The sequence below is a fragment of the Cynocephalus volans genome, chromosome 2 (genome assembly GCF_027409185.1).
Source record: "Cynocephalus volans isolate mCynVol1 chromosome 2, mCynVol1.pri, whole genome shotgun sequence".
In the NCBI taxonomy this organism is placed as follows: Eukaryota; Metazoa; Chordata; class Mammalia; order Dermoptera; family Cynocephalidae; genus Cynocephalus; species Cynocephalus volans.
Window position 1 is genome coordinate 666,197 of NC_084461.1, and position 142,708 is coordinate 808,904.

Consider the following 142,708-nt stretch of genomic DNA (forward strand, 5'->3'; position numbering starts at 1 on the left):
TCAAGGGTCTCCTGCTTCGTGGGGTCTGGTACTTGAGAATTATTGTACTCCTTTGGTAATGTCATATTTCTTTTTCTTTTTCTTTTTTTTTGCATATTTCTAGTATCTGTGTGTTGATGTCTGGTTACCTGGTAGAGTAGATGCTTCTTCTATTACTCTGCAGTGGGTTTTGTGGAGAGACTTCCTCCTGTAGGTGTTTTATATTGACCATGTGGGGTGTTTCAGTACTGGTTCTGAGTAGACACAGCAGTATAATCTCCATGTGGGTAGTTTGGCCATATTCCATGTTGGAGTTGCATGTGAGAGCCTCTGTGGCATAGGCACTGGGGCACTTTGTAATTCCTTGCTGAAGTTAGCACCACTGTGTTGGTTCACTGATGACATGAGCAAGTTCTTGAGTTCTTGGGAGAAGCACCTGGGTGCCCTGTTGCTCTTTGGCTCAGATGAGTGACCCTGGGTGGGCTTGTTGGTACCCTGGCTCAAGTCCCATTATGGTGCACTCTAATGGGTGCACTCGGGTATACTGGAGCTCCTTAGTTTGAATGGGTGATCCTGAGCAGGGCTTCTCTCTCATCTTTCCTTCAGGCAGAGGCTCCTTCTGGGTTCTTGCTTCCCCAGGTTAGGAAATAGGTTGTTGGTTGTTGGGAATTTTCTTCCTTACTCTATCTGGCTATCCTGGTTTCTGCCTTCTCTGGGGGTTTTGCATGTGTCTCTCCCCAGGTCAAGGCAGTTGGGTGGGCTATGCACATACCTCCCACCCCCAGGTGCACTACTGTGGGGGCAGCATAGTGCCCCCTGTGGGCTGGGCCACTGGGTTGCAGGTCTGTGCTTGCTTACCTCTTGGGCTCGACTGGTGACCGTCCTTGTGTCAATGCACTTGTCAGCAGGCTGCCTGCACAGTGGTGGTGGCTGCTGCAGCAACAGTGGCTGCTGCTGTGACAGTTGGCCACTCTTGTGGTGGTGGTTGCTGTGGCAGACCACCCACATGGCAGTAGTGTCAGTGCCAGCAGGAGGCTGCCTATGTGAGGACACTCCACACTCCTGCCAGCTGTCGGTGGGTCTGCCCTCAGCTCCTGAGATCCCATGCTCCTGCTAGCTGGCTGAGGCATCGATCCCAACTTTTCTCATCACACTTGACCCCATTGGCTCTGTTTGCTCCAGAAGTTGAGACTCCTGTGCTTTGTGCGGGTCATGGCACCTCTGGCCCAGACCCAGGGAGTTTGAGGCACAGACATGACACTTGAGCCTGCCCACTTTGCAGGCTTCCCCCTGGTGGCCATGAAAGGAGATGAGTCCAGAGCCGAAGATGGCTCAATCCTGTTTCCTAACATGTTAACACTCCATGATAAGGAAGTGTTTTGCCAAGGAAGAGTTTTCTGAAAATAGCCAGCCAATCTATTAATAACATCCTCCCACCTTCCCCTGTGGCCATCTCCCCTCAGTGTGTCAAATTTTAAGCTCAAGAGACTTCTGGTTCCTGTGTGTGGGGTCGAAGGAGTCCTGTCAGAACGCCCCAGCCCCAAAACAGGACAATTGCTGATGCCACTTTTGGCAGTAGAGATGGTAGATATTCAGGAAGCGTTTCTTTTCCATCAACAGCAGTCCACTTTGGCACCATCCACCACCCAGAGGAAACCATTTGCAGCTAGGGCTATCCTGCTGGACAAAGGCTGTCGCATCTGACTCCGCTGCCTGGAGCCTGTGGAGGACAGGGTTACACCACTAACAGGCAGCTTGGCTGTGTCAGGGTGTCCATGAGGTACATGTCTAAGTGACACCAGCAGGTTGCTGAGGTCACTGGGCTGGGCAGGGGTAGGTGTCATGTGGAGGGAAGGGGAAGGGAAGGCACACGTGGCATGACATGGTGCCAATGACGGCCTCTGCAGGCTGCACTGGCCAGGATGGCTGCTTCTAAACAGTGTCCTGGGGTGGCGTGGGGAACTTGGAGAGCCCCCAGCTCCTACCCAATGCTGCTGGACCATCAAGGTGACAGTGGGTCTCAGGACAAATGTCCCCTCTCATCATAGCCTGGTGTGGCTGAGGGTCTCTCCTGCGCTATGATCACAGCCTCCCTCCCCCTTAGGGTTTCAATTGAACACAGTCCTGACCCAACATCAACATCCTTAATGAAAATCCGCATTTCCAAATGTTTTCTTGAACTCGGATGATCAGCCTTTATACACCAAGCTCTGTGTTAGAGTCCCCCAACAGTTGAGGGCAACGTAGCCCCAATGCTGCTTCTCCCTCTCTGACGATTTCGAGGTGAACACCTCCTGCACAAACCCTTAGTCCATTTGTGCTGCTATAAGAAAATACCTAAGACTGACTAGTTTATAAAGAATAGAAATTTATTTCTCACAGTTGTGGAAGCTGCGAAGTCCAGGATCAAGGCACTGACAGGTTTGGTGTCTGGTCTCTGCAGAAGAGAAGTGCTAGGTCCTCACATGGCAGAAGGTGGAAGGCAAAAGTGAGCCCAACGCTGCACCTAGTCTCTATTATAAGGGCTTTCATCCCATTTACAAGATGGGGCCTCATGGCCTAACCACCTCTTAAATGCCCCAACTCTAATGCCATCACACTGGATATTAGTTTCAACATCTGAATTTTGAAGACACAGTCAAACCACACCCCATACCCACCCAGCCCCACATCCCCCCAGCCCTGCAACTGCTCATACCCATGCATGGTCCAACAGATGAAGGGCCTGTGAAGCGACCCTTGTGCCTCTCGTCACCCTCCACACCCCACACTGAGGAAGCTTTTCAGAGCATGAACGAGCACAAGGCTCTAATACCTGGGGGAGGGCTGGGAACTGTCCTTCATGGCTCAGGTAAGGGATTGGGCACTCAGAGTTTAGCAATTGCCCAAGGTCGACAGCCAGCCAGAAGCAGACCTGATCACACCCAAAGAGCATGGGGCAGAACCAGGTGATGGTAGTGGTAGTGGTGGGGAACCTGCCTCAGTTTTCCCATCTGCAACAAATCCTTGGGGAAGCCATGGAGTGAAATGGATCACAAGTTCAGCAGACCGTGGAGTGGCTGGGGGACAGGAGGGTGTTAGACTGAAGCACAAGGGACAGGAATGTGGTCCTGGGCTGGAGCCCAGCTGAACCACGTTGTCACACCTGCAGGTCCCACCACCCTTCAGCTCAATCTCTCATCTATGAGGACCATCTTGTAGGGGTGCACAATGGCTGGCCGTCACGCCTGACTGCTTACATGTGGGCCCACAACTGCTGCTCTGTTTCCCGGCCCTGCCACCCTCCCCCACTAGACTGCAGGGTCTCAGGGCCCTGCCCAGATGACAGCTCTGTGCACATCAGCAGGGTTAGCACCCCCACACCAGGCTGGGCACCAGACGGGAGCAGAGGGTGGGGCCAGCAGCTGCCTCCAGGCTATGCAGGGGGAGCCACAGAAACACGCCCCAGCCTCCCCTGCAGGCTGAGTCACAGCTGAGTCTGCTGGGAGGCTTCTTGGAAAGCTCTTGTTTCCAATCAGAGACATAGGTGAGGTGGCTGCTTCAACTCCTTTCTCTTTTTCTGACCTTGATGTGATGACTGCAACAGCAGCCACCTTGTGACCATGAGGAAAGGCCCAGGGACCCCAGAGATGCTGAGCTCAGGGAATGCATCAGTCCCTTGTCACGACCCTCCATGGCAGCTGCTGAACTCCCGGGTGTGGGCTGGAGGAAGCCTGGCAGTGTGCCCAGAGAAGCCAGGAAAGAGGGCTGCTGGCAACCCCACAGAAGCAGGACATGAACCCCACTTTGGAGACCTCTGCCTCACCCCCAGGGCCCTTTGAATCCTGCAGGATCACAGCCAGCCTGGATGGCCCCTGATCTGTGCAGCCCGAGTTGTGGTGGCTTTGCTAGGCTTTGGGGGACTTATACATCTGTAGCAGTGAGGACTGGGGGGGGGGGGTGTCCCTGGTCCCCCACATACCCCCAGACACAGAAGGGGGCCTAAGAATTCCACAGAATGTTCACAAACCCTTCTCCAAAGTATCCCACCTCCTCACTGCACACTTACTGGGCACTGAAGTCCAGAGGATGGCAACTCTGCCCATGTTGGTGGCCAGGGCTCAGGCAGCCATGCCATGACCACAGCAGAGCAGTGTGGGGCCAGTGGTTTGGGGGCTGCCGGGTGTCTCTGTAGGGATCTCTCTGGCTCACCAGGCTCCAGTCCACCACCCTTCGACCCCAACTCTAGTCTTCACCTTCCACTCACCTGGGCTTGCATTTCTGCATCTACAGCAGGGCTTGGGCCAACAACATCATCTTATAGCCAGCCTTGGTGGGGCTGAGAGTAAGGGGTACCAGGAGGAAGGGCCAGATCACCAGGTAGCAGGGTGGGGCAGCTGCTTCCTAAGCCCCTAAGCATCAGCACCCGCCTAGGCAGGTCCGGGCAGGCCCAAGCCAGGCACCAGCCAAGCCTTGCTGTGGCCGACCTCTGCCCAGAAACCACATCAGAATGGGGTGAGAGCCCAAAGGGACAGCCACCAGGATTGCCCATGCCAGGCCCTTCTCATCCGTGATCCCACAAGACGGGGGGCGTGAGGCAGCACGTGTAGCCAATGCGCCTCTTTCTCCAACAGCCTCCCTGCCCCTGCTGCCTGCTGTCTGAGATCCCCCAGGGCTGTGCTGCGTCAGCCAGACAAAGGCTTTGCCTCTTGGCCCATCCAGACGACAGGGCCCCGAGACCAAGCCCACCAGGTACTGGCCAGTACGCCTCCGAAAAGACCCAGTGCGGACACACAGGCCACCCGATGAGGGCTTCAGACCTGGAGAATCAGACAAGGGCACAACAGAAGTCATGGATTTGCAGGAGACAGGTATTGTGACCACAGGTGGTCAGAAACAAAAGGCACTGACATCTTTTAGAAGCCGCGGTGACTTCACCTTCTAGGACTAAACTTTGAGGAAAACTGCTGTTTTTAGAAACAGACTTTAAGGCCTCTGTACGTAGCTCAAGCTGTTGGCGAATGTGGTTTTTATGACACTCTGAAAAGGAAAGTGCTCCTGCGTAACTTGGACAGGGTGCTGATACCTCCTACACACAGCCTTCCCCAGCCGAGCACACGGTGCAGCCTCTGACGGTGCAAGGTAGTGACGCAGTGACCACTGGAGGCCACCCTAGCCTGGCACAAGGTGTTGGACGGCAACTGGCAGGGCAGCTCACAAGCGACTGGGGAGGTTGATGGGGGCCTAACTACACCTGGCACCCCAAGTCCACAGGGTTGAGGGGGCCTCCCCAATGAACCAGGAGTCAACCTCAGCCCTTCATGCCCTTGGAAACGGTCTTCCCTGGGGGGCGTCCGTACCTCATGAAGATGACTTTAGAAGCACACAAAATCAGGGCCTACTGCCATATAAGCATTGGGAAACACACACACAATAGAACATCAAGAGCCACCACCCCCCAGCACATTTCAAAATAGGACGAGTCATCGTGTCAGGCTCATGTTGCAACCTGCTCTTGCTCCCTCTGTGCCGGCGTACCGCTGTGAGATGCCGTGTTGTGTGAGACTTGCTGGCATTGACTATTCTCCGATATCACGACAATGATACTTCTGTGCAACTACTTGTTGTTGTGCTTTGTACACATCCAAGATCCTAGAGATGCCCCCACACTGAAGCGTCTCCATTGCGGGTGAGGTCAGCGTGGGGAGGGAGGGGCGAGGCAGGCATAGGAGCACAGCCCCAGCCTGCCAGTGGCCACATGTGGGGACAGGCCAGGCATGGGGAGCACAGGAATTCATGTGTGTACATGCACGCATGCATGCACCCCACTGGCCTTGTTCTGAGTGCAGCTTCCAAAAGGAAAGAGCTGTAAGGTGTACTCCCATCATGTGGCACTTCCTGCCCAGTGCCAGGACACCCTCTCTAGGGAACAGCCTATAGTTTCCTCTCCCTTCCCAAAGTTAATAGTCACTGAGGTCTGGGGAGCCTGAGCTGGGCTAGGTCAGTTATCCTGACCAAGAGTTGGCCAGTCTTCCTAGGGCAGAGGCCCCACTAAGGTTGCCACCAACACTCCGAGGAGTGGCCTGAGACAGTCTGTGCTGAGGTGCCACCTGCACCCAGGCATGTGGTCACGTAGGCTACAAGGACGGACCACAAAGCCATGCTCAGTAAAAGCAGTCAGATGGGTGCACGAGGTAGGACCCCACTGATGTGAAAGCACCAGAAGCATCAAATCCGGACATGGTGGGCTGCAGGTGGCAGGGGCTGGGGGACGTGCCTACCACTGGCCATGGGGTTTCTTTCTAGGGCAATGGAAATGCTCTGGACTTGACAGGTGGTGGTTGCACAACCCTGTGAGTGTGCCAGATGCCACTGAACTGTATACTTTAAAATGGTCCACGTTACGTGGATTTTAGCAAAATAAAGTTTTTTCAAAAATGAAAGCGTTGGGTCAGATGGTTCTGTCTTCCTCATGCTGAGCAGCAAAGAGGGCTGAGGGTTCAAGTTCTTGGAGGCCTGGCCTGCAGAGCTGTGGCCACTGGGGCTGTCGGGAATGGCACAGGTGTACCTGGCCTGCTCCCGTGTCTCCCACATGCAGCTGGGTTGTGTTTGGACCATGGGTCATGAGCCCAGGAAAGTCTTGGTGCTCAGGCCTCACACTCTGCCCCGTGGCTCCTGCAGTCACACGGCCTAGAGTAGAGAGCCCAAGGCTGCACACCAGCAAGGAACATAGAGGCTCTGGAAAGGGACTGCACCCGCCTGTGAGCTCCACCATGGGGACCCAGGCTGCAGGAAATGTCTGTCCTCTGTTTCAGGAACCCTGACCTTTGGCATCCAGGTGGGAGCAGAGAACCCCTCCCCACTCAAAAGCTGAAGCCCAGACACTGCTCTTTCTGGCCTTCCCTGTAGCTGCGGTGCAGAGCCCATGGGCAGTGTGAGATGGGGGACAAGAGCATGCTTGGGGCCAGAGCCACAGCATATAGTCTCCCTTTACCAATGCCCACAGAGGACCTCTGAGGACCTCGACCTAGTCCAGACAGCTTCAGCCACCCTGCTCGCCTGCAGTCAGCAAGGGCCAGCCCCATCTAGCAGTGCTTGAGGGCCTGGGCACTACACACCGCCCACTGCTGCGGGGCCTCTTCAGAGTCACGCATACCTTCTCCCCAGACGAGTGAGCTTCAGTCTGCACCCGGCCCCTAGAAAATGATGAACTCTTCACTCTGGTGTTTCCGCAATAAGGGAAGAGGTCACCCAGCAGAAGGTTTTGCCGGGATGTACAAGTGCACCCAGAGGTCACTGCAGGTGCGAGAACTGGGCTAGATTACCCAGAGGAATGGACACCATCAACCACGAATGACACTGGATCTCACTGAGAAGCCCCTGATGTGGGCCTGCGCCATGCTGAGAATAATCACACTCTTCTGCTCTTCGCGTCTCTCTTTATTAAGATTTGTGCTTAGTATACAGAGGTATCTGGTAAACACATCCACTTAGGACACTGAACGCTTCACTGCAACAGGCAGGACAGATCGCTGTTTTTCACCACAACGCACTCCTTTCTCAGGCTCATCAACTAAACAAATTGGGAGGCTGCTCTCATCCCAGCCTACCCTGCAGGCTTCCCACGGGCTCCTGAGCAGCCCCCACTGCAGCCTATGTGGAAACGCAAGCTTGTGACAGAAACCCGCAGGACTTGCACATGACGACGACAGACACACTCACATGTGTGCTTCCCAAGGGACAACCCTGGAGGCCGGCAGGGCAGAAACAGATACATCCACACCAGCACAGTGACACTCAGGAAGAAACCACCCACGGCTTTACAATCTGGTCATACTCCCTTCATCTATTACCTTCACCATCCAGGACTCCTGGGACTATGTACAGTGACATGGTATCCCTTTACTGCTGACATGATAGGACGGACAATTCACCACCACCCCGGAGCTGCTTCCCGCATGCCAAAGGGGATAAGAATAAAGTCTCTGTCTCATGACAAAAACGGTACATACAAATTAAAACTCAAAAAAAGGTAAAGACATGACACTGAAGACTACCTACAAGGCTAGTTCTTTGTAGAGACCACAGGCTCTGGAGACTGAAGAAACTCATACGGGTCGTGGGTCACATCTGGCTGCTCCCCAACACTAAGGCGAGAAGGACTTCCTGCAATTTTGAGAAAAACAGGGCATGATAGATGAGAAAAACAACACATGATAGATCTGCAATACAGGGCTCATGGAACCAAAAATGTCTGTTCATGTGGCCCAGTGCTAGCCAGGCCCAGGACCCGCTGACAGCCACAGCTCCTAGGACACAGGCGCACCTGCTCACTCACTCCCCAGGGAGAGGGCATTTCCTCATGGATGGGCTGGGCTGTCTGTCCAAATACTTAGGGAGGGGTCGGCCCCAACCCTCCACACAGCATGGCTGTGCTCCTACAGGAAAGAAAGCTCTTGGGCCAGGGGTCCCTCAGACAAATCCTGGACCCCAAGCAGCTCTGGTGTCATCGCAAGAGTCACACTGGGACATTAGGGCCTCAGCTCTTGAACTGACCCAGGGTCACCAGAACCTGCTTCAGGCACTACTTGGTTAATGCCTTGATCACAAGGTTGATGGGACTGAAAATACTGGTACTTCTTCAGACACCTGAGCTAAACAAAACAGACAGCTGAAGCTGACTTTTTTCTTGGAAAAAATGTCATGATTCATTATGCTGAAAGGATAATTCAGCACAGATCTCCTCACCTAATGATGTTGTTTCATCCCAAAAAACCCATCCTAAATTGAAAATACCTTAAGCTGAAAATGCACTTAATACACCTAACCTACCGAACACCTTAGCTTAGCCCAGCCCACCTCAAGCGTGCTCAGAATGCTTCCATTAGCCCACCACTGGGCAAAATCACCACCACAAAGCCTGCTTCACAACGAAGGGTTGGAACCTCATGTCGTTTACTGAGTGTGAAAGCAGAGCAGCCGTGTGGCACTTGGAGTGTGGATCCGCACCACTGCAGAACTGAAAACCCTGAGTAGGATCCTCAAGTTGAGGACCGTCTGTATTTGAGAACAAAAGACCAGCCAGAGACACCAGCGAGAAACACTCGGGCACATTCCAGGAGCCACAAAGCTGACGTATGGTGCTGACATCCCAGCCAGCTGTCAGAGGGTGCTGGCCTGTCTCTCCATCCACAGCAGCCCTCGGCCAGGAACAGTCACACGCACTGCAACAGAAATGCTGAAAACCAGGATTCACAGAGGAACCGTGACTGGGACACATGGCTTAGGACTAAAACCTAGAATGGCAGAAAGAGCCATGGGGACAAGTTTGGAGTAGAAACATAGTCCCCAAGCCAACTCCACACATGGCCTTGAAGCTCCTGCAGCTTCTCACTCTGGCTTGTGCCCGGGCTGTGAGCCCTGGGATGCTGTGACGAGAGGACGTCAGAGGACATGAGCCAGGCCTGAAGTCCACAGAATCAACTAAACTCCGCTTAAAACCTCCTGCTCTGTGAAGCTGCCTGGCAGGGGAGCACATGCGCTGAGCCTGGGGATGGAGGCAACCGCAGGAAGGCAGCAAGGCCAGCATTCCCCGGCCTGGACCCCCACCACCCTCAGGCTCCCACCCCTGGGACCCCCAGTCTTTCTGGACTCTGAGGCCTCAGTGCAAGGCCCGCCTTACCCAGGTGGTGCTGGTCTCTCTCGGAGGCGTTGGACAGGGAGCTGAGGTTGGATGATGGCCGGGAACCCCCGCGCTCTGCCTGCGCTTCGTGCAGGTCCTGCAGCAACTTAGTCGTCTCGTCCAAGTTCAGGTGGGTTTCGTCGTGGTCCAGCTCCTTCTTCACTTTCCCTGTAAACATGGGAACAACCGGACGCTGCTGAGCTTGGCTGGCCCAGCCCGAGGGCAGGAGTGCACAGGCGGCAGTGCAAGGAGGGCCAGCACTGGCGCTGTCCTCCATCTTCTCTCACTCGCTCCAAGACTTTCAACCCCGCTATGAAGCCGGAAGAGCCACAGCAGGTGAGGCTCACGAGCCTGGAGGGCAGGGCAACCTAGTCAGTGTGGGCAGAGGGGAAGGCAGCCTTGTGGGGAGAGGCAGCAAGCGCCCAGTGTCCTGGACTCCAGCGCCACCTCGAGTCTGAGCCACTTTTGCCCAAACAACGTGGAGAGCTTCAGCTGTGAGAAAGGGCGGGACTGTTGGCTTCCTGCCATCAACAGAGGCCTGCAGATGCCAGCATACCCCCAGCTCACTACCCGGGCCACAGGCAAGTAGGGACCCAACAGGATCAGCTGAGGGCCAGAAAAGGTGAGTTACCCAGAGAGTAACCCAAGGACCCTCATTTGCTCCCAAGTCTTGGCAAAGCACCGACCTGAGCCTGTGTGAGAAGGCACGACTGGGCAAGATGCCCCGACACAATTGCTGGACAAGTCCGAGAGCTCGCTCGCATCTGTGACAGCCTGCATGCCACCAGCCAGGGGTCCAGTCACGCCCTGGGAAGTGGGCAGCCTAACAGGAGCCCACCTTCACCCCATGACAAACGTGGCTCCGGAGCCACTCTCACAACACTTGGATGGGGTCTGACGGACCCCAAGTCACCCAATGGCCTCAGAACAACGGCCACCACAATTCAAAGGTGTGCAAACCAATCTAGCTCCCAGCAGCATACACTGTGTCTGGCACCCAATAAACTACCAGGCATGCCAAGCAGCAGGAAAACACAACCCAAAGCCCAGGGGAGAATCAATACATGAGATGAGGGCATCAGCAGACAGGGTCACAAAAACAGCCACTGGAAATGTGCTCTAAGCACTACACAGGCAGTGGAGACGTGGCGCATGAGGCAAGATGGGAAGACAACATCAGGAAAGCTGAACAGAGCTTCCAGAGACAAAAAAGACAACTGTAGCAAAAGCCACAGGACTGCGGGTGGGTCTCCCATGGCAGGAAGAGAAGGGCCCCTTGGGCTGCATGGAGAGAAGACAGGTAGAGCCTTAGTGGCCTGAGAATGACACTCAGGAATCTCAAGTACAGGAACCTCAGAAAAGGGTGGGCTGGTGACTGCTGAAGAAATTACAGCCGAAATTTTCCATATGTAACAAAAGCTGTAAACCCCTAGGTCTGAGAAGCTGAACAAAACTCAAGAAAAATAAATCTGAAGACAAGCAAACCAAGGCACATCTTAACCAAACTGCTGAAAAGCGGTCATAAAAATAAAATGTTAGAAGTGCTGAAAAAGAGTAGTTGATGTGTGGAAAAGTGCTACAAAAACCCTGGGCCCTGAGTCACCAGTGAGTTCAGCGCGTCCCATGTGACTCCACTGGGAAGGGGACACTGACCTCACCCCACACGCCTTCTCCCTCTGCTGGTTTTGCTCCACGTCCTTTTGCTGTAACAAGTCATAGCCATGAATCCTCCTAGCAAATCAGAGAAGCCGAGGGTGGTCTTGGTGACCCCGACACAGTTGAGGAAATAAAACCAATAGCAAGATGGTAGACTTGAATCAGTCATATTGGTAACTGCACGAAATGAAATGGTCTGAAAAGACCCTAAAAGAAAAAGGCAGACCATGTGAGCTCAGATGACAAAGCGAGGCTTCACTCTGTGGCTCTTTAAAATGGTTTCACGAGATCCACTTTAAATGCCAGGCAGCGCTTCTCAGCCTTGGCAGACATCGGGGCCGGGTCACTGTCCGTACGCGAGGACATGAGACATCCAATGGGCTCTCCCCACTAGATGTCAAAAGCACCCATTTTGTGACATTCTGTGACGACCAAAAACGTGTCCAGGCGTTGCCACATGTCCTCTGGGGGTGGGGGTGGGGCTCTGAGGTGCAGCAGACACAGTCGACGTGAAAGGAGGGGAGAACCACAGGAGAGCTAAGAGGCTGGAACGCTCATCACTGTCGGGCAATTAGACTTCCAGACAACACACGTTCCATGGAACAGAGGGCACTGCCTAATGGTGGGCGGGCCGGCTATTCACGAGGCCACGTCCTCTGGGCATGGTGCACTAACGCCGCTGCTGAGTGAGCAGGAATGAAGCCATGTTGAGACCTAAAACCACATGGGCTGTAGGCAAATTTTAAAAAGGCAGTTTTCTTCCTGGCATGCATTTCTCTGAGTTCCTTCTTTTCCCATGGTTATTTGATATTTTAAACCTTGGTAATGGGGCAAGATGACATTTTTTACATGAATGTAAATTGTTTTCTAGCCAGCCTTGAAGCTGTAGACTCGCACATACTACACAGACCCTGAGATAATAGCAAAGATTAGAGCAGAAACCAGACGAGGCCTTGGCGAGACCTTGCACCTGACTCGTAGACATGGACCCCTCGTAGCTCACGTGCCCCTCCTCCTGCTTTTCATTTCCCATACTCCATTCCCTCAACCCCCTCTTTAAAAACCCCTCAGTAAACCTGAGTCTGAGATGGCTTTAGTCTGGCCATTCTCCTACAGCCGTACTGGAGAGACGGGATAGCCCAACATCTCCTTCAGCTGAATATACGTGCTTTTCTAAACACCGTTTGACTGCTGAGCCTTTTTTACTTTCCTTCTTGAGGGCGCAGGAAGCTGGACCTGAGTTTGATAACATCACCACATGGAATCCAAGGACCCCAGCAGGCTCCAAGGACCCCAGCAACCATAAAGGTATAGTCTGAAGTCAGAAAGGAGATGCAAGCAAGCCCAGTTTGGAGCCATCTGGGAGGTTCCATACAGGACAGTCCCAAAGACAGCAGGGCCCTCACCCTACAGCCAACTGGCCAGGCCAGGCCATCTGGAAATGCACATGCCAGGGACCAGCAACACAGAGGTCATTTCTTTCCAGCCAAGCCTGATAATCTGACCAAGGGGCTCTGAAGACAAAAACCTGCTTCTTCTACTCTCACTCTCAATACAACACTTCTGACTCCAGATGTGGGGGGTTTTCCCCACATGCTGCACAATGCTCCAGCAGACACAAGCTGGGTGTACTCCACTTAAATTCTGACACTGTTGATCTAGAGATAGCATCAGATCCCACGGGCTGAGCGCTCAGTTCCACAAGATTGCCCCAATTCAGACACCAGTAGCTAGCTTCAGGTTATTATGTCTGTGCTTCTGACCAGCCAGCTGTAAAATCAGAGTTCCCATGACTACCCCTCAGGTTCGGTTAATTAAATATTTGATACCCATTTATCACAAAGGACACCCATGAAGAGATGCACAGGGCACAGTGTGGGGATGGGTGCAGAGCTCCCATGCCCTTTCTGGGCAGCTGCCCTCCAGGAACCTCTGAGGACCCAGCATCCTAGAAGCTCTTCGAACCCAGTCCTTCTGGGTTTATGGAGGCTTCTTTAGCAGGCATGACTGATTCCTTGCCATTAGCAATCAGCCAGCCCCTACCACCCTGAGGCTATCCAGGAGTCTCCAGCCACCACCTCATTAGTATTCACAGAGACACTTATTACTTTGGAAATTCCAAAGGTTTTAGGAGCTCTGTAACAGAAACCAGGGTCAAAGACCAAATATTACACAAGATTCTCCCAGAGCTCCTATCTAGTCAGGAAGAGGGGACAGCAGAGACCTAATATTGATTTATTTTTATATCCCAATATCACAGGGACAGAGGTACGGCAGTGAGCAGCCACTACTCACCCAGAGAGCTGAGCATGGAGATGTCCAGAGAGACATCGGAGTACGGCTTCATAGACATGAAATCCAGAACAGAGCCACCACCATCTCCCAAGGTGTCCCCAACCTGCGCAAGACCAGACAAACATCAAGCTTCCATGAAGACACATAAACATTAAAAAAAAAAAAAAAAAAAAAAAGAAATGCTACTTAATATCGACTTTTGAAATCACTAATTATTTCCTGAGCTTGGGTCCACTACAAATAAGTGAGGACAAGACCAGGCCCATTCACCGAGGAAGTTTCTGCAGTCCAAGGGGCCGTCTGTTTGAGCTCACGAATGTGTGCAAATCCATGTCCAAGAAAAATCTACTCAGACCAAAAATGCCAAAGAATCCTTTGCTAACTTTTTGGGAATCTACAGGGAGCTAAAGGAATTTGGGAGAGACACTATGCTGTCGGTAGACACACAGAATCTAAAGGGTCCATGACTATTGTTCAGGAACTTCACACAGCAAACAATGTGGCAGATTCCCAAACCAAGGCTTTTTCTTTCCTTCTCCCAGCGAGGGGTGTCCTGAGGGAGATCCACAACTACCCCCTCGGCTCTCTCTCCGCTCCGCCCCCTGCAGTCCAGCTTTTGCACTCAGGACCATGCTAAGGGCTCTCTCAAAGTTCCCAAAGACCCCAGACCAAACCCCACATGTAGCAATTGCCCAAGGCCCACATTTCATGGTAGGATCCAGGGCCGCCTCCCTGAAGACAGGTTCTGTGCTAAGCTCCCCACTGCACCCAGCCCACCGTGCCACAGACAACACTTGCTACTTGCCAGGCAGGCCCCAGAGTGGGCCCACCCCCACCCACCCCTTGCAGGGTGTCCCGTGAGGAAAGCACCTGGCAGTGTTGTTGTTTTGAAATTCCTGTTTCTAGATTTGGAAGAATGCATCGTGGCTCACCTCAGGTTATTAAAGAAAAATGGGGAGACATGATCACTTAATCATCAGAAAATCAGTTTCTAATTTAAATAATACACGAAGCTTTTCTCCATCATCCCACTCCAAAGGCTGAACACAACTGTCTCTGCATGAATCCTAATACTAAGCTTTTACCTACATGTCCAAAAAACTCACCTTTACTTCGTCTGGAGGTTTCATGGGAACATTTCTCCTCTGCAAAGTAAAACAGGTGAGAAACCAGTTTTTCCAAAACAGATTAATATAGAAGGACAATGTATTCATATCACACACACATACATAAAATAGAACCAGCTCTTTCGCTGCTCGCCATGTCCACACTACACTAACGGGTTAAAGCTGGGGGTCTTGCAGGGTTCTCTTCACAGCCAGCAGCCAGCACCCCCACTGGCCCACTCATTCAGCACCAGCCAAGACCCCAGTGGACTGAGCTGGGGAGAGCACCCCATGGGGGTGGGATGGAGACGAAGGGTAGAAAGGACACTCAATGCTGTTCCTGCAGCCCTGGATGGTTTAAAACACAAGAAAAAAGTCAGATGTGGTGCTCAGACCCCCAAGGGCAGCTCAGGTAAAGGTCCTGGTGGTCTAACCTGCAACATCATCAAGCACCTGAGACGTGCTGTTGTCCTGGAGGAGGCAGGCGTGCTCAGGAACAGAGGAGCTGAGAGCTCAGGGCACCCCTGCTGCAGGTGGGCTGGGTGTGGGTCCTGTGTCCTGCCCTTAGCCCACCGCACTATTGGCCCCCACAGCCCCTTTGTCCCATGCTCTGGCAGGAGCATTACAAATGCTCTAGTTTTGCATATGTGCCTCAAAAAGTCCTTGGGCACTTGCTCTTTCACGTCTGTGATATTTGTTCAAAATAATGTTTCTGAGATTCACTTATGATTTTCACCAGCTTTCAGTTAGAAAATAAATATTGCCATTCCACCAGGAGCCAGGAGCCAAAACATTCTCAGAGATCAAGGAAGGTGGAGAGTCACGTAAACCCCACCCAGCCAGGGCAGAGGCCTCGCTAAAAACTCGCAGTCAGGGGAAGCCTCAGCAGGGCCACTCCTTAACATTAAGGCCAAACTAGCCCTCGAGTAAATGCTGCCCTAGGCCCATCCTAACAAGCTTCAAAACAAGCCTGATAGGACCCGGTGATTGATCCGCAAGTAACTTAATGCTTTGCAAAAATGAACATCAATACTCTTAAAAGAAAACAAAACCCAGACCAGCCTTGTCCAACAAAAATATAACGTAAACATATATCTTATTTTAAATTTTCTATTAGCCACATTAAAATTGTGTAATTAATTGTAACATTTTATTTAATCCAGTATACTGAAGAGTTTTATTCCAACATGTAATCCATATAAAATAGTCAATGACATATTTCTACATTCCTTTTTTTGTATTAGTCTTTAAAATTCCAGTATGTAGTTCACACTTACGACACGTTAAAACTCAAACTCGCCACATTTAAATTTCCCAGTGGCCACATGTGGCTCGTGGCTGTTTATTAGACAGTGAGGATCTAGACTCTCAACATGGTAACACAATGCCTGGAATCCATCAAAAACTGCTAGACACAACAAAGCAGCCAACTGTGACCTGTGACCATAGGGACATCTGTCAACAGAAAGAGATCAGAAATGAGATGAGAGATTTAGTGAGTAAGGGCTTTATAAGGAGCTGTAACAAACATAAACATGCACAAAGATTTAAAGGAAAACATGAGCGTAATATGAAGAGAATGGAAAACACAAAAAAGAACCAAATGGAATTCTAGAGATGAAAAACACAATGCAGGTATACCTTGGAGATATTGCGGGTTCGGTTCCAGACTACTGGAGCAGAGCATATATCATGATAAAGTGAGCCACAAACATTTTGGTTTCCTGATATAAAATTATGTTTGTAGGGTAAACACTTCAAGACATTGGTCTGGGCAAAATATCTATGGAGAAGACTTCGAAAGCACAGACAGACAAAAAATAGACATATGGGATTATATCAAACTAAAAAGCTTCTGCACAGCAAAATAAGCAATCAACAAAACGAAGAGGCAACCAGAAGAATGGGAGAAAATATTTGCAAGCTGCTCATCTGACAAGGAATTAATATCAGAGTATACAAGAAACTTAAGCAACTCAAAAGCAAAAAAAAAATAATAATAATAATCTGATTAAAAAATGGGCAACAGACATTTCCCAAAAGTAGACATACAAATGATCAATAGGCATATGAAAAAATTCTCAGCATCCCTAATTATCAGGCAAATGCAAATCAAAACCACAACGAGATATCATCTCACCCCAGATAGAGTGGCTATTATCAAAAAGACAGAAAATAACAAATGCTGGTGAGGACGCAGAAGAGGAACCCTTATACACTGTTGGTGGGAGTAAATTAGTACAGCCACTATGGAAAACAGTATGGGGGGTTCCTCAAAAAACTAGAAATAGAACTACCTTATAGGTCAGCAATCCCACTGCTGGGTATTGATCCAAAGGAAAGGAAATTAGCACACCAAAGAGACACCTATACCCCCGTGTTTACTGAAGCACTGTTCACAATCACCAAGGATACGGAATCAACCTAGGTGTCCGTCGATGGGTGAGTGGATTAAAAAAATGTGGTGAACACACAATGGATTACTACTCAGCTACGAAAAAAGAATAAAATCCTGCCATTTGTGGCAACATGGATGAACTCGATAGACATTATGTTAAGTGAAGTAAGCCAGGCACAAAAAGAGGAATACCACGTTCTCACATGTGGAAGCTTTAAAAAAAAAAAAAAAAAAAAAAGTGAGTTTTTAGAAGCAAAGACTAGAATTGTAGTTACTAGAGGCTGGGGAAGAAAGGAGATATAGGGAGATGCTGGTTAATGGATACAAAATTATAGCTACACAGAAAAAGTAAGCTCTGATGGTGTACAGTAGTCCTAGGCATCTATAACTTAAAAAAATTTATATTATGTTCTCAAATGACTAGAAAAGAGTTCAAATGTCTTCATCACAAAGAAAATAACGATAAATTCTGTCATATTAAATATGCTCATAAGTATGCTAATTACCAATTTGATCACCACATACTGTATACAGGTATTGAAATATAACTCTGTACCCCATAAATGTGTCAATTAAAAAACAAATTTGAAAATAATTTAATTAAAATCACATTTATGCTATACTATACTAAGTACACAACAGCATCATGTCTAAAAGCAATGTACATACTTTAATTAAAAAATACTTTTTTGCTAAAAAATGCTAACGATCATCTGAGCCTCCAGCGAGTTGCAATCTTCTTGATGGTGGAGGGTCCTGCCTCGATGTTGGTGGCTGCTGACTGATCAGGGTGGTGGCTGCTGACTGATCAGGGTAGTGGCTGCTAAACGCTGGAGTGGCTATGGCAATTTCTTAAAATAAGACAACAGTGGAAGTCTGCCATGTTGATGGACTCTTCCTTTCACGAAAAGATTTCTCAGTAGCAGGTGATGCTGTTTGAGAGCATTTTACCCAGGATAGAACTTCTTTCAAAATTGGAGTCAGTTCTCTCAAACCCTGCTGCTGCCTTATCAACTAAGTTTATGTAATAGTCTAAATCCTTTGCTGCCATTTTAACACTGTCCACAGTATCTACACCAGGAGTAGAATCCATTTCAAGAAAAGAAATTTTGAAAAGAATCTTTTTTCCTGAGCAGTAGGTCTCAACAATGAGTAAGTAAACCATGCCGTAAACAGATGTGCTGTCATCCAGGCTTTGATATTCCATTTACAGAGCACAGGCAAGGTAGATTTAATTCTTAAGGGCCCTAGGATTTTTGGAATGGTAAATGAGCACTGGCTTCAAGTTAAAGTCAGCCACTGCATTAGCCCCTAACAAGAGAGTCAGCCTGTCCTTTGAAGCTTTGAAGCCAGGCACTGACTTCTCTTTCACTGTGAAAGTCCTAGATGGCATCTTCTTCCAATAAAAGGCCGTTTTGTCTACACTGAAAATCTGTTGTTTGGTGTCACCACCTTCATCCATGATCTCAGCTGACTCTTCTGGGTGACCTGCTGCAGCTTCTACGTCAGCACCTGCTGCCTTGCTCTGCACTCTGATGTCACGGAGATGGCTTCCTTTCTTAAACCTCATGAACCAGCCTCTGCTGGCTTCAGACTTGTTTTCTGCAGCTTCCCCACCTCTCTCAGCCTTCACAGAACTGAAGGGAGACAGGAGGGCCTACCTCTGGGTTAGGCTTCGGCTTAAGGGAACACTGTGGCTGGAGTGGCTCTCATCCAGACCACCGAGACTTTCCCTGCGCCAGCAGTGAAGCCGTTTCACGTTCTCATCACTCCTGTTCGCTGGAGAGGCACTTTCAACTTCCTTCAAGAGTCTTCCCTCTGCAGTCACAGCATGGCTATTTGCCCAGGAGGCCTCACTTTCGGCCTGTCTTGACTCTCAACACGCCTTCCTCACTGAGCTTCATCTCCAGCTTTTGATTTAAGGTGAGAGACCTGCGACACTTCCTTTCCACTTGATCGCCAAGAGGCCACTGCAGGGTTGTTAACTGGCCTAATTTGAATATCGTTGTGTCTCAGGGAATAGGGAGGCCGGAGGAGAGGGAGAGAGACGGTGGAATGGCCCGTTGGTGGAGCAGTCACAACACACACATTTAATGCCTAAGTTCACCTTCCTACAGTGCAGATCGTGGCACCCAAAACAATTACAATGGCCACATCAAAGGTCACTGACCACAGGTCACTGTGTGATGATAATGAGAAAGTCTGAGATACTGCAAGAATGACCAAAATGTGACAGACAGGAAGTGAGCACCTCTCAATAGAAGAGAGACACCAGCAGATCCACTCAATGAAGGGCTGCCACAAACCTTCAATTAGTAAAAAAAACACAATCATCTGCCAAGTGCAATAGAGCAAGGTGCAATCTGATGAAGTCTGCCTATGTAGTAGCTCAGTACACGCCTCACAAGCCAGGAGTTCATGACAACCTTAGACGTGCCTGAGAAGAGTTTAGTGAACAGGAAGCCATGACAACAGAAACTACCCAAACTAAAAAACTCAAAACCCCCAAAAAAGAACAGAACATAGTAACATGTGAAATAATATCAAGACACCAAACACGTGCCAAAGACCCAGAAAAAAGAGGCAAGAGCAGAAATGATGTGTGAGCAAGTAACAGCTAATATCTCCCAAGAAAACTTCCAACTTTGATGAAAACTGTAAGCTGATAGATCCAAGAAGCTCCACAAACTTCAAGCAGAATGAACATAAAGAAAGGCATCCTAAGGCACATGGAAAATAAATGCTAAAGACCAGTGATGAAGACAGAAGTCGGAAAGCATCAGCGCTCTGGCCAGCCACTCTCCTGTAAAGGATGAGCGTAAACGTCAGAGGCTTCTCCAGCCACACCCTGTCTGTAGCATTCTCTTTTCTGTTAACGACCTTTTAAAAATGTAAAGACATTCTTAGCATGTGGCACGGACGGAGGAAGTAAGGCTGGAGGTCAGATCTAGGCCCCGGACCTTGACAAAGACGGAAAACTAGGATCACAAGGGCTACAGACGCCACAGAAGCAAGCAGGTCTGAAGTCATTCACAGCACAGAGAAGGGGGAAAAAAAAAAAAAAAAAAAAGTAAAACCCCATGTCCAGGTAAAATGAATTCCAAAAACGAAGGCAAAAGAAAGACTTTCAGACAAACAACAGAAGCTGACAGAATTCACTGTCGGCAAATCTGAACAATAAGAAATACTAGAGTAAGTTCTCCAGGATGAAGGAAAATGGCAGCAAATGGAAGAAATCCAGGCACAAAGAAAGCTGTGAGGAATGCCAAAAATGGTGAATGTGCAAAAAAAGTTTCTTTAAAAGACAACAAACTATTTAAAGCAAAATTAAAAACCAATGAGGGAAGAATATCTGGAGATTACCTAAAAACAGCACACTCTTCACTAAGAACCCACCCAGGCTGGATGATCTTGTACAAGGCACGACCCCCTGCGCAGCACACCTGCTTCAGCTGGAAGAGCATCCTTGAGTGGTCTCCGCCTGTGATCTGGTCCAGGAGGTCGTCCACCATTTTCTTGCTGTAACTCCCCGCATCCTTCACAAATTCCTGCAGGCTACAAGGGGACCGAGTGAGAACATGTTGGGAAAAAAGCTATGTGCTCCAATTTCAGGATTTTGCAGGCTGCCAATTCTGGCAGTACAGATTACAGAAGCCTGCTGTCATACCTTGGCAGACCTTTCTCTGTGAACCTCTCAGACACGGTATTCTGGGGGCAGTAGATGGACAGTTGTCATTAGACTTTCAAAGTGGCCCATGACTCAAAAGTGTTAAAAAGATCTCCAGGAAAAAAAAAAGCAAGACAAAGAACAATATATATACACATATACACACATACACAATACATATAACTACATAGTACGTGCTGTTCTTTTAAAAAATTCCTCTCTGCTGATTTTGGATTTAAAAGTACGGAGGTGGTTGTGAGCAGCTGCCTCCTGGTGGGAGTGGAGCAAAGGGGACACGCAGGAGGCTTCCAATGTACACAGTTAGTATCACTTTCATTTTCTGACCATATAAATGCATTAGCATAAGAAAATAAAATAAAATAGGCAAACAAAATTCAAAGTGGGCAGGAAGCAAAAATCCAGTCCCCAGATGTCAAAGACCTTCACGAACAGGAACAAGGAGGGTTGCTGTTCTAGAAGCTAAACTGTGATGACGTGAAACAGCCCGACAGGACTGTGTAAAGGGCAGCGACACACTGCCACATTCCGTGTGCGTGCACCCCTGGGCCAGAGGTGCCCCGGGACAGGATCTGCAGGGTGTGCGCCCAGCCTGCCCCAGCCCTGTGCCACCTGCTTTCCTGTGGCGCCCACAGCGCCATTGCTATGACCTCTGTTGCACAACACAGAGAACCTGTGCATGTTCTAGTCATCTGGTGACAACTGCCTCCTTAACAACGGGGCACTGGCATCCTTGAAGAGCCGGGAGCCACTAATGGGGTAACATGAGGGGCACTGACACCTGTAGAGCCCAGTCTGGCTGAGGGCTCCCCAGTGAGCGATGGAGAGGCGGGATGGGGAATCACCAGGCCTTTGGTTTCTGACTTATGAGACCGTCTGCTGTGGCTGAATGTGTCCCCTCCAACACTCAGGCTGAGACTTAATCCCCAATGTGGTAGCTGAAAGAGGAGACTGGATTGCGAGGTCTATACCCTCATGGACAGGTCAATCCACTCATGGATTTGGGGGTTACCATGAGAGTAGAGCGGCAGCTTCATGAGAAGAGGAAGCGGGCACATCAGCACACTCAGCCCTTGGACTGTGACACTGCCTGCATACCCCGAGACTCTACAGCATCCCCACCAAGAAGAGCGCCTCCCCAGATGTGCCTCTCAACTTTGGACTTCCCAGCCTCCAAAACCATAAGAAACTTTTCTTTATAAATTATCCAGTTTAAAGTATTCTAAGTGACAGAAAACAGATGAAGATGCCACCTTCTCTCAAAAAAAATTTCCTCCTCAGTTTTCCACTTTTACATTTTTTTATCCCAAGAGTCTTGGTCAGATATTCCTTTCTTTTATTAGGAATTAACTGAATTCTTGTTTATTTTTCAAATATATTCTGCATTCTTTCAGGAACAAAACAAAGGTCTGATATGGAAAGATTCCATTTCTTAGAAGCTAGCAAAATTGTTATTTTCCCTATAAAAAATTACTAAAATTCTTCAAGAGTGACCCACTTCTACTTCGTGACAGAAAACAAAAAACAGAACACACAGAGGGAAGACCACGTAAGGACACAGGGAGAAAACAGCCATCTACCAGCCAAGGAGAGTGGCCCCAGGAGAAACCAGCCCTGAAGATACCTTGGTCTGAGACGCCCAGCCTCCAGGCCTGTGAGAGAATACCTGTCTGTTGTTTAAGCCACCCCATCTGGGGGACTTTGTTGTGGCATCCCCAGCTGACTAATGCAGTCACGGAGAAACACATTTCCATACAACTGTAAAACAAAACTCTTTCCTGAGCTACAGCCTGACTCATAGCCTTCTACAGATTGGGAATAAGTTTCTGGATCTCAACAGGGCCTGCAGCAGACCAGCGTGGATTCCTGACAACATGGAAATCCCTGCTGCCGTCTGGACCTGCTGCAGTGGCTCCCTCCCACACGTGCACAAGCAGGGCCCACACATGGCTCACCTCAGCGCACACTGCACGCCCGTCTCATCTCCGTAGGCCGAATATAGCAGCTCCATTTCATCTGACTTCAAGTCGCCAAACACTGAATTGTTCTGCATTGAAAGTGCAGTACTGGCACTAGAGAGAAACGTGACTAAGGAAAAGGAAAAGGAACGACATCAGGTCTTCGCTCAAGGACACCTGGCACAGGCCATGCTCAGCTTCTGCCCTGGGCTGGCCAACCTCACCTGCCCACACAGCCGGTCCCTCCTTTCTCCTTCTGTCTGAAGTTCTTGCTCCCGAGTGTTGCTAAAGTAGGAAAAGCTTCCCGTACACAACCAGAAGGATCAACTCATCAGCCTTGCTTTACCTCCATGGGCCAAAAGCTGCAGGGAACTGACCTAACATGCTGTAATGGAGTGAGCTCTGAGAAGCACAAGAGCTTCGTGGTGCAGGCAGAGGGCACTAACTGGTCAGCTTATCTGTGGAATCCCACCCACAGATGCCTTGGGAACTGAGCCCACAAGGGCCCGCTGCTGCAGAAGGACGCGAGCACAAGTTGATGGCCCATGTTAGAGCAGCTTCCTCAGCCTGCACGAGGAAGACACCACGGGCCGGGTGATGCTGTGCCATGCCCTGTGTGCTGCAAGGTGTTGAGCAGCACCCTGGCTTCTCCCTGAGGGATGCCAGTAGAAGCCCCCATGTGACAATCAAATGTTTGCAGATGCTGCCATCTATCCCCTGTGGCCGAGGACTGTATCTGAGGATGAGGACGAGCAATGTCTTGAAAAGAAAATGTGCAGAGCACCGACAGTCATGACGCAGGGTCCCGGAGGAAGAAAGAACATTCCAGAAAGGAGGAAGCAAATTGAGCTGTCCCGTTAGCGACACGGTGCAAGCAGCTAGGACAGGGAGGGCAGGCAGGAGCGGGTTTCCCTGAGGCTATCCGTGGGAGTGACCCCAAGCTGACCTTCCAGAGAGCAGCCTGGTGGCAGCGCAAGCAGAAGGGGCAGGCAGGAGCGATGGGGGAGTCCTGGCAGCAATCCAACAAAAATCAGTAGTGGAGAAGGGAAGGAGAAACAGGCGAGGGTCATGTGCTCTGACCCCCAGGAATGATGTTTCTGTCAGTGCTACTGGGACAGAAAACACAGGGATGGCAAAACGCCAACAATGTGAAGCTTAGGTGGTGGGAACTCAGGTGCCACCGTATGTCTTTACGACACTCTGCACCTTTGAGATCTCTCAAAATAAAAAAAAAATTCACGTAAGTACATCCAGGTTTGGACCAGGGATGGCTATTTTCCCTCCACAAGGAAGGAAGGAAGAAAACATTCCTTCCTAGGCTAGGTTCACAAAGAAGCACCTGCCTGTTCTCCAGCATCACAACACGAATACACACACATGCACTCCAAATCCAGGCAAAAAGCCTAGCACAAATGTAAAACAGCCACACGTACAAACACCAACCACCTCCCAGGCAGCAGCACACCCACACGCCCCTCCAATGACTACCGCATCCACCACCACGCAAGGGTGTGTCCACACCACCCGGCAGCATCACCACCCTACAAGTGCGTAAAATGTGATAGGTTCTGTTGGAAGGAATAAGAATCTCACTGCTAGATTACCATCAGCAGGCCCCGAGAGTTCAGGCTACCACTGTAGACAGTGGTAGCTGTCAGGACACACAGCCCAGGGGTGAGACCCACCCAGCAATAAAGAGCAAACAGGAAAAAAGAAACTCACCCAATGTAATTTTCCCCCGTCACTTTAACTGATCATAACTTTGTGAGTTTTAAAATCTGAATGCAGATGTAATAAGAACATGAGATCTTGAGGGAGGGACTAACAATTCCATCATCCGCCATTACTCAATAAGCCCCTGCTCCTCTTCCTCAGCTCCTGAGGGTGATGCCCACGGTGGACAGGGAGCTGCATACTTACCTTTGTTTCTCCTCTCATCTTTGAAGCCCAGTGTCGTGAAGCCCGGGAGCAGCTTGCTGGAAAGTGAGCTCAGGTCCACCGGGTGTGTCTCTTCTTCTGCAACAGAGGACACAGGTGGCCGTGAGCAGATACCTTCTCTACATCACAAAGGATTTGTGTGGAGGAAGTGGGGGCAGGAACTCTAATGAATTTACAAAAGTAAACCACTATTCTCATCACTAACTGCATTTCAATTCATAATTACCCCAAAGTCAACATAATGAAATACTTCATATCTCTGACTACCACACCAACAATACATTTTCTGATTGACCACTCAACACCTCCAAAAAGAAATCTTATCCTGTATGCCACGACAGCAGAAGAGTGGAGCCTCTGCCTTCTGTGCATTCGTGATGGCACGCCTGCAGGGCTGAATCTGTCCTCCATACATTGCTTGTCGAACTGCGCAGGGCCCCACAATGCCCACTCGGAACCTCAATCTCCATGTTTGCTTTCTAAGCTTAGTAGTGACTAATTCGCCTACTCTCCCTTATGGAGAATACTGTGACTCATTCCAGCTGAAGACTGAAGAAACTGGTCAGCGTTTATACTCTGTGTACATCACTCATCTAGGGCTGGGTGAAAGAACTCCGCCAGGCACAAGCCCTGCGGGAGCCGCCCCACGTGTGGGCAAGACCAAGACAAAGCAGGAAGACATAAAGGCCAGCCCTCGCGCAGTTTCATTTCCCTTGTGTGTGCCTATGAGTGCATTACAAATCCTGGTGAATTACGCTTTTCTCCAGGACAAGTTTTGAATTATTTTTCAAGGAGATGAAAAAGGGTAAGAACTTCTTAAAGACCAAGAACATGTCCTATCAGGTTGTACAGACCCAGAACACATGTCCTCCTTCAAGAGCATCCTTGATTAATTGTCAAATGGGCCTTTGACCTTCTGAAACCGCTGTAAAGCTTCACAGAGCAGAGGGTCCATGTGCTGGTGTCTGAGGAAGCAGTGCTGACTTAAGCCCTTGCTGATGTTATCAGCAAAGTTCAGCCTTGCAGACTTCTCGGCAGCTTTTTGGGAGCGTGACCCCAAGTCCCACTGCCATCCTGAAGAACCCCAAGAAGGTATGACCAGCACCCTGGCCCCTCTGGACGACCACCCACGGTTGCCTCTCAGCACAGCATCACGTCAAGGGTGTGTGCAGGATCAGGAAGCCAACAGCTCCTCCTGCTGCCCCTTTACAATACGTGGTATCCACATGTGACAAGTCCCCGGTCCCTGCATGTGAATGTCATCAGGACAGCGTGCAGGCAACAGAAAGCCCATCCCAAGCAGCCACACCCACCGTCAGGGTCCGGCTGGACTGTGTTGACCACGCTGTAGAGCAGGCTCCCATCTCCACTCCTCTTCAGGTAGCCCATCTGCAAGGAAGCACCACCTGAATGTCTGCCCCCTGGAGGGACATCATTTGATTCCCACAGTTGAGATTTCTACCAAACCACAAATAAAATGGAGGCCAACAGCATGGCTTAACTTGTGTAAAACCCAGAATGCCACAAAAGTTATTAGTTTCTTCATGAACAAATGCCTCTCGACTCAATGCAGGAATTCAGGGCTGGCCTGCTAGTGACAAGAGTGCACAGATGCACAATAGAGAACTTAGACTCCTTGTCACCCTCTAAAAGGGGTGCTTTTGAAACAAAAACCTTTACCCAGAAGCAAACACTGAAAATCGTTCATAAGCCTGAACAAAACGACATGAAACAAGATAGCCGGTCAACAAGATGTACTGCCACCTGATGCTCCATCTCTAAAGCTCAAGAACTTATTTCCTTTTAAAAACCCACCACCAAACACCACAATCCTGTCTACAGGCCTTCAGGAGGATCCAGGAAGAGGTGGCACCTCTGAGGGGGATTCGGAGGGCTGTCTGTGCAGAGGATGGCCAGGCTCAGTGAGAGGGGCCATCCATGCAGGTGACAGGTATCGGTTGGCCCGAGTGGAGTGGCCAGTGAGCAGTGTCAGAGCGCAGCCAGGGGGAGAGCAAATTGGGGGGAGAGGTGGGAGATAAGTGAAACGAGGCACTGATCAAATCAGTCTATAATGGGCAACAGGTTTCTCAGCAAAGTTGCAAAACCGAAAGGGAAAAAAGCGATGCTGGATGGAATTGGAGATTTCAGTGTGAACATTACTTTCAGTAAATGTAAACACAGGCGCCGAATACAGACTTCCTTCTAGAAGCTGTGTGTTATGTACATGGTGCATACATATGCACATGCATTTCCCAGCTCTACCGCTGACAGGGCCTCACCCAGCACCCATATCTTGGTTCCTAAACAAGGTTCTACACTAAGGGAACCAGGGCTGAAGCACAGCCTATGGGCAGAGGAGTGCTGCCCGACAGAACGACAATGCCAGCCACATGGGCAATTTTAAACCTTCTATCAGGCTTACTAGGAAAACCAAACACAAACCAGTGAAGTTTAATGTATTTCACATTACCGGACACATCCTAAATGTCACCATTCCAACACTCGTTACAAACAATCCAGTGTGCATCTCGAGGACTACCATGAGAAAGACTGTGCAGTTCTCACTAGAGAGCCTCATGCAGATGACTGCTGACGTGGTGAGACTGTGGACATGAGGAGGCCAAATAAAACATACCAGGGTTAGTTTTAACTGTGTCCTTTCACTCCTGTTCACATGGCCACTTTCTAAGTTTAAAAGCTCAGATGGGACTTGTGTTCTATCCCACCGGATGTGCTGGTCTAGGACCTCTTGTGCCAGAGAGGTGTCCAAAGGACAGTGGAGCCCGGTTCTGAGGATAGAGCGCTCAGGTGGATGGGCTTCCACCGGCCACATCTGGCACAGGTGGAGCAGCAGCATCGACAACAGTAATGGTCAGACAGCGACCCATGAGCTACTGCAGGTATACGTGGTGGACAGAGTGGTGCCTCACGCAAATAGCTACTATGACAAAGGGAGCAACCTGGCAGGCAGGGCCTCCATCAAGCAGTGGAGACAACGGGGTAACGAGGGATATGGCCAGGACAATGCTTCCCACATCGCTGCGGTGGTGGCCCTGCCAGTAAGGCACCCTGGACCCCTCCTGAGAAAATGGCCAGGGAGGGCTGAGGAATCAATCCTGACTGCAGGGGCCACAAGCAGCATGTGCTTCTGACCAGGGCACCCTGGGATTAAGGGTACCACAGTGGCACTCAGAAGAGAACCTAATAATGCCCCAGTGTGAACCTCCTGATCCTGATGATGTGCTGGGTTATCCCAGCCCCGTGCTGGAAGGAAATACACCATTGTTGTTTGGGGTTGAGAGGCACCCCCCTCACAGGATGGCCATGGGCACTACCTTGCCACCTGGCAGGAACCGGGTGATCCTGTCACGAGCCTCATCAGCAGCATGCTCCACCAAGGCCAGCACGTGCTCCTCTGCGGTGCTGTCCGTCAGGCTGCAGGCGTTTCCCTCAGGCTCAAACACGCAGCTGCATGGCAGGAGCACAGGCACATCACACACCCACCCCCACCGGTCAGCCCCCATCCTGGCCTCTGCCAACACACCCCTCGGACACGGAGGGCCAGCAGGGGCAACTCAGAGCACATCTCCACTCCTCTTACATCTCAAAGTGTTCCTCTTTGCTCCAACCATAACAAGACACTTTTATTAAAATCAAGCACACATGTAAGCCAAGTAGACACTCTTAACTTTTCATGTCTCAATCGCTTCAGTCACTTCCAGAACAAAAGAAATATAAATTGACAGAAGCCACATTAGTTACAAAAGCAGTAAAGGCACTTTCAGAAAAAGTGAGAAAAACCCTAAAGGGTTGGGCACAGCACTGGCAGCAGAGCGGACAGAAGAGGCCCTGGAGCTACTGACAGCTGGCCAGAGCTGCGGGGCAGGTGCAGAGCAGCTCCCGCCACTGTCCCCAAGTACCGGCCCAAGGGACAAGCTGAGACTTCTCAACTTTAGCAGCTAAGTTAGGTGCTGGGCGTAGACCCAAGGGGTTGGTCTCCCTCCTGCAGAAGGTTCTAGAGGTGGATGGGTGGCCCTGGGCTTGGGTCTGATAAGGTTCTACAGTCGGGCAGAATCTGACACAGTCAGACAAGCCTGACTGTGAGAATGACCAGGCTCTTGCTACTGATGTGCAGCGTGGCATCCTAGAGACCCAGCACAGAAGGAGCATCCAGAGCTCATGGTTCGGGGGCTCCTCAGCTCTGGGACTGCATATCAAGCTTGGCCTGTGACACACACTATGTGTGACGTCAGGCAAACGCTGGCACAGAAGCCCAGAGCACTCTGCTGACCAGACCACAGACTGTGAGATCTGGAGATCCAGAGGAAATACTGTAACTCTGCCACTCTCTCTAAAGACCCTCAATCCCACAGATGAGGCAAGAAACCTTAGCACCAAGATCACCCAAACCCAGCACAGCAAGACCCTCCCCTTGAGTCAGGGGACCGAGGAGACCAGATAGCCACAACCTGCAGTCAACATTCCCACAGCAGAGAGAGGGTGGCAAGCGCATCAGCAGTGCCAGGAACACACAGGCCTCAGTGACCAACCTCTGAGCCTGAGGTGGGTCACCCCTTTTACCACCAGAATGAGGCGCCCAGAGCAGGCATGACCAAGCCCTCCGCCTGGTCACCTGTGCAGCATCCCGCTGCCCCTTCTGTTCAACCCGGGGGAGTCCCCCCCCAACACACACAGGTCAGAACAGAGCGGCCACCAACTGGACACAATTATGAAAGAAAACATACTAGAATTTCCCTAAAGCTCTTTAAAACCAACTAATGACGCAAACTTGAATTCAGTCTCAGTACTTAGCCACCACGAGGAGACAAAGGACCTTGCAAAGACTCCTCTGGGTTTTGGATACAAAGGAAGGGGGCTCCCTGAAGGACCACCACAGTCAGCTCGAGCCTGCTTCCTCCTTCCACAGCTTCCACCTTCCTTGCCCCAGGGCTGCGCCTTCCCCCAGTCTAGTGTCTACACAGCTACAGAAGCAAGGAGCTCAGGGAGTGTGCGCCTGTCGTGGGGCAAGAAAGAAGCCCCTGCCCCCCAGTGTTGGCTGCCTAGAGCAGGCCCATTGTGTCTCCTGTGCTCCGGGGCAGCGCAAAGCCGAGGCTGCCAACAGGTGCTGTGTATGGGATGTGGTGGGGCTTCCTGGGAGCGAGGGGCCAATGAATGCCAAAAAGCAGCACACATGTGGCAACAGTGGCCACTAGTCAGCAGCAGGTGCTCCACAGCGTTGGCTGAGGGGCTCGTTGTGCCATGCCTGGCCAGGGATGCTCGGGGCTGTCTCAGCCCCTCTGCCTCCTGCATGCATCAGTGGGACAAACTGTTCTGTGGTTGTGGGATGGAGGTGTGACAGCACACAGACAGCACAGGTCAGAGCGCAACAAAACCACTGCCCAGAGCTGCTCTGTGGGACCCCGGAGTCTTCTGACATCTCCTGCTAACTATGGTGACACTACCTATGTACAGTCACCTCATTCTTGAGGTAAGCAGTGTCACTTCCGTCTGAAATACAGACGCTCCTTGATCTACGATGAAGCTACGTCACGGTAAACCCACTGGCTGTGTGGAAAATTCACTTAGGATGCCTCACCGAACATCACAGCTTAGCCTAGCCCACTTCAAACATGCTCAGAACACTCCCATTAGCCTACAGTTGGGCAGAATCTAACACAAAGCCTACTTCATAATAAAGTGTTGGATATCTTGTCGTTTTCTGAATACTGAAAATGAAAAGCAGAAGGTATGAGCACTCAGAGTAGGGTTTGTACTGAACGCATATCACTTCCTCAAAACTGTGAAGTCGAAAAGCCCCAAGTCCCACCACCGTAAGTCGGGACTGTCTCCCAGGTCTAGGGAAGCACTGCAGGAGAGCACTGCCAGGTCCCCAGCGCCTCAGAAGGCCTGGGTATAGGACCCACACCCCCGGACTCTGAAGAACACGCTCCTCCCACCAGGAAGAGCCTGCACATGCAAGATGTCTGTCTCCCTCACCCACTCTCACCAGTGAAGCACCTGCTTTCCTGACTGTGTGTGCTCAACTCCGAGAGGCAAACACATTTCCATGGAGCCTTTACCTGATAACTTCTCTACTTGGCTTTTTGGACTTCTTGGCAGTTTCTACTTGTACAGGTACAACTTCAGGAACGGGTTCCTCAACAGCTGTATCTTCATTGCCCAGAAGAGCTGCCTGCTGAGAAAAATCCATGTCCTGCATAAACGACATGCTGCGCTTCAAAGCTAACAGCCGCTCCTAGAATCAGAAAGGACAGAGCAGCAGGGACTTTACCTCTCCCTCACAGCCAAGGCACCATGACGATGGGATGGGATGGGGATGGCCACAGCCTCACCTGGCCTAAGGGCTAACTTTCCACGGCGGTGCAGCGGGAGGTGGTCACGGGGGCTCAACACCAAAGGGTGCGGCCCCCTGACTGGATGGTGACGGCTCAGAGCCAGCAGAGGGGCACGGGCCAGTGCGGCATGTGCTGCACCTCACCTGCACTTGACGCACACAGCCTGGCTCACGCGCAGATCTGGGAAGCGACTCAGGCTGGCCAAGGAGGACAAGGACGTCCTGCTTGGATTCAGTGAGGCACCCACACAAAACAAACCCCCAAGACTGGCTGCAATCCAGTGAGACTGACACCCAGGCTCGAGATCAACAGAACCGGAACTTTCCACCAGCCCTAAGGAGACATTACAGCTAAGTCATGGGCAGGTGCATGAAGGGAGAAGGCCACGGGGAGGGCAGCCAGGGACATCTACCCTAGAGCAGAGGGGTCAACACCATGACGGGAACAGATGGATGGAGCGTGCTGTTCACTGTGACTTTCTGTTTAGGCATGAGAACGTAGAGCAGAGCCCTCGCGCCCTCTGGCTCGCTGCTGCCGGCGGGCTTACTTTGCTCATCATCTTAAAGCCTGCATGAAGGATCTTCTTGGCGAGCTTGTAGTACACAGTGTCTGGTCTGTTGTACGTCATGGCGTTATCACACATCAGTTTGAAATCTGCCTGGAAAGAAGAAAGAAAGAAAAGCCAACCAAGTTTGGGACACAACGTGGACGACAGCACAGAGCTCTAGTGGAGGACAAACTCAGCGCTCTAATCTAAAAAACAACTTTTAAGAATGCAGGGAAATTTTCATAGTTGTTCGCTGGTCTTTACTTGCATGAAAAATTTTCCATTAAAGAGTTAGTCAAAGTCTACAACTTCTTTCTGAACACAATCCACACACTCTGTAAGAGGAAAAATGAGGATTTCCTGTGCTTCCTTCTCTTCTCCAGCCCTCTCCCTACATTTGGGAGAAAATCAGACATAAATAGGAATGAAAATAAGTAAAAATCTGATTCTTTCAAGTAAAAGTTGAGGGACAAAGTATAGGTCTGGGGCGCAGTCATGTCCTCTGCCTCTGGGACTTTCCCACAGAATAGAATTTAAATTCTGAAAAAGACTTCCCACAAGTAAGGACACCCTTGTTAAACAATTCACAGTACCTTATTTGGAAACATTAGTATTTCACTATCACAACAAGTTACTCGGCATGTGCCTCTTGCTTGCGAGTGATGTCAGCAGCTTACAGAATGACCCCTGAAGCCAGCCCCACTCAGGGAGCGCGTGCCACCAGGGCCTTACCAAGTCACTGTTCCCAAGCCCCACTGCCGGCACTGTGCCAGTGTCCCCAGGACAGGCACGGAGGCCACGGAGCCCTGTCCATCACACATCCCACTTACTCCCTTGTTGGGGACACGTGCCAAAGTGGACACTGCTCACCTCGCAGCTTTATCACCAGGCAAGTGGCCAGGGAAGGGTCTACAGCTAAGAAATGTGGCGAACTTTAGGGCATGGACTACTGCTAATGACCTGCCCTCTGGCTCTGCCTAATTCTCTCATAAGAATTTTCTTTCCTTTTCTCCTACTCTCCTTTAGTCTGTCGCGTTGTTTCTGTGAGTCAGCAAACTCTTCCATAAATGTCTCCAATAAATAAAAAGTCAAGCTTTTCCAAAGTTAATACAATCTAAGAAGTAAACCTAATGTCTTTTTCTAAATGATATTAATGCCAAAGTTACCAAGCATTCATTCTCATTTTCCTCCTGGTTTCAAAGTCAATAGCAATTTTTAACTCTCACAGCCGGTATCAAAAAGCAGAAAGACTTAAGAGCAAGTCCTCAGAAAATATAAAAATTATTATTCTAAAAAAGGTAAACTCCCTATTATTACGAGACAAAGCCAAGAATTAGAAAAATCAAGCTTCTAAAACTATTCTCAAACCAGGCCAAATTGGACACATCATTGCTTGAATCGACGTGTCCTATTTAGGCCAGCACAGTAAGCAAATAAAAAAAGAAGCACATTTCTAATAGCACGCAACATAATTTAGCTTCTAGACCAAAACAGAGATGATGTTTACAAACAATGCATTTCCTTAATGCTATTTTTGTGACACATTACTCAAACCCAGAAACACCCGTGAATGCTCACCACTGGAAGTGACCTAATGTGAGTGAGCTCATAACTGGACATAAACACAAACAGCTTTACAAAAATTATCTCAGGAAATGAAATTAATTTACCTTAAATTCTGTGACTGACTTGTACTCATTAGCTACAATTTTGTCTTTCATTGTGCCAAAATCCATGGGATGTTTTATTATCATTGAATATCCAGGAGCAATTGCATCCGTGACGGGAAAAGCAAAAAATCCATGAGGATCTTTTCTGAAAGCAAAGACATCTGTAGTGAAAAACCCTAGATTGCTAATGGTACAAAATTCCATAGAATCCATAAGTTTGATACGACTGACCAAATTTTAAGTTTGTTTCTTAAAAATAAAAAATTATAAAATGTGTATGCCTTTTGAGATGGTGATAGGTATTTTGGACACAATACAAATTCCATGAGTGTCTGACTCCTGTCACTGTCCCGGCTCCAGCCATGACATGCACATACAAGCTGTCTCTGACGCTTTGCCTCATGCAACCATCCCTGCTCGTGGAGCTGAGGGTCCACGAGCCCCACGGCCCTGCTCCCGACTGCCACTCTGCACAGTCTATCCCCCACTGCACTGGGAGTCACCTAGTGATGGGGGAGGGGGACAATACCTCAGAGCAAAGAAAGAGAACACTGCACACATCCCCAAGCACAGGCTCTTTAGAAGCACTCAAGGCTCACCTCTGGAGCTGGCGGAGGAAATGCTCCAGGAGCTGCTGAATGGGTGTGCTCTCGCTCTCAGCTGACAATTTTTAAAAAAAGTAAAAAAATAAAATTGAACAGAAAGATTTTGGTACTTCACAGAGCTCCGATTTCATGGTATTTATTTACCTATTTTGTGTCTCATAGCACTTTAAGCAAGAACCGAGTATACAAAGATAAATAGGACTCAGCTTGGCAAAGGAAACCCACAGCACCCCTTAAGACCCCTTAACATGCCCTTAATTCAACAATACAGAACTGTCACTTATCAATCCATTTTCAGCTCATACCACTACTGGCCTGGTACATCCTAGACAAGGCATGAAACAGGAAACAAGGGCTTTGAACACAGAGGCTGATCCTGGAGTTGCTGATTTCCTCAACTTCTGGTTATGCCTCTGGTCCTCACTGGCAAGATGGAGATAAAAAAACCCACACCATGTGGGGGTTCTTCTGAGGACTGTAGTTGTTAACTACATCTCTGAGCCCACACTCCACCTCAAAGGGCAGTTCCCCAACAGTGATGATCTTAAGAGTGACCAGGGTATGTGCCAGAAAGCAACATCTCAACATTATCTCTTCAGGCATACTGTAGGGATGGGGACATGTTGGACATAGAACCTCAAACAGGTAATTAATTACTTCAAGTTAACAATCATCAACAACTGTTTTAACTTTTGAAATATATCCATCTAACTAACTGGGTTTTGGCCCTGATCTCCTCTACTCACCAACATGCCTGGCCACAACCCTGTGAACGATACCATGGCAATAACTTGTACAGGAGAGGGGGTTGCCAGAAAACAGTATCCTTTCCCCACAATGGCTGCAATATGTAATACCTCCTGTATCCCCTAGTAAATCGGAGCTGACCATACGCAAAATCAGGAAAAGAAATGCCTGAGGAACAAAGTGACCAAAAACTCAGAGGTCATGAGCACTCCAGAACCTTCCTCTGGTCGAGCTGGCATGGTTTCTGATGGCCTGAATAACTGACTCCACACTGGTCTCCCACACCTGATGTCCCAGTGCCTGGCTGCCTCAGTTTCCCTGTAATTTGGGAAGCACTGATGCTGTGGGTCTGTAGGAAGAGAAACTCCTTGTGAGTACAAATGCGCCAAACGTGGAAAATCATGTGTGTGAAGGTTGGGGGTGGGGGGAACCCAAAAGGTAAGACTTTTGTCAGTTGGGAATTCTAGCCAAACGCCACCCCTGGTCAATGGTGCTCGCAACAGACATTTCAGTGAAGACTTCCAATTTCCTTGTTCCACCCTACGGTCACCTCAAGCAATTCCACACCTACCATTCAGGCCCTTAGGTCCCTTTTTTCCAATGGGAATTATCTGCATTTTCATTGACATTCACATCTTTTACAAGTTTAATTGACAGGGGCTACTCTCCTGATGCTGCTATATTTGGGATAGGAAGGGTAGATAAAACTAAACTTTTGGACCCAGGCTTCGTATTCTTTCTGTAAAAGCCACATAAAAAATAGTCAAGGCTTTGACAACCACATGCTTGATCTCTGTGGCCTACACCTCTTTGGCTCTCTTTACAAGTCTTTGAAATTGTATAACCATTCTTAGGTCAGGAATTAAAAAAAAAAAAAGGAAACTTAAAAAGGCATCAATCAGTACTTGACTGAAGCCTGCCCTAGACGCTCAAAGACAGCAGAAACCCTGGACACAGGCAACAGCTGGTGTGAGGCACTGGAAGAGAAAACCCAGTTCTCTTCTTTTCCATGATTCTCCCCAAGAGCAAAAGGACATGCCGCCAGCCCCTGGGGTACAATGACAACACTCCAGCACTCTAGGAAAGCCTCTAGAAAGACAGATGCTTGCCTGGCTGTGTGCGGCAGGCACGGATGGGTCGATCAGGGGGCGGCTCCACCTCCACCTTCTTCCCAGGGTCGAAGTCGCCAGCCTCGCCCTCTGAGCCACCGTGCTCCCTCTCTCGCTTCCGCTTCTTTTCCTCCTGTGAGGCGGTTGAGGGGACAAAAACATTAAAGTCCTGGGGTCTCACTTAGAAACTTAAACACATCTGCCTCAATCACACCCTCAGCCCACAAGGGGAGACGCAAAGCTATGCGAGAAAGCATACTTGTACTGAAACCCTTCTCACTACATGCTCTTCCCAATGAAGACCCTGCTGCAGGGCCGGCCAAGCAATGACGCCCAAGGCGCCTGGAACCGAGGCAGCTGACCTACGTGGCCTGCACTCTGCTACACACTAGGCGTCCCTCTGCCGAGGCCAGGCCGGCAGTGCCATCTGCGTCCTGGGCACCTGCTAGCAGCTGCTGCCAGCCACGCTTCCTCACCTTTCGCTTCCTCCTTTCCTCGTCATCCAGACGCTTCTCCTTCTCTGACTTCTTCTTCTTCTTTTTCTTCTTCTCTCTGTGCCTCTCTCGTTCATGGTCTGACCTATCATCATAGTAACTGGAGTCGTGACCAGACCCTGAGAGTTCAGTCACCTCACTGCCCCCAACCTTCAGGACCAGCTTCAGAGGCTTCTCCAAGGGCTTGTCTGCATAATCTGCGGAGACACAGACGGTGGCTTTCTCCGGTGCCGAGGGGAAGGCACTACCCAGCTGGGTGGCAGCACAGGGCAGAGGAGCTGGTCTTGCCAAGGTGCAGAGCAAGGAGCTACCAAAACCGCCAAGTAAGGACGGAGGAGCAAACCACGAGGGCTGCGTGCTTCCTCTCCCTTCCTCTCTCCATTCCCTTCTGCAGGGAGCATCACGGGGGACGCTGTGCGGGGCACAGTTCACATTGCCCGTCCAGAGGAAACTGGGACCTAGGACCTGGAAGCCAGATCCCTGCCCCCGTGGCTTGCCACAACCACCTGTGCCGCTAGCACCGGATGAGCCACTGCGGGGGGGGGGGGGGGGGGGGGGGAAGGCAGGGCCCGGGTAGCAGCAAAAAGTCGCGCTCCACCGCTCTCCTCCGGAGGGTGAGGGCCCTGGCCGGTGGCCCTCGTGCAGGAGCCTCTTCTGGAACCCCCCAGCCAGGACCCCTCCAGCACCCACCCGAGCTCCCAGGTCCTCCGCCTACGTTCCCGGAACCCCCTCCCCCTCGGAAGGCCGGGACTCCCTGCGCCCAAGACCCCGCCCGCTTTCCGGGCCCCGCCCCCCACCTACGTCTGGGCACCCGACCCGGTGTCCGGGACCCCCGCCCGCGATACCAGCCCGACCCACACCCAGGACCCCAACCCCCCAAGCCTGAAACCCCCGCCCCCGACCTGGAACGCCGCCCTTGTTCCCGGGACCCCTGCCCAAGACCCCGCTGATGGTTCGGGACGCCCGCCCGCGTGCCTGAGACCCCCACCCCGCAATCTTGGGCCCCGCCCCGTGCCTAGAACCCCGCCCCCGGGCGCCCGCCGCGATCGCCCGCCCGCACCGCCCACCCTCGTACGACGAGCGCCACTCGGCCTTGTGCTTCTTGTGCTTCTTGCCCATGGCGGCGGCGGGCCCGGGACGCGGATCGGGAGCCCGCCTGGGCCGCCCGGCACGGGGCCGAGAGCCGCTGCGAGCCCGGCCGGAGCGTGGCCGCCCCCGCCCCCGCGGCCCTGGCTCGCCGCCCGCGCTCGCTTGGCCGAGGCCGCCGCGCCCTCCAGGACGCGCCGGAAGCGGGCTCGCGCGGCGCCGCGGCCGGAAGTGGCCGCGCCGGAAGTGGCCCCGAGCGGGGCCGGGCGCTTCCGGGTTAGGGGGCGGTGCGTCGCGCGCGGCAGATTCGAAGCTCGGGCGGGGCCGACGGGTCTGGGCGGCGCGGGGCGCGGGGCGGCGGCGGCAACGCTGCGGCCGGGTTCACGCTTCTCCCCGCGGCGGCGCCATGGACGAAGCCGTGGGCGACCTGAAGCAGGCGCTGCCCTGCGTGGCCGAGTCGCCTACCGTCCACGTGGAGGTGCATCAGCGCGGCGGCAGGTGAGTCGAGCCGGCCCCCCGCCCGGACCTGCGCCCGCAGGCGGGTGACTGACGGGAGCGGTGAGCGCGGGGCCGCGAGCAGACGCCGCGCGGGAGGTTGAGGCGCCGCGCTCTGCTCCGGACCCTTTCGCGACCCTGTCACCACAGACGCGACCTTTTGGGAGTGGAGCCGAGCGCGTCTGGGACCCGAAGCAGGTGCCGCGCCTGGGACGGGGCTGGGTCAGGCGTCCGGCGTCCGGGACGCGGAGAGTGTAGAGCGGCTGTCACCGGGCACAGTTGCAGGCGCTGGGTTCAGTCACCCGCGCACGACGGCGCCAGGACTGGAGACTCCTACCGAGCGTTCGGGGCCCGGCTCACGCCCCGCGCGCGGGCAGGACCGCCTCAGAGATTGGGCAGGGGGAGGACGGGCTCCAGGTGGGGCCGCCCAGCGCGTCCCGGCGCAGACTCCGGCGGCAGCAGCTGGGGGCCTCGTCCCCTGTGCTGACACCGCGTGCTCGCCCCGCGCCAGCGTCCCCCGAGCGCTGTGCGCGTGTCGACACCTTCGCAGCGGCTTGGCGAGAGCTCGTCCTGCTACCCTCTTCCAGCGGGAGTCCGGGGCAGCTTCTTGGGGTCGCGGGGCTGGTGGTGGAGTCGCGGGCACGGGGGTCTAGATTTGATCCGCAGACAGGCCAACTCCAGTCAGTCCTCTTAACTGATGTACTTTCTTACTTATGGTTTGTTTTTGAAAAGGTACTTAATTTTAAAATCTTGTGTTGTAATTTAGGTCTCTTCTGTTTTGTTTTCCTAGCACTGCGAAAAAAGAAGACATACGGCTGAGTGTTAGGAAGCTTCTCAACAGACATAACATTGTGTTTGGTGATTACACGTGGACGGAGTTTGATGAACCTTTTCTGACCAGAAATGTGCAGTCTGTGTCTATTGTTGACACAGAATTAAGGGTTAAAGACCGACAGGTAACTTACTAATTCACAGTGCCAAGTAACAGCTAACCCCATAGCTGAATACAGAGTCAGTATCATGGCTATCTCTTCCTGCTTGGACAGTGTATTGTGGCAGGATCTCTTGTCTGTTGGTTTGCGTGACTGAACCCATTCTGGCTGGCTGTCAGGAGCAGGTGCTGGGAATAAGACAAGGCCCTGGTGGGGGACAGGTTGGAACCTAGAATTAGAACACAGCACTGTAGAGCAGTGTGCAGCACCAGAGGGGCCCGCGCCCCTGGTTTCTTGTTCTTTCAATCAGCAGATACCACAGAGTGCTTGGAGTATGCCAGCACTGTGGGAGGTGCGGGTCCAGGAGCTAAGGTGGTCTTGCCTCATGCTAACTCTTCATCCCATTCTGCCGTGGGCTACCCCCACAGTCTACTGAGTTCATGAGTGGGAATTAGGGGAGCTTTGAAAGAGCATGGACATGTTGGGGCAAGTTTGTCACCAGTGGATACCTGAAAGTTATCTCTAAGGAAGATACGTCACTTAGAGCTGTGCGGTTCTTATCTTATAAAAAACCAGTTTTGAAGAATAGGCTTGGCACTAAGATTTTGCTAATGAGGTAGGCCACCCCATTCTTTAATTAGGACTGATGTTTGTGGCATTGTCAGAGTTTTGTTCTTACCAAAATGTGATGCCAACATGCGTGGTTTCAGACAGTCTGGGGGGCAGGAAGAGTGTTCCAGTGCATTGTGAAGGGCGGCTGAGCACAGCCCAGCCAGAGGGCATTGGGGCTATCCATCGCAAGTTTTCATGTTCTCACCTACAGATTCACCTACAGGTATTTATCTTAACAGGCAGTTATGCAGTTTTGTGGATATATGTGAGAAAATGCTTACGATGTATTGTTAATAATAAGTGATTTGAAATATTTTAACTCTGTACCCATCAGAGATTGGTTAAACGAATTTGATAGATAACATCTACACCGAATATGATATTGCCGTTTAAAGAATGGAATAGCTTTCTATCTACTGATAGATGTCCCCAAGCTGTGGTAAGTGGGAAAAGGCACATGTTAGAAAACTGTGGTGGAACTCAACATTTGGTTAGATGTATGTGCGTATCATGGACTGTAACATCTCTGAGGTTGGATTTAGGGGACTGGCTTTATTACATATAACAACCTTTTCATGTAATCTAAGAGCTAGGGTTTCTTTAACATACTATACATTACAATCAGTATTTTTGGACTTTAGCATCTACTTTGTGGAACTCAACATTTGGTTAGATGTATGTGCGTATCATGGACTGTAACATCTCTGAGGTTGGATTTAGGGGACTGGCTTTATTACATATAACAACCTTTTCATGTAATCTAAGAGCTAGGGTTTCTTTAACATGCTATACATTACAATCAGTATTTTTGGACTTTAGCATCTACTTTGTGGAGCTGGGGTTAAAGAGTAAGACATTTTGAACCTCTGCAGATTTATTCTGTTTTTCTTCCTGACATAGCCCATCGACCTGAGCGCATGCACTCTTGCACTTCACATCTTCCAGCTGAATGAAGAAGGCCCCAGCAGTGAAAATTTGGAGGAAGAGGCAGAAAATATAATTGCAGCAAATCACTGGGTTCTGCCTGCAGGTACAGGCTGTCAGTAGGGGCGTGTGGGGCAGGCCAAGTAAAGCCAAGGTCAGGAAGGCACACATCGTAGGCTGGCCACGTTAGTTCACTGAGGAGATTTTGTTTGTTCACTTGGTTTGAAGGATTTTACAATGTTTTACCTTTTATGGAAAGTACAGGTTGAGTAGCCCTTATCCAAAGTGCTAAGAACCAGAAGTGTTTCAGATTTCAGGTTTTTTTCAGGTTTTGGAATATTTTCACAGTACGTACCACTTGAGCATCCCTAACCCTAAATCTGAAATGCTCCAATGAGTGTTTCCTTTGAGCATTATATCAGCGCTCAACAAGTTTCTGATTTTGGAGCATTTCAGAGTTTCGGATTAGAAATGCTCAACCTATATACCATGAAAGAGGAAAGTAGAGATTTCCAGGATGAGGCTGCATTGCTCCTTGTGACAGTGCTACATAGGTGTAAGCTGCCTGGGAATGCAGGCAGTGCTCTTCTCTCCTGCCCGGTCAGCCTGCCCTGCCGAGCAGCCCCTCCTCCTGCCTTCTCCACCCTGCTCTGTGGACCATGCCGATGTGTTCCAGCAGTGGGAATCTGGGCGTTAATTCGGTCCTGACGTCTAGACTCGGCCTGTCTGCACTCCCCTAGCGGTGACGTGGGGAGAGTGGAGCACTCGGTCTGTGCTCGTGTGAAAGCATGGGTCCACAAGAGACAATTGTGTGTGATACCTACACCTAAAAAGTAATTCTTTACTCCTTTTAATTATCTGTCAAAAGTCATGTATCACATTTACTTTGCATATTTAATGTGAACAGAACTTGAAACCTTTACACTTAGTCTGCCACATGCAGAGCAGTGGAAAGAATCTGTGGCCGGGAAGGCCTGGCAGGTGGATGTCCTGCACGCTTTCCTAACGTGAGGTCTTTGTCTTACTCTTTCACAGCGGAATTCCATGGGCTTTGGGACAGCCTTGTGTATGATGTGGAAGTCAAGTCACACGTAAGTTGCTGTGCTTTTTTTCCAAAACATCTCATTATTTGAAGAAGAATCCTCATGGAGTTTTTCTCCAGCATCTCTGAGCTCCTTGACTCCAGTGGGCTTTGGGGACCCCAGTCTGCCGGCAGCCTGTGTCCTGGATCTCTGTCTTCCAGGATTGCTCCAGAGTGGAGCTGCCTTTGGGGAGTTCCCTGAGGCGGGGGGGGGGGGGGGGGCGAATGTGAAGAGGACCTGTTGTGAATTGTTGCTCAGGGCGTCGGAAGGGGAGTGAGCGGGCAGGCCCAGGCGAGGACCAGTGCATCTTCACCTTCCTTGTGGGGTGGGGTCCTTCCCCACGATGGGGCACACTAGAAGGCCATCACTTGGTCCCTCAGGGCTGCTGCATAGAATGCTGGCTTTTACTTTTTAATAAGTATGCCATGTACTTACCTGGCACTGTGTCATCGAGAGGAAGGAGCTTCCTTGTTACGTGGTAAATCCCTCAGTGATCTTGTTTGATGTTGATGTTTTAAATAAAAGTGATCACTTTGTTTCTTCTCTATGTTTGTACTAGTCATACTCAATAGTTTCCTTTCATTTTTGAGACGACTTCTAAGACAAAATCCTGTGTGTTGCTCGTTAGCGTTTGGAGGTGACAGTCCCTGCAGAGGTGGCCTTGCTCTTCCCATTCAGGAGCGAGCCCTGGCAGCATGTACTGGGAACCTTTGCCTCATTGGAACCTTTATCTGTTTTTTTCTCTTTTTTCAGCTCCTTGATTATGTGATGACAACCTTACTGTTTTCAGACAAGAATGTCAACAGCAATCTCATCACCTGGAACCGGGTGGTGCTGCTACACGGTAAACCACGTAAATTTTTACTGGACAAGATAAATGGCATGAAATTAGGCTTTTTCTTATTCCCTTTTCCTTCTGCACGGAGTCACAGCTCTGTGTTTCTGAAGGAGCCAGAGTTGCCCTGGAGCACTCCTGTGTGAAGCTGCTCCAGCTCTGAGCCCTCTGTCTGCAGCTGACTGATTAAACTTCTCTGATAACTCTGCCTCATTTCTCAGCTGATCGTAACTCCCGAGGGTGGAAACTGCCTCATGTTTCTACATAGTATTCTCAGAGCCTCACTTTGTGAGTTGAAAACTGTAAAAACCATGTTTTAAAGAAAACTGTTTCTTCTCAAAAGGGAATATTGGTGTTGTGGTTTTTTTTCAATGTCACTGGGTTGAAAAGGGACAAAGGAATTGAGTGTAATCAAGAAAGTACCCAAGTTGTATCAAGGTAGAAGCTTCAACAGTGATTAGCCTTTTTATGCCAATTAAGATTGTCTGATTATACACGATATTAAACAGTTGTGTCTTTTAAATAGCAGATATTCCCAGAACACTGTCCTAATAGGATCAGAATAGGCGATCAGTAGATACATTAATTAGTAAAAAAAAAACAAAAAACAAAAAAACATTGTTTTCCATTTGGAATCAGTTGTGTGTTTGCTCTTTAATTGCTGAAAACACGGCATGAAAGCAGAACTGGACCTGCCTCCATTTCCTGTTCCATGTGCTTGTTCTTCTGAGTTGGTCACCTCAGAGCTGCTGCAGGGCCCATGCTTGGACGAGAGGAGCCCTGCCCAGCCGCTCTTCTGGTTGGCATGGAGCAGGCCTGCTGAGAGTTACCCGTGGTGAAAGATGGGGTGCCAGGAACAGCACACATTGGTGCCTTGAGAGTCCTGATGAGGGTGGGATCCCTCTATCTGCAGTTATCAAGAAAGGCGAGAACCAGGACAGGTGTCAGCACAAAATGCAGGAAGTAGTAGGCAGTGCTTGTGCAGGGAGGAACCGAAGCTAACAGGAGTGCAGGAAAGAGGAATTTTTATAGCATTTAAGCTGCTAGCAGACTTCTTTGTAAGTTAGTAAGAGATACTTGTAATAACATTAATAGCATATACCTCTTAGTTGATTGTCTTATATCCTGTGGATAATGCAACTACTATTGTTTTAAGAAATTTGTTACAACTGCGGCTTATGTTTTTATTTGTTTGGATCTTGTTACAGGTCCTCCAGGAACTGGAAAAACATCCCTGTGTAAAGCACTAGCCCAGAAATTGGCCATTAGACTTTCAAGCAGGTAATTTTTGGTAATTTGAAAGAGGAGTGCAAAGGGAATGGGAATGTTTGGAAAAAGCAGCAATGTTTTATAACATTAAAAGCTGTTTTTCTTTTTACTCATTTTACATGAATAGGTTCCTCTCCTTCAGTGTAAGTCAATTAATTCCTCTCTACCCAGCATAGTCTTGCATTATGGTTTCAGTCTTTTGAAGCTCATGGAGGCTTAGTTTATTGCCAGTGTATGGTCTGTCCTGGTGAAAGTTCCCAGTGCACTTTAATGTGTTTTCTGTTCTTGCTGGTGGAGTGTTCTGCAGAGATCAGGTCAGGGTGCTTGACATCCATGCTGATTTTCTGTCCACTTGTTTGATCAGTTCCTGAGAGGAATGTCAAAGTCTACAGTTGAGTATTTGTCTCTTTCTCCCTGGGGGTCTATCTGTTTTAGGGTTTGTGGTTTATATCACATTTGGAAAATATTTGGTCATTGTTTCTTCAACTGATTTCCTTGCTTCTTTCCCTTATCCTGGAATCTGTTTATCTGCATGTTAGAGTGTTTGATGTTGTTCCACAGGCCACTGATGTTCTCTTCTGTTTTTTTCAGGTTTTTAAAAATATCTGTTTCATTTTGGATGGTTTCTATTGCTGTATCTTCAAGGTCACTGATTTTCTGCAGTGTCCAATCTGCTTTTAATTTCACACAGTGAATTTTTATTTCTGATAGTATGTTTTCTTCTTTGAGGGCTCCGTTTGGTTCTTGTACTTTTCCTGTCTCTTCTCATCATGTTCTTGTTAAAGTCTGCGAGCAGTTCTGCAATAGCTGCGTTAATGTTCTTGTCTGCTAGTGTGATCAGCATTTGTTTCTGTTGACTGGTTTTCCTTCTTGTTACGTCACATATTTCTGCTCCTTTGCATGTCAAGTACTTTCTGACTGAACACTGAACGCTGTTATTTGAGGTATCTGAACTCTGTCTTCCTTTAAAGACTGTTGGGTTTTGTTCTGGTCACAGTTCAGCTACTTGTGATTTGGTGTGGTCCTTTTGAGGTTTGTTTTAAGCATTGTTAGGGAGGGATCTAGGTTTAGTCTTAATACTAAACTGCGGTCCTTCTAGGGTCTCTACCGAGCGCCCTCCCAGCCTGTGTGAGCTGCGGGAACTATGAGGCTCATAGCTCTGCAGCCACTCTGCCTAGTCACGTGGGATTTGCCCTGCTAACATGTTGAGTACTCAGCAAAGGCACCAGGGGACGCTGTGAGGATTTTTGGGGATTCTTTCTTTGTGTCTCCTTCCACTCTGGAACTCTGCCCTGCCCTCCAGCCACCCCAGCTCCCGGCACACTGGTCTCTGTCTTGGCAGCTCTGCAGAATGACCGTTGCTCTGCCTGGGTTCCCTCCCATGCTTGTGGTTGGCAGGTGCCTCCAGGCAGAAGGCAGCGCAGTGGTGGGACCCACCTCATTTGCCCTCCTCCACCGCCCGTTGTCCAGCAGCCTTACCAGATGTTGTTTCCTCTATTTTGTCTAATTTTCTCATTGTTTAAGGCAGAAGGAAATCTGTACTGTTGCTCCGGTAGGACTGGAGGAATTCCTATGAGATTTACTTTTATCTGTTTTCTTTTTTTCAAGAATGTCTAAGTATTTTTACATAAGGAAATTGCTTTATTTCAACCCTTTACGTTATGTTTAGCAACTTGACTGTTGTTTTGACATATTGAAATGCATCTGTGATTTATTGATTGATTTTTTTTTTTTTGCAGCTGGCCAGTATGGGCATCTGTGTTTTAAAGATATCTAGGGGCAGTTTCCTAAAACACCAGAGAGTGAAGATGTTATTAAAAGAAATGTAACTTATTTCCAGTACAAAGATCTGGAAACGTATTTATTTTGTAGCTTAGAGATGGTGAAAAGTAGCCTTAGTTAATCTTTCTTCCTCATTCTATTAAATAGTTAAAATGTTTTATAATTTTTCTTTAATATTGAACCCGATCGTCCTTTATAAACAGTATTAGTGAAGGTCTTTTTCTCTTTTTTAAATGGAATGTAAATGATAACTTTTTGAAAGTAACCCTTTTTCTTCTGTGGACTGGACATGGAAGAAACTGTAAAGAGGACCTGGGAGTTGGCTTGTTTCCCTGCCCGAATCTTGTTTCCTGTTTGATTTTAGTCAGAGGCTGGGTGCATCCAGGTCCATCAGCTGCTTCCTGCGTAGGCAGAGTAGTATCAGTTCTAGATTTCATCCTGTTAGTCTGGGTTAAGGTTGACTGTTGGCTGTCTGAGCATTCCAGGGTCTGTGCCGGGAACCAATTAACACACACTACGGAGTGTTATGGAAGGAGGAAGAAATGTTCAGCTCCTGTTTGTATTTTGTTTTGTTTGCTGTACTAGTACTGCCAATACTCTTTAAGCATAGAAATGTAAGTTATAAGTAGATAAAAATGAGAGGGTTTTTACTCTTTAACTCAAATGAGGCTATTGGAAAAAATTTGCCGTAATCCAGAACCCTTGATTGCACACAGAGGTCTAGGTACCTCAGCACTTTATCAGCAACTGTAATGATATCATGACTTGGTGACTGCTGGCATGCTGGTCAGTTGAGAGACGTTGTATGAAGTAAAAGTGGCTGCCTCCGAGGATGCTACAAGACTTCTTTGTAAAGTAATTTTCTTAACTCCTTTTATCATCTTAGGTACCGCTATGGCCAATTAATTGAAATTAACAGCCACAGCCTTTTTTCTAAGTGGTTTTCAGAAGTAAGTATTGAATATTAACTTTAATTGTCTGGACTGTCAACCATGTAGTTGAAAAAATGTCCCATACATTAGGCAAATCCTCCTCCAACAACTTCAGGAGGGAATAGGTGCCATGGGAAAATAGGAACAATGGGCCAACTTTATGGTCAGAGCAGGTTTCATGGCCCGGTGGTGACTTGGAAACTGCTGATCCTGAGAGGTCCCTCTCTTGCTCATACCCCCAGCCTTTGTCTAGGTGGGACATGACATTCAGCAGATGCCTAGAAGGGGACAGGTCTGGCATTCTCTGCCGAGCTCGCCCTGGGTCCTCATGCACTCGGGCACTGTCTGTGAACTGTGGGTCGGACCGGGTCACGCCATGGGCACCCCTCCCCTCTGTCCCTCTGGTGGAAGGTGAGGCAGGATGGGGAGCACGTGTGAATAGCGCACCCAGCCTGTCTGCAGGTTTGCATCTGTGGTCCGCCTCGGTCCTGGTCAGTGAGCTGGGAAAAGGAAGGTAAGAGGTGGACAGGTAGGCAGATGTAGGTGCACGTGGCTGTGTAGTGCTCCTGGCCAAGAGCAGATGCAGGCTCACGCCTCAGCGTCCTGGCATGCAGAGCAGAGTGGAGGAGCACTTAGCTGAGCAAATCCTGTGCCGACCTGGCCTCTGGTTCAGGGAGCTTTCCAAGGGGCAGCTAGGAGACCGTGGGCTTCTGCAGCCAACTGGTGTGGCAGGCCATGGCGGGGCATTGACACTGAGAGTTTTGGTTTCAGAGTGGCAAGCTGGTGACTAAGATGTTCCAGAAGATTCAGGATTTGATCAATGATAAAGACGCCCTGGTGTTTGTGCTGATTGATGAGGTAGGCGTTTCTAAATATCGAGTGACTAAAGGAAATCCAAGACTGAACTGCCTCTTGCTGTTGCCAGGACGCAGCCTCCTCCTGGGGCAGTCTGGCCTTCCCCTCACTGTTGGGCCCCTGTCTGGCACTCCCTGTGTAGGACAGTCCTTTTTCACAGGAATTGAGTCCTACACCCATCCATCTGTCCTTCCATCACTTGGCTCACATGTCCCTGGAGCTGCCTGTGGAGTGCCGGATGCTGTCCTTTTTGACCCATTGCTCCGTCCCCACAGGTGGAGAGTCTCACAGCTGCCCGCAGTGCCTGTAGGGCAGGTGCTGAGCCATCCGATGCCATCCGCGTGGTCAATGCCGTCTTGACCCAAATCGATCAGATTAAAAGGTAACACCCTGACGTGCGGCGGCTTCCCGCGGGATGAAGAGGTCACTTCAAAGAGATGCATGGTGATTGCACAGCTGAGGTCTCAGCTCAGCTCTCTTAACTAAAAGTGCAGTTGGTAGTGTTAGGCCAGATGCCATGTCTCCACAGTCCAGCCTTGCAGGTCCTTATACCCAAGGTTGGTTAGGCTTTACGGAGTGGTGGCTACTAATCCAGCTCATGAGGAAGAAACGTGTCGTCTGTCATGCTTCACAACTGCCTATGCTGGTCAGGACTTCGCATCTCTTCTCTAGAGCACCCTTTCTCCTTCAGGGTGCCTGGGATTCAGTGCATTGCTTAGCAGCTTGCTTGTTGAGTGTGGAATGACAGCAAACTAAATTCTGCTGCAGAATATCTTATCCAGGCCTCCACTGTTGTGTTACAGTAGAGAGCATCTCTAGTTTCCTGGAGACACAGTTGTCTGTTGGGGTCAGCTGCAGGAGGGGGTACAAGCCAGGAAGGGAGAGAGCCTTGTGGCCTCCTGCTTCGTCTCCCACTGCAGGGACCTTGTGCTGGGTGGAGACACCCTCCCTGTCTCCACCTCCCCTCCACTCCCGCCTTCCCTGCCACTGCTCCCCTTCTTCACGGGTGCTTGGCTCTCATCTGGAACCTCTTGCAGCATCTGGCCACCCCTGCGTCTCTCCATGCTGCTCCAGCGTCTGCTGCCCACATCTCCCCACCATCTCAGGGCAGGGCTCTGCACAGCCTGTCATGGTCTCCTCCTCCCCGTGTGCGTGCTCCTGGTGTGAACCTCTTTCTCCAGCACCACACTGAGTTCTGTGTGGGCGAGTCCCCAACACAGACCTTCACAACCTGTGACCAGCCGTCACCACTGAGATGCCACAGATGTCAGACACGCACCCAGGCTGCTCACGTGGCCCTGAACCCTAACTTTACGAGGTTCTCATTACACTCATGGCCTCACTATGCACTTGCTGCTCAATCCAGAATACAGGGTAACTTTGACTTCCCTCCCCGTTGGTCACGAGGGGGCGTGGGCTCTGGAAGGAACAAGGAGGCAGCCCTGCCTCAGGTTTTTCTCTCACCTGTTTCTCCCCGTTGCATCTTGCTCCTAGCTCAGGCTCCTCTCTAGATGGTTCTGCCTCTGTGGGGGTCTGCCTGTTGCTCCTGCTGGCCTGCATGACAGATTCGACCCCTGGGTTGTGGTTCCCAGCCCTGTGCCTCCCATGTGCCTCCATCCAGTCCCATACTCTGGGTGCTGGGCTAAGCAGCCTGTGCACTTATCTGACCCCTGCACCCTATTCCCTTTGCCCAGGACACCAGGGACCTGAAAGCTCCCACCTCTGCATTCACTTGGCTCACCCTGCCCACCTTTGCCCTCCAAGCTGCTCCCTGGCCACAGAGCTGACCGCTGCACCCCAAGCCAGAAGGGCAGCATTGCTGCGCACTCTGCACCCAGGCTCAGCAGGCTGGGAAGTGTGCTCCCAGGAGCCTCCGTGGCTGCTTTGTGCTGGCTCCTGCTGGGCCCTTGGGGGATATCGGTAAACAGACCAGACAATGATGCCTCTCTGCGTAGTTTAGGAGCTAGAGGGGAAAGCAGACAGTAAACGTGATAAATAATTCAAGTCCATAGTGTGTCCAGGAGAGCTGTGTGATTAAAAGTTGCATGGCCCTGTCCAGGCATGGGGTAGCAGAGGGTGCCAGGGGTTATGGTAGAAAGGGCAGTTGGGGACATTGCCCAAAAGTTAGATCATCAAGGGGAAATGGTGAGGGAATGAATCAGGTGGGGTTTCCGAAGGCAGAGGAGCAGCCAGAGCACGGACCCTAGGGAGGGTCTGTTTGGCACAGTTGAGTTGTACCCAGGAGTGCCCAGTGAGCATGGGAGGATGGGCAGAAGTTTGAAGGTCGCCAGGCCTATATCAGGACAAGGCGCTGGTGCTGGCCAAGCCTCTGCTTGCAGTTGACAGCCTCCCGCTGGCCGTCCTCCTCAAGATCCCCTCGACAGGTTGGGGGAGGGGGGGACATGGTAGAGTCACCGAGGCACACAGTGACTGTGGACCTTGCTTCTTGGCCACCACAGGCATTCCAATGTGGTGATTCTGACCACATCCAACATCACAGAGAAGATTGACGTGGCCTTCGTGGACAGGGCTGATATCAAGCAGTACATCGGGCCACCCTCGGCAGCTGCCATCTTCAGGATCTACCTCTCCTGCTTGGAAGAGCTGATGAAGGTGCCTTTGTTGTTTTTCTTCTGGTCAGCAGATTTCTTATGTGTTCTTCATTAACTGACATAGTTTAAAACAAGCTCATTCCAGTACAGAAAAAGGTGTTTCTGCCCAGGCACTAGCTGTCTTCTTAACTCGAAAATCACTGTTTTGTTGAACCTGACAGGTTGAGTTGTTAGTCAGAATTAAAGCCACTAACTCAATATTTTTGTTCTTTTGGCACAATATGAGCATCACTTTTCGTTACTTGAGGTACCACTATGTAGGAGGTTAGCGAATGGGCCATGGTCAGCCTGCTGGGTGAATCCTGGGTCTTGAGTTACCATGGCCTTTGCACAGGACCTGCCTCTCTTGGCCTGTTTCCTTACCTGAAAGAGGATGAACAGTGGACTCAGCTCATGGGGAGGTTATTCCAACTGAAGGTCACAGCTCATGGGGTCATAAAGAGGTTACGTGGACTGAAGGCCACAGCTCACTGGAGTTTACACAAACTGTAGGTCATAGTTCATGGGGAGGTTACACTGAGGGTCACAGCTCGCAGAGAGATTACACGGACTGAAGGCTGCTCTCATGGGGTCACAGAGGTTATGCTGACTGAAGGCTCTGCTCATGGGGTCATGGTTAGGTTACTGATGGCCTCTGCTCATAGGGTCACGGGGAGGTTATGCTGACTGAAGGCCGTGCTCATGGGGGTCATGGGGAGGTTACGCTGACTGAAGGCCATGCTCATGGGGTCATGGGGAGGTTATGCTGACTGAAGGCCGTGCTCATGGGGGTCATGGAGAGGTTACGCTGACTGAAGGCCACGCTCACGGGGGGTCATGGGGAGAGTACGTTGACTGAAGGCCACGCTCATGGGGGTAATGGGGAGGTTACACTTACTGAAGGCTGCACTCATGGGGGTCATGGGGAGGTTACACTGACTGAAGACCATGCTCATGGGGGTCATGGGGAGGTTACACTGACTGAAGACCATGCTCATGGGGGTCATGGGGAGGTTACACTGACTGAAGGCCGCACTCATGGGGGTCATGGAGAGGTTACACTGACTGAAGACCATGCTCATGGGGTCATGGGGAGGTTACGCCGACTGAAGGCTGTGCTCACTGGGCTGTCATCTGAGTGAAGTGTTCCTGTCTCTGATTGCGTGTGCTAATGATCTTGACAAGAACTGCAGCAGGAAGTGCTGACAGGGAGTCTAGGGAGAACTGCTGTGGCACTCTGGGGACTGGGTTCTGGAGACAGACAAATGCCCGTGCCTACAGGAGCTCATTTGGAGCCTGAGTTTAGGGGACGTGGTCAGTAAGTAGGCAGGCCAGTGGTGGGGACTGGAACAGTAGTTGTCATGGCATTGTTGCCACTGGCTGGGAGGGTGGACTGTGCCACACCCGCAGCCACTTCCTCATGCCACCGCCGAGCAGGGGCCTCAGTGTCCTCGGCAAGGACGACACAGCCTCTTCTGGATGGGGAAAGGGAGCTGTCTCAGGTGTGAAACCCCTGAGGGTGCCTGGGTCAGCAATGCTGTCGGGGTAGGGCTCAGACCCTTCAAACCTTTTGTGCAGACTGGGTCACAGACCTCTTACATGCAGGTTGTGAGCTAGGTAATTGGGAAGGATCTTGGCAGCCACCAGCAAGGTTACCGATGCGAGCTCAGTCTTCAGCTTCCTCAGCAGCATCAGCTTACGGCAGCAGCAGCGGAGGTGTTGGGCTCCCAGAGAATCCCAGGGGCCCTGGCAGCAACAGCTTGCAGCCATAGCTTCCAGTAGCAGTAGTGGCCTCCCCCATGTCCCGTCCCCACCCCCACCCCCCACCCCCGTAGCAGGGGGCACTGTGGATCAGAGCCATTCATCCTTTATACTTAAGTCTCATGACCCAGGAACACCTGGGCGGAGTCAGATAACCAAAGAACACCTGGGTGCACATGCATATTTACATCAAATGCTCGGCAAGATTCTGAACATCTGAGGGACCCTGAATATTTACTATCATTTTCCCTGCAACTGTCCTGGCATGCGTGTCCCATCCTGACTTTCTGTGGGGTGGGAGAGAGGGAAAGGGGCCCCATGGAGCTCTGACCTGAGAATGCAGGTGAACTGAGGGAAGATTCTGAATGCAGCTCTGCTGCCAGGGTTGAGGGCAGGTCCTGGAGGAAGCTGTTTATGTTGGTCATTAAGGGCCTTTAAGGTGGCCTCCAGCCTTCACAGGGTAACATTTGTGCATTTGTTCTGTGAATCCAGGGGATGGTCCAAGTTCTAGCTAAGAAGCGTGGACTTTTTCTGGGCTTGAGAGTGTAGGGGAAGGCAGTTTCTTACTTCAGGCAGTGTGTGTGAAATGGAGACGTTCAGAAGCTATAGTGGCTATCTGGCAGATCCTGAAGGTTGTCAGTGTGTAATTGGGCCCGCGCCATCAAGAGCTTGAGGTCTGTGCCTGTTCTCACACATGCCTGCTGGCGGCAAGCTTCACAAGAAGGCAGAACAGGACCGTTCCTGGGGAAGCTGCGGGAGGCAGGGTCCTCAGGGAACCCAAGGGGCGTCACTTAGTGAGTCAAGTGGGAAGGTCAGAACACCCTGAGCAGAAGTCTTGCTTCTTAATTTTGCCCTCGGCCCTCACCAATCTCCTAGATGTGCAGAGAGTCCCGTTTTCTTCTTTGTCCTCTCTCCTGGCTCATGAATTGGAGCTGCTTACGTGAGACTTCAGTTGTAGTGACCGTCAGTGTGCCAGCTTGATGCTCAGTGAGGTTGCTTGGCGAAGAGCGTCTGGCTTCCAGACCAGTGGGTTGTGAGGTGGACTTATGGGACCCTGTTCTCTGGCCAATCAGATGCTGTCATTCTGCTAAAAAGTCTCGTCTTAAAAACAAGGGAACTAGGACCTTCTTTAAAAGGCAGCCAATGTCCTGGCTCCAAGTCCCAGCTCTGCCCATCTGTGGGTTTTAACATGTCTTTGAAGTGGAGATGAGAGGCTGCACTTGGTGGCCCTAAGTCCTGTGCGGCCGTGACATGAGGCGAGGAAACATTTTGGCCAGAAACACAGAAGAGGATGGGTTGCTCTTGGTTTCTGAGACGTGTTTGGTTATTTCTCATCTGTGTGTGAACAAGCAGGGATGCGTGTGCTGGGGAGGGGGTGTGAGAATTGAAGGGGAGAGGCAGCCTGTACTTATTTCCTGGTGCAGCTGTGTGCTAGTCATTGCTGTCTGGCTTCCACATGGCCGGGGTGCAGCTGACATTGCCTTGTGAGTGCTGGACTCTGGACTCTGTCCTGACGCTCTGCCTGTCTCCCCAGTGTCAGATCATATACCCTCGCCAGCAGCTGCTGACCCTCCGCGAGCTGGAGATGATCGGCTTCCTTGAGAACAACGTGTCAAAATTGAGTCTCCTTTTGAGTGAAATTTCAAGGTGCGAACTGAACTCATTTTTTAACCGAGAAAAATCCATCTGCTATGTTAACTGGGAAGTCGTAGTTTTCTCTGAGGAGGCCAGGTCTGGATGTAAGCTGTTAAGATGCCGCACAGGCTGACATACGTGTTTACACATGTGCATGTCTGTGTTTGTGCGAGTGAACTGAGACATGCAGCACAGCAACCTCCTCCCAAAGGACAGGGAACCCATGAGCAGTGCAAATGACTGACGTTCATGCCACAGGCCTATGGCGGACAGTGCTTCCAAGTGTCCCAAAGTCAAGAGGGGGAAATGGCCATGGTGGTCAAGGGAGGCGGAGAGAGGAGGTAGGAAGATGAGGCAGAGATTTGAAGGACAATTGAAACTGGGGTACATTTGGAGAGAACTGGGGAGGGCTGCTGGAGCAGCGTTAGGGATCTCCCAGTGGATGTAGAACAGAGACCAGGGAGTTGGTGCTGGAGAGGTGGGAGGCCTGAGCAGCGAGAGTCTCAGGTTTCTGGCCAGAGTTTGGACTTTATTCTGAAGGCATGAAGAGCTTGGAAGGTTTTGAACGAGGGATAACATGAAGAATGCAGTATTTCTTTTAAAGATTTGGAGTATATGGTGAAGAAATTTAAATTGGTTAACATGGAGACAGAATAAATAGTTTAGAGACTTCTGCAAAAATAGAAGACGTGAACTGGCTGACTGCGTGCCCACTGCCTCGCTCCATGCCTCATGCCCACCGAGTCACGCCCCATCTCACCCCCGGGCAGGCACCATAGTCCCTGAACTCAAGGATGGTGGCTGTAGAGCTGGGCACCATGGTAGCCTCAGGTGGTACTTAAGGACAGCAAGGACTCTGCCCCACCTGGAGCAGCAGCAAGGGTCTGGAAGACCAGCCCCACCAGAGGGCTGGGCTAGCAGTGCCGTGAGGCTGGGGTCGTTCAGAGGCTTGCGCTTCCAGTGCACCCTGGCCAACCTTAAAGATCAGGTTTCATGATATCCGGGGGAATTGATCCTGAAATGGGCAAGTTGTCTGTATGCAATTGACACCCCTGAATTTGGTCATTTTTCTGCAGGAAGAGTGAAGGCCTCAGCGGCCGGGTCCTGAGGAAGCTCCCTTTCCTGGCTCACGCGCTGTACATCCAGGTGCGTCTCCTTAGGGCCATCCTCTACCTCCTGGCGCCCCGTTCCCACCCCACATGCTGTTCATAATCTCAGCCTTGCTGGGAACTCCTCTTGATGCTGTCAGGGTGTCTCCCTATTTTATCTCAGTAGGAGGAGCTAACCTGGACACCTGTAGAGGAGGGGCTGTCCTGAGTCCTTTGGGACGAGGGGGCTGTGCCATGTGTCTGCGCACAGGCTCATGCGTACACACACAGGCACACGTGTACGTGCACAGATGCACATGTACACAGGCACAGATGCACACATACATGCACATGTGTGCCCCCCCCACCCCCCACCTTCCCCAGCCACCGGTCAGGGTGAGGGTTAGGGTTTTCGAGCAGACACAGTGACGTCTGAGGTGAGGAAACAGATCTTGAAACAGTTCCTTCTGGATCAGAGTTGACCAGTGCTCTATCCGGTCAGTAGTAGCTGTGCTGGGCAGGTGGTCAGCACTGAGATAACACAGTGACGGTGAGTAGAAGCCCTGGGGTGCAGGGAGGCGAGAGCTCAGGGCTCTGGGCTGCCGTCATTCTCTGGTTACAAGCCAGCAATGTCCTTGGGGTGGGCCCTTCCTTGGGAAGAACTCCAGGTTGGCTGATCCAGAGGTCAGGTCTGCTCCCGGCTGCATCTCCTCCTTCTCAGTGAGTTGACACCCCTGGTGCCACCTGCCTGCCCCGCCAGCTGTTCTAACCTGCAGAAGCAGAGCACACTAGCACACCTTGTTTGCCTTTTCTGAAGTAAAGAGTTGGTTGCATTTACAAGCCCTGCCCTGGGCTGGGCCTGGTCCTGGGCTCGCGCAGTTTCGCTCAGCCAGTGATACTGAGGCCCCTTCTGCACTGTCTGTGGGTGGGGTGGTTGCTGCCAGGTGGCCCCACCGAGGGGGAGGGACCCCCAGCAATGACTATGTATCCTTCCAGGCCCCCACCGTCACCATCGAGGGGTTCCTGCAGGCCCTGTCTCTGGCAGTGGACAAGCAGTTTGAAGAGAGGAAGAAACTTTCGGCTTACATCTGATCCTGGGCTTCCCCAGCAGCCACTTTCTAATGAGGAGCGGCCTGACTGGTGCTGCCCAGTGATCTGCACAGCATTGCTGAGGTCTGCAAGCTCAAACCCATGCATCGGGGCTTTGTGAAAAGAAGTGTGTAATATTTACATTACTTTAAACTGCATATTAGTAAGACAAACAGCTTGTTGTTTTTGCTGTTTTTAAATGATAATTCAAATTCTGTTTATCTCTTTGTGAACAACTGCCTGGGTATGTTTTTTCCAGTTGATCAGACACAATGCTAAATTTTGTTTTTTTAAAAAAGGAAGGTTAGTATAGGTATTATAGAAACAACAGAGAAACCATATTACTCTGAATAACATGTCATCACAGCATTAAAAGCACACACATTCCTCAAGCTGGAGGTGGCGATGGCTTTCTGATGTGAGCTTGTTTATTTAGTCTGGAGGTTCTGGAGGCTGCTTAATGGATGAGAAAAACCTATTCCTATGTTACAGAAATTGAGAAGAAATTCTAGGTAAAGTTTTCTTCTGTGATAATCAGGCAGGTCCTTTTTGCAGGGACAGGGCAAACCCTCATGTTGGAGTGAACCGTGGCGGGCGGCACGGCCATGCTGGGTGCTTCTTGCTCCTGCGGCTCGTGGTGTGCGTTCAGTAACTCTGCTCACGTCTCAAGTGAAGGTCCACATCTACAGAATGTGGAATAAGTGGATCAGTAATTGGTGTGTCCCACAGGATATTACATTTGCTTTTATCTCATGCTGAGATAAATTTCCTGTTAGCGTTCTGTGCGTGAAGTCCACCCTATGTTACCTTTTGTTGTAGAACTTTTTGAATATTAAATTTTCCTTCAGAATTTTTTCTTGTTTTGATTCTCAGTATCTCCCAATTGCTTTGAGTTTTACTAAAGATCACTCACATGATTGCTTAACTTCAAGACCGTCTTATACTTTGGGGGCCTTACATAAGTGCATCAGCAAAAGAAACTACACCCATTTTATAGGAACCACACCGTCTGCTGGGCCTTAACTCCAGATCCAGAACTTGCCGTGGAAAGCAGAGAGGGCCCTGTTGTTTTCTGGAGACCCATGTGGTAGTCCATGGCAGGGGGGGGTGCAAGCCTTTTTGGGTTGATGCTCTTAAAGGGTCTTCTTCATGAACGAGCACAACCTAACCCTTTCCCCAACTTCACTCCCCAGCAGTCAATCTGGGATCCCTTGTGCTCACACGTTCTTTCGAGAAACAATCTCAACATTTTAAAACAGCTGGGTGGGGAGGCGGGAGTTCAGTCTCTAGAGTCAATACACATCTGAAAGTGAATGCAGGTGTACCTCCCAGGGACAAGAGTCACGGCTTTTCCTGCTGCAGGAAACAGGAGAACATGACCCTGAGTGCGTTGGATGTGAACTGCCGAGAAGGATGTAAACTGAGGGACATGATAACAAAGTCGCCTGCAGTTGTGGGGCACATACTGGTGTATGGACCCCAGCTCTGACAGGGCCAGGTGAGTCTTCCACACACCAATGTCGCTGTTGAGCCCCCTGTGCTTAGACAAGCTCTGCCCCATCAGAACACAGCTCAGGTCTTCTGAGTTTGTTCAGTTTGATTTGCTTGTCATGTAAAGTCAGTCAATAAGAAGATAGTAGTAACACGTGCCTCTTCAGGTGTTGGTCCGGAGTTTTCTACTGATGTCTGTTTTTGATATCAAGGCAATGCTGTCCTCATAAATGAATTGGAAGTTTTTTCAAGAATTCGTGTGATGTTGGTATTTCTTCCTTAAAAGTTTGGTAGAATTTACCAGTGAAGACATCTGGACCTAGAGTTTTCTTAATGAGAAATTTTCTAATTACTTATTTAGATTTCAGTAACTGCTATTGCGCTATTCAGGTCCTACATCTTTTCTTGAGTAAGTTTTGGTGGTTTGTGTCTTTCAAGGAAGTTGTTCTATCTGGGCTGTCAGGTTTATTGACATGAAGTTGCTCATGATACTCATTTGTGCTGTCTGTAGGGTCTGTAGTGGTGTGCCACTTTCTCTTGGAACTGATGATTTATATTTTCTCCTCTGCTTGAACAGCTGGCTACAGATTTATCTGTATTAATCTTCAGAGTATTGTTTGTTTTCTTTTTCACTAATTTGGCACATAACTTTATTTTTTCTCTTCTTGTGGATTTGTTCTTTTTCTAGCCTCTTAAAGTGGGAGTTTAGACCCTTGGTTTGTGAGCTTTCTTTCTAAGCATTTAAAACTAACTTTCTCTTTACGCAAAGCTCAGCTGCTTCCCACAGATTTAGATACATGCGTTTTCCAGTTCAAAATATTTTCTAATTTCCCTTGGAATTTATTTTTCTACCCATGTGTTATTTAGAGGGGAGTCATTTAGTTTCCAAATATTTGGGATCTTCCAGATAGCTCTCTGTTACTGATTTCTTCTTTAAATCGATTGTGGTCAGATAATACATATTCTTCTAAACCTCTTAACGTTATTGAGACTTGTCTCGTGGTCTAGCAAATGGTGCATGCTGGCAAACTTTCCATGAGCTCTTGAAAAGAATGTGTGTTTGGCAGTTGTGGGTACAGTGGTCTGTAAGTGTCAACAAGACATGCTGGTCAGCAGCATGCTAGTCTTTCATGGCCTTACTGGTCTCCTATCCCCTGTTGTATCAGCTGTTGGGAGAAAGTTGTTGAAATGCTCAGCTGTAACTGAGGACTTGACCATCTTTTCTCAGTCCCATCCGCTCCTTCACTGTGTGTTTTGGAACTGTTATGAGGGGCATAAACATCTGGGATTGCTGTCTTCCCTCTGTTGACGTTGATGCTTTGCCATAATGAGATTTTCCTTTTTATCCTTGGCACTGTTTGTAGTTCTGATGTCTGTCTTGTCTGTTACTAACAAGCCGTGCCAGCTCTTTTGATTAGTGTTTGCATGCTATGTCTTTTTCCATCTGTTTACTTCTGACCTTCTTTTTTGTGTAAAGTGAGTTTATGCAGACAGTGTGTTGTATGTTGTTATCCAGTCTGACAAACTGCATGTATTTAGAGTATTTATCCTCTTTGCTAGTCAATTGCCTTTTATCCTGTCTGTTCTTTGTTACCTTTTTCCTCATTTCCTGCATTCTTCTGCATTAATTGAATATTTCAAAGTATTCCATTTTATCTCTGCTATAGACTTATTGCCTATACATCTTGTTTTATTTTTCAGTGGTTGCTCTAGGGCTATCCTGTGTTATATGGGAACATGGCTGTGTAAATTAATTAAAATTAAATTTATGTGCTCGCTTCGGCAGCACATATACTAAAATTAAATTTAAAATTCAGTTTATCTTTTATAGTAGTCACATTTGAAATGCTCACGTGTGGCTAGTGGCTCCTATATTGTGCAACACATAATATTCCATCAGCACAGAAAGTTCTGTTGGGGAAGCCCTGATCTAGGATTTACAGTAGGTGAATCATGAACTTATCGCAGGCCACCTCTGAATGCCGTCTGCCACTCTGTGAAAGCACTCATGGCGGTATGTCTCCACTCAGCCCTGCCGTCCTCTGTGCTGCTGTTGTGAACATTCCACTACTACATAGGATTTAAGCCCTCATAACAAATAGTTATTTTTTTTTAACTTATTAAATATGATTGATTCTTTAAAGCAAAATGATGCCTTTTATGTGTACCCAGATGTGTGCCATTTCTGATGCGCTTTATTCCTTTGTGCATATTGAAGTTTCCATCTGGTATTTTCCTGCAGTTGAAGATTTCTTAACCTTTCCCATAGGGAAGGTCTGCTGGTGCTGGAATTTCCCAGCATTTGTGTGTGTGGAAAGGCTTTTTTAAAAATTTTCATGTTTGAATGACATTTTCTCTGGCTGTAGGATTCTAGGTTTACAGGTTTTTTTCTTTCATTCCTCTGAAGGTGTCATTCCTTTGTCATCTGGTTTGCATAGTTTCTTATGAGAAGTCTATGGGTATTTTTATCTTTTTTTCTTTTCTACATAATGTGTCTTTTTTTTCCCTGGCTGCTTTTGAGAGTTCTCTATCAAAAAGTTTTCAGCAGTTTGATTATGATGTGCTTGGGTGTGACTGTATGTGTGTGTATATGTGTTAACTGCTTGGAGTTTGTTGAGCTTGGATCGGTAGATTTGTAATTTTCATTAACTTGGAAAATATTTGACCGTGATTTTTTCGCGTACTTCTTTCTGTCCCCTTTCTCTCTCCTGTCATTCTGATTAGTGTTACACCAGCTGGTATGATTGTGTGATGTCACAAGGTCTTTGAAATGTTGGTCATTTCCTTTCGGTCTTTCCCCTTGGCTTCGGTGAGTACCACTCCTGTCCTAGAGTCTGCTCACCTTTCTTCCCTACAGTGTGTCACCGGCTATAACTCAGTTCAATGAGATTTTCATTTCGTTCACTTCACTCTCCATTTCTAGAAGTTCTGTTTAGCTCTTTGCTTTGTTTTCCTTTTCACTTATTATTTACATCCTTGAGCATAATGGGCCTTTTGGTAAACCCTTTAATGTCCTTGTCTGCTGATTTTATCATCTTTGTTGTTTCTGGATTGTTTGGGTTTCTTTGGGGTTTTTTTTCCTGCCTCAGATTTATTGGTGCAAGTAGCACAGGAGGATAGCAGCCCCATGCAGACAGCAGCCAGGGGTCCATCAGCCCTTCTGTCCTCACACTGGCAGACAGAGGCCTCTACTCCGGAGCCCTCATGGGGGACTGGGCACCTTTGGGAGCCAGAGCTGGAGCTGCAGCCACAGCCATGTCCTGGGCCTTAGTTCGAGCATTGGCCTTGGCGATTGGTCAGCAGAGCCTGAGACCCTTGGCAATGTGGGCACGAGCTCGCTTCCTGAGCTTCAGGTGGGCAGTGTAGGAAGGCTGATTGAGCTTGTGGCTGGTACTCTTTGGGATCTCAGGCCTTCTAATCCTAGCGTTTCATCAGGCCTTAGTTGTGCTTCTTGGCAAAGTGCGTGTTCCTCAGGAACTTGGGGTCCACCCCCTTAAGAGATTCAAGTCTTTGTGATTGAGGTTTCTTGTTGCCATTTCTGTGCCATTTCAGGGCTGGCTGTGTTTGGTGCAGTCCTTGGACCTGGCTGTGTCTGCACAGTAGCCGGCAGCTCCCCAAGTGCCTGGGACGGAAGAGGAAGAAAGCATTTCTGGATCGTTTCTGTTGGCTGGTTTTTCTTTCCTGCGGTTCATAGGTCACAGTGTGCTACTATGCATGTCTGTGATTTTTTATTGGATGCCAACATTGTGAGCTTCATGTTGTTAAATGCAACATTTTATCTTCCCTGGAAGGGTGCTCGGCTGGGTCCTGGCAGGCCGTGTGGTTGCTGTGGGTCTGTGCAGTGCTTTGAGGACTGTTTTCAAGCTTTGCTGGGGGTGTCTAGAGCAGCCTTCCCTTAGCCCATTTCCATGATGTGACCTCTGGAGGTCACTCTTCTTTGCATTCACTGAGGCCTCTGTACTGTGCTTGGGGCCCTGGGCGATCCCTGCCGTGGTGATCCCAGTGGGTGGTTTTGCTTTCATCTCCCTGGCTCTTTCCCCAGGAGGGGCTCTTTGCCCAGCTTTGTGGAGTTTTATCCTATTTGTGCGCACATTGGCTTTCAGCCACATCCTCAAAGGCACCACTGGACAGCTAGCTGTCTGGACCTCTTTGTCTGATTCCCCACTCTTTGGTGCTGTGCCCCCAAATCCCAGCTGATTTGTCCTTGCTGGACTCTGGCCTCTGCCTTCTCTCTGTCGTGGCTGTGGGCTGTAGGTGTCCCTGCTTGCGCCACTTTAGCACACCACACCAGGTGGGGATTGCAGGACTCACCCCAGCTTCGTCCTGTGCCACTGTTGCCTGCATCCACGGCTGCTTTGTTGCCTCTTTGGTCTGGTTTTCTAGTTGTCTGTGGCAGGGAGGTAAGTCAGGACTACCGGCCTCTTGTGGTGGGGGTGGAAGCCCTCTTCACCTGTCACTTGCAGAGTTGACAGTGTATGTTTGCAGTCCCTGCACTTGGCCTGCTATGCTGACTTCACCCTAAGGCCGGCCTCCCTCACGGTCCTATGGTGGTCAGCAGCCCCCCGGCTCCACGCTTCCTGGTCATATCTTGGGGTGGGGAGGTGCTGTCACACCCCTCATTAGACTGATGCCCTCTGAGGCCACAAGAGCCTAAGCCTCCGTTACCCTGGCCAGTTGCTGTGTTTGTGATGGGGTTTCCTGACTAGCTAGACCAAGGGTCAGCAAACCGGTCCTCAGGCCATATCTGGCCTATACGGAGGCCCCGTACAGAGAGCAGTCCCAGGATGTCCAGGTGGTCCCCAAAACGGAGCACATTTTTGGAGCATGGCCGTGCTTAGTCAGTGTCCGTGGCCTAGCAGAGTTGCGTGGTCTTGGCAAGCTTGTGGCACACAGTCTGCACTGTTCATGATCTGGCCACTTGAAAAACCTGCCGAGACCCAGACTGGGCCAATCTATGGTCTGGAATGGGGTGTAATGAGCACTGGGAGAAATCCCATCATCCACCCCATTCAGACCTGGGTCTTCAGGAGGTCCCAGGCATGGATGGTTCCAGGTGCAAATGGCATCCTTCGGATCCCTTTGTCGGATCCGCGTTTCTCAGTGTTGGCATTTGGCCTGGGTGGTGGCTGCGGGTGGGCCCCCCTGAGTCTGTGGCCTGGCAGGGAGCTGGCTCAGCGCAGGGACAAAAGGAGCACCACAGGTCCCTTGTCAGCTCCTGTAACTTAACCCCCCGCCCCCGCCAGCCTGCAGGTGTTCACGCTGTCGGGGGTGGGTTCTTTCAGAGCCTTCCTGGCTGAGTGCCCGGCTTGCCCACTCAGGTGCGCTGCTTGGTGGGATCTAACCGTGGGGGGTGGGGACCCTCTGCTCCTTCGCTGGTATCCTAACCCTCATTGGCTGGTCCCATGCACCTTGCTGGATGGCTCACAGGTGGGGGAGCTATGTCCATATGCTGGCTGAGGTGGATTCCAGCTGGCCCCGCTCTGCTCCTGCGCCCCTTCCTGGCTGATCCTCGTTGCCAAAGTGATAGGAGATCCTGGCAGTCTGGGTCATGGGGATACAGGGGCACTTGTTCTACGGGACATGCCAACAAGGGCCCAGGGTGATTGCTTTGCCTGCAGGCCAGACACCACCAAGAAGAGTGTTGTGGGTGTGGCCGCAGACAGACATGGATGACTGGGTGAACACCACATATACCTGCAGAGGCCGCGTGGGGACCCTTCCTTCCCTATGGTTGCCACACACAGCAGACACCTTGGAGAGCTCGCCGTCCGGAGGCATGGCCTGTGCTCTGCTCACCCCGGCCCCTGCCCTGTGCTCAGCGATCTGCACAGGGCCACCCACACCTTTTCCACCATCTTCTGTGGTCACCGGTCAGGTGACAAGGCAAGGTCTCCTAACACGGGGGACAGAGTTGCTGAGGGCACCCATCCCCTTACGGAGTGGCCTTGGGATGTCCAGGCAGTTCTGCAAGAAGCCAAGTGGCTGCCCTGGGGACAGATGTGTGCCCTGAGGATGGGGTCAGGAAAAGGGGACGCTGGGGGCAGAGCTCAGGGTCAGGGATGACCCCAGGTCCCCAGGCATGGCCCAGGCAGTGCCCATCCCCCCACACTGCCACCTGTGGGCGAGGACGGACACTGGCCAGAGAACCAATGGTTTGGACAACGAGGTCCCCATACCCCCAAGGAATGAAAGTGGGTCTGATGTCATCAGGGTCAGACTGGGGGCTGGACCACTTTCATCTCACAGGTTTGCTGGAATGCCCCAGCGGGCAGGGGACAAGGATGAGAGCTGAATGTGTGTTGGGGGGGTCCATCAGAAGAGACCCCTGTCTCCCAGAAAGAGCCTCTGGAGGTTCTGCTGCCACGTCTGCCATGGGCCACTAGAGGGCGGCACCACCCTGTGGGTCAGGACAGGCGGGTGAGAACTCGGCCTCTGGGAGGGTGGTCAGCAGGCCCCCACCCCCACTCCCCCAGGAGCCATGCCCTCCTGTTCCTGTGCAGACTCTGCCATCTCCTCCTCCTCCCCACAGCCGTGTGTGCCTGTGTGCTTGTGCATGGACATGTGTTCATGCGTGTGTGTATATCTGCAGGGGAGGGGGGCCATGGAGAATAGAGGGTGGACTGAGGCATGAGGGGGTGTCAGCCACCTGGGCCCCCAAAGCAGGGATGCAGGACCCCAACCCCTTGCCTGGACTGTGCTGGGTGGCCACCAGCCTCACTTAGAAGGTCGGGGGGCTTCCCCTGCAGTTGGGTGGCAGGGAGCTGGCCCGGGGTAGCACAGGTACTCAGCGGCAAGCAGCCCACCTGCCTTCTGCAGGCGTCCTCTGGAAGGTGGGTGCCCATGGGATCTGCCTGCCAAGTCCCTTTGTTTACACAGGACAAGTGAGGTCCTGAGGGGGCACCTTGGACCAAGAATGTCTCCCCATCCCTAGACACAGCTAGTCACTCCCACTGTGCAGACGCAGCAGCTGCCCCAGGCTGGATGGGGAAGGGGCTGCCCTGCCCACCAGGGGCCTGTGGCCAGCAGGACTCCAGGGCTCAGTTCTATCTATGACAGGTGCAGGTGGTGCTGGGAACCCCCAACTCCTCAGTGGGCAGCCCTCCTCTTGTCCCACCTTGACTGCGGGACATCACTGGTAAAATGGGCCAGCACGGTGTCCCCAGGAGGAGGGAGCCCCACCCAGGGAAGCTGTGGTTGAACGTGGCCACTGTCAGCCCAGACAGAAGAGGACCCTCCATGATCAACCACCAGCGGTGTCCCTGGGCCCCACTGACGAGGGACACTACCCTCAGCCACGTCTGGCATGGAGGTGCAGGGCCCACCGCCACAACCCAGCTCCGCCATTCCCACTGGGCCAGGCAGTCACCTTCAGCCTGGGGGGCAGCTTGAGGTTTCTACTTGGCCTTCCCCGCTGGCATGGCTCTTACCCCCAGCTGCTACCCAGCCGCTTGGTCCGATGTGTTCTCTCTGCTGCAAGTTCCCACAGTGAGCCGCACCCTGGCCTCTCCCCGCTGCTGCCCCAGGCCAGCCCCGCCAACCCTGACTGCCGGGTGGGGCTAGGGCCACTGCCCTCCTGCGGCGCAGTTGGTGTGGTCTCCCCCCTCCTCGCAGACCCAGCATGTCCTCAGCTGGACTGTGCTGTGCTTTAACCCTAAGCTCTTGAGGGCAGCAGGGGAGGGAGAACACTTCTGCAGGCTCAGAAGGTGTGGACAAGTCTGGAAAGTCAGTTTGGGGGGCCATCTTCTTGGAAGTCCCAGGCCCACCCCAGGGCCCTGATGGAGCACCCCTCTGCCAAGGATCAACCATCTGGGGGTTTGGCCGCTGCACCAGTGGAATCTTCTGCATGATCTTCCGCTTTGTGCTGCAGTGTGGCTTCTCCGAGTGTCCGCAGAGACACTCTGGCCTTGTGCTGCTGCGCATCACTCATCTGCTCTCCTCAGCGCTTCATTTTCCACACACGGGCCTCCAGGCAGCTTCGTCACCCCCAGTTCCATGGTCCACGTGCTCGTGGCCCCTCTGAGCACGCCGTGGCCACAGCCCTCTCCTGGTGGGGCCCCCGCCCCCCAGCAGTGGAGGTTTCAGTGACAGGGACGCAGGCTGGTGGACACCAGGCACATCTGATGCGCAGTCTTTGGCAGCCCAGTGGGGGGCTCCAGAGCAGACAGCTGTTAGTGGAGTCCCAGTTGGGCAGAAAGGATGGGGCCCTTGAGCCACCACTGGGGGCCACCAAGATGTGAGCATCTGAGACGTCGGCCGAGTCACAAACTGACAGGCTTCACTGTGCTGCTGAGACCCATGAGCCCACCACTAGGGCACTGCAGGCAACGTGAATCCCATGTTTGTGCTGGTTCCCAGGTCCCCCACATCCCACAGGACTGGCAGGTGGGTCCAGCTGGACACCGGGCACTCACAGCTGAGGAATCCTGAGCTTGGGAAACCCCAATCTTGTACGGGCTGCAGGCAGACCTGCCCCCTGTCTTCCAAGGCGTGGGCGTACAAGCATCCTGGACAAGCTGGGCCCGGACAAAAGGGTGGCTGTCACCTTGTGGAGAAGATGCACAGACAGGAGCCCACAGGACACCCTGAGAGGAGGAGCCTTCTGCTGGGAAGCTGAGGCGACCCTGGAGGGGCTGGCTCTGGAGGCCGTTGGCTGACGGCTGTCCTCACAGCCGGGCCATGAGTCCTACCTTGGGGGCACCTGGGTGAATGTCTGCCAGCCTGCCACCACAGCCACCAGGGCGCAAGTGCAGTCTGGCAGTGTGGGCTATTCTCAGAGCTGGCATGCAGCCATGCCTTCTGATAGGGGTGAGGAAAGATCACTGCCTAACTTTGGGAAAATTGCTTGGGTGGGCCCATCAAGGAGGCAATGGTGATATTGGGCACACGCTGGATGCCCTCGCCTTGGGGACAACAAAATGGCATAGAAACAGTTAAGACAGTTGAGAAACTTCCAACCCAGGGCAGGAGGGGTGGGTGCAGAGGAGGAAGTGGACCAGGCCTACTCCTCAGTCCTTCCACACAGAAGTGTCCACTCACTACAGGGGAGGAGCAGAGAGGGGACTCCCGAGCCACGGCTGCTGGAGGCGCTGGGCTGGAGGGGAAGGGCCAGCAGTGGTGGGCTGCTGTTCTTCTTCCCGTGTTCAAGGGTAGCAGAAGAGCTGAGAGCTGGCTTGGAGGAGGGGTGTCTGTGAGCCTGGGGCAGGAACACGCCTACCACTGCGGTCTGTGGAGGGTGGACGTGTCATCTCCTTTCTACGGGTAAGAGACTGAGATGCAGCCCGGTTGAGTAACATGCCCGAGCTCACACTGCCATTGCTGCAGAGCCAGGACTCTTCCAGAAGTCAGAGTCCACCAGCACTCCCACCCCTCCCTGCCACTTGGCCCACCTGGACACAGGGCGTGGCCTGAGTGGTGGCTTGGGAAAAGCCGCATCAGAGCCCTTCTTTGGGACCAAACTCAAGATGCAGAGGGGAAGTGAGCATCAGGTTGGGGGTTTTCCATCACGAGGAAGAACTGGACAGGAGGCAGGAGGAGGGAGCAGGTGCGACCGTGTGGGCGCAGGTCCGGAGCCAGATGTGCAGTCCTGCCTGCCTGCTGTCTTCTCAGTCTCGCCCACGTTCCTCCCCTGGCCGTCTCCATAGACGACCCATGGTGGCGTTGGGCATGCAGATGGAGAAAGCGTACATGCCTGTGTGCTGATGGGAAAGATGTGACTTTTAGTTAGAGAGTGACTCAGCAGCAGCAGGCCAGGCCGTCTTTTCTTTTTGAACTCAGTCTGCAGTCAGGCCTTTGTGTTCTTTACAGTTTTCCACTGTTGCGGGATGAATGTCCCGATGTTTACACAGTGTAAGAAGTAAGTGTAATTACCAGGACATAAACTTCCAGCAGATGACAAGCTGTCAGTTTAAAATGATCAAAGGCTTTGATCTTAGGTCGAGTGTGTGTAAGTACCAAGCAGAGCCATCATCTCATCTCGTAGGGAATTGCAGTTGACGCCTTGTGTACATGATTCAAATCCTTTAGTCATTGTGATCCTGAGGAACTGGGTGCTCCCACGCACAGGGGCGCCCAGACCCTCACTCCAGACAAGTGGTGCTGGGAGTCCGCATGGTCCCCAAGGGGGCAAGGCCACAGTGTGTCAAGGAATGAGCTCTGGGCTGACCAGACCCGCTCGCCCTGCTCTGACTGGACCTGCAGATGCTTTGGCCTCAGTAATAGAACAGCCCACCTCGCTGGTGACCTGGGGGTGTTTCAGAAAATGCTTCACACATTGATGACCAGAGTGGACTGGGGACAAGCTCCTGGCCTGCTGTTCCATTAGCCCCCACATAATCCCTGTTTGCAGGTTTCACTGTTATCTCGTGAGTGTCATGTCGCGCGGGGTGGTGGTGCTGGGAGCGGCCGGCCAAGGCCAGTGCTCCGTGCAGCTGCAAGGGACAGAACCCCCGGCCCACTGCCATCCTCCAGGAGGTGTCAGAACTGCAGACAGGACGGGCACAGGCAGTGACACGATTCAGGCCCCGGAAAGCCAGCTATACTTGTTCTCAGCAAGCATGGCTTCTCTCTCTTGTCCAGAGCTGTCTGGGACTTTTAAACAGTGGTGGGGAGGCCTGCATTTTTGGTCTCCTTTCTTAGGGTGGCAGTGACTAAACTCTGTCCCGGAGACACAGTGTTTGCAGGAGCTGATGAGTGGTCCGTGCATGTCTCTGTTCCTCCTCTCCCTCTCTGCCTTCCTCCGCTGAGACCAGGCATCCCAGCTGGTTGGAAGGTCACACATTTTATCTGCGCCCTTCTATTGCTCCTACCATGTTGGCCCACACTTTGGACCTTTCCCCATGTTTCCTGAACTTCTCTCTCTGTGTGTCTTTTCCCAAAATGTGACTCGCCCACATGCTACTCACGGAGTCTCTGCGTCCCGACCCTCCCGAGGCTCATGTCCCAGGATGCCATTTTCAGCCCCACACTGAGATTCGCCGCAGCTCTGTGCAGCTCCGGGCCGAGCACATCTGAGCTCTGGCTCCACCATCCTCGTTCTGTCGCAGGCGTCGCTCCTCTTGAGCATTTTCTCTTGATTTTATGCTCTCTTAGATTTTCATACAGTGGCTACAGGTGGGGATGTGTTCTTATCTGTCTTCTTGGCACTCCATATACTCTGTCAATCCACAGTCTTTTATGGCCTTAGTTCTGAAAACCTGTAGGTCATTCGTTTTTTGCATATTTCCTTTTTTCTCTCCTCCATGACTTTTCCATGTGCTCCTCCTCATGGCTTCACGCGCCGGCCGCACCTGGTCTCAGACCCATTCCGGGCTCCAGCGGCGTCTGGGATGCTCCGCGACCTGCCTGTGACTTCTGTATTTCACCTGCTGCGTGTTCTCGTCCCACGACTTCAACAACTCTTCCTCGTGACGGCTCATCCTTGTCCCTCCTCTCCTGGTTACTTCGGCTTTTCTCCCTGTCGCTCTCGTCCACGGGCCTGGAGGCTGCTCACCCTGACTGCACCTTCCGTGGCGACTGTCAGCTGTGATGAGCCCCCTCCGTCTGAACAGCGACCGCTTCAGCCTCCTCTGGAGCGCGTGAAGGCCTGGGAACCTGAGTCGCAGCCACTCCCGCTCAGCACGTGCTGCTGCTGCTGCTGAGTCCCACCCGTCCCCACGCAGGCACCACGGCCGGGCCCCGCAGCCACCGCTTGTTCGGGTTTGTCCCTGGCCTTCCCCTGCCCCGCTGCGGCACTTCCTCCTGGTGCTCTCTGCCAGGTGCACGCTCCTGTGCAGCTCTGAGGTGCAGTCACTGCGTCGGTGAGCACCTTCGCTTCATCCTCGTGGCTGCCGGGCTGGGCCTCCATGCATGTCCCGCAGCTCTCTGAGGACGTGGCCGGGAAAGCCCCTCTTCTTTCTCCTGATGGAGGCTCCTGTCTGTGTACTGCGGACCCGCAGCACTAGTCCGGTTTGCAGTGTGGTCCTCAGTTCTCCTTGCTGGTTCTTTCCAGGACCCTGTTGTGACCTTCATCCCGTCCCTGTGCACCGGCCGCCTTCTGCAGGAGCCCTTCAGCCCGACCTCCAGGGCCCAAGTTCTCACACGTAAGCTGATTCGAAACCCATGCATGGACAGTTAAATTTCAATTATTATGTTTTTTTAATTTCCAGAAGTTCTGTTTGGTTCTTCTTTGGATCTACCTGCTTTTTGCTAATTTTTAAGTCTCTCTTTATGTCTGGAAACTTATCGACCAGATTCATCTTTATCTCTAATATTTATAGTTTTGAGTTTGTCCTGACGTTTTTGCCTCTTGTTTCTGCTCATGGTACCCTGCCTCTCTGTGTTTAGTAATTTTTTATTGCAAGCTACTCACTTTCCCTTGAACTCTACCTCCGGAAGTCCTTGGAGAGAGGCATGGGATAAGGATGTGTTTCCCTAGACAGACGGTTGGCGCTTTACTTCTTTTGGGGACCTGAGCAAACACCAGCCCACAACCACTTCAAGCCACATTCTTGGTGTTTTTTGCAGACTCCCCAGGCAGTGTGAACGTGGGCAGCAAACATGTATTCCACACGTGTTGCTGTGAGCTCCTGGGAGATGTTTCCCCTCCCACTCCCTGTCACCTAGTCCTTAGGAAGGGGTGGTGTCACCAGCTGTCTCTAATGGATGGTTTTCCTTTGGGGAAACTCCTCTTGGGTTGGTCCCGAGTCTCCAGAAAAGGCCATAAAAACTGGTGCTTGGGTTCAGGTGGGTGGCAAACATCACCAAGGTGAAGTCTGGCCTCCGTGTCCAGCGGCAGGAATCTTCCCTTCCTCGTAGACCGATGATGCCACAAGGGGGGTGTTCTTCGGACACTGCCCAGCATCTCTGCTGTTTTGGGCACAGGGTCTGGCCCACCACTCCACTGCTCCCTGTTTCTCCAAGGACGTGTATTGTGTGCACTTTGCATGTCCCACCCCCACTGCACCACAGGGCTGCTCGGCCTGTGGTCTTGCTCTCGTTGAGGCCGTACTCCCCGTTTGGACCCCTGGGCCACACTGTGGAATGGGGGATGAGACATGGCTGAGCCAGGCTTCTGAGCAGTCCTGGTGGACAAGTACAGGCTCCTCTGAGAAGCCACTGCCAGGCACTCGGAGCACGGGTAGGCCAGGGAGGGAATGCAGGCTTCCCACACTCCACCCTGGGGACAGGTGGTAGGGACAGTCTCTTCTCAGATCACTGAACCAAAGTGGGGTCCCCAGATGTGGCTTGAGGTGGGGCACGTGCAGGACTCCTCTCAGAAGTCCCAGCAAAATTTAGCTCTTTTTTTCTCCAATAGCTTTCTTCCCTCTTTTCTCCCATTCTGGGCAAACTAGTCTGGTAGGTGTGAGAGCCGGGGCCGAGAGGACAGGATAATGTATTAAACATGTTAGAGCAGGGGACATTGTGGCTTAAGCAGGGGAAATACCCTCTGAGGTCAGGAGCAGCCTGAGCTGGGAGAGAGTTCCAGGGAGCCACGTCCGTGTGTGACTCGACAGACCAGTCTCACCAGGACCACTCTTGGCCGCTGGTTCATCTCCCTCAAAGAAGCCCTTTTGTCACATTCACCTGAGTTCCTGGGTCAGGACCGCTCACCTGGGCAGGTGTGTGTAGCCGAGTGGCAGCTGCCCAGATGCCCTTCGTTCACCTCCTAGACACCAGCACCTGGACACCAGCCGGCCACCTTGACTCGGCTGGAATTCACTGAAGCAGGTGTTACTGGGACTGTCATGTGCCCAAGTCACTGGGAGGGGTAGGGCCAGCCGTGCCACAAAGAGTGGATACGGGTCAGCTGACCTTCGAGGCACCTCACTCCACTCTCTGCCCAAGGGGACTTCTCCACTCCTCTGACAAGAGACAAGAGCCTGGGGTCTGGGAGGGAATGTCAGCCATTGCAGGAGGTACTGTCACAGGAGCGGTCTGAGATTAGAAACCACACTGTCTGTGGGCCGAGAGCTCACCTCTTCACCTACAGGCCAGGGTTTTCACACTTTTCAAAATCCAGGGAAACCTCCTTCCAAAGAGGTCTTACCCAGCAGCCCAGTCAGTCAGTGAGGTGAAATGAAACTTCTCTGATTGAAGGGCCTATGGGGTCTGGGGCCCCTGAGGTGGGTTTCTGGCCCTCTCGTGATCCTTTTAGTACTAGGTCTGTGGTCTCTCTGTGATTGCTTGTGGTGACTTGCAGCAGCTCTGTGGCCCCTTGTTTGAGTCCGTTTTGTGTTGCTATAACAGAAATACCTGAGACTGGGTAATTTATAAAGAAGAGAGGTTTATTTGGCTTATGATTCTAGGACAGCTGCATCTGGCATGGGCCTCCGGCTGCTTCTACTCATGGCAGAAAGTGGCAGGCAGCTAGCGGGTACAAGCAGATCACATGGCGAGAGGAAGCAAGAGACAGAGAGGAGGTGCCAGGGTCTTTTAAATAACCAGCTCTTGTGGGAACTAATTGAGCGAGAACTCACTCATTAATCCCCCCCACCCCCAGGGAGAGCATTAATCCATTCATGAGGGATCCGTCCCCACAACTTAATCAGTTTCCAACACTGCCATGTTGGGGATCAGATTTCCACATGAGTTTTAGAGGGGACAACACATCCAAACTCCATCACCCCTCCATAATGGCTCAAGAATGTAGCTCCTCTGTGGTACATCCATGGCCCCTCTGTGGTATGTTCATGACCCTTCCATGGTATGTACATGACCCCACCATGTTCATGGCCACCTCTGCGGTATGTACATGACTCCACTGTTTGTTCATGGCCCCTCTGTGGTATATTTGTGGCCCTTTCAGTGGCCCGTTGATAGCCCATCTGTGGTATGTCCGTGATTCATGGCAGACCCCAGCCCAGGGACCTCAGACCACCTTCTCAATCAGGAAAGGAGGCTCTGGGAGAAGGGAAAAGACAGAGGACTCAGAGGACGGGGGGGAGACGGAGGTGTTTCTATAAAGAGACCATGTTTCTATAAAGAGACTAGGCCAGAGGCGAGGTCAAGAACTGAAGACGGGGGAGAGCAGGGGGAAGGTCTGTAGTGAAGCTCTGGTGCCGGGTTTACCCTCCTGTTCTGACTTCTTGAGCCAAACACTTAGCTCATTAATCATTCTTCTTTTCCAATAAGCGTTTAAAAACCTCTTTCAGTAACACTCCTGCTGTATCCCACCTGCTCGACATGTAGGTATTTTTATAATTCAATTCTAAAAGTTTCTCATTTCCGTTATGATTTCTTCTTTGATCTGTGAGTTGTTTAGATGTGTTTTAAGATTTTGAAATGTATTCCAATCACTGGTTTTGCTCTTTATTTTCTCTTTCTTCTCTCTCTCCCTAATATATCTCCAGGAATGCATTTATTTTTTAAAATTCAGTATTTTATCATCCATTATCCTCATTATTTTTTCTTTTACCCAGATTGTCCTGAATTTAGCCAGTGGGAGCCATACAGAGGTATGAAATTTGTGTCTACTGTATTTCAAGGATCTTTAATGCTTTTTTAGATAAAAAATAAACTCTAAAGAAGTATAACACACATAGCAGAAAACAAAACAAAACAAAAACAACCCTACACAAATTCTAACATTATGGCTTGGTTAATTTTGACAAAGCTAACCACCCTCGCAGTAACCACACCCAACATAGAATACGACCAGCGCCCTCAGCCCCTTCCTGTCATGATTTCTCTCTGTCTGCTTGGGCTGCTATAACAAAATGCCACAGACAAGGCAGTTTATAACCAGTAGATGTGTGTTTTCTCATAGTTCTAGAGCCTGGAAGTCCCAGATCAAGGTCTGGAATGGAGTTCCAGTCAAGCTGGTGGAATAGATGGTCCCCAGCATCACTCTCTCCCACAAATCAACCAATTTACATCTATAAAAATGTAACAACAGCCAAGCTGGGGCTACTAGAGCTCAGGGGAAGACGAGGAGAGACCTATGGAGTTCATGAAGGTGGGAGAAGCCAGGATGAGAGAAAAAACTGCTCGGAGTGTTTTGTGCCGCAGCCGCTTTAAGGCTGGAGCTGCTGAGCACATAGAGCAGGAGCTGGCAGAAGTTGCAGCTGTGCCCTTCAGATGGAGTTACTTGGAGGCAGCAGGGGAGAAAAGGACCTTTGTGGCCCCCAGTAGAACCACTAATCGGGTTCCCATGGACCCATACAGGAGCAAGGAGCCAGGACAACTGAAAAAAAGAGCCATTCAGAGGCCAGTGAGTCATTGCAAGGGACCAGTGCATGGCCCTTCCCACGGGAAGTGTTTGGAGCACAGGCAGTGGGGAAGACAGGCCCACTGGGAGAACACTGTGACATAGCAAGGACAGCTAATCTGCCCCCCAATCAGTGCAGGACCACTCAGAGGAGACTGGTCAGGAATTCAGAATTGCATGGGGTGCAGTTTGATGAAAAAACTCAGACCCAGATCAGAGTTTCTACACAACCCAGGTGCACCAGTCTCTGGAGAGCCAGAAGTACCTATAAGGTCAACCATTAAGCCCTGAGCTGCACAAAAAGCCTTCCTTAGGGAAACAGCAGCAAAGCAGCAATTTAGCTCAACCACACAGCTCACGTACTGGCTCCCACAGGAAGTTCCCCCATTTTAGAAGTAAGCAAAGGACAAAAAATTAGTTCTGGCCCAGGCACACCACCAGTGCATAGGGGCCTGCCAGGGGACCTGAGCCTGGAGCCAGGGACCGGACCACCCACCCACACCCAGGCACACTGCCAGCACTTCAGGGCCTGCCCAGGGACCTAAGGCATACGGCTGGGGATCAGACCCCACTCCCACATCCATGCACATCACCAGCACCTCAGGACTGCCCGGGGACCTGGGGCATCAAGCCAGAGACCAGACCCCCCCCACCACAACCAGGCACACCACTAGCGCCAAGGAGCATGCCAAAAACATCACCTCCATGTGGGTGGCCCACCACAGCCACTACATTAACCATGGCTGCCACGAAAGTGGCTAGATTCCATAACCACCATGCAGGTGGTCCACCAGCCACTGGCATGCTTTGACACAAGGAGAGTCACGAGCAGAGACCAAAGAAAAGAAGAGGATGTCTCTCTCCACAAAGCCCATTCCAGAGTGACAGAAGAAGCATCTGCTCTATGATAATATTGGGGGAACTGAACACACCTTTCAGCATTGGACAGATCATCTAGGCAACAAATCAACAGAGTAACCATTACTCTTTCAAAGGGAGAGAAGATATTGGTGGTGGCAGGGGGGAGGGAGAGGGGGATGGGGGGAGATTGGACAAGGGGCATAAGGAATAAGTACAATTTGTAACAATATACATACTAGTAATATTGATTTGATTAACATATGTCAACATTGAATCCCCCAAAATATGTATAATCAACTATGATTCAAAAAGAAAAAAAAGGTCTGGCAGGGTCAGGTTCTGGTCAGGACCCTCTTCCTGGCTCAGATAGCTGCCTTCTCAGTATGTCCTCATGTGGTGTTTCCTCGGTGGCATGAGGTGGGGAGACAGAGAGACAGAGAGACAGAGGAGAGAGAGAGAGAGCTCTTCCTCTTCTTACAAGGCCACCAATCTTGTAGAATTAAGGCCCTACCCTTATGACCTCATTTAACCTTAATGACCTCCTAAAACCCTATCTCCAAACACAGTCACATTGGAAGTTAGGGATCCCACATATGTGTTTGGGGAACACAATTCATAGCAGTACTCCACCCCCACAGCAAGGGTAACCACCATCCTGGCTTCTAACTCTGTAGGTTAGTGTGGCCTACTTGGGGCTTTATGTGAACAGACTCATAAGAAACTCTTCCTTTGTATTTTGCTACTTTTGCTCATTTCTGAGATTCATTCATGGCTTTGCATGTAGTTGTAGTTCATTCATTCTCAGAGCCCTCCATTGTGTGAATATGCAGCTATTAATCCATTCTACTGTTGATGGACATTTGGAGTATTTCAGTGTGGGACTACTATGAATAGTCCTATGAACATTCTCACGTGTCTTTTGGTGAACAAGGATTTTTGCTGAGATATACCTTAAGAGTGGAATTGCTGGGTCATTGAGTATGCATATGTTTAACATTAGCAGATACTACCAGTTTCCAAAGTCCTCCCTAGAAATTTAGCATGCATATAACTTGAACATTCTAAAGTTCTACAAAGTATATCTTAATCCCCTCTTTGTTTGTTTCCATTCACCTCATCTTGTGTTATATGTTATCAATGTCCAGTATTTAAGTTCTATTTTTAGCTTCCAGTAATATGTTATATTTCTATTGTTTTGTACAGCTATTGTTTGCTGACACTGCCCACATTTTCAGTTTTGTTGTTCACCATTCCTTCTGATGTCTCAATCATCATTCAGAAATCTTTCCCTTCTTTCTAAAGGTTGCCCTAGACACTACTTTAGTTAATCTGTTAATAGTAAACTTGCAATTTTTGGTATTTGAAAATATCTTCAGCCCTCATTCTTGAAAAATGGGTTTTCAGGGTACAGAGTCTAGGCCAAAAACATTTTCTTTCAGTCCTCGAAGATATTATTTCACTTCTCCTGACTTCCATTGTTTCTGTTGAAAAGTCTACTGTCCATCTAATTGTCATTCTTGGCAGGTGACTAGTGTCTTTTCCCTATGACTACTTTTAAGATCTTCTTTTCATCTTTGGTGTTTTGTAATTTCAATAAAATGTGTCTAAGTTCAAATTTCTTTTGTTTACCATGTTTGGGGTTCATCAACCCTGAAAAATGTTTAGCTGTTATCTCTTCAGCATAGCCTCTCTCTAATCTATTTTTCTGGAAGTCTGACTAAATGGATGTTCTTCCTTCCTTCCTCTGTCCTTCATGTCTCTAATCTCTTAAATCTACTTTTTAAAAATCTCTTTATCCTATGTATTTATCTTCCAGTTTACTAATTCTCACTACAACAGTGGTTTGTCTGCTGTCAAATCCATCCATTCCATTTCTAATTTCAGCCATGACATTTTTCATATATGTGTTTAATAATATATTTATGTTTCTGTAAGTTCTGTTTGTCTCTCTTTCAAATCTGACTGGTTATTTTTGATAGTCTTTTGTTCCTTACTTGTGCTTTTGATATCCTCTCATTTTGAAATGTTAAGCATACTTATTTTAAAAAAATAATTTGTATCTAATATTTTCAATTTCATCTGTCTTTGTGGGTCTTATTCTGCTGTTTGCTCCTTCTGTGAACTTTCACTCACATTGAGCAATTTCTCATGTGTTTTGTGATTTTTGATTAGGAGTTCTTGCTGAATGGAACTCTATCCATGGGAGGCTATGCGGCCTGTCTTTAGGGTGGGTTCTTCCAGGGATAATTCACATAAGCTTCTATCAGAGGACTTGCAATACTATAAACTGGGTCACTATCAGCCACATTTTAGGCTTAAATTTTGGACAAAAAGATAACATGAATTTTAGTGTAGAGCCTGCGTGAAGATGGATTTATTAGTTAGGAATGTACAGGGAAAACTTTTACTCCCTCTTCCCAGAGCCGTGGCTAAGGCAGGCAAGTTTCCTTATTGTCTCCCTTGATGAGAATTTTTTAAAAGTTGTTCGTTGAGGGTTTCACCTTTCAGGGTTGCCACTTCCATGTGGCACCCTTGGGTCATGGCTTTCCATTTTTGATGCTTTTCTCTAGCCAGAGCACCTGCCCCAGGGACTGGTGTGGCTCCCAGAGAAGCTGCCACCTCAGCCCCACTTGCCTTCCTGAATTCATGCTTATGTCCTTCCTGGTTCAGCCATGCATTAAAACATCAATAATAATTTTATTCAGACTTCTAGGTGTATTGTACCAGAAGTATTATTTTTTTAGATCTCTAATGGATATTGCACACATTTATAGCATATATGTGATATTTTAATAAATGCATACAATGTGTAATGATCCAATCAGGGTAACTGGGATATCCATCACCTCAAACATTTATCATTTATTTGTGTAGGGAACATTCAAAATCCTCTCTTAATTTTTTGAAATTTGATCTAGTTTTGCCATTTGTGTGTGTGTGTGTGTGTGTGTGTGTGTGTGTGTGTGTAACAAAGGGTGTAACAAAAGCACAAACCTTCAAAGTCATCCTGACCAGACATCCCTCCATAACATCAAGAAACAATAAACACAGTACAGGAAGAAATGATTATCCTACAAAAGCAAACATTTCTGAGAAGAAATTCTGTTGGAAAATGTAATATAAAGAAGTAAAAGCAAATCAAGAAAAGAAGCACAAAATAAATTAGAATTCATGTAGTCAAAAGTAAAATTTTTTACAGAGTGAGAATAAAGAGCTTTCCTAGGCCCTGAGTAGGAGTCTGGAGGTTCTTGGTAGCGACAAAGTGTGGAGGTGGCTCAGGAAAAGGAGGAGAAGATACAGACAGTGGGAGGGTGGCAGGGAAATGTGGGCAATTTCATGTCCATCCAGAAGAAACATCCTGTGTTTTTTGAGGTTCAGGCTCATTGAGAAAAATGCACAATCCCAAATTACAAAATCTAGAAGCAGAGTTCAGTGGGGGTCTAGGGAGAAGTCCCACAGGTGGATGACTGGCCTTTGCACCCTGTGGGGACAAATAGGGCTGAAGGCTGTAGAGAACTCCCTCCTGCAAAAAGGGAGAGTGCCTGGTTGCGCGTCCTGCCCACTGTAGGTCGTGGTGCGGAGGACACAGGAGTGACTAGGGAAGTGGCTCCCTATGCTCTTGGTGTTCCCTGTATTCCCAGAGCTCCTCAAGCTTTCTGTGTTCCTCCTGCCCATTGAGCTTTCTGTGCTCCTCTTGCTCCTCCTTCCCCTCCTACTCCTATTCCCCCGGCTCCCCCTGCTCCCAGCTCCTGATGCTCCTCATCCCCCTCCTCCTCCTGCTCCTCCTGCTCCTCCTCCTTCTCCTTCCCCCCTCCTCCTTCTACTCCTCTTGTTCCTCCTCCTCCTTCTGCTCCTCCTGTTCCTCCTCCTCCTTCTGCTCCTCCTGCTCCTCCTCTTGCTCCTCCTGATCCTGCTGCTCCTCTTCCTGCTCAACCTACCCCTCCTGCCTCTCCTGTTCCTCCTGCTCCTCCTCCTCCTTCTGCTCCTCCTGCTCCTCCTCCTCCTTCTGCTCCTCCTGTTCCTCCTCCTCCTTCTGCTCCTCCTGTTCCTCCTCCTCCTTCTGCTCCTCCTGCTCCTCCTGCTCCTCCTCCTGCCTCTCCTGTTCTTCCTGCTCCTCCTCCTCCTTCTGCTCCTCCTGCTCCTCCTGATCCTGCTGTTCCTCCTCCTGCTCAACCTACTCCTCCTGCTTCTCCTGCTTCTCCTGTTCCTCCTGATCCTCCTCCTCCTTCTGCTCCACCTGCTCCTCCTGCTCCTCCTCCTGCCTCTCCTGTTCCTCCTGCTCCTCCTCCTCCCGCTCCTCCTGATCTTTTTGTTCCTACTGATCCTCCTGCCTCCCATGCTTCTGTTTTCCTGCTCCTCCTGGTCTCTCTGACTCTGACTCCACCTGCTGCAGCGTATGTGAGTTGGGGGGCAGAGCGGGGGACTGGAGCAGTAGGAGATAGCAATATTGACTGACTCCAGTTGGAATTTCTTTCTTTTGCTTATTTACCACAGCATAACCATGGAACACTTTGCTAAAGTTCCTCCCAAGTTTTGTCAGTTTGGAGACTCTGGTCATTATGGTTTTGTATAAATGCTTGTCACATAAAAACAGGTTCCAAAGGGTCAAATGCCAAGTCTACAATGTGAACTCGATTTATTAGGAAAATGTGTACTATAAATCATTTTCTGGCACACAGGAGCGGGGGTCTGGTTGGGACTGCATGGGACTGGACAGATGCTCCTCTGCTCTGCTGAACCCAGGGAAGGCTGTCCCCAGACAGGTACACCAGGTGTAGTTCAGGCCACAGGGCACTGACCACCAGGGCAGTGTGGCTGGTCCAATCCTCTGCCCCCAAAAGTGGAGACAACAACCCTTCCCCTCAAGCTGACATACAGCGTATTATTGGTGGTGAGGTCATGCTGTTATCATTGTAATTTGTTATCAAGACACTCCTCATAAAGAAGTGTAATTCTGCAGAGATTAGAGACCAGACATGGTCCAAGATGAGGACAGAGTGGCCAGAGCTGTGGCTGGAGCTCACTCTGGACACATAGCTCACAGGACAGAGAGGCCTGGCAGGGGCTGCCCCACCTGGGCCCTGAAGCCCCAGCGGGAGGCCTCCACGCTCCATCCCACATGTTGTGTGGATTCAGCTCCGTTCCTTGGGGGACAAAATGGAAGCCAGCACCCGTCCTCCCTGGTTCTCGAGCTGAACTGTGTTTCCTCTGTGTTCCTGTCAATGTGGGGAGCGGCTGAGCCAGAGCCTGCCTGGAAGCACAGGGCAGAGCACCCACCACTGCTCCTGCAGACTCTCCCAGCCTCACTTTGTCACATCTCTCTGTCTCCTGCCTGGACTGCGAAATGAAAAATGCTTGATGAAAACCTGCCATCAGAATACCTACTCCCAGGCCATCTGTGACAGCATTCGCCTCCATGCCTGCAGCATGGTACAAATTGTTCATTAAAACAATGTGGCCCCAAACCCACGTTTCCACCAGAAACACTCCCAGCCATACTGAAGCCATCAGGGCCGTGTCTGGCAGCGTCCGGCAGGCTCCACCGTCAATTGCAGCGAGAAACGCAACAGACAGACACAGAGCTCTAAACACAAGTGCAGTCTCGTTTAGTCCCCTTTATGGTGTTCAACAAAGCTCTGCTTTTGCGAAGGGGACCGGCAGCTTGGTTCCTCTGCCTCTCCCACCGCGGCAGCTTTGGGGTGGGAAACAGTGGGAGCCGGCAGAGCGCAGCCTCACGTCGCTAGCACGGGTATTGTCTGGGGCAAACACACTGTTCCGGAGACGGTACACACCAGTGAACACTCAGCAGACTTGAGTGTGTGCCTCCGAGCTCTGCCCACCAGCCCACCTGCGTGCCCGCAGTGCGTCTGAGCACCTCTCAGGCTGACCTATCGCTCCTCTGCTTTTGTCATTGGAGAGTTGTAACATTTCCTTGCTACATCACGGAAATTGTTTTAATGAAAACAGATTCCTGCATCCAATTATATGGTTTTTAAAACCTCTTCCTCCAAACGAGTACCATAACCAGGGCCTTTCACAGTGAGCAGTCCTCAACCCTCACCAGAAAATCTCGGCTGCTTCTGATTCCAGTTCCCCGTGTCATGACAACACAAAGTGTTGGAAGTGGCTCTGGGCTCCCCCTGCCAACCAGGAGGTCGGCGTTTGGGGTTGTATTTTTCCTGGGTCCGGCCTGTGGGGCACCGTAGGAGCTACTGCCACTCCAATCCTCCGCCTCGGGTTGCCAGAGGGCAGGCAGCCAGCACCCGTGTTGTTCTGATCCCATCTGGATTCTTGCTTCCCAGGATGACCTCGACTGCACCAGGGTGGGGAGCATCCGGGGAAGCCAAGGCATGGGGATAACCGCCACCTCTGGCCGGTGGTCCAGAGACCAGGCTAGGCCAGTGGGACCAGTAGGGACAATAGAGAAGTGCTCCAAGTTCTGGCGCCTTGCCCAGCCCACAGTCCTGCTCCTCCACTCCTCCGACATCTCAGAAGCACAGTGGGTGTGGGGACTGGAGGAGGGGCCCAGAGACAGAGTCAGGGCTGCGGCTCGAATTTCAGCCTCAGCATTAACTAGCTCTGTGAGCTCTGGCAAATCACGTTGTTTCCCAGGACCACAGCTGCATCTTTGTAAAACCAGAGTGTGGGATGCACAGAGTTTAAAACCATGTATTGAGCACCTGCTCTGGGCATGCCACCCAGTCCTCACAGCAATACCATGGCATGTGGACGTGGGAGTCTGGAGAGCAAGTGGGCTTCCTGTGGTCACAGAGCTGGGACAACACGAAGCCTGGCCTTGAATTTCCCAGGCACTCTGAGGCCCATGACCTTCAAGTGCTCTCTGTCGTTCCCACTGCTTCGTGGTCCTCTCCAGCTCTGCATTTCATGACCATGCATTCACCCCAGTGCAGACACCCTCTTTCCAAAAGTAGCAACTTAGTGCCAAATGGGTGTGGGTGAAGGAAACCTGTCAAAACTCCATAGGAACCACAGAATATTGGGACCAAAAAGGGCCATAGGTCTATTTCATTCCAACTATTTTTCTGGTGTCAATGGAGATCCAGAGAGATTGAGCGACTTTTCTGAGGTCACACAGCCAGGCAGTGACGAGGAGAACTTTTCAGAAGTAAAGTATATACATAAAACACCTGGTCCTCAAAACCCAGGGTGTGAAACCAGGGCCAGTTTCCAGACAAGGACATGGGTGTGTTGGGCTAGGGCTCAGACCCTTCAAACCTGTTGTACAGACTCGGTCACAGACCCGCACTGTGCCGGCTGGGTCACAGGCTCCTCCTGTGCTGGTCACGAGTTAGGTAATTGGAAAGATCCTGGGAGCTGTTGGCAAGGTTGACATGCTTCATTCAGCTGCAAGCTCAGTCCCCAGCCAGCCGCAGCAGCAGCAGCCTGCAGTGGTCTCCAGCAGCCTCCAGCAGACCCAGCAGCAACAGCAGCCCGGTGGCCTCCCGGGGGCATCCTGGAGTCACTGTGTATCGGAACCACTCATCCTTTACACCTAAGTCAGATAACCCAGGGACACCTGGGTGCCCACACATACTCACATCAGACAGTAGCCGAGGAACACCTGGGCACACATGCGTAATTAACATATTTGCATTAACAGGCAAAATTCCAAACATCTGGGGAGCCTGACCATTTGTCCATTTTCCTTACAGGGTGGCAGAACGTGTCTGTAAGTGCTTGACTATTCAGAGGGCTGTGACGGACACTGCTGATAATCACCCCCTGGTTGTGGTCACTCTGCAGAGCCGGATGGACCCCACCTGAAATTTGGCTCAGCTGTCGAGACTCATGACACCACAAACACATATACCAGGAGGATGTGAAAATCTTCGTTACTCACATGGTGAGGCTTTCTGGGAAGAGCAGGATGGCTCCCAAGCTGGTCTGAAAATGCCTTGAGCAAGTAGGTGAGGGAGGCTGGCTCTGGTTCTTGTGGCGGTCAGGAGTGGGGCTGGGGTGAGGGTTCCTGCATTGCACCCTCTGAATCCCCTGTGGACGCCAGAGGGAGGGGCCACCAGGCTTCCTTCTCAGCTTGTCCTGACGTGGGGCAGGAGGGGGAGGGTGGGGCAGGAAAGAGGTCAGCACCAAATACCAAAACTGGAGTCTGGCGTTGCTGCACCCCTAAGTCCAGGTTCTTGCATCCCAGCACTGACAAGGCCTGAGCCTGCCCAGCTTCTGAGGTCAGACAAGACAAGGTGTGTTAGGGTAGCATGGCCGTAGACCCAGGTTCTGCCATCGAGCACACACATGCTCGACAGGGCGCCTTCTCATCAGTTGCATTTAAATCACACCCCCAGGGAGACCTCTGATGGGAACTAGACGTAGACGCGTGAGGAGCACATTGTGTACTCAGGAACACAGGTTTCCCAGGTGGGGAATGAAGAAGTTTCTTCTTGGATATCAAGATGTCTTAGTAGACTCCAAGTAGAGCCAGAGAAACTCTCTGGCTAAATCAATGTGATCAGCAAATAATTCTAATCTCCTTGTGTCTGATGAAGGAAAGCCATCCATGTCTATTTCTATCATGAGCGTCAACCTTGGCTTAGGGCGGGGATGGGGGGTTTTTCTGGGTGTCCTAGGCTGGTCATCATTTCAGAAAATGCCCCTTTCTTGTCTTGAAATGCACTGTATAACCCAAAGCTGATGGTTTTAAAATGAGATGCCAACATCAGGGTGCAAAGCAGGGTTATAACCAGAGTCCCTTTTGAAGCATGGAAGATGTGAGGCTAATCCATGCTGTGGGCCCAGCATCTCCTGCTCCACTTCTGATGTTCAGGGGGAATAGGATGGAGTATCCAGAGTGCAGGTCCTATTCCCAGTTAGGCATCTTCACCAAGAGCACCATGATGTGAACTGCAGGATGCTCCCTGGGTCTACGTAGCTGCAGTTCTCTCATCAGCCACATCCCTACCCAAACTGGCCAAGCCCAGGAGTTAACTTTTACTGAGAACTTTACTGGAGAGATCTGGCCTCTGTCAGCTACTTCTCACTGGTCGGTGCATTGATCACCACCTGCACCCCCAGAACAGGCACTATGGCCTATGGCTGAGAAACATGTGGAATGGAACTGGGGCTTTGGGGGAAGCCAGGAGAGGTCTCCTCTAGGAGCACCTGGGGGGATCAGCAGCAGGTGAGGGTTAGGGTTAGGGCTTCCACTTGGCCCAGGCAGAACAAGCCTGAAAGTGGCTCCAGCACTGGAAAGCCCTGGCTCCTACGTGTGTGTGTGTGGTGGTGGGGGAACAGACACATTGCTCTCCTGCGAGGTGAACTATGAGCAAAAGAAAGCTTGACCGAGGGGGAGAGGTTAAATTTAAAGGACAGCAAGATTTTGATACTTTAACGGGTCAAGGAAGCCATTTAGAATAATCCAGATTCAGAGTTTGACAAGAGCCATCGTACCAGCTAATCTAGTTATTCTTTTTCACAGATGAGGAAGCTGAGGCCCAGAGGGGCTTGAAGGACACCATCAAGGTCACACACTGGACCAGGACCTGGGACGGGAGCCCTTTGCTCTTTCTAAGAATTGGCTAACCCTGGGAGGGGCAGTCTCCAGCCAGAAAGCTTTTTAAGATGTCAAAACATCATAAAATACAGTAAATTTTTAAAAACACAATTAATGCCAAAGAGTGAAATTTACGACAAGCTTTTAAAAAAATTTTTTGCCTATGTATGTCCAGTTATTTCTTTCTTAAAAAAATTGAAACATAGTCAATTGTACATATCTGTGGGGTATGGCATTCAATATCAATACCTGTGTGCATGTCCAGTTATTTCAATACCGTTTGATTAAAAGACTCTCTTCCTCCATTGAATTACCATATTTGCATGAGTCTGTTTCTGGATTCTTTATTCTGTGTTCTTATTCTTTGCCAATACCACACTGTCTTGATTTTTATAGCTATAGAGTAGGTCTTTAAATAAAAAAAAATATTCTTTAAAAATTGTTTTGGCTATTTTATTTACTTTGCCTTTCACATAAATTTTAGGTGAGCTTTTATTTATCTTCAAAAAGAGTCCTGCAAGTTTTTAAAAATTGCATTAATTCTATTAATTCATTTAGAGAGAATGACATCTTTACTATGCCAAGTCATTTAATCCATGAACATGGTATGTCTCTCCCTTTATTTATGTCTTCTTTGACTTCTTTTTATCAGCATTTTGTTGTTTTTAGCATACAGGTCCCGTACATGTTTTGTTAGATTTATATCTATGCTATAAATTGTATTGCTTTCCTGTCTCTTGGCTCAAACCTACAGTACTGTGGTGATAGAAGTGGTGACGGTAGACATCCTCACCTTGTCCTTGGTTGTAGGGGAAACCATCCGGTCTTTACCACTGCGAATGTTGTTAGTAGCTCTGACATGTAAGCAGCTTGGAAATCAACACTCGTCTCTTCATAGCAAGGAAAAAGCTGATCAAACTACAAACCAAAGACTCAGAGAATTGAGGACATAGGGCAAACTGGAGAGACAGACAAGTGGACACAGTCATAGCTCACCAGAAGCAGAAGCCACTGGAATCAGTAACTAGTAGGAATGCCAGTGTTAATTAACTGATAAACTGTTGGAGGCTGAGTGTGGACTAGCTTGAGAGCTAAGAACTCTTGGGGGCCAGCTGCAGGAGGTACCCCCAATGAATTTCATGAATTTTACCTCCAGGAGCCCTCGTAGATTTGCATGGAGAAAATAAAAGAAAAATTGCCTTGTGCGTGGGACTTCCAGCAGGAGGATTGGAAAAGTGACCATTTTGATATATGTCCAGAGCATTCTGTTCTCCACAACAAAGGCCTTCCCTCAAGGGAGACGACTTTCCCGGAATCTTATCTGATCTAGGAGGAAAGCAACTAGACAATTTGAGCTCCCTCTAGCTTTCCTGTCTCATGTAGGGGAGAAATAAGAAGGCTAAGAGACTCTTCTTAAGGTCGAAGCCCAGGGATTCAAGCCCAGTTAATGGTACTGAGATGTAATGATGAGACTATAGAATACTGTCCTCCCTGCATGCCTGGCCACCACGTAAACAGGCCTCCAGTAGAACACCAGTGGATTCACGTTCTCACTTATTGGTGGGAGCTAAAAATTAATATATAAATTCACACACACATACACACACACACAAAAAAAAAAAAAACGGGGGGAGGGAAGAAGATATAACAACCACAATGACTTGAAGTTGATACGACAAGCAAACAGAAAGGACATTGTTGGGGGGGAGGGAGGAGATGGAGGAGGGAGGGAGGTCTTGGTGACGGGCAACAATAATCAACCACAATGTATATCGACAAAATAAAAGTTAAAAAAATAAAAAAATAAAATTCTAATAAAAAAATAAAAAATAAAAAGGTTCTAAAAAAAAAAGAATACCAGTGGATTACAAGTGAGAGAACTGCCAGACATAGATTCTATTCAAGAAGGTGTTTCTAGGGAAACCAAATACAGTGGGGGAAATGAAAGCAAGGGCTCTAGGGGAAATTGAAGGCTCTGACACCCACAGCTGCAGCAAACATTAAACACAGCCTAAGGCCCAGCAAGATAAACATAAAACCTCCCACTAAAGGCCTATTTAGTTCACTTTTGATTACCCAATACAGCTTGTCTGGCTTTCAGCAAAAAATTACAAAGCACGTCTGCAGAGAGAAAACAATCATCAGAATAAGACTCAGATATGGAAGAGATTCTGGAATTGTCAGACCAGGAATTTCAAATAGCTATAATTAATATGGTAAAGGCGCTAATGAAAAAAGTGAACAGCAGGCATTACAGATGGGGAATGTAAGAAGAGAGGTGGAAACTGTAAGAAAGAATCAAGATGAAATACTAGAAATAGAAAATATTATAACAGAAACGAAGTTAGCCGTAGGGTTTTTGTAGACACCCCTTTATAAAGATGAGGAAGTTCCCTTCTACTTTTAGTTTACCAAAAATTTTTTATCAGAAATGGATGTTAAATTTTGTCAAATGCTTTTTCTTCAACAATAGATATCAGCTTTTTAAAAACCTATTAATGTGGTGGATTATACTGACTGATTTTCAAATATTGAACCAACTTTCCATTCCCAAAATAAATCCCCCATGGTCCTGGTGTATTATTTTTCCTATTGCTGGATTCAATTTGCTAATATTTTGTTGAGACTGTATCTGTATTAATAATGGACTATGGTTTTTTTCCTCGTGAAGTCATATCTTGATATCATAGTACTGTTAGCCAAATATTATGATTTGCTAAGTATTCCCTTGCTCTCTTATTTTTTGTAAAAGCTTGTGTGTAAAATTGGTCTTCTTTAAAGTTTCAGCAGAATTCACCAATAAAACCATCTGTTTCTAGAAATTTTTTAAAAGGTATTTAATGACAAATTCCATTTTATAGCTATACTACTCTTTAGGTTTTTTGTTTTTTTTTTAATTCCCGGGTAAGTTTTGGTGGACTGTGGCTTTTGAGGAATTGGTGTATTTCAGCCAAATAGTTGAATTTATGTGCAGGGAACTGTGCATAGTATTCCCTTATTCTCTTTTTAATATCTGCAGAGTCTCTAATGATTGCCCCTTTTCTTAGTTCAGATATTGGCAATTTGTACCTTCTTCCTTTTTTCTTTGTCAGCCTTCATTGATGTTTAGTAATTTTATTGGTCTTTCAAAAAATAGTTTTTGTTTTATTAATTTTTTCTGTTATTTCCCCCTTTCAATTTCACTGATTTCTGATCCTTTCTTTATTGTTTTCTTCCACACTTACTTGGGTTTTTTTCCTTTTTCCCCTCTAGTTTCTTGAGGAGAAAGCTTTGATTATTGATATCAGACCTTTCTAAATCCCATAATTTCCTTCTAAACACAGTTTTTGTTGCATCCCACGTTTTGAGATGTGGTATTTTCATTTTCATTCAATTCAAAACATTTTAAATTTTCTTTGAGACTTCCTCTTTGGCCCGTGGATTATTTAGTAAAGTATTGTTTAACTTCTAAGTTTTTGGAGATTTTCCTGGTTTTTGTTTGTTAATTTTGTTTTGTTGTTGATATGTGGTCTAATTCCATCGTGGTCAGAAAACATACCCTGTATGATTTCAATTATTTTCTGTTTGTTAAGGTTGTTATGACCCAAGATATGGTTTGTCTTAGTGAGTGTTCTACGTATATTTGAAAAGAATGTGCATTCTGCTGTTGCTGAGTGCAGTGGTCTATAAATGTCAATTAGAGCCCATTGGTTGATGTTGTCCAGTTTTCTATATCTTTGCTGATTTTTATTTTTACTGTTTCTATCAATTTTTGACAAAGGGGTATTGAAGTCTCCAACTGTAATTGTGGATTTGCCTGTTTCTCCCTTTCAGATCCATCAGTTTCTGCCTCATGTATTTTGAATCTCTCTTGTTAGATTCACACACATTACAAATTGTTATGTCTTCTCAGTGAATTCACTTTTCTTCTCTTTTATTTATTTTTTTCATTACCTAATGCCCCTCTTTATCTCTGGTAATTTTCTTTGTTCTGAAATCTACTTTGTTAGATTCTAACATTCAATTCATCTCTTCAGCATTTATTTTGTTAGTGTTTGAATTGGATATCTTAAATTCTTTTTTTTAGTATACCTATATCATTAAATTTAAGCAAGCTTTTTTATGTAGACAGTATATATTTGGGTAACTTTTTAGAATCCGTTCTGAATGTTTTCATTATTAATTGGTTTGTTTAGGCCGTTTATGTTTAACTTAATTATTTGTATATTGGGATTTATGGCCACCGTTTTATTATTTGGTTCTTGTTTTTTCCCTTTCTTTTTCCCCCTGATTCCCATTTCCTGTCTTCTTTTGAGTTGTTTGGTCATTTTATCACAGTCCACTTTGGGTTAACTATTTTCATCATCTGGTCTTAGGCACTAGAATTCATAGTGTTAATCACTATACCTGAGAATCAACTGAACTCCTACTGCAGATGGGCCAGCATAAGGGGAAGCTTCTCCCCAAGTAATGCTCGTGTGGCCATTGTGAAGCTTATGTTATTGTTTGTTAACTGCGTTACATGTGTAATATAAAGCAGGTAACATTGACATGCGATTTTGTCACCCTTGCACGGAGCCCTTGGTTTTAGTTCTACAATTAAATATATTCCAGGTCCATCCCCAGAACTCATGCCGCAGCTCCTCAAATTATTTCATGTTTGTCAGAGGTTTGTTCTTTAGTAAATTCTTCCAGACGGGGTGGTAGGAAGACTTCCCCGAGGGCCTGCATGTTTATGATGCTTTTGCTTTTGTTCTTGAAGAACTGCTGGGCTGGATACAACATTCTTGGCTCACATTTTCTTCCCTGGAGTATCTTTAAAATGTTGCTTCATTGTTTTCTAGGAAAGCGTTGTTTGTTACTGAGACATTTGGTGCCAATATTAGGATCCTTCCTTTGTAAATAAACGGGATTTTTTTTTCTGCTTGAATGTCCAAAGGATTTTTTCCCCTTATCTTTAAAAGTCCAGTAGCTTATTATGATATATCTTGGTGCTGACTGGTCAGAGTTGATTTCCCAGGTACACTGTGTGTCTTTTTAGTGTTCTATGATGTCCACAAAATATTCCTGAATTATAATTCTAAAAACTTGCTGAATTCCACTGCTCTTCTTTCCTTTTGTGAAATTCTAAATACATGCACATGGACACACAAGCACACACAACACCACACACGGACTGCAGCCTAATCCCATGAAAGTAATTATAATAAAAAAGAATTTAATCATATTACAACAGCTGATGAAAACATATCAGAAAGATATGACAGAAAAGCAGATGAAGTACCCAAATATTTCAATATGAATTAAAGTAAATTAAGGCAACAATCAAGACTTTGAGTCAAGAGCACAAGTCAGATACAGAAAATCTAGAAGTGATGCCGTTACACAACAGGCATACGTGAAATAACTAACAGAAATTAGCAAGTAGTTTTAAAACAAAGAAAAAGCAATATCAGAAATGAAGACTCGGTTTAGAAGAATCCAAGAATAGCCAGCATCACAGGAAGTATGGTTGAGGAAGAAACTAGAAAAGGTCACAGGGTGGAGAAAACAACAGAAGCTAAGAAAGAAAATGAAAATAACGAGAGCAAGTGGCGGACGCCAGGGATGGGCGAGGCGGCTGTGCTTATGCAGGCGAGGGCGTGGCACGTGTGCACGCATGTGTCGTGTGTCCCTGCCGTGTTAACAGACGCGTTTCCATGAGCCACTCCTGAGCCACTCCTGGCGGTGCTGAGGAAGGCGGTGTCTCCTGCGGGATCTCCTGTCTGGCTGTTCCAGAAAGGCCAGCGTGGGTCCCCCTGTGCACGTCTCTGCTGTCAGCCTGCGTCTGCAGGAAGGTTCTGCTCTCAGCTGCCGTCGTGTCACTGTTTCCAGGCTGTGGTCCTCCCGGCTCCTTCCTCCAGCCCCTCTGATCTGAGCCTTCCTTCCAGTCCAGCCTCGCGTCGTCCCTGCTCTGCTCAGCCTGGCTTCTGTTCCCCTGCTGGGTGGGGGTCTGTCCTCCCAGGGGCAGTGTCCACAGGGCATTTCTACAGCCCTCGGAGTAGCTCTCCACAGGCGACTCTGGCAGCCGGCATGTCCATCACAGGGAGGGCTGTGCCTGAGGTGGGGACGCTGGCCGCCCGCTGTCCCCAGCCACATGTGCAAGCGCACGGTCTGGTCAACCTTCTCTCATCCCCAGGGATGGGAACCCAGAGCAACATCAGCAGTGCCCCCGACTCTGAAAGAGGTTGGTGCTCAAGGGGAGGCCGATGGGGGTCACACGCGGGTGCCCGCACTCCCCTGTGACCTCACGGATTCACTCCCAGATCTGTTCACGCGGGTGTCCACTCCCTGTGGTCCTGTCTCTCTTTGGACGCGTGTCATTGGTGGTTCAGAGGCTCAGCTCAGGCCCATCGGGCCCCTCTGACTCCCCGCTGCTCCCCAAGTGCTGAGAGTGGTGTGTCCCGTCCTGCCCTGTCCTGCATCTGGGGGTTTCCCGTCACCTGCAGAAGGTTTTCCGTGGGTTTTGGTGTTGCTCCCACGATTGTCTCGTTTGGTTTTCAGGAGGAGTTTTAAGGGAGACAAGAAGAGCTGTGCCGCCCGGTGACAGCTGTCCACCGCCTCTCTGCTCCCTCCTCCGGTTCCTTCTGGCTCTCGGCCTCTTGTGCCTCCAGGACCAGTCTTTGAACTCCATCTCAAGCCTGCAGCTGTGGGTCCACCCCGTGCTGACAACGTTCAGATCCCCACCTTCCTGGGGCCACAGGACCACCCTGCCCAGTGCACTCTCGCAGGAAGCACGAAGCCACACCCACAGCGTCAGTGTGTCTGCGCACCAGGAGGCTGAGATGGGGGAAGAGATGACAGCGAAAGAGGCTTCTGAACCAGAGCAGGGCACAATGAGAAACCTCTGCTCACAGATTTGAAAGGACTGGGCATGTCCCAGGAAGGGGATAAATACCGAGCAGGGGTCTGTGAGCACAAGCGGGGCCGGGGAAGGGGGCAGGGGAGGCTTTGCTCAGAGACTTGGGGTGTCTGAAGCTCGAGGGCAGCATATCGCTGCTTTAGAAGCGCTTGGCCCCTGACCCCATCCTGCTGGGTGGCGGACCCTCGCTGCCACGGCAGCAAGAGCCGGAGCCGGCACATCCATCTCTGCCGGTCCCAGGGCAGAGGCCGGGGCCACGGTGTCCCCAGTGCCGCCTGCGCCCGTCTCCCATGGCTCTGGTCAGTCTGCTCCGTCTGCAGCCAGGGTGGCCACATGGGAAGCCCAGGCAATGAGGGTGCACTTGCAGCCTCCTGGGAAGTGCTGGACCGTGGCCGGGTCATTAGGGAAAGGGGGACATGGAAAAGCTGCCACCTGCCAAAGCGGGGCTCAAGGCAGTCCTGGTCCGGAGCTAATCAAGGGCAAGCCCCGATTGTCCTCCAGACTCTCACCCTCAGTCCTGGCTGGCGCCACCACAGCCCCAGGAACACAAGAGCCACCAGGGCAGCACCCGCCACCACTGGGGACGCATCTGCGGGGCGACTTCCCCTTCCGTCCAAGCCCCGGGATGCCCGGCAACCAGCGGCTGTCAGAGCGACACGCCCAGAGCTGTACCCAGGGCCACTGGAGTGGAGGAGCCTCGGCAAACCCAGTCGGCTTCATTGTCCCTGTCACCAGGAACGGTGCTGGGGGCTAAAATCAAGCCCCAGATGAGGCGCCTTAGAACTTGGCCTGGAGCCAGAACTGACAACGGGAGGTTTTGTCACCTACCTGCACCTCCCGGCAGGGTCCACCGATAGGGCCTGTCAGCGAGCCGGCCAAGTCCGAGCTGCAGGTCAGCGGAAGGCCCCCAGACACGGGACAGGGGGACGTGGGACCACACAGGTCCCTCACAGAAAGCGAAGGGGACGAGCCCACCACCCCCAACCACACACTGCTCGTTGACACCCATGACCATGGGGACGAGAATCGAGCTGTGTCTGGACAACTTCGTGGCCCCTGGCATTGCTGCGGCTCCCGTCAGTCCACTCGTACTGCGCTTGCGACGGTTCGGAGAGGCAGCCGGAGCGGGAGGAGAGCAGGTGGCCGTGGCCGAGCCCTGGGCCTGCCTGTGGGGACACCTTCTCCTGCTCCCCCCACGCAGCGTGCAGACAGGCCCCTGTGAGAAGTGCCAGCTCCTCCCAGAATGTCCAGTCCCCTCTGAAGTGGCTGCCTTGTGCTCATCACAGGGCCCCGGGCTGGGCAGCACCACTTCATCGCTGTGGGGCAGGCGTTGGGGTTCCCTGTAACCTCCACGTCCCAATGTCTAACCCCACCCCGCCTGCAGACCCCCTCCCCATCCCCCCAGCGGCCTTGCCCGGAAGGGTGTGCTGCCACGGCCCAGGAGGCCCAGCCTGGGAGAGCCCCGACCTTCACTCAGACTCAGCCTGGGGTGGTCAGCGAGCTGGGGGTGAAGGGCCTGCAGTCTGCTCTCTGGACCCCGGGGGCCTGGAAGTCCTTTCTCCCTCTAGCCTTAGGCCAGCATAGCTGTTCAGAACAGTGGGTGGTCGAGGGAGGAATAACCGGCTGCAGGCGCTTCCCTGAGGTCCCCTCGACCTTGAGACAGCGGGGAGCCTGGAGGGAGCAGCATGTGCTCCAGCTCAGCAATGGCCCAGGTCAGAGCTACCATGGAGCACTCACTGGACACCTGGCCGGCCCCAGGACACACCTGCCCCACGGCCCTGCTCGAGCTGGGCCAGTGCTGCCGAGACCCAGGAGAGCCCGAGGACCAGGCAGCTGGATGTCCACTGCCCACTGTCCACCGCGGGGCTGGAGTGCTGGGTGCTGACTGTCACCTGGAGAGAGGCTGGCCTGGGCTTCTGTCACCAGCCTTTGGCATGGCCCAGAGAGGGTTCAGGGTGTGAGGACTGCAGGCTGAGGGGCCGCAGGTCCTGGGCCCGCATCTTGGCCCTGCCTCTTCTTGCCCGGTGACCTCGGGCAGGTCGTTTAATTCCTGTCTGTCTCAGTTTCCGCTTCTATGACTTGTGGGTGGCAGACCCTGCTCAGAGCTATTGTGGGATTACATTAGTCAACGGAGGCAGGACGCTAGAGCCAGGGCTGGGGCCTTCCTGAGGGGCTCATGACGTGCCATGTGTTGACAGGCCGGCAGCCCCCAGAACTCCTGCGGCAGAGCCCCCCATGGCATTCTGTCCCCCGTCTGCATGTGGATCTCCATCCCACGGCCTTGGACTCCCCCACTCCCACTGCAGTTTCTGCCCCGACCTTCTCCCCACGTCTGCTTGGGTTTGGCCCCAGCCCCAGGGGTGAGGAGCCCCTGTGTCTTGCATATTGAATGGGCGCCATCAATGACGGCCTGCGCCCCCCATGTGTGACCCGCATCGGTCTCCTCTCAGGCACCCGACCTCTCTCAGGGTCGGGGACGCTGCTGATGTTGCTCTGGGTTCCCATCCTTGGGGACGAGAGAGGGTTGACCAGGCCGTGCTGGGGATGTGGCTGGGGCAGCATGTGGCCGGCGCTGCCACCTCATGCACAGCCTTCACTGTGACGCACATGCCGGCCACCAGCATCGCCTTTGCAGAAAACCCAGGGTCAGCGACAGAGGAACATCCCGCAGGAGCGCGGGGCCTCCTGGCACCCTCGTGGTGAATGCTCTTGAACACCCGGTGCACACAGGTCAGTGCGGGCATCTGCGTGCTCCCTGGGGAGGGAGCTGGGTCCTTTGCCCCCTGAGGGTGGCCCGTCCTCCCACAGTCCCTGGCCTGGACCCTGGTCTCATTTCCCTGACCCCCACCTGGGGGCGGGTTTCAATGCACCCTCACAGGCCCCTGTTTTCCCAGCCGCCCTCTCAGCTCGGCACGGAGCCTGCCCCACTGGACGGGCCTCTGCAGGGACTGGGGCCGGGCCCTGCTGCTGTCTGTACTCACGCTCAGCTCAGTCCTGGAGCACAGTGGTCATGGTTTGTGCTGACAGGTGAGTGGCAGCTCTGTCTGGGTCTCCACGTTCCTCCCTGTGCAGCCACGGTGGGCCCTGCAGTTCCCAGTGCGTTTGCTGGGGGTTGAGGGCAGCAGCCCCTGCCCATCAGGACCTTGTGGTTGAGTGGCACAGCGAGTAGGTGACAGCATGTTGGCTTTGCAGGAGTGTGGCTTGAGGAGAGAGGGGGGCTCAGTCCTTGGGCGGCAACCCCGAGGGATGTGCACACAAAGCTCAGGCCCTGGAATCCCGGCTCTCCAAGCTAAGTTAGCAGCGTCCTCTTTCTCTCCAAGATCAGGTTTTTCTAGAAAAATGGGCAATTTCCTGGTCCTCTACAGGCCTCTTGGTACCAAAGATTCTAAGGGGGAAAGGTGGGATGAGGATGGGTTCTTCCCCAAGCGGGAGGGGACTGTGGGCTCTGGGGCCCTCCTGTACCTGCGGCCAACCTTCTCCAGATACTGCCGATGACCCTCAAATTGTGTCCATAATGTGGCATTGGCCGGGGGCACCCATGAGTCCTGCTCCTCAGCATGGTGGGATCCCACACCGCTGAATTGAGTTCTTTCTTCCCTGAATGTGGTGGGTGCGGGTTGCATAAAGGGGGGGAGCCCAGAGCAGAGCCAGGCAGCGATGGGGTTCCGGAGCCCCAGGCTGGCTGGCTCAAGGTTAGGGCCGGAAGTCCCTTACCTTTGCTGAATTCTCTACAGTGTCGCAGCTCCAGCCGCTGTCTTTTTTTCCAGATGGCAGCAGCTGCTCCTGAATTCCTGGCAGCAGTGGGCCGGGCATCGGGAGCAGACTGCTGAGCCACGGCAGGTTCCTGCCTTTGTATTCCCTAGGGCAGGGATTAAAAAGGTGTGTTTTTCTGGCTAAATTTCTTTCGTGCAAAGGATATTTCTAAGCCTGGAATGCCGACCCAGCCATCCCAGAGTCTACTCTACAGGCTCCTTCTGTGTCTTTGCTTTGCAGCACGCCTCTCACACGTGCACGCACATACTCACACCTGCACACACACCCCACGGTGCTGACAAAGGGTGCCTCACAGGTGCATTTGCACACGCACACACACCTGCACACACACCCCATGGTGCTGACAAAGGGTGACCTCACAGGTGCATTTGCAAATGCCCAAACAACACACACTCACACCTGCACACACACCATGATGCAGACAAAGGGTGCCTCACAGGCATTTGCACACGCCCTCACACACTCATCCACACACTTGTGTGCTCACACATGCATGTGCATATTCCTGGGCATGCTAACAGATGCTGCACTCGCATGTTTGTGCCCACACTCATGCATGCACATGCACATCTGTACACACTTGTTCACATGCTTGCACACATGTTCAGCACTCATGCATGCACTCACACACGTGCACACATCCACACACTTGTCTGCACTCTCGTGCACTTGTACACCACAAACATGTACACACACAACCACACATGTGGGCACACTCCCACATACCTGTGCAGTCACTCGCACTAGTGCAGAGATTCACAGACGTGGGTGCATGCTCATGCACTCATGTACACATTCATGCAAGCACTTGCACATGGATCTGCACATCCACACATGTGCCCACTCCTTCCTGAACTTGTCCTGCACTGCCCGAGGTCTTGGAGAGTCATGGGGCGGGGGATGTAGGTCATTCTCCTCGAAATTCTGCTTGGATTCACCATGGGGCCTCAGCCCTATCGTACCTCAGTCTGCACCCCGATAGTCCCGTACCCCCTAAAGCAATCCCACCGGGGACTGGCCAGTGGGAAGACCTCAGTGGAATTCTGAGCAGCAGCACCAAGCCCAAAGCACACGTTCATCTAAGATGACAGCAACTTTGCAGTGTCTAAAACATAAAGTGTTTCACGTGGGACCCTGCAAATGAGGACAGAAACCTGGCAGAAAACCCTGGGCAAAGGAGAAGAGCAGCCCGCAGGAGAGACTTGACGACAGAAATACGCAGAGGTGCTCAACCTCATGGTGACCCAGGCACACAGACGAGGGGTGGGGGGTGCCCAGCTTCAGCAGGTGTGGGAAGGACCCTCAGCGTGTCTGCCAGGTCCTTGCCATCCTTACAGCAGGGAGCAAAGGCCGTCTGTCCTAGGACCAGCACCGCACAGTGGTGCGCCCCAAAGGAAACACCCCAGGTCTGTGCAGAGCGAGGCTGGGAGTGCTCACTGGGGTGTGAGACCCTGGAAGTGACCCAGGCACAACACCTGAGGCCAGGTAAGGAAAATCTGACACACACACTTCCCTTGCTACTGGATGCTACATTCTCAGGGCCGTGCGCACGTCAGGGTGGGCACTGCTGGGGGGTGGGCAGGGCATGATGGTGCCCCAACTGGTGAATGCGATTCTCTCTGTGCTGTGTACCAGGAGTGCACAGGAGACAGCCCACAGAGCGGTGACAGGCCTCTCGGACGGGGCCACACCAGGCAGCTTTGCCCCAGAAGTCTTCCAGCAAGAGGGGCCCAGGGACAAACCTCTCCAGGGGCAAACACATCACGTGTTTAGGAAGTGTTTGGTTTTATAAGTTGAGGTGGCATCTCCATAGGCCCTCAGGTGCTGAAAGTGTGGATTCTTTGTAGGCACTATGTGCACTGGAGAACAGGAATTTTCATCACAACTGCATGCCTCTGACACGTGATCGTCACCTGTTCTCTTCTGATAAATCAAACTGTCCTTCAAAGCAGATCCCCTTCTGTGTGTTTGCCTTAAGGTGTCCTGTCAATGAAGTGAGTGCCTTCTTTGTTGGGCACTCACTTTGTGAAGAACCCAAGATGTTTTTAAACCTTCACCTGCAAGTCCAGTAGTGACACAGCCCCCACCCCGCCCCACCCAAGGCGCACGCACCTGAGACGTTCATCCAGGAATGCCCATGACACATCCCCGTTTAGAGGTTGTGCTCTGACAGCCACGTCCACGTAACTTACTTCTCTGAAGGACTCTGGGTCTAAGAGTCCAGCTTTCCCACCCCCGGATGTTGGCTTGAGTCATAACAAGAAAAATGCTCTCAGTGTGTGTTTTCTAAAAACCTTCAGAAGTGCTTATCTACTTAGAAATGAACAAATTAACTTGTCCTTTCAAAAGTAAGTGACGAGAAACACTGTGGTGGGTTTGGGTCCAAAGGGGATGAATTCCCAAGGGATGGACTGGCCAGCTTTCACTTGTGCTGAAAAAATACGGATGGTAAAAGACAAGTTAACATGCTGGATGTCACATCTGTTCATCGGACAGGATGAGGCTCCTGCCTCTGATGGCCAATGGCACATCACCAGGACCCAGCCCTGCCCAGGACCCAGGCACCAACTCCCCACATGGAACTGGCACTCTGTGGGGGCTTTGTAATAAGCTACGGTGATCAGCCCACCTCAAACCATGCACCCAGGCCGAGACCCTGAGCCATGTCCTGCCCGACCACTCACAAACCAGCCGCTGCCCCAAAGCTTGTCCAGTGGCCCCTCAACAACCCCAGGCTGAAGCCTGGGCTGGACCTTGACTTCACTGGCCACTTTCTGGAATGGGACCCCAGACTGCAGACTGCACTGGGTCTCAGGCTGACAGCACCAGAGAACCAGCCCTCCTGGAGACTCACCTGGACGGTTAGCATGGTGCTCTGGCATTGTTGGTTAGTGTGGACTCACCTGGACGGTTAGCATGGTGCCCTGGCATTGATGGTTAGTGTGGACTCCCCCGGGCAGTTAGCATGGTGCCCTGGCATTGTTGATTAGTGTGGACTCCCCCGGGCGGTTAGCATGGTGCCCTGGCATTGTTGGTTAGTGTGTTAGCATGGTGCCCTGGCATTGTTGGTTAGTGTGGACTCCCCCGGGCAGTTAGCATGGTGCCCTGGCATTGTTGGTTAGTGTGGACTCCCCCGGGTGGTTAGCATGGTGCCCTGGCATTGATGGTTAGTGTGGACTCCCCTGGGCAGTTAGCATGGTGCCCTGGCATTGTTGGTTAGTGTGGACTCCCCCGGGCAGTTAGCATGGTGCCCTGGCATTGTTGGTTAGTGTGGACTCCCCCGGGCGGTTAGCATGGTGCCCTGGCATTGATGGTTAGTGTGGACTCCCCTGGGCAGTTAGCATGGTGCCCTGGCATTGTTGGTTAGTGTGGACTCCCCCGGGTGATTAGCATGGTGCCCTGGCACTGTTGGTTAGTGTGGACTCCCCCGGGCAGTTAGCATGGTGCCCTGGCATTGTTGGTTAGTGTGGACTCCCCCGGGTGGTTAGCATGGTGCCCTGGCACTGTTGGTTAGTGTGGACTCCCCCGGGCAATTAGCATGGTGCCCTGGCATTGTTGGTTAGTGTGGACTCCCCTGGGCGGTTAGCATGGTGCCCTGGCATTGTTGGTTAGTGTGGACTCCCCCGGGCAGTTAGCATGGTGCCCTGGCATTGTTGGTTAGTGTGGACTCCCCCGGGCGGTTAGCATGGTGCCCTGGCACTGTTGGTTAGTGTGGACTCCCCCGGGCAGTTAGCATGGTGCCCTGGCATTGTTGGTTAGTGTGGACTCCCCCGGGTGGTTAGCATGGTGCCCTGGCATTGATGGTTAGTGTGGACTCCCCTGGGCAGTTAGCATGGTGCCCTGGCATTGTTGGTTAGTGTGGACTCCCCCGGGCGGTTAGCATGGTGCCCTGGCATTGTTGGTTAGTGTGGACTCCCCTGGGCGGTTCGCAAACACAACTCGTGCTGTTCTGTGCGGAAATGTGTCTAGCCCTGCAGGGGATTGGAGGCCCAGAGTGAGACCCCTTAGTGGGACCCTGACCATCCTTGACGGGATCCCCTTTAGGGTGTGACTCTCATGTAGGTTGAGAGTCCCCTACCCTGACAGCTCCTCAGGCACAGACCTGTCCCCATCCCTGCCACATGTAGCCCATCCCAGCGTCCTGGCTGCAGCAGAAGTGCTGGGGCCTGAGGCTGGAGGGCTGAGAAGTCAGGCCATGAGCAGCAGGAAGAGCGGTGCAGCCATGACTGTGTCCCCTGGCTCAGGCTCAAGCAAGACTCGCCCACGCTTTGCAGAGCTCCAGGCTGGACTCGAGCTCGGCTTGGATCTGCTCTGAATGAGCTGAGTTGAAGGGCCTGAGCCTGTGGGGCCATGTTTTGCCAGATCAAAGATCACTTGGACTTGGAGGTTTCAAATTTTTGAAATTTTCAACCAAGCCATTTGGAATTTGTTTACTCTTGGCAAAATGTGGCTTTTTTTCCCTGAAGAAAACAGCCTTTAAAAATGTATTGTAAATGCCTCCAAAGCCTTGCCGGATGTCCAATGCTGCTGTGGGATGCCGGAGACCCGGGAAAATCAGAAACAGACGGAAGAGGTTTCCCTTCAGAGGAGCAAGGCTTGAAGGGTGAAGGGAAAGGCTTCAGGAAAAACGTTTTGTTCTGCCAGAGAGAGTGGCCCCTTCGCCGCTCCCAACACTCTGCCCCTTCTCTCCTGTCCCCTCCTGGCCCCTCTGTCCCCTCCTGCCCCACCTGTCCCCTCCTGCCCCCCTCCCTTCCCCCAGACCTTTGGTCTCACCCTAGGCCAGACCAGGTCAGGAGTTTAAACCAGGGTGAGACCCCGGAGTCCAGTGGAGTAGGTCATCTTAAGGTCACACAAGTGGGTCTTGATGTCACAGTCCTGAGGTCACATGTGGTTTCCTGGGGCCACACAGGGGGGTTCCTATGTCCTGTGTCATTTTCTGAGGTCACACTGTAGCGTCCTGGGGTCACACCAGCCTACTGAGCAGCGCCAGGTGGCCTGCTCCTGGCCCCAGGCCCAAGTCCTCCGAGGTGGTTCGGTGGCTGCTGAGGAGAGCTGCCTGCTGTGCACTTGGGGCCCGGCTCACGTCCGTCCTGCCTCACCCATCTCAGCCAGGCCAGCACCATCCTAACCCGAGGGCCGGGGGACGGTGGCCGCAACAGCTGAAGGGGACTTGAGAGCAGAGAGCAAGGACAGCTCGGGACGCTCGGTTTTGCTGTGCACGCTCGAAAGCTGCAGGTGCAGTGACACCTGTCACTGTTCATTTTCTTCTCGATCTGCACGAGACAGTCGTCTTGTCTGCATTAGCTCTTGGCACCTACGTCCACTTTTCTCTGAGTTGATGGCGCAGTCCTACCCCTCTGGCTCGGCATTTCCCGGGCTGTGCACCCCCTTCTCTTCTTCTTTCCAAACGATTCAACTCACTTTTTCATCTGATTTTGCATTTTTCCACCTCCTTGATTTTTCACGTTGCTCCTTTTGCTTCCTGTTGAACTGTAAAGGGCTTTTCCTTCTGTGTTCTATTTCTTCCAGTGTTTGGAAGCCTGACATTGTATCTGTCAGGGTTCTCCAGAGAGACTGAATCAATAGGGTACGTTATAAATATATGACAGGGGACTTATTAGGGGAATCAGCTCATGTGATAGTGAAGAGAAGTCCCACGACAGGCCGTCTGCAAACCGGATGCCGGAGCGTGGCTCGGTCCAGGTCCAAGGCCTCAGCACCAGGGGAGCCGATGGTGTCCTTGCCGGAAGTCCTGGACCCCAAAGCTGAAGAGTCTCAGCTCTGCTGTCCGTAGACAGGAGAGGACAGTGCGTCCCAGCTCCGGTGGATCGAAGTTCCCCTTTCCTCTGTGTTTTGTGCCCTCCGGCCCCAGCGGCTCCCACCCACTCAGGACGGCTCTTTCCCACCCAGTACTCTCAGGTTCTCCTGCTAATCTCTCTGGAAACATTGTCCCCTTCGGGGCCTGACGGGCCTTGAGTCTGGAATTAAGGACGGGTGGGTGGGTCCCGAGGAGGACAGTAGTTAGGGCTCGGGGAGCCACTGCTGTCCCCTCAGGCAGACAATCCCCTCTCCTTTTCAGTAGTCAGTTCTGAGATTTTTAACACAGATACTGTATCGATTATCTATTCCTGTGTAACAAAAGACCTCAACATTTAGCGACATCAACATTTAGCAACGTAAAGCCCCGCTGTCCGTCTAGTGCAGGATTCTGCAGGGCAGCTCTTCTGGTCACTGGCCCAACTGATCACGGCTGGGCTTGCTCAAGCATCTGCTGTCAGTTCCCAGCCTGGGCTGGGGCTTGGCTGGAACCAGAAGGTTCCACTCACGTGTCTGTGGCTGTCTGGGGCAGTGGCAATGACTGGCCACTCTGTCTCATCCTCCAGCCACTGAGCTCAGGCTCGCCCACATGACAGCAGAGTTCCAAGGACAGCAAGTAGCTGCTCCCAGTGCGCAGGTGCACCTGCTTGCATCATTTCTGCTGGAGACCCAGCCATCTAAGCCACATGCCAAGCCCCGCTCAAGGGTGGAGACATAGACTGCACCTCTGGACAGGAGGGGAAGGATTTGTGGCCACTTTTGCAGTGTACCAGAGACAATTCATGTTTTTCTGAAATGCTCAAATGAGTCAATATCTGTCCTTTTCTTGTACATGACAGTGGCTTAGATGTTTGAGCTTTCTTGCGAGATAGCATTGATCAGAAATCCTGTTGCAGGTTGTTTTAAAATTTTTTATATTTAATTCTTATTTAATTTTACCTTATTTTTATTAGTTACTTAGAGTCCTGTAGTAATTTATTAGCAGAAATCTGCAGGTAGAAAACATCTGAGTCTTTGCAAATCTTTCTTTTAACCTCACTGTAAAATGATCACCTCGCTGGGTTTACAGAGCGAGGTTCACGGTTGCTGCTATTCTCAGTAATTTGAACATATTGTTTTATTGTTTTCTGATGAGGAATCTGCGTCCATATAATTGTCTTTCTTGTGGGCACCTGTTTTCTCTTTACCTGTGATGTTCTTATAATACTCCAGTGTCTGCAGTGGGGACAGGACTGTTCTGTGTCTATCCTGATCTTGCCCTCTGAGGTGTGGTCCTCAACCTGGGGCAACTCTGACCCCCAAGGGACACTTGTCAATGTCTGGAGACATTTTTGATTGTCATGACTGGTCAGGAGGTACAGCTGGCATCTAGCAGGTACAGGTCAAAGAAGATGCTAAACATCCTGCGTTGCCCAGGACAGTCCCCCAACCACAAAGAATTGTCCCACCCCAAATGTCAGTAGTGCCATGGCTGAGAAACTTTGATCGCACATTCTCAGCCAAGATATTTCAGCTGCCTCTCCTCCGTTCCCTTTATTTTCACCTTTTGAGCTCCTGTTTGGCACGTTTTTAAACTTCTTTTTGTTTTGTGTTGTTCGAAGCTTCTTTATTAACCTTCCATGTCTCAAATTCTCTCTAACATGGTCTGCCTGTCCCTGTGCTGTGTTGCACTGGGTGACTTTCTCTGGTTTATTTTCTCATTCCCTAATCTTCTCTTCTGGGTCGCACCTATTATTTGTTCATCAATTGGCCTTTTAAATTATTTCCATGAGCATATTTTTCAATTCCAGGTTGTTCTATTTTCTCACGTGCATGTTCCTATTACATGATCTTGGGTCTTTGTTTCATGAATGTTATTTTCACCTTTATCTCTTTTGAGTTAAAACCACTACTTCAGATGGTTCTGTTGTCTCTGCCTGATCGGATGGGAATTCTCCCACTTGTTGGTCTACACGATGTCATTTATGGTGCTGGACTTCATCATGTGCTTTGTAACTTTTTGCTTGAAAGCTCATCTAGGGGCAAAGATTCTTCCTGTGCACCACTCAGTGGATTCATGGTTGCCCCATCGTGGTTCCCAGACTGGGTTTTATATTATTAGCTCAGAGTCCCTGTCTACAAGGATGACTCATTTCTGGACCCACACCCAATCCCTGGTCTCACCTGATGCCTCTGGTTCTGCTCCTGGCCCAGCCCCATATCCATGGGTGGGGTTCTGAGCAGCCAGATAGAGCTGGTCCACCCCCCCCCCCAGCTCTATCTGTGAGTTGGAGCACAGCCTAGTCCCTGCCTCCTCCAAGGGGCTCAGTCCAGTCCCCGCCATACACAAGGGAATTTACAGACCAGTTTTATGCAAAATGTGAGCCTCTTGCCTCCTGTGCCATGGCTGGGTCCACTTCTCTCTCCTTCCAGGCTTTCTGCTGTGGTTTTTCCCCCCATTTGTGATCCACAGAGAGCTCCTTTTGGATCTGAACATGGGACAGAGGTCATTGGGCCTAGACTGTGCAATCTTGACCTCAAGGGAGTGACCTCAGTGATGGTAGCAGCATTGATGACAGAGCAGGTACTGCCACTATTTCTGTAAATGTCATTATGATTGGAAGGAAGAAGTTCAGACAGATGGCAGCTAGTTGGGAAAGTTGGAGAACAAGGGAGAAAGGATCAGTCTAGAGGGAGGCAGGAGCAAGACTCTGAAGAGGGTGACACCACTGAGGCAGGGTGCTGGCTCGTGTGTCCTGGTCCCCAGGCTGCCCTGACTCACTGCTCAAGCTTCTGCATGGTGGCCTCCTCTGCTGTACACTTAGCACCACACTCCCCATGCAGGGCTTCCGGGCCCACATGGGTCACTGCACATGAAATGCCTCACACACAGTCAGCCTGATGCTGTCACCAGCAGCTCTTCCACCCGGTCGTTTAGCCCCAGGTCAGAGTTCCACGGACAGCTTCTGAGCAGGGGATGGTCTTGGTCCAGAAATGTCCTCAGTGGGAGGAAAAACCCCAGGAGGGGCTAGGAGGGAGAGCCACCTGCCAGAGCCCTGGCTGTGGGGAGCCCTGGCCAGCATGGGGCTCTCTGTGAGCTGCCAGCCCACGTGCTCACACCTCCTCCATGCCCTGGCCTGGGGGGAGCCTGGGCCCTTCCTCCCTAAGATGCAGCCCAAGTGCACCCCTTGAGAAGCCTCCTGCCCCCCAGCCCTGGTGTTTGTACCCTCTGCCCACGTGGCCTCTCTGGGGCCCTCAGGGCTGTGATTTGACTATTTCCTCGGAGCAGCATCTGCCCAGGGTAGCCTGTGTCGAGACCACAAGGGCTCCTGGGTCCCTGGGCCCCTGGACCAGACACTTACGGTGGCATTAGTGTTTTGAAGGAGCCCCAGGGGACTCTGGTGTGTCAAGCCTGTGGGTCCTGTGGGTGGCGTTGGGTCTGGGCATGCACGGCCGAGCTCTCTTCTCAGCAGCGTCCTAGTCCCAGTGCCAGTTCCAGTCCTGGTCCCGGTCCCACCTTGCTCTTGGGAAGGGCAGCCCTGCCCTCTCCATATGCGGGCGCCTTGCTCCTCCACACCGGACTGTGGCTTCCTGTGCAGATCCCCACTGGCCGGGGTCTGGAGTGGCAAAGATGTGCCCTCCAGGCTCCAGACAGGACGCCTCCTTCCAGCTGCAGCAGCTCCAGTGGTCCCACGTGGTGCCCGGCTCTGCCCATCTTCTTGCACCTCTCCATGCACGTTTCTCTCTGGTGTGTCTCCTGCAAGACCAGAGCAGGCTTGTGCAGGGCAGTGTGGCCGCAAACCGTGTGTCTGTTTTGAGGACACTTGTCATTGGTCTAGGCCAGCTGGATAACACAGGGTGATCTTATCTTAGCATCTGTGACTTAATCACACATGGAAAGAATCTTTTCTGGAATGTGGTCGTGCTCGCAGGCTGGGGGTTGGAGGAGGATGGATCTTTTGGGGACCGCTCCAGTCCATGACAAGGAATCAAGACAGGCCTATACCGATTCCCACCCCACCTCCTGAGAAGCCTCCCATCCCTCGGGCCTGCAGGCAGCCTTCCAGATGCTACGTCACCTTCAGAGTCTGGGCCACCCCTCCAAGACCCTCCCATATCCCAGAGTCCCTCAGGGTTTGTTCTGGAACTTCAGAGGCGGGAGAGGAAGACCCCAGGTTCTGTACCCTGACAGCAGCCACAGGAGAGGCGTGTCTCCACACACAGCCCGCCCGTGGCCAGACAGCGGCCGACACACGCCCGGGCCTCCTCCCTTCACGGGACTCCCACGTCCCCTATGCCATGTCCCAATTGCTTCCTTCCCTGCCCCAGGGGACTTGTCATTGTGTCCAGGAGTCCTTCCCCCACCCCTACAGGCATTGGAAGCCCCTTCCAGGAATTCCTGAGGGCGGCGGAGCAGTGGGAGACGGGTCTGGGCCAGCGGCCGGGGTGAGCGGCCGGGGTGCAGGTAGGGGCAGCTGTCCCCAGGCCCCAGGCCTCGTGCTGAAGACTCCCATCCAGGAGCCGGCAAAGGGCAGGACACTGAACTTTTAATAAGCAACTTATAGAAATGAGTGAGCAAGAGAAGGACAACGTCAAGGAGAAATGGGGGAGGGTTGTCGCGGGTGGGGCAGCCACCAAGCAGGGCAAAGGTGGGGCTCGGGGTGGCGAGTGCAGGGCCAGAGGGGAGCAGAGGCCGGGAGCAAGGAGAGGACACGCAGGCCCCGGGAGCAGGGAGCGGGGCGCAGGCGGGGCTGGCGTGCAGGGTGGACGGAGGAGCGGGCGCCGGAGGCCAAGACGCCACAGCCCTCCGTCTTCAGCCCGCCCTGGTTGTGACAGCTCACTGGCCAGGAGTGCCACATCCTAATGTGAAGAATAAAGGTCATCGCCTAGGCGTCCAGGTCGTCCAAAGGATGAAACTTCTGCTTGTCACGCTGCAGGCACGACATGGGAGATGGAAGACGGGCAGGTGCAGGCGGCGCAGACGGGGCTCCGGGAGGCCCCACGCCCTCCAGTTTGTCTGCCTTGTGAACTAAGCAACTTATTTTTCTTTTTCCCGAATATCAAACGCTTTGCTGCAAAATTATCTGATTCTGTGCTTTCTCCAGGTCTGCACAGAAGACCATGCAGGGAGTGAAGAGGTGGCCTCTGTACAGACCTTAATTCCTGAGAAAGCACAGGACCGGATAATTTGCAGTGAAGTTGTTTTTACAAAACCTCAAAAACTTTTAAACTGCCTTTGATTAACGCTTTGTGAGAAAGGTTTGATCCCATTTACAGCCAAGGTGAGGCAGCACGTGCACGCTGTGCAGCGGGTGCTCCACGTGTAGCGTAACAGCCGCACTGGAGGTGCGGCACTGGGGCGCCACCGCTCGGCTCTCGGGGACCATCCCAGCCGAATGCCTGCTCCACACAGAGAGGACCCTCCCTCCCTCCTTCCGTCCCCTCGCGCATCTTCTCCTGCGCCGAGCTCCCGGTTGGCCCCTCACCCTCACTGCTCGGTCCCACATCTGCCCTGCTCTGCCCTCTGGACACCAGCCTGGGACACCACCTCACACTCACCACCAGCCCCACGCGGGTCCACCCCCAACTCATGCGAAACCCCAGCTAGAGGGGGTGGGCACGGGAGAGGGTGCACATGTTCTAGGTCTGCACGTGGGGGGCCGGGGACCCTGGACACAGGCAAGAGAAAGGGAGAACACCAGACGTCAACACCACGGGGCCTCTCTCGTTTGCCCACAGCTTGGAAGAAGACCCAGAAAGCGCGCCGATCAGACGTGCACGCGCACCTGAGCCGGGAGGAAGAACGGTGCCTTGACTGATGACATCGAGATCGGGCGGCTTCACCAGCCTGCAGTAAAGGGCCCGAGGGCCCAAGGCAGGCATAATGGGGAGAAGTGGCCAGTCATGCCCTTGGCTCAGACACCCAGGTGACAAGTCGAGGAGCGAAAACACTCCCTTGACAGGTTCATGAAAAAGAGCTAAGGGTGTCGGCGGCCCACAAGCTCACTGAGAGCCAGCAGTGTGACTCAGCTGTTCAAGAGCCCCGAGTCAGCCTTGAGTGGTGCAGAGAGAAGGGGACCCTCAGACCGCAAAGGAGGTCACCCGTCCTTGCTGTGGCCTGCACTGGGCAGTGTGCATGGTCAGATTGGGGCAGTAGTCCCCAAAGCTGATCAGGCAGTACCATGGCCTGCAAGGACATTTCACATGTCAAACGTTGTGATCCTCACGACATTTGGGAGGCCTTTCTTGGTCCTGCTTCGTCACTCTCCACTGAAGGGGCAGGCGCTGAACCCGCGCAGATGCTCCAAACTTTGTGCTCTGAGCTTTTCCCTTCACCCCTCTCGGAGGGTCCTGTGGGGTCCAGCTCTGGCCCCGGTGTTCCCAGAGGGGACAGTACCAGACTCGGTAGAAGCCCGAGGTGATGGGAATCACATCTTGTGGGGACGGGCTTTGGGGATGGGATTGTAGATGCCTCTGGAAGAGACTTAACTGAGAAAAGCAGTGCAATTACTTCTCGCTGGGGCGATGGGCTGGGTGTGAGTCAGCCGGACGTGGACGAAGGCTGCGCAGAGAGAGCTGAGGAACCACGCGGGCTCGCGCCAGACCCTCGTGTGCGCGGGGCTTTTAGAATTAGGAGGCGGAGCGCTCTGACAACACGCTGTGTGAGGTCCCCCTGCACGCCCGAAGATCGACAGTCGCTGAAGGCGTCTCGGGCCACACTGCAGAAGCAGCCCAGGGCCTTGTCCCAATCGACCCCTCTATCTCGCTCTAAAAATAAGCACCATGTGGACAGTATGTTTTTGTCAAAGCCCCTGAAGATGACGCGCTTGCTTCTGCTTGGTTTCCGTCCCGTCAGTGGAGCCACCCGCGTTCCTGCCCTGCTGCTGTCACTCCACACCGCGCTCCAGGACTTGTCTGTGCTGATGGGGACTTGGCTCACGTCACAGGCGGACTGTCACTGTGCAGATGGACCCGCGTATCTGTCCTCCCGACATGTGCTGTCGCAGCCAGGATGCGCTGCCCGTCCTGCCACATCCATCCTGGTGCCCGCTCCCGTGGTGTCCAGCCAGCAGTGGACTTGCTGGGCCGTAGGGTTCCACGTGTCTGATTGGCCACGGGGCCACGGCTGTCTCCTGAGGTGGCTGCAGTGATCCCAAGGCCACCGGCAGTGGATGGGGGACGCGCTCTGCACACCTGCCAGCCGTGGCACGCGCCGACTTCTTTATTTCTGAAGAACTCGTTGGTGTGACATGGTGTCTGGTCATGTCTCTGGGTTCCATTTGCCCGGTTACTAATGAGGCTGAACATGTGAGCTTGCTGGTCTGTGAATGCTCACCCTGAGCCGTCACACTCTGTCACCAGCATCGAGACAGCTCTTCCTACCTTGTGACTGTCTCTTTACTGTCCCCAGTCTCTTTTGATGAACAGTGTTCTCAATTTTAATGTAGTTGAATATGTCAGCCTTTTCTTGGATGGTCTGCGCCTTTTCTGAGTTGCTTAAGAAATTCCTCCCTAGCTTAAGGGCTTAAATACATCCTCCTGTACCAGCTTCTGATTTGTTTTAATTTTGCACGTAACACGCGGGTCTTCCACGTACCTAGAATCTGCCTTTACTCATGGCGTCTGCCGTGTGCCCGCTGCGGCGACCGTCCACGTGGGCCCGGCTCAGTCCCTCGCTCTCTGTTCCATCCCCGTGTGTCCATCCGTCCTCGCACCCCCGCCACCTGTCTTACTGCAGTAGCTGGGTCCTGAATCTCCATGTCAGGTGGGACAAGCTCCCCCTGTGCCCTCTCCTGGCCACGTAAGTCCTCAAATCGGCTCGTCGAGTGTCACAGCGAAGCCCGTTGGATGCTGGTTGGAAGTGCGCCGAGTCTGTGTGTCTGTCGGGAGGACACTGCCCTTCACATGCCGAGTCGTGCGCCCCGTCGCACGGTGATCACTCCTGGAGCCCAGGTCCTCGTCAGCACCTCTCGGTAAACGTTTATCATTTTCTCCTCAACAGCCTTGTCCATCTTCTCTTAGATTTCTTTAATTGTTAGTGTTTATTTTCTGGAATCTAAAAATGCAATTGATTTCGTATGTTGGGTTTGCATCCAACATGCTTGCTCCTTCTCATTACATCTCATTATGCACGTGTAAGTCCCTCTGGATCTCTACGTTATCTTTTATTTCTTATCTTTATTATTTTCTTTTTGTCTTGTTCATTTTTTCCTAATTTCCATAATGATGCCATTTGTGAATAATGGTTTCCTTTTTAATCATTGATTATGTCACTATCTCTTCCTCTCCTGTTCCGCTCTGTCTCGCTGTCTCTCTCTCTTTCTCTCCCTGTCTCTATCTGTCTGTCTCTCTGTCTGTCTCTCTCTGTGTCTCCCTCTCTGTCTCTCTCTGTCTTTCTGTCTCTCTCTCCCTGTCTCTGTCTCTCTCTGTGTCTCTGTCTCTCTGTCTGTCTCCCTGTCTCTCTCTGTGTCTGTCTCTCTCTGTGCATCTATCTCTGTCTCTCTGTCTGTCTCTCTCTCCCTGTCTCTGTCTCTCTGTCTCTGTCTCTCTCTGTTTCTCTGTCTCTGTTTCCTCTGTCTCCCTGTCTCTCTGTCTGTCTCTCTCTCTGTCTGTCTCTGTCTCTCTCTCCCTGTCCCTGTCTCTCTCTGTGTCTCTCTCTCTTTTTCGCATATGAATCATATGGTAGCCATGACCTCTCTTAGAATGTTAAAAAGGAGCGGTGTCGGAAGGTGTGTTTATCATGTCCCCTCCCACAAGGAACACTCTCTATGTTTCACCCTTTAGTACTGTATTTGCTGAAGGTTTTTGAAGAGACCCTTTATCCAGTTAAGGAAATTCCTTTCTATTCTTAGTGTGCTGAGAATTTTTTTCATGAATGAATGTTGAATGTTTCCAGATGTGGTCCTGTGTCTGTTAAGTGGTAACATGGCTTTTCTTGAGTACTGGTTAGCGCAGGCTCCAGGAATGGGGGTTCTGTCTGTACCCTGCCTGCAGGGCGCCGTGACAAAGCACTGCCCTGCCCAGGTCCTCTCTGCACCTCAGCCTCCCCACCTGGAAGATGCCCCACCTCAGCAACCTAGGACAAGAGCCTGGAGGTGATGGCCAGGGCTTGGGGCCGAGGTCGCAGGGCTGCTGCATCGCTGGGGTGAGACGCTGGGGAGGGACTTCTGAGTCACCCTGCTCTCCTGCCTCATGCTCAGGAGATGTCCCAGAAAGGAGGCAGGTCCCGTTGCAGCTCTAGTGGGGTCTCAAATCGCACAGGCAGCCTTCGAGGAACCCCTCCCTGACATGAGGGATCTGCAGGGATTTGGACCGGCCTACGAAGCCCCAGGATCCTTTGGGGGCAACTGTACCCCACCCTGCACCTCCACAGCAGCTGAGCCCCGGTAGGGCTGGGGTCTGCGGACCACCCGCCTGAGGTGCAAGGCAGTGGGAGATGCAGGGAGGGGCTTGGGTCCCTGCAGCAGGATGCCTCGGGGTGGGGAGTGAGGGGAGAAGCCCACCTGCCCGCTCTGAGGCTGAGCAAGCTCACGTCTCGGCTTCGCTTCCCGTAGAAGATGGCCCAGGTCCTGCCTCACCTGGAGTCTGATGCTGGCGAGTGCGGCGGACGTCCCAGTGCCGCGGCCAGTGAGAGCAGCGCCCGAGGCTCCAGCCAGGAGGGCTCCGCATCTGCTGCCTCGTCTTCAAACGAGGCTCCGCAGCCAGTGCGACAGCATCTCATAAATAATTACACATTCCTCAAACTCTCGAGAGCCGAGAGAAAACAGAACCACGGTGCTGAGATTCTTGGAATGTTTTCCAGTCATTTGGGCCAAGCCAAGACCTGATGGGGCCCTGCAGCAAGCAGCCCCAAGCTCAGCTGGAACCCTCACGTTCTGTGGCATTTTAGTCAAGAGACTTGAAAAGAAAATAAAAGGCCCTTTATGGCACTGGCACCTGTCCGGGTTCCCAGACAAAGAGGAAAAACTGCCCAATCCTATAGGCTTGGTCTCGGGACAGCCCCCACAGCACGGTGCCCTGGGACTGACCTCGTCCCCAAGGCCCAGAGAACCCTCAAGGCCCACAGCCTCGGTGCCTGGGGTCTCCTGTCCCAGCCCTGGTCCTCGGAGGGTTGCTTTAAGAGGTCAGGCGTCTGCCCCGTGCACGCAGCGATTATTCACTCTTGTCAGACGCATGCTCCCAGCAGTTCTGAGCAGCAGCACCCTTGTCTGTCCCCTGTGCTCTGTAGGCTGCTCTGGGACATGCACGGCAGTTCCATCTGACTCCCCCGGCTGCACTGGCTCTGGTTTCCTGTTACAAACACAGGCTTAGTTTTAAGATCAAACAACTGTTTGGATTCTGGTCTGATCTTGCAGAGGATGTGGCAGAGGTCCCAGGTGCAGCCTATCCAAGGGGTGATGTCAGGGCCATCCCAGCCTGACTCTCCTGACTGCTGGGGTTGCCCTTGTGTCCTTGGTCCCTGCACACCTGGCCTTCTCATGCCGCTGCCCAGCCCAGGCCGTGGTCACCCTCTGCCACCCTCCCCACCAGCACTCAGCCAATTTCATTTTGGGTATTTCTGGGCCATTCCGCCAGGTCGTCTCCAGGGCACCCCAGCGCATCCCCGCACCCCATCTAGTCAGCCCTCACCTCTGAATTGGGGTGAAGCAGACCGTCACTTGCAGGAGGCACCCACGGCTCTGCTGCAACCAGTACAGAGGGTGTGGGTCCGAGCAGGGGAGGGGGCCTGAAAACCATCGAGGGAGTAGGATCAGCAGGGCCACGACTCACATGCGGTGGCTTATTGTCAAGTTTCAGGGGTTTCCTTCTGCTCCCCTCCTTTGATGGTGAGCTTTGTAGGCAAGAACCAGCTCGTAAAGTTGTTGCTCCGGCTGAAGCAGGGTGAGGAGCTTGTGTCTAAATACAACATGGGGACGTGTAAAGTGGCTGTTCACTAGGGGGTGAGCAGCCATACCTGCTGCAGTGGGGACCTCTGGGCGGCGTCCTTTGGGGGACAGGTCGTCTGGCACAAGGGACAGTTGCATTCTAGCCACTGGTGCGCTGCTCCAACATCCTCCTGTACTCTGGGGCAGTTTCTCAGGAGGGAGGCCACTGCACCGGGACAGACGGCCTTGTCAGGTGCCGGAACTGTCTCAGGAACACACCTCCCCTTGCGCTTCCATGAAGGGCGGCTTCCCTGGGCATTGCGAGATGCCCCAGCTGCAGGAAATGGCAGGAACCTGCCCTCGATCAAACACACGCAACCTTACGTAGACATGTACCCACAAAGCGAGGTGTGGCATCACATGGTTCTCTAATTTGGAGCCAAACTCATGGGGAAATAAACCGACAGATGCAGGTACGTGCTCAGCTTTGCGGCTGGGGCTTGTGAAACACTGGCTCACGACTACGACTGTGCTGATACTTGGCAATGGCAAGTGGCATGGCCCTCGCCTTGCACTGGGTGAGGAGGCTTCACGGGAGCCCGCAGGCCTGGAACACGGTGCTGAGCAGAGGCTCAGCGTGACACTGTGACCGTGGCTCCTCCTGTACTAATAGTGACACTCAGGCCACACTGAAGCGACCAGGGCCGTTCCCACTGTGGCACAATCGTTCGAAGGGCACACACAGCAGCTCAGATGGGAAACTGCAGTGAGTCCACTCCTGTTGATGGCGCACTTGTCCCCTCACGACATAAGAGAAGCCTAAGCCACACCTCGATGCTCCATTCTCAAAGCCAGGAGGCCACAGGGAGCACGCTGCAGGCTGGAACTCCACCTGACACGTGCGCTGTGCCCAAAGGCCAAGCTGCGGCCTGCAGTCCCCCCAGTGGGCAGGAATCCGAGTCTGGGGGACATGATGTGTATTAGACTTCTTTTATTTAAATAACTGTAATGATAATGGACAAAGGACTTGAGTGTTTGAGGAGAGGATGGTGAACCTGAGAAACCATTGGGCATCTTGCCCAGGGCAGACCTTGGCCACCCTCACGTGACAGGGCTGCCTCTGCCCCCACACCGTCAGACCAGGAGATGGAGCCAACCTCACCTACAGCCCTCGAGCCCTGCAGGGGCTTGGGTGACAAAGCACCCATACACCAGGTTTCTTTCGGGACCTCAGTTTCCCTGTCTGGAAAATGGGTCCACTTTGGCAATGTGAGGCATTGAACATCTGGGACTTTGTGAGTGTCTGTGCTGCATTAGTCCATTTGTTGCTTATAACAAACTAGTGACCCAGGGGTCTCACATAGCAGAAATGATGGAGCAGAAAGACTCTCACGTGCTCCTCTTTTAAAGCCCCCAGAACCATGCCGGTGACCATTATTAATTTATTCACTACTGCATGGTCCTGAAACCTAATTGCCTCTTCAAGGCCCCACTTTTCAATTACCATAATAGGATTTCCCACCTTTAGCAGTTATAGTGGGGATTAAGCCTCAGTGAGGCTGGGGGGCATGTAATCTACAGCAGTGGCCGAGTCAGGGCAGCACCAGCCATGCCCGTAGCAGAGGTGACAGCCAGGGCTCGGGGCCACCCAGTCACCAGCCACAAGATGATGGTGCCAGCAGGAGGCCTTCAGGTGCAGCCTTGGCTTTCTGACTCACACTCAGATGTCACAGAAGCAGCCTGGGGCTCCTGCAGCTCCAGGTGGGGTGCAGGGTGTGCCTGAGTCTCCTGGTCATGCTGAGTGCCTGGCCTCTGCTGCCAGCTGTCTGCTGCTGCTCAGGGCATTGCTGCCATGTGGGACCACGTCTGATGGCCACTCTGCCCTGTCCATCTCCTGCTCCATCTTCTGGATCACTCTCCATCTAACCTGCTGCTGAAGTTCCCTCGTCCTAAGAAAAGCAACATGACCGCTTCCACACCATCCTTCTGTTTCTCCAGATGCCACAGCCAGGACGGGACACGACACATGAGCCCAAGCGTGAGATCATTGTGCTAAGATCTGAAAGGGTCCATATGGGCTGGTTGCTCACATGCTGCCCCGGTCTTCCCAGGGCCTGCACCCAAGGTACCTGCAGGTCCGGGGGTCTCAGGAAGGCTGGGCAACACATTTCACATGCCACCCCTGTAAAGTCACCTTGTCCTGCCGAAGACCATTGTCATCATTCCCGTTGAAGGCGCCAGGATGCAGACCCGGGGCCCCTGTGCCAGCGCCTGGCTCTGTGTGGGGACATGGGGTGGGCTGCCAAGCCTCAGCCGTCCTCTCCCTGGGGGGCTTTGGCCTCACCTTGGATTTTCCTGTAGAAAAGATGTAGACCATTGTCCACATCTTGGTCGACTGCTCGAGACATTCTCTGAAGGTGAGAGGTGAGAACCCTCCAGGTGCTGCGGCCACCTGGCCCAGCCCCTTCTGAGCCTTTTGCATTTCTCCCCTGCCACCCTCTTTGCCTGGAGAAAGCTGCTCCTCTCCCCTCTTGCCCTCATGGTGACCAATGGCTCCCTTCTTCCGCCTCGTCTTAGTGGCCAGGTCATCTCCTGCTGAGTCAGCCCCCCAAACCCCCGGCTCTGCATAGCGGCCCTGGTCATCAGGACACGCCAGGCCCCCTCTCTAGCAGCATGTACCACACCCAGCCCCGTGGGCAAGAGCTGACCTCCCTGTGCTCGGACGTCCAAACAAGCCCTGAGTGGGAGGGCACGGTGGGCGGTGGCCTACCTGTTCATCCCACCCACAGAACTTGCACAGGACAGGAGTCTTGAGGTGCAGGGAGGAAGTCTGGGCACTGGCAGCTCTGATCTGAGCAACACCCTACTCGAGATGGTCCTCCTGGGCAGTGTGTCTCCAAGGAAGGCTGGCCGGGCCCAGCTGGGGATGGTGGACACAGGTTCTCATCATGCGCTGTGGCAGGCACAAAGCGTTTCACCTCTGTCTGTTTGCAGAGCGAAAAGCAGAACACAGAGCTCTGTCCTTTACAATGCAGCATGTCACTCCTAATAAAACCCGAGACCGAGCACTTCTTAGTCCTCCTTGAACTGCTTCCTGCAATGGAAAGGACATTTTTAGGAAGTTTCGATGCATGCACAGCAAGATAGGAGAACAGGAGCAAAACCCTGAATCATGAGGACCCAGGGATTCCCAAGCCTCAGCTGTAGGCTAGTCTGGCATCCAGCTCAGTGCAGCCCATGCAGGGTGAGGAGCATCAGGGACTCACCCTTTCCTCAGGACCTCCCTCCACATCCCAAGCTGGATCCATGGAGGATGGAGAGGAGGATGGGGATGGGGAATGAGGATGACAATGGTGATGACAATGACAATGGGGATTAGGATGAGGATAAAGGATGAGGATGGAGGCCTAGGATGGGGAGAAGATGAGGAGAGAGGGATGGAGACAGGGATGAGGATGAAGGTGGAGATGGGGATGGGGATGAGGATGAGGATGGGGATGGGGATGAGGATGGAGATGGGGATGGAGATGGAGATGGAGATGGAGATGGAAATGGGGATGGAGATGAGGATGGGGATGGAGATGAGGATGGAGATGGGGATGGAGATGGGGATGGAGATGGAGATGGAGATGGGGATGGAGATGGGGATGGAGATGGAGATGGAGATGGGGATGAAGATGGGGATGGAGATGGAGATGGAGATAGGGATGGAGATGGAGATGGGGATGGAGATGGGGATGGAGATGGAGATGGGGATGGAGATGAGGATGGGGATGGAGATGAGGATGGGGATGGGGATGGAGATGGAGATGGAGATGGGGATGGAGATGGGGATGGAGATGGAGATGGGGATGGGGATGGAGATGGAGATGGGGATGGAGATGGGGATGGAGATGGGGATGGAGATGGGGATGGAGATGGAGATGGAGATGGGGATGGAGATGGGGATGGAGATGGAGATGGAGATGGGGATGGAGATGGAGATGGGGATGGAGATATGGATGGAGATGGGGATGGAGATGGGGATGGAGATGGAGATGGGGATGGAGATGGAGATGGGGATGGAGATATGGATGGAGATGGAGATGGGGATGGAGACGGAGATGGAGATGGGGATGGAGATGGAGATGGAGATGGGGATGGAGATGGGGATGGAGATGGAGATGGAGATGGGGATGGAGATGGAGATGGGGATGGGGATGGAGATGGAGATGGGGATGGGGATGGAGATGGGGATGGAGATGGAGATGGGGATGGAGATGGAGATGGGGATGGGGATGGAGATGGGGATAGAGATGGAGATGGAGATGGGGATGGAGATGGAGATGGGGATGGAGATGGGGATAGAGATGGAGATGGAGATGGGGATGGAGATGGAGATGGGGATGGGGATGGAGATGGAGATGGGGATGGGGATGGAGATGGGGATGGAGATGGAGATGGGGATGGAGATGGGGATGGAGATGGGGATGGAGATGGGGATGGAGATGGAGATGGAGATGGGGATGGGGATGGAGATGGGGATGGGGATGGAGATGGAGATGGAGATGGGGATGGGGATGGAGATGGGGATGGGGATGGAGATGGAGATGGAGATGGGGATGGAGATGAGTAGGAAGATGGAGATGAGGATGAGGATGGAGGTGAGGATGAGGTGGGGGGAGAGAATGGGGATGAAGATGGAGATTTGGATGGGGATGGAGATTAGGATGAATGTGGGGATGAGGGTGGGATTGGGATGAGGCTGAGAAAATGTCTGGGTCCTGCGTGCGACGGTCTCCAGCACTTGGAGGTGGCCCCCGCCCCTGGGGCCTCTCTACCACCAGAGTGGCTGCCTTTGAAGTCCTTTGCCAGTTTTCCTCCTCGCCAAGCCTTGGACTCCCCCAGAAAACCCCACTGAGTCTGGGTCATGATGGCAGCCAGCCCCAGCCCCATTGCATTTCCTCCCTCAGGGTGATCTGGTGTGGTTGGCGCTCAGTCTCCCAGGCCTGGCAGCAGCTCCAGTGCCAGTTTGGGGTTGCACCCCCTGCTGCCCCCCACTCTGATGGGGGAGGTCAAGGCAAGGTCTGAGAGGCTTTGCTGAGTCTCAGAACAGCTACCTGCTCCTGATTCCTGAGGCTGGATGTGACATTTCTCCAAAGAAAATCCTCCAAGGGTGAAGTTCTGGAAGCCTGGGGTGACTCCTGGCCTCGTTCCCCTGCCTGGCCCACCATTGGAGGACTTTAGTGTTTGTGTCCCCTAGATTGGAGGCCCTCTCTCCCACCTCTTGGGAAGGGACAAATGTGGACACAGGAGGCCAGTCCCTGGGGTGGTCACCCCCTACCCACCAGGACACCCACCTTGCTCCAGGCCCTTTTTGGTGAAGGGGCAGGGTGACCCAGGCAGCACTCAGCTCCTGAGTGAGGCCCATGTGACTGTCTATTCTCCCTAGTGACTGTCCTCACTTTCCAAAATCATTTTTCCAGGTGCTGAGGGATCCCGAACTGAATGCTGCTCCTGAGCGCCCCATCCCGAGGCCGCACAGCATGAGGCACTTACGGTGAAGGCCGACGTTTTCTTTTCATCTCTACACAGATGTTTTTCACGTGCTTATGAAAATGCCAGAGAATAAGGGAAAACTGCAAGTCCCTAAGGAGCCACAGTGGGTTCCTCGTCCTCCTGATGGGCCTTGTCCCCTTCTTTTCTCATTTGTCTTCCCTTGGCTGGATGCTTCTCTCTGCAGCTGACAAGGGCTCTGGCCTTTGTCTGCTGGGGTGACTCCCCCCGACAGCCCTGGGAATGCATGTTCTGGGCACAGTTAATTTCAGCGGGACCACCGGATGGAAAGAGGGCAGACCTCTGATTCTCCGCAGCCACATCTCAAGTTACAAACCCAGAAAACGTTAACTGCAAAGGAGTTTGTTCTGGGACGTCACTGGGCTGCCTGGCCTGGGAGCAGACAGGAGTCCACACCTGCAGATCCCCAAAATGGGTCTGAAGAAAGCCAAAAACTTTCACCCCAAAGCATACTTCTTGGGTGTGTTTCATGACGGCTACTGAGAGGGCCTGAAACACAGGAGCAGCCCTGACCAGCTGCCTCTTGTGTGGGAGAAACACCGCGAGGCGGGCAGCAGGTGCAGCCTGTTTCCTTCCCCGCCGTCCAGCTCTAGGGCGATCAGCCCAGAGCCTGCCGCCTGGGGAGGACCACAGGGAACTGGCCGTGCGGCCGCCGCCTCCTCTCTCCGGGGGCTGCTGCCTGTGAGGTCCCATCAGCATCGCCAGGCTGCAGCTGCCCCAGTCCCTCTCTCCCTCCGTCACCTCTCGCCGCACTCCAGCCCCTTCTTTCTGCGACCCCAGGGTGGGGCAGGCACGTCGGCCATCCGACCCCTCCTTTCAGGTTCCGTATTTTGTGTGACTCTCTTGTGCACACGTGCATGTAATAAATGTGTTATGCTTTCCTCGTAACTTGGTTTTCTGTAATGGGGTGCTGGCAATGACCTTGATGATGGGGAGGAAAGGATCACCCGCTTTACGCCCTTACAGGTGCTCTGGGCCCAGCGTCAGCCACGTGGTTTGTCTGGGAGCCTGGGATGCCCAGGGACACCCTCCCTGCTCTGTGGCCAGTCCCTGTGTGGCCACCACCTGCTGGAGAAGGCAGCCCTGAAAGCCCCCCTCCACGTCAGTGTCTGTGTCCCTGACCTAGGCCAGCCTTTCCTGTGACCTCAGAGCCCACCCCCCAGCTCGCGCCCTCACCGAAGGCCTCCTGGAGGCCAGTGGTAGAGGACAGAGCACCTCTGCCACAGCACAGCCTCTGCACGGCCCGGCCCGCTGCCTCCCCAGTGCTGTGGCTCCTTAGGGACCAGCTGCAAGGCCAAATGCCAGGTTGTCCTGGTTCTCTCTGGCAGGGATAGCAGCTCTTTCCAGCTGTTTCCTCCTCCTGGACCCCCGCATCCTCCACAGATGGGTGAGCCCATGAGATGAGTTGTCTTCCGAGGAACGTGAGCCAGTTGCTGTGTGCCACCTCCAGGCCAGGCCATGGATGTCTTCCCTTGTGTGTCCTCTGGGCATCTTCCCCTTCAGGCAACGACCCCCAGAGAACCGTGAAAGCCTCTGTCAGGGGCTGGCCCCTGACTCCTGAGTGGAGGTGCATTATTCATCCACTGTGCATAAAAATTCCTCCCAAACTTAGCTGCTTAAAACAACAAGTGCCTCTTGTCTCATGGCTTCTGAAGGGCTTGGCAGGCTGGGTCTGGCTCAACCCTGTGGTCACTGTCCGGCTATCACCTGGGGCTACTGTCATCTGAAGTCTCAACTGGGGCTGGCAGATCTACTTCCAAGCTCACTGTGACCATTGGCCGGTTTCTCACTGCGAGGGCCTCTGCACACTGCAGAGGTGGCAGCTCTCCCGCAGAACCGGTGGTCCATGACGGACAGAGTGACCGCAGTCAAAGCATGGTGTCTCTTATGACCTAGATGCAGAAGCGACATGCTGTCCCTTCTGTCATTCTCTGCTGGGCACACAGACAAGCCCTGGTATGATGTGGGAGGGGCCCGTGCGAGGCGTTGAACCCCAGGGGACCACCCAGGAGCCTGGCTACCACAGCCCACCCTCTGGCCCCCAGTGATTTACTTACATCCCTCTCACAGGCAAAATAGACCCGCTCCCTCCCACAGCCCGGAGGGGCCCCCGTGCAGCTCTAGCTTCAAGTCTGCAGCCTCATCACCTGAGCGCGTCCCGGTGCAGGCGAGGCCCGAGGCGCGCCCTTCCATGCACAGGCCTGGGAGCTGAGCCACCCATCCCCCCCACACCCCGACACGCAGTGGTGGGACAGGCACTGGATGACCTTTGTCGACACTCCCGTTCAAGAAGAGGACAGATGGGAGGCTCTCAGAGTCCGTGTCCTTGTCCCCCTGAAATTCAGCAGGCAGGTGTTGGAAGTCCCTTGATGAGGACTCAGTCCTGCCCCTGCCGGAGTCACTCTCCATGGCTCCGAGCTTCCACTCCCCAAGCCGTCCTTCCTTTTCCAGGAAAGGCAGGTCCTCTTTGAGCTGAGTGGTGTTCACAGTCTTTCCTGCTTGCAGGCTGGGACTCCAACGTCCCGTCTGCACTTTGTACCATCTGTTTCTTTCAGTACAACCTACCAGTGTTTCCACGGACAAAATTACCCTAAACATGTTGTAGGTCTCCTGTGCATCTTTTGAAACTCACTCCATTAGCCAAAAGCCAACCCCACACATCTCCTCCTGATAAAATCCCTTCTCTTTCTTCGTCTTCTGCTGTGGTGACAAGGGACAAGGCCTCAACTGTCCTGGAACCCCTGTTGTTTGACTGAGAGGATGCGGGAGTCACACCCGATCTTTTCAGACGGCCTCTGCCTGAGGAAACGGCACCGCGAGGCGCCTCTGCCGATGCTTCTGACGTCCCAAAGCGGGTGGCAGTTACACCCTCGGCTTCATCTCAGGTCCACGCTTTCCTGAGGGCACCTGAGACTTGGTCTTTGCTTGAAGCCACCTCTTAATGTCGGCACGACACGCCACCTGGAGAGGCTGGGAACTGGGAATCTCCAAAACCAGCACGTCCTGGCTCCCTCTCGCTCCACGGCCCCTCCTTAGCTCACCTCTTTCTTTTCACGTTTTGCAACAAGCGGGGAGAGGAAATGAGGCGGTGCTCGGCTCCGGCTGGAAGCCTCCTTGGCTAGGTCACCCAGCGCATCAGACAGACTTTCTATGTCACCCTCGTGCAGGCAGCAGCGTTGCCGAGCTCTGTCTCTGCATGACAAGAACTCCCTTTCCTACAGTCTGTTTCCAGTGACACTTTCCTTGCCTTTGAGCCCTCACTGTGGCCTCCTCCAAGCCCAGCGTTCTGTGCACAGGGGGTCGAGGCACAGTAAGTGTTAAGTGTTGGCTGCTGGTTGCAAGGCCACTCCCACCTTTAAGGTTTTGGTTATGGCATCACCCACCACCGGCACCAAAACTTGTATTAGTTACCTTCTGTTTCATAAAAAAATTGCTTCAAAATGTAGCGGCGTCATACATCGAGCATTTACTATCCCACGGTTTCTGCGAGTCAGGAATCTGAGAGTGAGAGATTGGCCAGGAGATTCTGGCTCAGTGTCTCTCATGAGTTGCAATTACATCATTGGCTGGATCTGTTCTTGTCTGTGGCCTCCACTGGGATGACAAGATCCACGTGCAGGTGTCCTTGGTGGCTGTTAGTAGTCTCAGTTCTGGGAGTGGCCGGCTGGGAAGATCCCAAGGGCACGGGTGCCGGGAGCTCCTCACGGCTCCTGCTCTCGGATGCCGTCAGCTGCTGTGGCCAAATGAGGCCTCAGATGTTTCTCCCGCCTGGAGACCCCGATGGAGTGCCACCGCAGAGTGCAGATGGGCCGTGGTGAGCATGGCGTAAACTTGGCCAGGTGTCCCCGGGGCAGGGGCAACGTCACCTGGACAGCAGCTCTCATCCCAGCAGGCTGCCTGGCATGCAGTGGGGGCCTAACCACAGTCTTTGGATGAGGGGAGAGAGGGAGGGAGGGAAAGATGTTCACACCTGTCAGACCCTCTGGTCACTGATTCTACTGATTCACTCCAGGCTGCAGCACCGCAGGGTGCTGAGGTCCACAAAGGCGACTGGACGGCTCGGGGCCTCAGCAGGGCTGCCTGCAATTCCCCAGGCACACAGGCAAGCCAGGCGGACAAGTGGACAGTGCACTCTGCAGCCCTGGGGATCGGAGCCTCGTCCTGGAGCACAGCTTCCCTCCCCATAGAAGCAACCCCAAGACCCGCACATTCTCCCTGTGGAAACCTCCAGCCTCGCCCACGGATGCCCATCTCTCTTACTCTGCCCCACCTCGCCTCTTGCCCGGACCACAGCAGGAGCCTCGACCCTTGCCTGCCACCCCTTGAGCTTTGCTGCTATGCACTGGGCCGGCCGATGGGACCTGACTGACCCCCAGTCATGATCGCCACAGAATGGGTCGGGGATGTCAGACAGACTGTCAGGGACGTTGAGCAAGGCTAAGGAGTCGAAGTATGTTTTACCCTCTGGCAGCCCAGACAAGAGCAGACACATGACAGAAACAATGCAGAGGAATTAGCCCTGATGTACATGGAGTGTGAACTGGACGAATGGTCCTTAAAGCAAAGCCGGACTGTAAGCTGAGGGCTGAACCAGCTTCACTGCCTGGCAGAGCAGGTGGGCATCCTTGGGCAGGTGGGGCAGATGGGCACCCCCAGGCTGGTGGGGCAGGTGGGCACCCCCTGGGTTGGGGAGACAGGTGGGCATCCCTTGGTTTGTGGGGCAGGTGGGCATCCCTGAGCTGGTGTGGCAGTGGGCACCCTTGGGCTGGTGGGGCTAGTGGAGCAGGTGGGCATCCCTGGGCTGGTGTGGCAGTGGGCACCCTTGGGCTGGTGGGGCTAGTGGAGCAGGTGGGCATCCCTGGGCTGGGGGGCTGGTGGGCATCCCTGGGCTGGTGAGGCAGGTGGGATCCCTGGGCTGGTGAGGCTGGTGGGCACCCCTGGGCTGGTGAGGCAGGTGGGCATCCCTGGGCTGGTGTGGCAGTGAGCACCCCTGGGCTGGTGGGGCTGGTGAGGCAGGTGGGCACCCCTGGGCTGGTGGGGCTGGTGAGGCAGGTGGGCATCCCTCGGCTGGGGGGCTGGTGGGCACCCCCAGGCTGGTGGGGCAGGTGGGCATCCCTGGCCTGGCAGGGGGCAGGTGGGTGTGGACAGGCTGATAGCTCTGAGAACCTCCACCCGAACCTTTCCCTAGTTTTTATTCTTCTGTAATTAGGGAGACCTTTGAAAGGCAGAGGGAAATATCCACTCTTGTCCTTAGACACCGGTGGGGACAGCTTCTCACTTCCAGACTTCTGACCAGATGCTCAAGTTCCTGGGCAGCGCCCCGACCAGGCCCTGCATTCAGTCCTTGTCACTTGTGGATCTCAAACTGCCATGGTCACGGTGTGTGCCACACTGCAAGTGCAGATATGTTTTGTGTGTTTCAGAAACAGAAGGACCTGCCCCATGTCTTACCTCGAAGGAAAGCATTGGGTGAAAGGAAGCCCCCAACTAGCACCTCCTTTACCTGTTGCAGGGGCTCGGATGCCCTCCCCAGCAGGAGAGCTCACCTCTCACTGTTGCAAAATAGAAAACTCCCTGGTCAGGAACACACAGGATTCCAGAGAATCCAGATTCAAGCAGTTGACTGGGAATTTATGATCCTGGAGCTGAGGTTCCCCTTTGTGCTACCATGGGGTGGGGGTTCACCTGACCCATGGCCACGTGGAAGAAGAGCCCAACCCCTGACAGGCAGAACAGGCCACACATGCCCACTGCAGCAGTGTGTGTCCCTCCAGCAGGTGCATGCTCTGACCCACGGGCCTGGACGGTAACCAGGCTAGTTCTACACCCTTGTCCTCACCTTTCTGACTCAGTAATAGCAGCAAATCCCTGCATGCAGTGAGGGAACTGCAGAAACCTGCACTGGGTTGGCGGCGGTCTGGGTGCCTGTCCTCCAAGGGCCGGCATTTCGAGGAGATGGGCAAACTCCAGTCGCTCTATGGATTTGTGCAGTATCTTTGATGATTACTTGAAAAAGTCCCACATGGCTTTGGCCAAGCCAATTTCCCCAAGTCTTAAATGTGCATTGTAAAAAAATGCAGCACAGATGTTCTGATTCACTCACACTTGGGTCGAGAAAACCTGATCTGCCTGGGGCCTTGTTGCCCTTCCTCGGCTCTCTGGCGCTCGGCTGAGAAAAGCGACCTGCGATTACCTGGGAGTGCGCAGCAAAGGTGCACTGAGGGCTCAGGGCGTGGATCCCTGAAGAGCTCTGTCGGGGGCTTGTGCGAGTGGAGGGGGCCCTTTCGCGTCGATGTATTTATCACTTGTGAAAGATCCAACTCCCTACCTCTCGGTTTGTGCAGACAATGTGCCCCAGGGAGACTGTGCCAACCTCATCAAGCACCACGACCACATGAAATACTTAGGCCCTCTCTCTGGCTGCCTTGTTCTCCCCAGATCCCACATCGTCTCTGTTCTGCCCCAAACCCGTGTTCTCCATCAAGACTTCCTTGAGCACGAAAATGTTTCTGTTGCCTGCTGTCTGCACGTGCACTCATTAATGAAGCAATACTGTACGTTCTTGCCACCTCTATGTCAAAATGTCATTGCTGCTGCTCTGAAAATGCCATCATGTGGGAGTTTTTTCTTTCTTTTTCTATTCCTTTTACCTGCGCATTCCCTGTCATCGAGTCAGAGACTCTACACTGAACCAAATAGGAGAAAGTCAGACAGTCACCTGAGACAACCTGAGACCAGAAGCCTCAGCCAAGTCACTGAGAAGGAATTATTTTCTAGAGTGAGGTCCAGACAATGCTGGTAGCAAAGGGATCCTGTTGGGCAATCAGCACGATGACTCCCCAGACTCCTGGGGACCTGAGAAATTGCCAGGATCCGCAAGCTGCTCGCAGCAGCCGAATTCCTGCCTTGCTCATGTTCTCTAAGAAAAGCCAAGTGGAGACAAAAATCAGACAAAACAGAACCTGCTCTACACATGCTGGGGAAACATGGAATTCCTCGAGTGTCAGATCCCTGTGGCTGTAAGTGAGGAAGCGAAATCCCAACTAGCCATTGGTGAGTCACTGAAAATGTGTCAGTCTGCAAATTTAGGTTACAAACAGGTACAGAAGGAAAACTTTTGTCTGGGGAGAAGGTGAGTTCGCTGACAGTGACGTCAACTTTCTCTGTGAATTGTCAGAACATAGCCATTTAAAAGCTGTGCCTCTTGTGTCCACATCCAGCGTTCTCTCTCCATAAACAGAACCACGGGTGGACACAGAGAACATTTCTTTAGTAGACAACTGTTGTCCAGAGCTTTCTGTGCACAGAACGGTCTTCAAATCGGCTCCCATGCATTAATGCACTTAGTCCTGCATCAGCACTAGAGGGGGGCGCCTTATCACCCCATTTCACAGTGTGGAGACGCGGCCACGGGGAGAGACAGCACCTCCAGGGGCCCCGGCGGGCGCGTGCGGAGCTTGTCACCGCAGCCGCGCCTCGGATGGGGACGGTCTGTGTTCAGAACTTTCGGGATTTGGAAATCTGAGTTTTCTATCCGATGGTCAAGTTTTACAGGCCAGTATTTCAAGTTGGGCAGGGAACTCTGCTGATTTTCCTAAATAAAGCGTGTCTTAGAAACGTGAAAGAAGGACTTGCAGGAGGGGAGAGAGAAATTCCCCGATGTCAGGGCAGCTTCTTCCCTCCAGAAGCCCCGAGGTTCAGAAACAGTCGGCAGTGGTTTCCTCCGGGCCTAGAATGAAGGTGAGGACAGAGAGCTGTGATTTGTTGCTTTCCAGCCTTCTGCACTTGCATCTTTAATCTATGACTACTGTACTTTTAAAAAAACTTCTTATTTTGAAATAATTTCAGAGTTTCAGTTGTAATCATGGACAAGAGTTCCCGTGCACTGTACACGCAGCTCCCCCGACGTCAGCGCCCGCAGACCGCACCGCCGTGGCCCCGGCAGGGACGTTAGCAGGGTCCAGCGCAGTGACTGAGCCGGGGCCTGATCCAGCTCCTGCCGCTTTCCAGCCCCGTCCCTTCCCTGTGCTGGGATCCGACGCGGGACCCCACGCGACATGTGTGTGTCTTCTCCCTCTGGGCTCTAACCTGGGGCAGGTCCTCAGTCTGTCCTGTCTTTCATGACCTTGACACTTTTGAAGAGCAGCAGACAGGTATTTTGGAGAATACGCCTCAATTTGAGTTTGTCTCTTATTTCATCACGACTAGGTGGCGGTTGTGCATCGTGGGCGAGAAACCCACAGAAACGCCGCGTGCTTCTCAGCAGCTGCTGGCGGGAGGCGCCGGGCCGTGTCGGCACATTTTGTTGCAGGTTACTTTGACCTTGGTCATCCGGTTAAGGTGGTGTCTGCCAGGTTCCCCTACTGTGAAGTTACTATTTTTCCTTTGTAACTTGTAAATGTCTTGGGGGAGATACTTTGAGACTAGTGAAACATTTTGTATTTCTTCTCAAACTTTTGCCTGCTAATTTTACCATGTGTTGGTGAATTTTGCCTGCACCAAAATTCTACTTTTGTTTGTGGAGTGCTAATAGTGATTTCCTGTTTCCCTCATTCCTTCTACATTTATGATTCGGAATTCCTGTGGAAGGAAGAACTGTCTCTTTCCCCATCTGTTTATCCAGTCACTTATGTATAGCGACATGGACTGGTGGATGTCTGTCCCACCCTTTGGGCTGTGGTCCTCTGTGGCCATTGCTCGGGTTGGCTCCTGCACCTCTGGACACACCGCCCTTCTCTGTCGAGCACTTTCTCACTCTCCGCCATGATCAGATACTCCAGGCTCATCTTGTATTTCTCCCCCCAAGCCCTGGAATCAGTCACCTCTCCGAGGAGCCTTGGTCCCTTCTATTGGAGAACGGCATTTGGAAACAAAGGTCTGGACACCAGGTGTGTCCATTGCTACAGGGGTGTCATTGAGCAAAGAGAAACTAGAATAGCAAATTAACCTGTAATTAGTAATTAATAAATATTTATTGAGTATACAAATAAAGGAATGAATGAAGGAGTGATTCTTCAAAATAGTCAAAAGATGGGTTTTGACTGAACGATTTTGCAATTCCTCCTCGGCCCTCCTCCCTCTCTGAAGCACCTGTGGACACGAGGACACTTGCCACCCCGCTGTGTGAGTTTGGGTTTGCACGTCTGCTTCTTCCCTTAGCCTCGGCTCTGTGAGGTCAGGGCCTGCACGCCAGGAGCCCGGCACAGGGGCCGTTCATCGCAGCAATTCCCTGTGTGTGAGGTGCCGCGACACAGTAGAAAGTAAGAGACACCAGCAGCGAGCAACTAGAAATGCTGAGCGAAACAAAGCGAAACAAAAATAAATATTTTAAGTGAATAGTTAAGTTTGCATGACAGAAAGAAGACTCAGAAAAATATCTGCCTATGGATAAAATGAGATGAATTTTACATAACAGGGCCTGCACCTCAAACGATGTGGGATCCATATTTATATTACTTTTGTTATCCAAGAACCACCAGGATAAAAAGACAAACAAAAATGGTCCCAGGCTGGTGACAAGCCAAGACGTCGCCTGCCGAAAGTAAACACCAAAGTGCTTTGAAGGGGTCCTCCCCCAGACAGCCTCCTAGGAGTCCCACGGACAGTCTCACTGAAAATTAGCCCATAATCCCAATGACAAACACACAGGGAATAAACCACCACGAGCTTGTTCTCTTTTAACTGTGTTTAAAATTATTAATTCTGGAAGAAGGCATCCTAACCAAAAGAAAATACAACACTCCATGAAAAAGAGGAAGATTTTAAAAGAATAAAATGAAACTTCTAAAAATGAGGTATATAGCTATTGAAATCATACACACGAATAACAGGGTAAACAACAGATTAGACATAGCTCAAAGCTACGCTCTAAAAGACTGTCACCAAACAGAGAAGGGACCTGCCCAACTGTGGCTGAGCCAGACACCGAACACCAAGACTTGCAGCGAGGAAGCCGCAGGCTTTAGTGCAGGAGGCCGTGCATGAGAACGGGAAGCTGTCGCATAACACCCTGAAACAGAGCTGCCCACACCTCATAACGTACGCTATCTGCCTCTGTACAATTGCTTGCTGAACCTAAGTAACTCCATTTTGCCCCCGGTCTGACCTGCAGACTACGCCCCCCTTCTGCATGAGAAACCATTGACCTTTTCATAGAATCAAAAACCATTGCATAGAAACATGAGCCATCCATGTGAACTATTACATGGCAACAGGAGCCAAACACAGTGAACTATTACATGGAAACAGGAGCCACCCATCGTGAACTATTACACGAGAACAGGAGCCACACGCGGTGAACTAGTACATGGGAACAGGAGCCACCCACGGTGAACTATTACATGGGAACAGGAGCCACCCACGGTGAACTGTTACATGGGAACAGGAACCACACACACAGTGAACTATTACATGGGAACAGGAGCCACACGCGGTGAACTGTTACATGGGAACAGGAGCCACACGCGGTGAACTATTACATGGGAACAGGAGCCACACACGGTGAACTATTACACGGGAACAGGAACCACACATGGTGAACTATTACATGGGAACAGGAGCCACACACACTGAACTATTACACAGGAACAGGAGCCACACGCGGTGAACTGTTACATGGGAACAGGAGCCACACACCTGAACTATTACATGGGAACAGGAGCCACACGTGGTGAACTATTACACGGGAACAGGAACCACACATGGTGAACTATTACATGGGAACAGGAGCCACACACACTGAACTATTACATGGGAACAGGAACCACCCACGGTGAACTATTACACGGGAACAGGAGCCACACGCGGTGAACTATTACACGGGAACAGGAGGCACACACACTGAACTATTACATGGGAACAGGAACCACCCACGGTGAACTATTACACGGGAACAGGAGCCACACGCGGTGAACTATTACATGGGAACAGGAGCCACACACACTGAACTATTACACAGGAAAAGGAGCCACACGCGGTGAACTGTTACATGGGAACAGGAGCCACACGTGGTGAACTATTACACGGGAACAGGAGCCACACGTGGTAAACTATTACAGGGGAACAGGAGCCACACGCGGTGAACTATTACACGGGAACAGGAACCACACGCGGTGAACTATTACATGGGAACAGGAGCCACACGTGGTGAACTATTACATGGGAACAGGAGCCACACGTGGTGAACTATTACACGGGAACAGGAGCCACACGTGGTGAACTATTACACGGGAACAGGAGGCACACGCGGTGAACTATTACACGGGAACAGGAGCCACACGCGGTGAACTATTACACGGGAACAGGAGCCACACGCGGTGAACTATTACACGGGAACAGGAGCCACACGCGGTGAACTATTACACGGGAACAGGAGCCACACACACTGAACTATTACACGGGAACAGGAGCCACACGCGGTGAACTGTTACATGGGAACAGGAGCCACACGCGGTGAACTATTACAAGGGAACAGGAGGCACACACACTGAACTATTACATGGGAACAGGAACCACCCACGGTGAACTATTACACGGGAACAGGAGCCACACGCGGTGAACTATTACATGGGAACAGGAGCCACACACACTGAACTATTACACAGGAACAGGAGCCACACGCGGTGAACTGTTACATGGGAACAGGAGCCACACATGGTGAACTATTACACGGGAACAGGAGCCACACGTGGTAAACTATTAGACGGGAACAGGAGCCACACACGGTGAACTATTACATGGGAACAGGAACCACACGCGGTGAACTATTACATGGGAACAGGAGCCACACGCGGTGAACTATTACACGGGAACAGGAGCCACACGTGGTGAACTGTTACACGGGAACAGGAGCCAAACGCGGTGAACTATTACACGGGAACAGGAGCCACACGCGGTGAACTATTACACGGGAACAGGAGCCACACGCGGTGAACTGTTACACGGGAACAGGAGCCACACGCGGTGAACTGTTACACGGGAACAGGAGCCACACGCGGTGAACTGTTACACGGGAACAGGAGCCACACGCGGTGAACTGTTACACGGGAACAGGAGCCACACGCGGTGAACTGTTACACGGGAACAGGAGCCACACGCGGTGAACTATTACACGGGAACAGGAACCACACGCGGTAAACTATTACACGGGAACAGGAGCCACACGCGGTGAACTATTACACGGGAACAGGAGCCACACGCGGTAAACTATTACACGGGAACAGGAGCCACACGCGGTGAACTATTACACGGGAACAGGAGCCACACGCGGTGAACTATTACACGGGAACAGGAGCCACACGCGGTAAACTATTACACGGGAACAGGAGCCACACGCGGTGAACTATTACACGGGAACAGGAGCCACACGCGGTGAACTATTACACGGGAACAGGAGCCACACGCGGTGAACTATTACACGGGAACAGGAGCCACACGCGGTGAACTATTACACGGGAACAGGAGCCACACGCGGTGAACTATTACACGGGAACAGGAGCCACACGCGGTGAACTATAACATGGGAACAGGAGCCACACGCGGTGAACTATTACACGGGAACAGGAGCCACACGCGGTGAACTATAACACGGGAACAGGAGCCACACGCGGTGAACTATTACACGGGAACAGGAGCCACACGCGGTGAACTATTACACGGGAACAGGAGCCACACGCGGTGAACTATTACACGGGAACAGGAGCCACACGTGGTGAACTATTACATGGGAACAGGAGCCACACGTGGTGAACTATTACACGGGAACAGGAGCCACACACACTGAACTATTACACGGGAACAGGAGCCACACGCGGTGAACTATTACATGGGAACAGGAGCCAAACACACTGAAGTATTACATGGGAACAGGAGCCACACGCGGTGAACTATTACACGGGAACAGGAGCCACACGTGGTGAACTATTACATGGGAACAGGAGCCACACGTGGTGAACTATTACATGGGAACAGGAGCCACACGCGGTGAACTATTACATGGGAACAGGAGCCACACGCGGTGAACTATTACATGGGAACAGGAGCCACACACGGTGAACTATTACATGGGAACAGGAACCACACGTGGTGAACTATTACACGGGAACAGGAGCCACACGCGGTGAACTATTACATGGGAACAGGAGCCACACGCGGTGAACTATTACATGGGAACAGGAGCCACACACGGTGAACTATTACATGGGAACAGGAGCCACACACACTGAAGTATTACACGGGAACAGGAGCCACACGCGGTGAACTATTACACGGGAACAGGAACCACACGCGGTGAACTATTACATGGGAACAGGAACCACACGCGGTGAACTATTACACGGGAACAGGAACCACACACACTGAACTATTACACGGGAACAGGAGCCACACGCGGTGAACTATTACACGGGAACAGGAGCCACACGCGGTGAACTGTTACACGGGAACAGGAGCCACACACGGTGAACTGTTACACGGGAACAGGAGCCACACACGGTGAACTGTTACACGGGAACAGGAGCCACACGCGGTGAACTATTACACGGGAACAGGAACCACACACGGTGAACTATTACACGGGAACAGGCGCCACCCTCGGTGAACTATTACACGGGAACAGGAACCACCCACACTGAACTATTACACGGGAACAGCAGCCACAAACGGTGAACTATTACACGGGAACAGGAGCCACACACGGTGAACTGTTACACGGGAACAGGAGCCACACGCGGTGAACTGTTACACGGGAACAGGAGCCACACGCGGTGAACTGTTACACGGGAACAGGAGCCACACGTGGTGAACTATTACACGGGAACAGGAGCCACACACGGTGAACTATTACACGGGAACAGGAGCCACCCACGGCGAACTATTACACGGGAACAGGAGCCACAGACGGTGAACTATTACATGGGGACCGGAGCCATACGCGGTGAACTATTACACGGGAACAGGAGCCACACACAATGAGAACTTGCACGCTTGGCTGCTCGAACGGCTCATTCTCGGCCTCTGTGACCTAGCTCCCTAGCTTTCTTTGTGCACCTGGATAAACCCGTGTGCCCACGGGATTTAGTTTTTGTCTTCAAAAACCCCAGAAGACAGAAGCCCCATGCCGCTCTTCCTTGGTTGCAGCTTGGGAGACGGTTCCTAGCCAGCGGGAGTGAATCCAGTGCCCTTTTCTGCATGAGTGGCGTGTAAGTGCATTGCTTATGGGAGGGAGCCTCACAACAACCCCAACTCCCTGCTGGCTTTTAATCATGAGTTTGTAAAGAGAAAAATCAAGGGCAGGGCTCGTGACCAACTCATAGACATCTCTGGTTGGTGGGCTCTGGTGAGCTCCCGCATCTTCCCTAATCTTGATCTGCTTCAGTCCTTGGCGTCATCTCATCTGGGTGACAGATGGTCCATTGGACTGTGGTCAGGTCTCCCCAACCTCAAATTGTGCAAAGAACAGCTTACATCTGTGCACGACCACTGTTATCGTCAAAGCAGAAGCAGAGGCAAGCATCTGGTGACTCTAAACTATTTTGACTATTGTTTAAATTATTATTACTTTATGCTTATCTGGCTACATTTTTCTGTGATGAACAGAATATTCCTTAAGCAACTTCCTGTAATCTTTTCCCTCTTGCAATTTCCCATATTTATTATCTGAAGTCTACATGTATAATGGCTCTAGGCTATTGAACTGAGCAAAATACGTATTCTGATTCTCTAAAACTTAGAATCAAATTAAGTCTGTGGCTGTTGGTTTCAAAAATAACCCACAATGTCCATACAGAGAGTAAAGGAGTTGGAAAAAATTAGAGATTAAGACTCATGGAAGAGAGAATGAAAGAGGTTCAGCTGGTTTTTAACGGGAGTTTTAGAAGAACGGGAAAGAGAAACATTAGAACTGGCAATAATAGAACAAGACAAAGCGAACTCACCCCTAGACACACCACAGTGAAACTACAAAACACAAAAGGCAGAGATCTTTAAAGGAAAAAATGGCAAATTAACTACAAAGGGCATTTAAACAGATCCAGCTTTTCAGGAGCAACAGGTGGCCAGAGACGATAGAGAGACAACCTCAGCAAGTGAGAGAAAGTCACTGCCAACCCCAAATTTGATGCCCAGGTTTGGGGGCGAGAGACATTTTCATAATCTTGATTGTAATAATGGTTTTATGGGGGTGTATCTGTATGTCAAAGCTTATCAAACTGTACTGTAAATATAATTGTTTTTGCATGCCAATTATTCCTCCATAAAGTTGTAAAAGAAAAAAAAAAAATAGAAAGGAAAAGAAAAAGAATAGAAAAGAAAGACAAACCTTAATAGATTAAAGGAGATTAGACACAGTAGAAGAGAGAACTGGAGAGCCAACTGTGAGGCAGTAGAAAATATCCAGACTGAAGAACAGAGAGAAAAAATTTAAAAATAAAATAAAATAAAATAGTTTAAAGGATGAAAGACATGATGAAAACGTCTAGCACCACGTGAGTATCTGGAGTCTGGAAGGACAGTCAGGAAACACAAGTGACCCTGAGCCAGATCAGCACACAGCAAACCACGATGGACAAGTCACAGGAAGCTGCTGGGAACCAGGGACAAGGGGCACATATGTAAAGCACTCGAACTAAGAAAGAAACGTCGTTTTATATGGAGCAATAAAATGATGGAATCTGAAAGAGAATGGATTTACGTCTTCAGGATGCTAAAAGAGAATAACTACCAGCTCAGACTGCTCTGCCCAACACAAATAGTCCTCGTGATGAAGCTGAAGGAGAGACATTTTCAGATCTAAAATGAAACAAAACAAAACAAATAACTCATTGCCAAGAGACCTGCACTAAAAAACAAAACAAAACAAAAAACACTATATGAACTTACTTGGGCAGAGAAAATGTAGCACAGATGGAAGCAAAAAAATGCTAGAATGAACCACTGACAAATCTCAAATAAATATGAATGCTATAAAGCAGAGCTGTCATGTGGGACTCGGGACGCACGTGGGACTCGGGACGCACGCGGGACTCGGGACGCACGCGGGACTCAGGACGCTCGTGGGACTCGGGACGCACGCGGGACTCGGGATGCACGTGGGACTCAGGATGCACGTGGGACTCAGGACGCACGCAGACTTAAAACGCAAGACTGGGCTAGCACAAAGGGGGGAGAGGTGAGGAGAGAGGACCCCCCTGGGGTCCAGCATTGTTGGAAACAGAGGTGTTAGTGAATGTCAGACTCCAATAGGTCCACGGTACAAGCCTTATTCTCTAGAGGAGCCGTTAAATATTATTAAACTATGTTTAACCAACAAGTTCGTAGAGGAAAAACAGGATAATTCAAACACAACTTGGTTTCTCCTGGAGTAACAAAGTCAGATCAATTTAAACACAAATAATCAGCAATTACACTGAAATACTCCAATTAAAAGACAAAGATTGCCAGGGTCAGATTAGACCTGAAACAAAATAAAACAAACAAAAAAACTATGTGTTGATTTTGGAGATACTCTTTACACATAAATGTATTAAAGGTAAAAAAATAAAAAGGTAGAAGGAGACCTGCCCTACAGACGCCAGCAAGAGGAAGCTGGTGTGCCACGCCACGGTCGAGGGGGACTTCAGGACAAGACACTCGTGGTGATAACAGGGAAATTTCAGGATGGCAGTGGGACCAATCCACAGGGAAGGTGTGATTCCCAAGCCATATGCACCTAATAACATAAAAATGAACAGAACCAAAGGTTAAAATAGACAAATCCACAATCACTGTGGGATATTTTAACACAGGAATCTCAGTAACTGTTGAAACTGGTAATAAATTGCCAAAAGGTATAGATTTCTAAAGCATCATTTCTATGACTGAGACATAGGGAACACTGCATTCAACGCATAAAACACAAATTTTCAAGTGCATACACAACATTTAACTAAATTGACAATAAACTGGTCATAAAGCAAGACTTGACAAAATTTAAAGGATTGAAATAATTTACTCTCTCTAATCATGAGAAATCAGATGAAGTAAAGCAAAGCCAATGAAAATAGAAGGAAGGAAATAGTAAAGATAAGAAATATTTCCCAAATAGTTCAATGAGGTCAGCGTAACCTTGATGCCCGACAACTAGGAAAATTACAAGAAAAAAGTTACAGCTCAATCCCTCTCGTGAACATGAATGCAGAACTCCTAAACAAAGCATTAGCAAACCAAACCCACATTTACATAAAGTACGCAATAACAAGTTGTATTTTTCTAGAAACTCAAGGTTGGCGAGTCAATATATTAATAAAATAAAGGGAAAAAACCACATGATTATTTCAATCGAAACTCTACAGCAAGCATCATGCTTCCTGGACAAGAAGGAACTGGGCTCTCTGTCCCTGCGGTTAGTCAGTTCTCTCCACGCCTACCCCACAGTGTGCACGGGCTCCTAGCCAGTGTTGATAAGGTAAGAAAAAAACGTAAAATAAAATAAAACTGCCACTCACAGAAAACATGACCATGCCAGTAGAAAACCCAAATGAACCTACAGATCATCAGAACCAATAATTAAGTTTACAAGGTCAACATAAAACCTTTGTTTCTGTATGTGAGCAGATGCGAGGAGACAATATTTTAAAACATCACATTTTACAAATGGCAAAAAGTGCATTAAAGAAAACTGCTTACATCACTAATCTTTAGAAAAACACAAATCAAAACTACACAGAGATACCACTTCACACCCCTAAGGATGGTTCTATCAAAACAAGAGAATGTCACAAGAGTTGGTGAGGGAGAAGAGGAACCAGAACGTTCCTGCGCTGCCGGTGGGAATAACGCGGTACAGCCACATGGAGAGCAGCGCGCAGCTCCGCGGACACGTGAGAGCAGAATTGCCATATGACCCAGCAGTCCCACTGCGGAGCGTCTGCTCCAAAGAACTGAACACAGCGACTGCAATAGACCCTGGCACACCCGCCTTCACAGCAGCATTATTTGCAATATCAAAAGGCAGAAGCCACCCAATGCCCACTGAGGGACAACGGACTTACCCATGGAGTAAAGTGTGATATGTCCCTAGAGGGAATATTATTCAGCCTTCAAAAGGAGGGAGATCCTAACACATGCTACAGCATGGATCAAGCCCGAGGACATGGCGGTCAGTGAAATAAGACAGACGCAAAAAGATAAGCACCGTCTGACTCCACGGACAGGAGGCCTCTGGCGTCACCAAATCCACGGAGACAGAAAGTGGGAGTGTGGGCGCTGGGGGCTGGGGCAGCGGGTGGGAGTCAGTGTTTACTGGATACAGTTTCAGCTCTGGAGCTGGGTGCAGTGACAGCTGCACAGCGTTACGAATGTCCTTAATGCACTCACCTGCATGCGTGATGGTTAAGGTGGTGAATTTCATGTTTATGTGTATTTCACTACAATAAAAACACACTTTCAACTGCATCAAATGCTATGTTAAATCTAACTAAGCTTACCTGTGCATAGAAAATGACAACATGTGATTGTGAGGGACTAGAGAAGGCTGTGTCGTGTCCACAGAGAAGGGCTCTGGAGGCAGCGGGCAGGAGGCCACACTCTGCCAGGTCAGTTTTAATCCATGTTTCTGAGGATCGAGGGGGAAGCTGCTAGAGCCTCAGCCCCGGAGAGCAAAGGCCACAGCGAGGGGGTGACATGCTTCGCGGGTGGTCCGGAGGCTGGCAGAGGAGCCCTGAGATGCTCTCTTTGGCATTGCCATGGCTGCAGGAGGCAAATGTCCCTGCAGACGAGGACACGAAGGCTCTGGAAAGTTGGAGAATGTGCGCAAGGCCCCAGACAATGGTCTGCGCTGGCCCCAGGCCCCTCAGAGCTGCGGGAGCCTGTCCTGATAAAACACAGCCCAGTGTGCGGTCACCTCTCCTGGGGCCTGAGAGAACGTTCCAGGTGCCAGGGACTTTCCTTAAGAGTCTGACACAGTTTACCAGCAGTTGAGAAAGTGGAATGCACTAGAAGATGGAAGAGGAGGGGAGAGGGGAAGCCATGCAGCCCTGCAGAGGCAGTGGCCACACGCGGCCACCAGGCCTCCTGCTCACAGGGGACGTCTGAACCCACCATGCTCCTCCCACATGTTCTCATCCGGTGGCCTCTGAGAAAAAGGAAAGTGAGGCTGGCTGTGAAGTCACAGGGAGTGTGCAGCTGACTGTAATAACAGTCGTACTGTCACTCGCACATGTGCACACACAGGCGCGTGCACGCAGGACTCAAACTCACCTTCCCGTCTCTGTGGAAAGAGAGTCCTGCAGGAAGCCGCAATACTGAAGTTCTCCTGTGTCATGATGGCCAGTCTGCAGTGACAGCTACTGTGTGTCTGGTTGCCCTGGACCTTTCCACATGAGGAGCCCATGAGAGGTGATGGATAAGGGGTTGTTGCATGAGCCCGAGTCTCCATCAGGATGCGTCCAGGGCAGGAACGGCCCCTACAGGTCGACTGGGGCTGGGGGTGCCACCGGCCTCTATTCGCCTTCTTGGTGGAACCCAACACTCCTCTGGCTCCAGCCTGAGTGATCACCACGGGTTTGTGTGCAAATCTAGCAAACGCTGCCGACTCAAAGGGAACATGAAGCATGAAGCTATCTCAGTTGTGCCTCCAAGACGGCAGTGAGCTGGGCTACTGGCACCTCCAGCCCCAGCACTGCATCCAGCCACGGTAGGCAGAGGGAAGCTGGCTCCAAGTGGTGTGGGCTGAGTGGGCGGGCAGTGGGCCCCTGTGCTCTGCTCTCTCCAGCCGTGACTTGGGCCAGGGGGCTGTTGAGGGCAGCAGCTACATGGGGACCCTGGTGGGGCACTGGAGGAGACAGGGGCCATGGGACAGGCCTGGGGCAGGGGGACCCCACCTTACTCTCATTTAGTTCTTCATCTTCCTCCTCCTCCTCGGTTTCCAGATCTTTTAAAGCAGGAACTATCCACATGCCTGGCTTACAGTAGGCACTCAATAAATGCTGGTGGAATGAATGGATGGAGGGCAAGTGAACAGGGCATGGAGAGGGGCCTCAGGGCCTCCCTGGGACCTCCCGGCCATGATGGGCACAGCAGGTCGGAGCTGGGCCTCCTGACCCACCTGCCCCCCAGGGCGGGCGGGACTGTGCCTGGCTCACCACGTGGATCCATGGTGCCCTCCCAGGCCCAGGCAGGGGGTGACGTGACGAGGTGTCCATCTCCTCGAATGACATGGAGAAGCCACATCCTGTGCCGCTGCAGGCTGACTCCAGGAGGGTTCTGAGAGCTTGGTATTCAACTTCTGAACTCCAGCGAAGATGGGAAAAGAAAACCTGGTCTAAATTCTACCAAAGGGACACTGTTGAGACACCATCTGGGAGGACCTGCCATGCATCTGCCATAGTTAAGCACCCGCAGACACGGCACATGGATGGGCAAGAGACTCACCTCCTGCCTCGACTGACGTTGCACGAAGGCGCCATGGCAACGCCGACAAAGGCCAACCTCCTGCCTGGGCTTGACCATGCACACGGTTCCCAGGAAACCCGCAGCGCTCCTCTCAGGAGACTCGAGTGAGGGGATTCGTCCACGTTGGGCAGTCCTGTCTGTGGCCGGGGACAGAAGTTGGAAGACATCCTGAGAGCCTTTCACGCTGGATGGTTTTGGCCACCAGACTTCACTAGAAGCAACAGGACCACGTCCCTGCGTGCAGGTGCGTCAGGTTATCTTCATGTGCTTTTCAGAGTAAGAGCGAGTTGCAAAGCAAGGTGCGTGGTGTCATAATGGAGCCAACTGTCAGTTCTTAGGTGGTTCTGTACATCAACGCTGAAAACGAATCCATTTCAAGCGTTTCAGTGATTACCTCATGAAATAAGACTCGCCTTTCCAGCATGTTCGTTTTCAGTCAATACCCACTTTGTTTTTGGTTTCCAAAGACATTTAAGCAGAGCCCTGAGCTGAAGTTTACCAGAAATTCTAGAAGTTAAGAAGCTAATTAGGGTTCTATTTTTTGGATGACTGAATGTTTTATTGTTTTTTTTATGATTACACATATTCATGGGCAAGCGCTGTCAGCACCTGCGCCCAGGATGTGACGATCAGGTCTGTACTCTCGGCGTCCCACCTCCTCAAAGTGCAGCTATTCCCTGTGTCACCCTCCCGACCCCTCCCCAGCGTCCCTCCCCCCTGCCCAGGCAACTGTAGTTCTGTTCAGTTCAAAAAGAAAACAAAAGAGAATTGCTCTTTACAGTCACATTCAGTTTAAACACCACATCGCTCAATTTGGGGGAGTGTCTCAGTGCAGACTCCTAAATTCTTGTTTAATGTTGTCGGTTTACTCTGTTAAGCACGTCTCTTTTTAGAAGATTAAAAACGTTAAGCACTTCCTTGGGATACAAAGTGCCCACATGTGTCACTGTTTCATTATTGAGGAGGAAACAAGACACAGAACAAGCCGCACCCGCCCTCATTCCAAAGTCTTTCACAACCTTGCCCCAAGATGAAAACTCTGGGCCACTTGGAGGGTTTCAAATCTGAGCTGGAAGCATATTTGTTTTTTCTGCTTTGATGAGGTTCTGCTGTTTTTGCCAGGCTTTGAAGTTTATTTATTGTCGTTAAATTGCATTAGTTATTTTGAAGTTTATACTTTTGTTCACAACTTTAAGGCTTTGTGATGAGCATAACGTAAGTGTGAATTTAAACAATTCAGAGAAATGGATCCAACAGTTACTTTAACTGGCGGCAGAATACGGCCTCCAATTTATTACAAACTTACATGCTATGGTTTAGAACTAATTTTAACTTCCCCTTGAAGTTGGAATTCAAAACCTCACCCGTGGCTTGACATGGTATTATCCGAGGAGAATGTTTGTCTCATAATTTGAAACAAGAACCTAGATCTTTTACGAGGTCCGATATTGTTTCCACATGGGGGAGTGGAACGGAAAGACGGCAGCTGGAACGGAGCGTTGGGCACATGGAGGGGACATTCCAGCCCCGGCTCCGTGCTTTGGGGCCAGTACTTGGAGCCCAGTAGCAAATCTCATGATGATTTGTACTTGGTCACCTGAGAGCCAGCCAGGGGCCTCTGCAAGGCTGGCCTTCCAGCTGGGGTCAGAGGCAACCTCATGGGTGATGACGATGACAAAAGCCACTTCTCTGTCCCTCTGAGTGCAGGTCCTGAGGGCCCTGGTGCTGGAGCAGGGTGTTCTGCACTTCCTCTCCACGAGACAGAGAGGTCGTGAGCCAGGGCCACGCACCGCAGACCTTCCTTCACTCGGTCGTGTGTCCCTTCACCCGTCTTCTCCTCGTTTCCCTTCTCAACAACGTCTGGAGCAGCTACTAGGGGAGGGGGCTTTTCTAAGCTCTGGGGTCCAGCAGTAAGTGAGATAAAGTCCCTCCCCCAAGAGGTCCTGTTCTCATGGGGAGACCGACTGTGAAGAATCCAAGGCAGATGGTGAGCTGGCACAGGATGCCACGTGGCAGGGGGCGACAAGGGCTGCTGTTCCCTGTAGGGCCAAGGGGTGCCCGCAGCAGACCCCAGGACAAGGACTCGGATACAGAAATGTGTTGGGGAGGTGGTCCCAGGAAGCGGAAGGGAGGGAGTGGGGAAAGTAAGATGGGTGGGAGCAAAGCCGCAGGAACTGCCCCCTCCCCCAGCCAAGCGGGAATGTTCCACGTGCCACTGCCCTGCGTAGAGAGGTGAGAGGCGAGAAGCTGTGGGTGCCACCAGCGGCCGGCGGGAGCAGGGACCTGACAGGGCTGAGGGGTGTGCCTGGGATACGCCAGGGAGATCTCCGGGAGGGGAACTAGGTGTGCAAAGGCCCCGGGGCAGGACCGTGCATGTGAGTTGAGTGGGTGGCAGGACGACGGGGGCTGGGGGAAGCGAGGCGGGGCCGGGCTGCGGCAGGTGAGGACCCCGCTGTCACCGGGAGGGGGAGGAGATGCCCTGGGGTTTGGTAGACAAGTGGCCAGGTCGGCTTTCAGTTTTAAGGGCTCAAACTTTTGTTTACGAGCCTCTGCTTGCTCAGAGCCCTGGCACACTGTGGAGGGCGTGCCAAGTGTGGCAGCTGTGGCAACTACCCGGGGCTGGCAGGGCCTGGAGGGGTGAGGGGGGCCGGGTCTTGGGTGGATTTGGGAGCAGAGCTGATGGTGTGTGCTGATGGGTCGGGGTGGACTGTGAGAGGAAGGCCGGGGTGATCCTGGGTTTTCCTTGGAGCCCCTGGAGGAGCTGCTGCCTGTTCCTGAGGGGAGGAAGAGCCATGGGGGCGCAACGGGAGAAGTTTGTTTGGTGCTCATAGTGGACACAGTCATGGGCACCCAGCACAGATGTCATGGGGGACTGGGGTCTCTCCCAGGGAGAGGAGCTGGCAGGGGACAAACTGTGGCATCAGCGTGGGGACAGGTGACCCACGAGCCTGGAGGGCAGGGCCTCTCCCAACAGCACCCGTGCTGGCAAGTCCAAAGACGTGAGCACACAGCAAATATTCCAAGGCAGGGGGACAGGAGACATGCTTGGTGAGGCAGAGGAACCTGGGTAGGGGATGTTCAGCAGACCCTGGGGAGCTGCCCTGTGCCCTGCACTCCCCCGGCCTCTGACATGATTCCTGGGGGCCTCACTGGGCTTGCACAGTCCCAGCAGGTAACATCAGCCACTGAAGCTTACAGGACTATTGGTGCGTTTGGACCTTTTCTATCTTATTTAAATTTCAGTTTGCTCTTCCTTTCCTATGTCCTTGTTCTTTATGTAACTTTATAGCAAAATGTTCCCCTAACCAGACAAAGATTTTAGCCCATTGCCCTCTCCACATCCTGATTTTGCATTTTGTTAAAGTTGTTAAGAGCTTGAGTTCTGGGTTAGTGTGTGTGTATGTGTTTTCCTTTGATCTTTTTTTTTTAAGACAACAATAAACTTTATAAAAGTATATTTTTTCTCTTTCTTTCTTCTCATATCTCTTGCAGCTTTTCCTGGATTTGTTTCTCTTTTTATTTTGAGGTTTCCTCCAGAAATGTTTTAATTGTGGGTTTTGTTGGCAAATCTTCTGAAACTTTGCAAGAATATTTTTATTATGCCCTCAAAATAGTTCTTTCTTTCAGTTACTGCATTTTTTATACCCACTATTTTCACTTTGTTATTTTTTCAGGGTGTTTTTCTCTTTATCATATTGTTAATTTCCTTGCTTATCTTTTAAGGATATGTGTCATACTTTTTAAAAATAATTTGTCTGTCTGTGCCAATACTTCTGCTCCAGAGATTATAAGCCTGTCACTTTGTAGCATTTTCTTTCATGATATTTAAACTTTTTGTGTTTTTAGTTTTCTTGGCTAAAGAGCTTGCCTTCCCCTGCAAGTGGTTTTAATCACTTCTGGGAGAAGACACATCATCCTGAACCTCTATTTTCTTGCATAGAATACAAAATACAAAATTTCCACCTATACCAAGGACCAAATGGCCAAACACCAAGAGACAAAAAGAAAATATAAGTAAAATCAGATATGAGCAGATATTGGACTTACCAGACATGATTTTAGGTTAACTGTGGTTAACATGTACGCAAAAATACATGACAAGCTGAACAATTTCACAGGAGAACTGAAATAATATCTTTTAAAAATCATGTGGAAATACTAGAACTAAAAACTGTATTGAGTAAAATAGCTACTTGAAAGACAAACTTAGGAACTCATTAGACAGCAGAATAAAGATCAGTGAACTGGAAGATAGGCCAGTAGAAGATATAAAAAATAATGCAATGAAAACTAAACGGATGAAAAATAGAAAGGGGAGCATGAAAATATGAGATGCAGAGAAAAGGTATAACATGCATGAATCAGAGTCCCAGAAGAAGAGGAGAGAGAATGTGGGAAAAGAAATATTTAAAGAAACACTAGTCAGGAAAATTTCAAAACCAATGAAATACATTAAACCACATATTTATGAAGATCTACAAACAAGAAGTAAAATACAGAGAAAACCACACAAGGCATATTATAGTCGAAAATAAAAACAAAGAAAGATTGTAAAAGTAAACAGATTGACAGACTGCTTACTTCTCAACAGAAAATGATGGAAGCTGAAAGACAATTGAATGATACATTTCAAAAATACGCATGAAATGAAGCTGTATTCAGATGAATGAAATTTGAGAGAGTTTGTCAACAGTGATCTTTGCTAAAATAAATGACAGAGGAACTTTCTCAGGCAGAAGGAAATTATCCCCTCAAAATCTCCTTTTTTAAAATAAGAAAATATAAGAATTGTGAAAAACAATAGAAAAAGTAACTGTGTACATAAACCCAGAAGACCACTGACTAACAACAACAAAAACAATAGTATCTTGTAGAATTAAATATTTGTAAAATTAAGATGCAGAACAACAGCACGAAATCTAGGACGGGAAAATGGAATCAAATTATTGTAACGTGCTTGCATCAACTGGGAGGAATAAACACACAAACTCTAATAGATCGAGGATGCAGGTGAAAAGTCATGAAAGAATAATAAAAGAATGTTGTGACTGTAAAGCTAACAAAGGGGAAATAAGAAGAAATACTTGATTAGTCAAAACCTGGCTAAGAGGACCACTGAGAAGACCATTATGGTCAACTTAAGCACAAATATGTCATTTAATTAATACAATCATTTTAATTACATTAATGTTCTAATTAAAAGACAAAGATTGTCAGTTTGGATTGCAAAAATAAAAATGAACAAACTTTATGACACCCAGAAATGTGAGGGCATAAAAGTGAGAAGATGGGAAGGCACAGCACGCAAACAGACAAAAAGTCTGCAGAAATGTTGGAGATTTGAAAACACAATCAACAAAGTTGACTTGGGTGATGTGGACAGAGCCCTGCACATAACAACTGACTTCAGCACACGTTTTTTCCAAGTTGACAAGGAACGTTACCAAAACTGGTGACCTGCTGGGTCATTGAAAAGTCTCAACAAATTCTGAAGTGTTGAAAACACACAGAGCATAGTTTATGACCACAGTGAAACTAAGCTAGAAATCAAAAACAAGAAGATACATAGAAAAAAACCCACAATGTTTGGAAATAAAGTGATAAGCTTCTAAATAACTCATTAGTCAAAAAGAGATCACAATGGTAATTAGGAAATATTTTGAATTGAGTGCAGATTACAATATAAAGTATAAAATCTTTTGTGATGGAGTTAAAGTTGTGTTGAGGGGATGCAAACCTTCAAAGCATGTATTAGAAGAAAATGCTGAAAATCAAAGAACTGAGTTTTTTTCTCAGTAACTTGAAAAAAGAACAGAAAATTGAACTGTTAAGCTCAGTAATTAGAAGGAATAAAACAATTAAAATAACATTGTAATTAATGAAATAGAAAACATGCATGAGGAAAAAACAGAAGCCAAAAGCTGTTTGCTTGAAATAGAATAATAAAAATAAAATAATAAACTCCTAGAAAGTTTAATCAAGGAAAAAATAAAGAGCAACAAATCAACAATATCAAAAATGAAAATGAAGGTATCACTAAAGATCCCACAGATGTTAATGTGATAATAAAAGGATATGCTGAACAATTCACACCAATACATTTGAGAACTTAGATAAACTCAACAAAATTTGAAAAACAACTTGCCGAAACTGATGCAAGAAAAATTTACAAGTCTGAAT

The 142,708-nt window shown here is 51.1% G+C and overlaps 2 protein-coding genes and 1 pseudogene across 6 annotated transcripts; 1 reads left to right on the top strand and 2 right to left on the bottom strand.

The window, feature by feature from the left end:
• Nucleotides 1-7,385: 7,385 nt before the first annotated feature.
• On the bottom strand, nt 7,386-37,410 carry BRD9 (bromodomain containing 9). 5 transcript variants are annotated; one of them, XM_063085483.1, is made up of 16 exons: nt 37,272-37,410; nt 36,187-36,401; nt 35,711-35,843; nt 33,849-33,909; nt 33,250-33,394; nt 31,580-31,690; nt 30,757-30,869; nt 28,012-28,144; nt 25,990-26,065; nt 24,659-24,754; nt 22,736-22,868; nt 20,539-20,650; nt 14,698-14,736; nt 13,592-13,694; nt 9,641-9,808; nt 7,386-8,124 (listed from the first exon to the last, which is right to left on the bottom strand). In XM_063085483.1, the coding sequence occupies exons 1-16, from the start codon at nt 37,321-37,323 to the stop codon at nt 8,024-8,026; spliced, it is 1,791 nt and encodes a 596-aa protein (XP_062941553.1). In that variant the 5' UTR covers nt 37,324-37,410; the 3' UTR covers nt 7,386-8,023. The 5 variants fall into 5 exon arrangements, with proteins under 5 accessions (XP_062941553.1, XP_062941552.1, XP_062941551.1 ...); XM_063085482.1 differs by having other exon boundaries at nt 30,757-30,872; XM_063085481.1 differs by having other exon boundaries at nt 30,757-30,932.
• A 286-nt stretch (nt 37,411-37,696) lies between these two features.
• TRIP13 (thyroid hormone receptor interactor 13) lies at nt 37,697-55,334 on the top strand. The gene is made up of 13 exons (XM_063087386.1): nt 37,697-37,788; nt 38,576-38,741; nt 40,230-40,359; nt 41,289-41,344; nt 42,089-42,179; nt 43,379-43,451; nt 46,108-46,171; nt 46,925-47,011; nt 47,284-47,390; nt 49,468-49,621; nt 52,895-53,007; nt 54,072-54,141; nt 55,080-55,334. The coding sequence occupies exons 1-13, from the start codon at nt 37,697-37,699 to the stop codon at nt 55,173-55,175; spliced, it is 1,299 nt and encodes a 432-aa protein (XP_062943456.1). The 3' UTR covers nt 55,176-55,334.
• Nucleotides 55,335-59,851: 4,517 nt separating this feature from the next.
• LOC134369530 (large ribosomal subunit protein eL29-like) lies at nt 59,852-64,007 on the bottom strand (annotated as a pseudogene).
• Between the last annotated feature and the right edge of the window lie 78,701 nt (nt 64,008-142,708).

What these genes read in the sequence shown, in the direction of transcription:
- BRD9 (XM_063085481.1), bottom strand. Translation starts at nt 37,323, where the DNA reads ATGGGCAAGAAGCACAAGAAGCACAAGGCCGAGTGGCGCTCGTCGTAC. An exon ending in GTGGCGCTCGTCGTACGAGG is followed by an intron (nt 36,402 to 37,271) that starts GTGGGCGGTGCG and finishes GTGTCTCCGCAG; the next exon opens with ATTATGCAGACAAGCCCTTG. An exon ending in AGTCAGTCACAGAATTTAAG is followed by an intron (nt 31,691 to 33,249) that starts GTAAATTAATTT and finishes TCTTCTTTCCAG; the next exon opens with GCAGATTTCAAACTGATGTG.
- TRIP13 (XM_063087386.1), top strand. Translation starts at nt 37,697, where the DNA reads ATGGACGAAGCCGTGGGCGACCTGAAGCAGGCGCTGCCCTGCGTGGCC. An exon ending in TCACTGGGTTCTGCCTGCAG is followed by an intron (nt 40,360 to 41,288) that starts GTACAGGCTGTC and finishes ACTCTTTCACAG; the next exon opens with CGGAATTCCATGGGCTTTGG. An exon ending in CTTTTGAGTGAAATTTCAAG is followed by an intron (nt 53,008 to 54,071) that starts GTGCGAACTGAA and finishes ATTTTTCTGCAG; the next exon opens with GAAGAGTGAAGGCCTCAGCG.